General features: G+C 40.9%; 2 protein-coding genes and 49 non-coding genes across 51 annotated transcripts; 3 read left to right on the top strand and 48 right to left on the bottom strand.

The window, feature by feature from the left end:
- Window positions 1–5,773: 5,773 nt before the first annotated feature.
- On the bottom strand, window positions 5,774–5,880 carry LOC128518145 (U6 spliceosomal RNA). Its single transcript, XR_008357605.1, has one exon. It is a non-coding gene; the product is annotated as a U6 spliceosomal RNA (small nuclear RNA).
- A 1,333-nt stretch (window positions 5,881–7,213) lies between these two features.
- LOC128518146 (U6 spliceosomal RNA) lies at window positions 7,214–7,320 on the bottom strand. The gene has a single exon (XR_008357606.1). It is a non-coding gene; the product is annotated as a U6 spliceosomal RNA (small nuclear RNA).
- Window positions 7,321–8,597: 1,277 nt separating this feature from the next.
- On the bottom strand, window positions 8,598–8,704 carry LOC128518147 (U6 spliceosomal RNA). Its single transcript, XR_008357607.1, has one exon. It is a non-coding gene; the product is annotated as a U6 spliceosomal RNA (small nuclear RNA).
- A 1,333-nt stretch (window positions 8,705–10,037) lies between these two features.
- LOC128518148 (U6 spliceosomal RNA) lies at window positions 10,038–10,144 on the bottom strand. Its single transcript, XR_008357608.1, has one exon. It is a non-coding gene; the product is annotated as a U6 spliceosomal RNA (small nuclear RNA).
- A 1,333-nt stretch (window positions 10,145–11,477) lies between these two features.
- LOC128518149 (U6 spliceosomal RNA) lies at window positions 11,478–11,584 on the bottom strand. The gene has a single exon (XR_008357609.1). It is a non-coding gene; the product is annotated as a U6 spliceosomal RNA (small nuclear RNA).
- Window positions 11,585–12,861: 1,277 nt separating this feature from the next.
- LOC128518150 (U6 spliceosomal RNA) lies at window positions 12,862–12,968 on the bottom strand. Its single transcript, XR_008357610.1, has one exon. It is a non-coding gene; the product is annotated as a U6 spliceosomal RNA (small nuclear RNA).
- Window positions 12,969–14,301: 1,333 nt separating this feature from the next.
- LOC128518151 (U6 spliceosomal RNA) lies at window positions 14,302–14,408 on the bottom strand. Its single transcript, XR_008357611.1, has one exon. It is a non-coding gene; the product is annotated as a U6 spliceosomal RNA (small nuclear RNA).
- Window positions 14,409–15,685: 1,277 nt separating this feature from the next.
- Window positions 15,686–15,792, bottom strand: LOC128518153 (U6 spliceosomal RNA). Its single transcript, XR_008357612.1, has one exon. It is a non-coding gene; the product is annotated as a U6 spliceosomal RNA (small nuclear RNA).
- Window positions 15,793–17,125: 1,333 nt separating this feature from the next.
- On the bottom strand, window positions 17,126–17,232 carry LOC128518155 (U6 spliceosomal RNA). The gene has a single exon (XR_008357614.1). It is a non-coding gene; the product is annotated as a U6 spliceosomal RNA (small nuclear RNA).
- A 1,333-nt stretch (window positions 17,233–18,565) lies between these two features.
- Window positions 18,566–18,672, bottom strand: LOC128518156 (U6 spliceosomal RNA). Its single transcript, XR_008357615.1, has one exon. It is a non-coding gene; the product is annotated as a U6 spliceosomal RNA (small nuclear RNA).
- A 1,277-nt stretch (window positions 18,673–19,949) lies between these two features.
- LOC128518157 (U6 spliceosomal RNA) lies at window positions 19,950–20,056 on the bottom strand. The gene has a single exon (XR_008357616.1). It is a non-coding gene; the product is annotated as a U6 spliceosomal RNA (small nuclear RNA).
- Window positions 20,057–21,389: 1,333 nt separating this feature from the next.
- On the bottom strand, window positions 21,390–21,496 carry LOC128518158 (U6 spliceosomal RNA). Its single transcript, XR_008357617.1, has one exon. It is a non-coding gene; the product is annotated as a U6 spliceosomal RNA (small nuclear RNA).
- A 1,333-nt stretch (window positions 21,497–22,829) lies between these two features.
- On the bottom strand, window positions 22,830–22,936 carry LOC128518195 (U6 spliceosomal RNA). The gene has a single exon (XR_008357653.1). It is a non-coding gene; the product is annotated as a U6 spliceosomal RNA (small nuclear RNA).
- A 1,333-nt stretch (window positions 22,937–24,269) lies between these two features.
- Window positions 24,270–24,376, bottom strand: LOC128518159 (U6 spliceosomal RNA). Its single transcript, XR_008357618.1, has one exon. It is a non-coding gene; the product is annotated as a U6 spliceosomal RNA (small nuclear RNA).
- Window positions 24,377–25,709: 1,333 nt separating this feature from the next.
- On the bottom strand, window positions 25,710–25,816 carry LOC128518160 (U6 spliceosomal RNA). Its single transcript, XR_008357619.1, has one exon. It is a non-coding gene; the product is annotated as a U6 spliceosomal RNA (small nuclear RNA).
- Window positions 25,817–27,149: 1,333 nt separating this feature from the next.
- LOC128518161 (U6 spliceosomal RNA) lies at window positions 27,150–27,256 on the bottom strand. The gene has a single exon (XR_008357620.1). It is a non-coding gene; the product is annotated as a U6 spliceosomal RNA (small nuclear RNA).
- A 1,333-nt stretch (window positions 27,257–28,589) lies between these two features.
- LOC128518162 (U6 spliceosomal RNA) lies at window positions 28,590–28,696 on the bottom strand. Its single transcript, XR_008357621.1, has one exon. It is a non-coding gene; the product is annotated as a U6 spliceosomal RNA (small nuclear RNA).
- Window positions 28,697–30,029: 1,333 nt separating this feature from the next.
- LOC128518163 (U6 spliceosomal RNA) lies at window positions 30,030–30,136 on the bottom strand. The gene has a single exon (XR_008357622.1). It is a non-coding gene; the product is annotated as a U6 spliceosomal RNA (small nuclear RNA).
- Window positions 30,137–31,469: 1,333 nt separating this feature from the next.
- Window positions 31,470–31,576, bottom strand: LOC128518164 (U6 spliceosomal RNA). Its single transcript, XR_008357623.1, has one exon. It is a non-coding gene; the product is annotated as a U6 spliceosomal RNA (small nuclear RNA).
- A 1,333-nt stretch (window positions 31,577–32,909) lies between these two features.
- On the bottom strand, window positions 32,910–33,016 carry LOC128518166 (U6 spliceosomal RNA). Its single transcript, XR_008357625.1, has one exon. It is a non-coding gene; the product is annotated as a U6 spliceosomal RNA (small nuclear RNA).
- Window positions 33,017–34,349: 1,333 nt separating this feature from the next.
- LOC128518167 (U6 spliceosomal RNA) lies at window positions 34,350–34,456 on the bottom strand. The gene has a single exon (XR_008357626.1). It is a non-coding gene; the product is annotated as a U6 spliceosomal RNA (small nuclear RNA).
- Window positions 34,457–35,789: 1,333 nt separating this feature from the next.
- On the bottom strand, window positions 35,790–35,896 carry LOC128518168 (U6 spliceosomal RNA). The gene has a single exon (XR_008357627.1). It is a non-coding gene; the product is annotated as a U6 spliceosomal RNA (small nuclear RNA).
- A 1,335-nt stretch (window positions 35,897–37,231) lies between these two features.
- LOC128518169 (U6 spliceosomal RNA) lies at window positions 37,232–37,338 on the bottom strand. The gene has a single exon (XR_008357628.1). It is a non-coding gene; the product is annotated as a U6 spliceosomal RNA (small nuclear RNA).
- Window positions 37,339–38,671: 1,333 nt separating this feature from the next.
- LOC128518170 (U6 spliceosomal RNA) lies at window positions 38,672–38,778 on the bottom strand. Its single transcript, XR_008357629.1, has one exon. It is a non-coding gene; the product is annotated as a U6 spliceosomal RNA (small nuclear RNA).
- A 1,335-nt stretch (window positions 38,779–40,113) lies between these two features.
- Window positions 40,114–40,220, bottom strand: LOC128518171 (U6 spliceosomal RNA). The gene has a single exon (XR_008357630.1). It is a non-coding gene; the product is annotated as a U6 spliceosomal RNA (small nuclear RNA).
- Window positions 40,221–41,552: 1,332 nt separating this feature from the next.
- On the bottom strand, window positions 41,553–41,659 carry LOC128518172 (U6 spliceosomal RNA). Its single transcript, XR_008357631.1, has one exon. It is a non-coding gene; the product is annotated as a U6 spliceosomal RNA (small nuclear RNA).
- A 1,333-nt stretch (window positions 41,660–42,992) lies between these two features.
- LOC128518173 (U6 spliceosomal RNA) lies at window positions 42,993–43,099 on the bottom strand. The gene has a single exon (XR_008357632.1). It is a non-coding gene; the product is annotated as a U6 spliceosomal RNA (small nuclear RNA).
- Window positions 43,100–44,431: 1,332 nt separating this feature from the next.
- LOC128518197 (U6 spliceosomal RNA) lies at window positions 44,432–44,538 on the bottom strand. Its single transcript, XR_008357655.1, has one exon. It is a non-coding gene; the product is annotated as a U6 spliceosomal RNA (small nuclear RNA).
- Window positions 44,539–45,871: 1,333 nt separating this feature from the next.
- LOC128518174 (U6 spliceosomal RNA) lies at window positions 45,872–45,978 on the bottom strand. The gene has a single exon (XR_008357633.1). It is a non-coding gene; the product is annotated as a U6 spliceosomal RNA (small nuclear RNA).
- Window positions 45,979–47,311: 1,333 nt separating this feature from the next.
- Window positions 47,312–47,418, bottom strand: LOC128518198 (U6 spliceosomal RNA). Its single transcript, XR_008357656.1, has one exon. It is a non-coding gene; the product is annotated as a U6 spliceosomal RNA (small nuclear RNA).
- Window positions 47,419–48,751: 1,333 nt separating this feature from the next.
- Window positions 48,752–48,858, bottom strand: LOC128518175 (U6 spliceosomal RNA). Its single transcript, XR_008357634.1, has one exon. It is a non-coding gene; the product is annotated as a U6 spliceosomal RNA (small nuclear RNA).
- A 1,335-nt stretch (window positions 48,859–50,193) lies between these two features.
- Window positions 50,194–50,300, bottom strand: LOC128518177 (U6 spliceosomal RNA). Its single transcript, XR_008357636.1, has one exon. It is a non-coding gene; the product is annotated as a U6 spliceosomal RNA (small nuclear RNA).
- A 1,143-nt stretch (window positions 50,301–51,443) lies between these two features.
- Window positions 51,444–51,550, bottom strand: LOC128518144 (U6 spliceosomal RNA). The gene has a single exon (XR_008357604.1). It is a non-coding gene; the product is annotated as a U6 spliceosomal RNA (small nuclear RNA).
- Window positions 51,551–52,939: 1,389 nt separating this feature from the next.
- LOC128518179 (U6 spliceosomal RNA) lies at window positions 52,940–53,046 on the bottom strand. The gene has a single exon (XR_008357637.1). It is a non-coding gene; the product is annotated as a U6 spliceosomal RNA (small nuclear RNA).
- Window positions 53,047–54,379: 1,333 nt separating this feature from the next.
- Window positions 54,380–54,486, bottom strand: LOC128518180 (U6 spliceosomal RNA). The gene has a single exon (XR_008357638.1). It is a non-coding gene; the product is annotated as a U6 spliceosomal RNA (small nuclear RNA).
- A 1,333-nt stretch (window positions 54,487–55,819) lies between these two features.
- Window positions 55,820–55,926, bottom strand: LOC128518181 (U6 spliceosomal RNA). The gene has a single exon (XR_008357639.1). It is a non-coding gene; the product is annotated as a U6 spliceosomal RNA (small nuclear RNA).
- Window positions 55,927–57,068: 1,142 nt separating this feature from the next.
- Window positions 57,069–57,175, bottom strand: LOC128518182 (U6 spliceosomal RNA). Its single transcript, XR_008357640.1, has one exon. It is a non-coding gene; the product is annotated as a U6 spliceosomal RNA (small nuclear RNA).
- A 1,389-nt stretch (window positions 57,176–58,564) lies between these two features.
- Window positions 58,565–58,671, bottom strand: LOC128518183 (U6 spliceosomal RNA). Its single transcript, XR_008357641.1, has one exon. It is a non-coding gene; the product is annotated as a U6 spliceosomal RNA (small nuclear RNA).
- Window positions 58,672–60,004: 1,333 nt separating this feature from the next.
- LOC128518184 (U6 spliceosomal RNA) lies at window positions 60,005–60,111 on the bottom strand. Its single transcript, XR_008357642.1, has one exon. It is a non-coding gene; the product is annotated as a U6 spliceosomal RNA (small nuclear RNA).
- A 1,332-nt stretch (window positions 60,112–61,443) lies between these two features.
- LOC128518185 (U6 spliceosomal RNA) lies at window positions 61,444–61,550 on the bottom strand. The gene has a single exon (XR_008357643.1). It is a non-coding gene; the product is annotated as a U6 spliceosomal RNA (small nuclear RNA).
- Window positions 61,551–62,692: 1,142 nt separating this feature from the next.
- Window positions 62,693–62,799, bottom strand: LOC128518186 (U6 spliceosomal RNA). Its single transcript, XR_008357644.1, has one exon. It is a non-coding gene; the product is annotated as a U6 spliceosomal RNA (small nuclear RNA).
- Window positions 62,800–64,188: 1,389 nt separating this feature from the next.
- Window positions 64,189–64,295, bottom strand: LOC128518187 (U6 spliceosomal RNA). Its single transcript, XR_008357645.1, has one exon. It is a non-coding gene; the product is annotated as a U6 spliceosomal RNA (small nuclear RNA).
- A 1,143-nt stretch (window positions 64,296–65,438) lies between these two features.
- On the bottom strand, window positions 65,439–65,545 carry LOC128518189 (U6 spliceosomal RNA). The gene has a single exon (XR_008357647.1). It is a non-coding gene; the product is annotated as a U6 spliceosomal RNA (small nuclear RNA).
- Window positions 65,546–66,688: 1,143 nt separating this feature from the next.
- On the bottom strand, window positions 66,689–66,793 carry LOC128518196 (U6 spliceosomal RNA). The gene has a single exon (XR_008357654.1). It is a non-coding gene; the product is annotated as a U6 spliceosomal RNA (small nuclear RNA).
- A 1,089-nt stretch (window positions 66,794–67,882) lies between these two features.
- Window positions 67,883–67,989, bottom strand: LOC128518190 (U6 spliceosomal RNA). The gene has a single exon (XR_008357648.1). It is a non-coding gene; the product is annotated as a U6 spliceosomal RNA (small nuclear RNA).
- A 3,072-nt stretch (window positions 67,990–71,061) lies between these two features.
- On the top strand, window positions 71,062–76,671 carry LOC128541074 (uncharacterized). Its single transcript, XM_053511203.1, has 13 exons — window positions 71,062–71,588; window positions 71,674–72,020; window positions 72,125–72,270; window positions 72,358–72,707; window positions 72,909–73,004; window positions 73,249–73,558; window positions 73,642–74,268; window positions 74,381–74,516; window positions 74,586–74,795; window positions 74,919–75,178; window positions 75,253–75,518; window positions 75,708–75,956; window positions 76,065–76,671. The coding sequence occupies exons 1-13, from the start codon at window positions 71,062–71,064 to the stop codon at window positions 76,669–76,671; spliced, it is 4,131 nt and encodes a 1,376-aa protein (XP_053367178.1).
- Window positions 76,672–86,124: 9,453 nt separating this feature from the next.
- Window positions 86,125–86,231, bottom strand: LOC128518191 (U6 spliceosomal RNA). Its single transcript, XR_008357649.1, has one exon. It is a non-coding gene; the product is annotated as a U6 spliceosomal RNA (small nuclear RNA).
- A 3,104-nt stretch (window positions 86,232–89,335) lies between these two features.
- On the top strand, window positions 89,336–94,954 carry LOC128541078 (uncharacterized). Its single transcript, XM_053511218.1, has 13 exons — window positions 89,336–89,862; window positions 89,948–90,294; window positions 90,399–90,544; window positions 90,632–90,981; window positions 91,183–91,278; window positions 91,526–91,835; window positions 91,919–92,545; window positions 92,658–92,793; window positions 92,863–93,072; window positions 93,196–93,461; window positions 93,536–93,801; window positions 93,991–94,239; window positions 94,348–94,954. The coding sequence occupies exons 1-13, from the start codon at window positions 89,336–89,338 to the stop codon at window positions 94,952–94,954; spliced, it is 4,137 nt and encodes a 1,378-aa protein (XP_053367193.1).
- Window positions 94,955–112,671: 17,717 nt separating this feature from the next.
- On the bottom strand, window positions 112,672–112,778 carry LOC128518192 (U6 spliceosomal RNA). The gene has a single exon (XR_008357650.1). It is a non-coding gene; the product is annotated as a U6 spliceosomal RNA (small nuclear RNA).
- Window positions 112,779–117,544: 4,766 nt separating this feature from the next.
- Window positions 117,545–117,651, bottom strand: LOC128518193 (U6 spliceosomal RNA). Its single transcript, XR_008357651.1, has one exon. It is a non-coding gene; the product is annotated as a U6 spliceosomal RNA (small nuclear RNA).
- Window positions 117,652–119,498: 1,847 nt separating this feature from the next.
- On the top strand, window positions 119,499–119,605 carry LOC128518194 (U6 spliceosomal RNA). Its single transcript, XR_008357652.1, has one exon. It is a non-coding gene; the product is annotated as a U6 spliceosomal RNA (small nuclear RNA).
- Window positions 119,606–123,785: the final 4,180 nt, after the last annotated feature.

Genomic DNA, 123,785 nt, shown 5'->3' on the forward strand with positions numbered 1-123,785 from the left:
ATTAAGAATGAGTTTATCAGAGGGACAACCCACGTTAGATGTTTTGGAGATAAAGTCAGAGAGGCCAGATTGAGGTGGTTTGGACATGTTCAGAGGAGAGATTGTGAATATATTGGTAGAAGGATGCTGAGGTTTGAACTGCCAGGCAGGAGGTCTAGAGGAAGACCAAAGAGGAGATTTATGGATGCAGTGAGAGAGGACATGAAGTTAGTTGGTGTGAAAGAAGAGGATGCAGAGGATAGGGTTAGATGGAGGCAAATGATTCGCTGTGGCGACCCCTGAAAGGGAACAGCCGAAAGACAAAGAAGAAGTTAGTTGAGTGTGATTGTTTGGGTTTTCTTGCAGCCTTTTTCAAAGTGGCTACTCCTTCCAAAAACTTTGGATTAACAATGTACAATCAGTCAGTGTTTATTGCATTTTTATTTTTCTGCTGTTTTTAAAATTGGTCTGTGTTGCTGCAGGCCTCCTTTAGTTCCTTTTGGTGTTCAAAAACTGCTCGGATGAACTTGCCAAACACCCGATGCATGTAGCTCTCAGCATGTGGAAAAAGGCCCTCAAGAAAGCCGACGTGCCCTCCATGTGATGTTATTAGGAGAGCTACATTCGGTGAGCACTGAGCCAGAGCTTTCGGGAAAGCTGTGGAGAGGGAAAGAAAGCAGTAAGATGACTTTAGGAACAAGATCGATACATATCTTTCACACAAGAAGTGATGATGGGTTTCTTACCATGTTTTGGTGAGAAGGGATCATCTGCTGCGTTGAGGCACAGTACAGGGACAGATATCTGGGGAAGCTTGTGATAAGGACTTGCGTCCTGCCTGGTAATAATCATCACAGGAGTTGTAACCAAATATGATAGACGTAAAACGCTCATTATCTCCCGTATCGTACGTGCCTAAACGCCAAGAAAATAAGTTTTAAATGAAGTGTTTTAATTATGTGTCATTAAGTAGGCTGAATTGAATATAAAGCAAGAATCAGAAAAATGTATTTTGATGTGTGGAGATGTTCTGCTTAAGTATATGTGGTTAGTTTGTCTCGACATCTGTGTAAGTACTGTTCTGTGTGTCTCCAGTGTTTGTTTGCCTCATGTCTAGCCCCTTACATGTCTAGCCCCTTGCATAGCCCCTTGCATGGATTAGCCTCTTGTGTGTTTGTTTCCCTTGTAGGTTTAGTTACGAACGCGGTTAGATACTAACCCGCTTGGGTCATCATCCATTTATACAATAACCAGATTAGATACTAACCCGCTCAATCAGTAGTCTCTCTGGTCTCTTTTGGCTCTAGTCTTGTCTTGTCCCCAGTCCCGTCTTGTCCCCAGCCTCGTCTCGTCTTGTCTTGCCTCTAGTTTGTTTTGTCTTTAGTTTGTCTGGTTTTTGTTTAGTTTCAGCTCCATGTTTTGTTGAGCTCTGAGCCTTTTGTTAAGCTTTGAGCCTGTGTTTTGCTTTCTGTGTTTTTGTTTCTTTATTATTATGTTTTGTTGGAGACTCTTTTTACCATCATCCCCTCTGCGCTTAACTTTTTTTATTTAATATCTCAGACTGCAGAGGTGCATGCTGGGAGTAAGGAGAATCAGGCACGTGCTGGCGTTCTAATTTGTCCACTGTGTGATCAAGTACTCTGTCCTTTGTTCTCATGGTCACAACCTTCCCCCACCCCGTGGCTCTGCATGTGTACATAACCCTTCAGTAATTATTCCTCATTAGTTGATAGCTTATAACAAATTTGGTAAAGCTAACAATGCTTTTCTGCATCACTGTTATATCTTTGTGATTTACAAAAGGGTAACAGAACTGTCATTTTTCCGTTTCTATCGAGGGGTCGCCACAGCAGACCATCCAATCTGCACACAACTTTGGCACAGGTTTCATGCCGGATGCCCTTTCGGATGCAACTCTCCTATTTTATCTGAGTTTGCTTCTGGCACTGCCTCCAGTGGCTGGGGTTTGGCCGTTGGGAATCCTTTACTTTTGGCATGTGTTTGTAAGGGAAGGCAGTAGGCAGCGTCACCTTTGAAGTTATATTGTTAGCCTGTCACGGAGGCTCATCATCAACTGCAATGTTTAATAATATTTAATTGTAACGATGCGGCTCGCGCAAAAGGCAGAGCCGCTCTTAAACTGTTCAGAACGGGCAGATTCGCAGGTTGCTACCATGCGGGGTTCTGAACAGGCAAAGACGCGGCCATTTATGCACACGGCTGCCAGGCAACGCCGCCGTCAGGCAATTAGCCTGAATGAGCCGCACCTGGCAGCATGTCTATATAAGGGCCCTGATACCTCCGCACTTCGTGCGAATATTAGGTAGCACCGGTAAGGTATCAGGGCCAAGACAGACAAAGAAAGAAAGAAAGAAAGAAAAAGAAAAGCGCGCAAGTAAAGACAGAGGCAAAGCCCCAGCCTCTGCCTCCTTAAGACGCCGGCGAGAGAGCGAGAGAGAGAGAGAGCGTCACGCAGCCGTGTAGCGTGCGCTCTTGGGTAAAGTATAAAGTGTGCATAAAACACAACCCCTCTCTCCTCATAAATCCTTGGTAAGGGCGAACGCCCCGAGAGGATATAGTTTTTGTTTTGTTTTCCAGAGCCCCGTCCATTCTCACGTAGACGGCGGAGCTCTGTTTATTTTGTGTTATTAGTTTTCATTTGTTTCATTTTAAGTTCTCTTAATTAATAATCCCACGCTATCTCCAAACGGGAAGGTCTTCCGTGCGTATCACAAGCACTCTCACAGCCTCCTATTTCACTGATTTCCTCTAAAGCCCTGCGTCAGGGCTCTTATAACCCAATATAACATCTCGTGGTGCGGCTCTCCATACCGCACCACGTAACAGAATATTCGCACCATCAGTAGAGCCCGCGGGCTTAGAGACGATGCAGGAAATAGTTGAGGGTCAAGCGAGAGTGCTTGATAGGCACGAGGAAGCACTAACCACGTTGATTTCGGAGATGCGTGGGATTAATAAGCGCCTCGAGTTAATTTTTGGGCAGCTCGAGGCACGCGCCACTTCCGGGTTTCCATCTGGCCGCGAGTCGATTCCGGAGTCGACTCGCGCCCCCGGATCAGTGGCTCAACCACCCCATCTGGTGGCCGAGACTCGACTCCCTTCACCACAGCCGTACGCAGGCGAGTCAGGGAGGTGCAATGCCTTCATCCTGCAGTGCTCACTCATATTCGAGCTGCAACCTTCCCAATTTCCATCAGAACGGGCGAAGGTTGCATTTATGGTGTCTCTGCTCACAGGCAGAGCACTAGAGTGGGCTACTGCAGTGTGGCAGCACCTCCTCTCTGAACACGCCACCCTAAGTGCCTTTGTTGAGGCACTTAGGGCCACTTTCCACCATCCGCATACGGCGAGTAGTATAGTGTCGCCCCTCCTTTCTATTCGTCAAGAGGGGCGATCGGTAGCTGACTACACAGTCGAGTTTCGTACCCGGGCCGCCAGCTCGGGGTGGAATGACGCAGCCCTTATGGCTGCGTATACCCAAGGGCTCTCCGAGCAACTAAAGGATGAGCTAGCCTTACGTGATCCTCCACAGGATCTGGAGGAATTTTATAGGCTAGCCATCCGGGTGGATAACCGCATGCGTGAGCGTCAGGCCGGACGTTCCGGCGGCTCCAGGCGGGGAACATCTCCTCCACCCCACGAAAGCCGCTCTAAGCGCCGAACCGGTGACTCCCCCGGCTATAGGCGCAAAGCCTCACCTCCGCTCATGGAGACAGAGCCTGAGGCTTCATATCCCATCCCTGATTTTGAGCCTGAAGAACTAGAGCTGGAAGATATGGGAGAGCCCATGCAGATAGGCGTTGCCAGGCTTGCCCCTCAGCGTAGCAGCCCATGGGGCTCCCAGGTGGCAAGTGATGCCCGTGGCGCAGCAAGCCACAGACAGGGTCACCCCAGGAGGGGGGGGTCTGGTAGGACCCAAAAGTCAAGACTCCGTCATGCAGGGCTCTTCCTTCCAGCCACGCTCTCAGGGACCGGAATCCGGAGAGCCCGAACAGAGGCGCTCATCGATTCGGGAGCCACAGGAAATTTTATTGACGGGAGGCTAGCCGCAGCTTGGGGCATTCCAGTCCGCCCGCTCCCTTCTGCCATCCCGTTGGTCTCCCTGGCTGGCCAGCCAATTAAGTCGGGGTGCGTGACGCAAAGGACCGCCCCAATCATACTACGTCTCGGACGTCACTCCGAGCAAATTTCTTTTCTGGTAACCCGGGTGCCAGAACAGAGAGTAGTACTGGGCCTCCCCTGGCTTCAACATCACAACCCTCGCATTGACTGGTCGACCCGCTCTGTTATGAGCTGGGGATGTCAGTGCGCCCAAAGCTGCCTTAAGGGCACCCAAACCCCAGTTCCAGCGCCCCCTGCCCCAGTAGCCCCTACTACTGCCCCTCAAGGCTACTGGGATGTTAAACCGCATCATAGGCCCGTACCAAGCCGGCGTACATCACGCACCATATTCCCCCCCATATACCCACCCAAGGTGACCGAGCAGCGGAGCTCCAGACTTGGTGTTAAGAGCCTGGGCGATCGAGCCCTCCGCGCTCAGGATAAACTGGACCCCAAACCTACTAAAGAGTTTTGTGGGGTCCAGATTGACTCTCGGACGTCGGGAGCCGTCCGTAGAGGGGGGGGTACTGTAACGATGCGGCTCGCGCAAAAGGCAGAGCCGCTGTTAAACTGTTCAGAACGGGCAGATTCGCAGGTTGCTACCATGCGGGGTTCTGAACAGGCAAAGACGCGGCCATTTATGCACACGGCTGCCAGGCAACGCCGCCGTCAGGCAATTAGCCTGAATGAGCCGCACCTGGCAGCATGTCTATATAAGGGCCCTGATACCTCCGCACTTCGTGCGAATATTAGGTAGCACCGGTAAGGTATCAGGGCCAAGACAGACAAAGAAAGAAAGAAAGAAAGAAAAAGAAAAGCGCGCAAGTAAAGACAGAGGCAAAGCCCCAGCCTCTGCCTCCTTAAGACGCCGGCGAGAGAGCGAGAGAGAGAGAGAGCGTCACGCAGCCGTGTAGCGTGCGCTCTTGGGTAAAGTATAAAGTGTGCATAAAACACAACCCCTCTCTCCTCATAAATCCTTGGTAAGGGCGAACGCCCCGAGAGGATATAGTTTTTGTTTTGTTTTCCAGAGCCCCGTCCATTCTCACGTAGACGGCGGAGCTCTGTTTATTTTGTGTTATTAGTTTTCATTTGTTTCATTTTAAGTTCTCTTAATTAATAATCCCACGCTATCTCCAAACGGGAAGGTCTTCCGTGCGTATCACAAGCACTCTCACAGCCTCCTATTTCACTGATTTCCTCTAAAGCCCTGCGTCAGGGCTCTTATAACCCAATATAACATCTCGTGGTGCGGCTCTCCATACCGCACCACGTAACATTAATGTTGTGGAAATAATTTAAATCACACAGTAAGTTTCTCTGATTAGTAACATAAAGAAATGCTTGTTGATGACAAAAAATAGATATTAAAGTCAACAATCAGTAACTGGGGCAAATCTTTGGCAACAATGTTTGTACAAACTTTGTACATGGGTGTGGGTACATAACCTAATGCACTCCAAGAGGTTATGTCTAAATGTACCTCTAGGGGATGCTAAAATTCACAAATCCACTCCAAGAGGTTATGTCTAAATGTACCTCTAGGGGGTGCTATAATTCACAAATGAGTAAAATTGCTCATACCTTTTAAACCAATCCACATCAAATCCTGATTCTTCTTTCTCCAAATTTTCTTAAAACGAATTTTAATTAGGGTTATTTCTACAAGTGATTAAAAATATGGTAACGCTTCACGATTTTGCGTGTCATCCTTGCGCAGGGGCCATGCTAATCTTCTCTGTATCGTTCCAATTTTAGTATATGCGGGGCCGTAGCACCCACGAACTCGGCTTGTCACGGGCCCCTATAAGTGTGGAGGGCCCTTTCCACATGTACTGTTCATGGCGAGTAGAATAGACCCACATAGGTTTTCCCCGTAGATTTGCAGCACCGATCTGAATACAACCATGTTACACAATCTTTACAGGCATGCTTATTGCCCCAGTAAACCATTAAACACTATAAAATGTTTAACTTTTTTTATTTAATGTCTCAGACTGCAGAGGTGCATGCTGGGAGTATGGAGAATCAGGCACGTGCTGGCGTTCTAATTTGTCCACTGTGTGATCAAGTACTCTGTCCTTTGTTCTCATGGTCACACCCTTCCCCCACCCCGTGGCTCTGCATGTGTACATAACCCTTCAGTAATTATTACTCATTAGTTGATAGCCTATAACAAATTTGGTAAAGCTAACAATGCTTTTCTGCATCACTGTTATATCTTTGTGATTTACAAAAGGGTAACAGAACTGTCATTTTTCCGTTTCTATCGAGGGGTCGCCACAGCAGACCATCCAATCTGCACACAACTTTGGCACAGGTTTTATGCCGGATGCCCTTTCGGATGCAACTCTTATATTTTATCTGAGTTTGCTTCTGGCACTGCCTCCAGTGGCTGGGGTTTGGCCGTTGGGAATCCTTTACTTTTGGCATGTGTTTGTAAGCGAAGGCAGTAGGCAGCGTCACCTTTGAAGTTATATTGTCAGCCTGTCACGGAGGCTCATCATCAACTGCAATGTTTAGTAATATTTAATGTTGTGGAAATAATTTAAATCACACAGTAAGTTTCTCTGATTAGTAACATAAAGAAATGCTTGTTGATGACAAAAAATAGATATTAAAGTCAACAATCAGTAACTGGGGCAAATCTTTGGCAACAATGTTTGTACAAACTTTGTACATGGGTGTGGGTACATAACCTAATGCACTCCAAGAGGTTATGTCTAAATGTACCTCTAGGGGATGCTAAAATTCACAAATCCACTCCAAGAGGTTATGTCTAAATGTACCTCTAGGGGGTGCTATAATTCACAAATGAGTAAAATTGCTCATACCTTTTAAACCAATCGACATCAAATCCTGATTCTTCTTTCTCCAAATTTCCTAAAACGAATTTGAAATTCCACAATTTGAAGCAATATCTCAGCAATGGCTTGTTGTACTGGCATAAAATGTAATGTCGGGTCCCTATGGTCTTCTTTCAACACAGTAAATTGAAGTCAGAGTGGCTTGGATTCTAGTTGTTTCTAACTGGTTAAAATGCATTTTTCTTAGGGTTTGGAAGTGTTTTTAGGGGTTTAGTAGATTTAATTAGGGTTATTTCTACAAGTGATTAAAAATATGGTAACGCTTCACGATTTTGCGTGTCATCCTTGCGCAGGGGCCATGCTAATCTTCTCTGTATCGTTCCAATTTTAGTATATGCGGGGCCGTAGCACCCACGAACTCGGCTTGTCACGGGCCCCTATAAGTGTGGAGGGCCCTTTCCACATGTACTGTTCATGGCGAGTAGAATAGACCCACATAGGTTTTCCCCGTAGATTTGCAGCACCGATCTGAATACAACCATGTTACACAATCTTTACAGGCATGCTTATTGCCCCAGTAAACCATTAAACTCTATAAAATGTTTAACTTTTTTTATTTAATGTCTCAGACTGCAGAGGTGCATGCTGGGAGTATGGAGAATCAGGCACGTGCTGGCGTTCTAATTTGTCCACTGTGTGATCAAGTACTCTGTCCTTTGTTCTCATGGTCACACCCTTCCCCCACCCCGTGGCTCTGCATGTGTACATAACCCTTCAGTAATTATTACTCATTAGTTGATAGCCTATAACAAATTTGGTAAAGCTAACAATGCTTTTCTGCATCACTGTTATATCTTTGTGATTTACAAAAGGGTAACAGAACTGTCATTTTTCCGTTTCTATCGAGGGGTCGCCACAGCAGACCATCCAATCTGCACACAACTTTGGCACAGGTTTTATGCCGGATGCCCTTTCGGATGCAACTCTCCTATTTTATCTGAGTTTGCTTCTGGCACTGCCTCCAGTGGCTGGGGTTTGGCCGTTGGGAATCCTTTACTTTTGGCATGTGTTTGTAAGCGAAGGCAGTAGGCAGCGTCACCTTTGAAGTTATATTGTCAGCCTGTCACGGAGGCTCATCATCAACTGCAATGTTTAGTAATATTTAATGTTGTGGAAATAATTTAAATCACACAGTAAGTTTCTCTGAATAGTAACATAAAGAAATGCTTGTTGATGACAAAAAATAGATATTAAAGTCAACAATCAGTAACTGGGGCAAATCTTTGGCAACAATGTTTGTACAAACTTTGTACATGGGTGTGGGTACATAACCTAATGCACTCCAAGAGGTTATGTCTAAATGTACCTCTAGGGGGTGCTATAATTCACAAATGAGTAAAATTGCTCATACCTTTTAAACCAATCGACATCAAATCCTGATTCTTCTTTCTCCAAATTTCCTAAAACGAATTTGAAATTCCACAATTTGAAGCAATATCTCAGCAATGGCTTGTTGTACTGGCATAAAATGTAATGTCGGGTCCCTATGGTCTTCTTTCAACACAGTAAATTGAAGTCAGAGTGGCTTGGATTCTAGTTGTTTCTAACTGGTTAAAATGCATTTTTCTTAGGGTTTGGAAGTGTTTTTAGGGGTTTAGTAGATTTAATTAGGGTTATTTCTACAAGTGATTAAAAATATGGTAACGCTTCACGATTTTGCGTGTCATCCTTGCGCAGGGGCCATGCTAATCTTCTCTGTATCGTTCCAATTTTAGTATATGCGGGGCCGTAGCACCCACGAACTCGGCTTGTCACGGGCCCCTATAAGTGTGGAGGGCCCTTTCCACATGTACTGTTCATGGCGAGTAGAATAGACCCACATAGGTTTTCCCCGTAGATTTGCAGCACCGATCTGAATACAACCATGTTACACAATCTTTACAGGCATGCTTATTGCCCCAGTAAACCATTAAACACTATAAAATGTTTAACTTTTTTTATTTAATGTCTCAGACTGCAGAGGTGCATGCTGGGAGTATGGAGAATCAGGCACATGCTGGCGTTCTAATTTGTCCACTGTGTGATCAAGTACTCTGTCCTTTGTTCTCATGGTCACACCCTTCCCCCACCCCGTGGCTCTGCATGTGTACATAACCCTTCAGTAATTATTACTCATTAGTTGATAGCCTATAACAAATTTGGTAAAGCTAACAATGCTTTTCTGCATCACTGTTATATCTTTGTGATTTACAAAAGGGTAACAGAACTGTCATTTTTCCGTTTCTATCGAGGGGTCGCCACAGCAGACCATCCAATCTGCACACAACTTTGGCACAGGTTTTATGCCGGATGCCCTTTCGGATGCAACTCTCTTATTTTATCTGAGTTTGCTTCTGGCACTGCCTCCAGTGGCTGGGGTTTGGCCGTTGGGAATCCTTTACTTTTGGCATGTGTTTGTAAGGGAAGGCAGTAGGCAGCGTCACCTTTGAAGTTATATTGTTAGCCTGTCACGGAGGCTCATCATCAACTGCAATGTTTAATAATATTTAATGTTGTGGAAATAATTTAAATCACACAGTAAGTTTCTCTGATTAGTAACATAAAGAAATGCTTGTTGATGACAAAAAATAGATATTAAAGTCAACAATCAGTAACTGGGGCAAATCTTTGGCAACAATGTTTGTACAAACTTTGTACATGGGTGTGGGTACATAACCTAATGCACTCCAAGAGGTTATGTCTAAATGTACCTCTAGGGGATGCTAAAATTCACAAATCCACTCCAAGAGGTTATGTCTAAATGTACCTCTAGGGGGTGCTATAATTCACAAATGAGTAAAATTGCTCATACCTTTTAAACCAATCGACATCAAATCCTGATTCTTCTTTCTCCAAATTTCCTAAAACGAATTTGAAATTCCACAATTTGAAGCAATATCTCAGCAATGGCTTGTTGTACTGGCATAAAATGTAATGTCGTGTCCCTATGGTCTTCTTTCAACACAGTAAATTGAAGTCAGAGTGGCTTGGATTCTAGTTGTTTCTAACTGGTTAAAATGCATTTTTCTTAGGGTTTAGAAGTGTTTTTAGGGGTTTAGTAGATTTAATTAGGGTTATTTCTACAAGTGATTAAAAATATGGTAACGCTTCACGATTTTGCGTGTCATCCTTGCGCAGGGGCCATGCTAATCTTCTCTGTATCGTTCCAATTTTAGTATATGCGGGGCCGTAGCACCCACGAACTCGGCTTGTCACGGGCCCCTATAAGTGTGGAGGGCCCTTTCCACATGTACTGTTCATGGCGAGTAGAATAGACCCACATAGGTTTTCCCCGTAGATTTGCAGCACCGATCTGAATACAACCATGTTACACAATCTTTACAGGCATGCTTATTGCCCCAGTAAACCATTAAACACTATAAAATGTTTAACTTTTTTTATTTAATGTCTCAGACTGCAGAGGTGCATGCTGGGAGTATGGAGAATCAGGCACGTGCTGGCGTTCTAATTTGTCCACTGTGTGATCAAGTACTCTGTCCTTTGTTCTCATGGTCACACCCTTCCCCCACCCCGTGGCTCTGCATGTGTACATAACCCTTCAGTAATTATTACTCATTAGTTGATAGCCTATAACAAATTTGGTTAAGCTAACAATGCTTTTCTGCATCACTGTTATATCTTTGTGATTTACAAAAGGGTAACAGAACTGTCATTTTTCCGTTTCTATCGAGGGGTCGCCACAGCAGACCATCCAATCTGCACACAACTTTGGCACAGGTTTTATGCCGGATGCCCTTTCGGATGCAACTCTTATATTTTATCTGAGTTTGCTTCTGGCACTGCCTCCAGTGGCTGGGGTTTGGCCGTTGGGAATCCTTTACTTTTGGCATGTGTTTGTAAGGGAAGGCAGTAGGCAGCGTCACCTTTGAAGTTATATTGTTAGCCTGTCACGGAGGCTCATCATCAACTGCAATGTTTAATAATATTTAATGTTGTGGAAATAATTTAAATCACACAGTAAGTTTCTCTGATTAGTAACATAAAGAAATGCTTGTTGATGACAAAAAATAGATATTAAAGTCAACAATCAGTAACTGGGGCAAATCTTTGGCAACAATGTTTGTACAAACTTTGTACATGGGTGTGGGTACATAACCTAATGCACTCCAAGAGGTTATGTCTAAATGTACCTCTAGGGGATGCTAAAATTCACAAATCCACTCCAAGAGGTTATGTCTAAATGTACCTCTAGGGGGTGCTATAATTCACAAATGAGTAAAATTGCTCATACCTTTTAAACCAATCGACATCAAATCCTGATTCTTCTTTCTCCAAATTTCCTAAAACGAATTTGAAATTCCACAATTTGAAGCAATATCTCAGCAATGGCTTGTTGTACTGGCATAAAATGTAATGTCGGGTCCCTATGGTCTTCTTTCAACACAGTAAATTGAAGTCAGAGTGGCTTGGATTCTAGTTGTTTCTAACTGGTTAAAATGCATTTTTCTTAGGGTTTGGAAGTGTTTTTAGGGGTTTAGTAGATTTAATTAGGGTTATTTCTACAAGTGATTAAAAATATGGTAACGCTTCACGATTTTGCGTGTCATCCTTGCGCAGGGGCCATGCTAATCTTCTCTGTATCGTTCCAATTTTAGTATATGCGGGGCCGTAGCACCCACGAACTCGGCTTGTCACGGGCCCCTATAAGTGTGGAGGGCCCTTTCCACATGTACTGTTCATGGCGAGTAGAATAGACCCACATAGGTTTTCCCCGTAGATTTGCAGCACCGATCTGAATACAACCATGTTACACAATCTTTACAGGCATGCTTATTGCCCCAGTAAACCATTAAACTCTATAAAATGTTTAACTTTTTTTATTTAATGTCTCAGACTGCAGAGGTGCATGCTGGGAGTATGGAGAATCAGGCACGTGCTGGCGTTCTAATTTGTCCACTGTGTGATCAAGTACTCTGTCCTTTGTTCTCATGGTCACACCCTTCCCCCACCCCGTGGCTCTGCATGTGTACATAACCCTTCAGTAATTATTACTCATTAGTTGATCGCCTATAACAAATTTGGTAAAGCTAACAATGCTTTTCTGCATCACTGTTATATCTTTGTGATTTACAAAAGGGTAACAGAACTGTCATTTTTCCGTTTCTATCGAGGGGTCGCCACAGCAGACCATCCAATCTGCACACAACTTTGGCACAGGTTTTATGCCGGATGCCCTTTCGGATGCAACTCTCCTATTTTATCTGAGTTTGCTTCTGGCACTGCCTCCAGTGGCTGGGGTTTGGCCGTTGGGAATCCTTTACTTTTGGCATGTGTTTGTAAGCGAAGGCAGTAGGCAGCGTCACCTTTGAAGTTATATTGTCAGCCTGTCACGGAGGCTCATCATCAACTGCAATGTTTAGTAATATTTAATGTTGTGGAAATAATTTAAATCACACAGTAAGTTTCTCTGATTAGTAACATAAAGAAATGCTTGTTGATGACAAAAAATAGATATTAAAGTCAACAATCAGTAACTGGGGCAAATCTTTGGCAACAATGTTTGTACAAACTTTGTACATGGGTGTGGGTACATAACCTAATGCACTCCAAGAGGTTATGTCTAAATGTACCTCTAGGGGGTGCTATAATTCACAAATGAGTAAAATTGCTCATACCTTTTAAACCAATCGACATCAAATCCTGATTCTTCTTTCTCCAAATTTCCTAAAACGAATTTGAAATTCCACAATTTGAAGCAATATCTCAGCAATGGCTTGTTGTACTGGCATAAAATGTAATGTCGGGTCCCTATGGTCTTCTTTCAACACAGTAAATTGAAGTCAGAGTGGCTTGGATTCTAGTTGTTTCTAACTGGTTAAAATGCATTTTTCTTAGGGTTTGGAAGTGTTTTTAGGGGTTTAGTAGATTTAATTAGGGTTATTTCTACAAGTGATTAAAAATATGGTAACGCTTCACGATTTTGCGTGTCATCCTTGCGCAGGGGCCATGCTAATCTTCTCTGTATCGTTCCAATTTTAGTATATGCGGGGCCGTAGCACCCACGAACTCGGCTTGTCACGGGCCCCTATAAGTGTGGAGGGCCCTTTCCACATGTACTGTTCATGGCGAGTAGAATAGACCCACATAGGTTTTCCCCGTAGATTTGCAGCACCGATCTGAATACAACCATGTTACACAATCTTTACAGGCATGCTTATTGCCCCAGTAAACCATTAAACTCTATAAAATGTTTAACTTTTTTTATTTAATGTCTCAGACTGCAGAGGTGCATGCTGGGAGTATGGAGAATCAGGCACGTGCTGGCGTTCTAATTTGTCCACTGTGTGATCAAGTACTCTGTCCTTTGTTCTCATGGTCACACCCTTCCCCCACCCCGTGGCTCTGCATGTGTACATAACCCTTCAGTAATTATTACTCATTAGTTGATAGCCTATAACAAATTTGGTAAAGCTAACAATGCTTTTCTGCATCACTGTTATATCTTTGTGATTTACAAAAGGGTAACAGAACTGTCATTTTTCCGTTTCTATCGAGGGGTCGCCACAGCAGACCATCCAATCTGCACACAACTTTGGCACAGGTTTTATGCCGGATGCCCTTTCGGATGCAACTCTCCTATTTTATCTGAGTTTGCTTCTGGCACTGCCTCCAGTGGCTGGGGTTTGGCCGTTGGGAATCCTTTACTTTTGGCATGTGTTTGTAAGCGAAGGCAGTAGGCAGCGTCACCTTTGAAGTTATATTGTCAGCCTGTCACGGAGGCTCATCATCAACTGCAATGTTCAGTAATATTTAATGTTGTTGAAATAATTTAAATCACACAGTAAGTTTCTCTGATTAGTAACATAAAGAAATGCTTGTTGATGACAAAAAATAGATATTAAAGTCAACAATCAGTAACTGGGGCAAATCTTTGGCAACAATGTTTGTACAAACTTTGTACATGGGTGTGGGTACATAACCTAATGCACTCCAAGAGGTTATGTCTAAATGTACCTCTAGGGGATGCTAAAATTCACAAATCCACTCCAAGAGGTTATGTCTAAATGTACCTCTAGGGGGTGCTATAATTCACAAATGAGTAAAATTGCTCATACCTTTTAAACCAATCGACATCAAATCCTGATTCTTCTTTCTCCAAATTTCCTAAAATGAATTTGAAATTCCACAATTTGAAGCAATATCTCAGCAATGGCTTGTTGTACTGGCATAAAATGTAATGTCGGGTCCCTATGGTCTTCTTTCAACACAGTAAATTGAAGTCAGAGTGGCTTGGATTCTAGTTGTTTCTAACTGGTTAAAATGCATTTTTCTTAGTGTTTGGAAGTGTTTTTAGGGGTTTAGTAGATTTAATTAGGGTTATTTCTACAAGTGATTAAAAATATGGTAACGCTTCACGATTTTGCGTGTCATCCTTGCGCAGGGGCCATGCTAATCTTCTCTGTATCGTTCCAATTTTAGTATATGCGGGGCCGTAGCACCCACGAACTCGGCTTGTCACGGGCCCCTATAAGTGTGGAGGGCCCTTTCCACATGTACTGTTCATGGCGAGTAGAATAGACCCACATAGGTTTTCCCCGTAGATTTGCAGCACCGATCTGAATACAACCATGTTACACAATCTTTACAGGCATGCTTATTGCCCCAGTAAACCATTAAACACTATAAAATGTTTAACTTTTTTTATTTAATGTCTCAGACTGCAGAGGTGCATGCTGGGAGTATGGAGAATCAGGCACGTGCTGGCGTTCTAATTTGTCCACTGTGTGATCAAGTACTCTGTCCTTTGTTCTCATGGTCACACCCTTCCCCCACCCCGTGGCTCTGCATGTGTACATAACCCTTCAGTAATTATTACTCATTAGTTGATAGCCTATAACAAATTTGGTAAAGCTAACAATGCTTTTCTGCATCACTGTTATATCTTTGTGATTTACAAAAGGGTAACAGAACTGTCATTTTTCCGTTTCTATCGAGGGGTCGCCACAGCAGACCATCCAATCTGCACACAACTTTGGCACAGGTTTTATGCCGGATGCCCTTTCGGATGCAACTCTTATATTTTATCTGAGTTTGCTTCTGGCACTGCCTCCAGTGGCTGGGGTTTGGCCGTTGGGAATCCTTTACTTTTGGCATGTGTTTGTAAGCGAAGGCAGTAGGCAGCGTCACCTTTGAAGTTATATTGTCAGCCTGTCACGGAGGCTCATCATCAACTGCAATGTTTAGTAATATTTAATGTTGTGGAAATAATTTAAATCACACAGTAAGTTTCTCTGATTAGTAACATAAAGAAATGCTTGTTGATGACAAAAAATAGATATTAAAGTCAACAATCAGTAACTGGGGCAAATCTTTGGCAACAATGTTTGTACAAACTTTGTACATGGGTGTGGGTACATAACCTAATGCACTCCAAGAGGTTATGTCTAAATGTACCTCTAGGGGGTGCTATAATTCACAAATGAGTAAAATTGCTCATACCTTTTAAACCAATCGACATCAAATCCTGATTCTTCTTTCTCCAAATTTCCTAAAACGAATTTGAAATTCCACAATTTGAAGCAATATCTCAGCAATGGCTTGTTGTACTGGCATAAAATGTAATGTCGGGTCCCTATGGTCTTCTTTCAACACAGTAAATTGAAGTCAGAGTGGCTTGGATTCTAGTTGTTTCTAACTGGTTAAAATGCATTTTTCTTAGGGTTTGGAAGTGTTTTTAGGGGTTTAGTAGATTTAATTAGGGTTATTTCTACAAGTGATTAAAAATATGGTAACGCTTCACGATTTTGCGTGTCATCCTTGCGCAGGGGCCATGCTAATCTTCTCTGTATCGTTCCAATTTTAGTATATGCGGGGCCGTAGCACCCACGAACTCGGCTTGTCACGGGCCCCTATAAGTGTGGAGGGCCCTTTCCACATGTACTGTTCATGGCGAGTAGAATAGACCCACATAGGTTTTCCCCGTAGATTTGCAGCACCGATCTGAATACAACCATGTTACACAATCTTTACAGGCATGCTTATTGCCCCAGTAAACCATTAAACTCTATAAAATGTTTAACTTATTTTATTTAATGTCTCAGACTGCAGAGGTGCATGCTGGGAGTATGGAGAATCAGGCACGTGCTGGCGTTCTAATTTGTCCACTGTGTGATCAAGTACTCTGTCCTTTGTTCTCATGGTCACACCCTTCCCCCACCCCGTGGCTCTGCATGTGTACATAACCCTTCAGTAATTATTACTCATTAGTTGATAGCCTATAACAAATTTGGTAAAGCTAACAATGCTTTTCTGCATCACTGTTATATCTTTGTGATTTACAAAAGGGTAACAGAACTGTCATTTTTCCGTTTCTATCGAGGGGTCGCCACAGCAGACCATCCAATCTGCACACAACTTTGGCACAGGTTTTATGCCGGATGCCCTTTCGGATGCAACTCTCCTATTTTATCTGAGTTTGCTTCTGGCACTGCCTCCAGTGGCTGGGGTTTGGCCGTTGGGAATCCTTTACTTTTGGCATGTGTTTGTAAGCGAAGGCAGTAGGCAGCGTCACCTTTGAAGTTATATTGTCAGCCTGTCACGGAGGCTCATCATCAACTGCAATGTTCAGTAATATTTAATGTTGTTGAAATAATTTAAATCACACAGTAAGTTTCTCTGATTAGTAACATAAAGAAATGCTTGTTGATGACAAAAAATAGATATTAAAGTCAACAATCAGTAACTGGGGCAAATCTTTGGCAACAATGTTTGTACAAACTTTGTACATGGGTGTGGGTACATAACCTAATGCACTCCAAGAGGTTATGTCTAAATGTACCTCTAGGGGATGCTAAAATTCACAAATCCACTCCAAGAGGTTATGTCTAAATGTACCTCTAGGGGGTGCTATAATTCACAAATGAGTAAAATTGCTCATACCTTTTAAACCAATCGACATCAAATCCTGATTCTTCTTTCTCCAAATTTCCTAAAATGAATTTGAAATTCCACAATTTGAAGCAATATCTCAGCAATGGCTTGTTGTACTGGCATAAAATGTAATGTCGGGTCCCTATGGTCTTCTTTCAACACAGTAAATTGAAGTCAGAGTGGCTTGGATTCTAGTTGTTTCTAACTGGTTAAAATGCATTTTTCTTAGGGTTTGGAAGTGTTTTTAGGGGTTTAGTAGATTTAATTAGGGTTATTTCTACAAGTGATTAAAAATATGGTAACGCTTCACGATTTTGCGTGTCATCCTTGCGCAGGGGCCATGCTAATCTTCTCTGTATCGTTCCAATTTTAGTATATGCGGGGCCGTAGCACCCACGAACTCGGCTTGTCACGGGCCCCTATAAGTGTGGAGGGCCCTTTCCACATGTACTGTTCATGGCGAGTAGAATAGACCCACATAGGTTTTCCCCGTAGATTTGCAGCACCGATCTGAATACAACCATGTTACACAATCTTTACAGGCATGCTTATTGCCCCAGTAAACCATTAAACTCTATAAAATGTTTAACTTTTTTTATTTAATGTCTCAGACTGCAGAGGTGCATGCTGGGAGTATGGAGAATCAGGCACGTGCTGGCGTTCTAATTTGTCCACTGTGTGATCAAGTACTCTGTCCTTTGTTCTCATGGTCACACCCTTCCCCCACCCCGTGGCTCTGCATGTGTACATAACCCTTCAGTAATTATTACTCATTAGTTGATAGCCTATAACAAATTTGGTAAAGCTAACAATGCTTTTCTGCATCACTGTTATATCTTTGTGATTTACAAAAGGGTAACAGAACTGTCATTTTTCCGTTTCTATCGAGGGGTCGCCACAGCAGACCATCCAATCTGCACACAACTTTGGCACAGGTTTTATGCCGGATGCCCTTTCGGATGCAACTCTCCTATTTTATCTGAGTTTGCTTCTGGCACTGCCTCCAGTGGCTGGGGTTTGGCCGTTGGGAATCCTTTACTTTTGGCATGTGTTTGTAAGCGAAGGCAGTAGGCAGCGTCACCTTTGAAGTTATATTGTCAGCCTGTCACGGAGGCTCATCATCAACTGCAATGTTCAGTAATATTTAATGTTGTTGAAATAATTTAAATCACACAGTAAGTTTCTCTGATTAGTAACATAAAGAAATGCTTGTTGATGACAAAAAATAGATATTAAAGTCAACAATCAGTAACTGGGGCAAATCTTTGGCAACAATGTTTGTACAAACTTTGTACATGGGTGTGGGTACATAACCTAATGCACTCCAAGAGGTTATGTCTAAATGTACCTCTAGGGGATGCTAAAATTCACAAATCCACTCCAAGAGGTTATGTCTAAATGTACCTCTAGGGGGTGCTATAATTCACAAATGAGTAAAATTGCTCATACCTTTTAAACCAATCGACATCAAATCCTGATTCTTCTTTCTCCAAATTTCCTAAAATGAATTTGAAATTCCACAATTTGAAGCAATATCTCAGCAATGGCTTGTTGTACTGGCATAAAATGTAATGTCGGGTCCCTATGGTCTTCTTTCAACACAGTAAATTGAAGTCAGAGTGGCTTGGATTCTAGTTGTTTCTAACTGGTTAAAATGCATTTTTCTTAGTGTTTGGAAGTGTTTTTAGGGGTTTAGTAGATTTAATTAGGGTTATTTCTACAAGTGATTAAAAATATGGTAACGCTTCACGATTTTGCGTGTCATCCTTGCGCAGGGGCCATGCTAATCTTCTCTGTATCGTTCCAATTTTAGTATATGCGGGGCCGTAGCACCCACGAACTCGGCTTGTCACGGGCCCCTATAAGTGTGGAGGGCCCTTTCCACATGTACTGTTCATGGCGAGTAGAATAGACCCACATAGGTTTTTCCCGTAGATTTGCAGCACCGATCTGAATACAACCATGTTACACAATCTTTACAGGCATGCTTATTGCCCCAGTAAACCATTAAACACTATAAAATGTTTAACTTTTTTTATTTAATGTCTCAGACTGCAGAGGTGCATGCTGGGAGTATGGAGAATCAGGCACGTGCTGGCGTTCTAATTTGTCCACTGTGTGATCAAGTACTCTGTCCTTTGTTCTCATGGTCACACCCTTCCCCCACCCCGTGGCTCTGCATGTGTACATAACCCTTCAGTAATTATTACTCATTAGTTGATAGCCTATAACAAATTTGGTAAAGCTAACAATGCTTTTCTGCATCACTGTTATATCTTTGTGATTTACAAAAGGGTAACAGAACTGTCATTTTTCCGTTTCTATCGAGGGGTCGCCACAGCAGACCATCCAATCTGCACACAACTTTGGCACGGGTTTTATGCCGGATGCCCTTTCGGATGCAACTCTTATATTTTATCTGAGTTTGCTTCTGGCACTGCCTCCAGTGGCTGGGGTTTGGCCGTTGGGAATCCTTTACTTTTGGCATGTGTTTGTAAGCGAAGGCAGTAGGCAGCGTCACCTTTGAAGTTATATTGTCAGCCTGTCACGGAGGCTCATCATCAACTGCAATGTTTAGTAATATTTAATGTTGTGGAAATAATTTAAATCACACAGTAAGTTTCTCTGATTAGTAACATAAAGAAATGCTTGTTGATGACAAAAAATAGATATTAAAGTCAACAATCAGTAACTGGGGCAAATCTTTGGCAACAATGTTTGTACAAACTTTGTACATGGGTGTGGGTACATAACCTAATGCACTCCAAGAGGTTATGTCTAAATGTACCTCTAGGGGGTGCTATAATTCACAAATGAGTAAAATTGCTCATACCTTTTAAACCAATCGACATCAAATCCTGATTCTTCTTTCTCCAAATTTCCTAAAACGAATTTGAAATTCCACAATTTGAAGCAATATCTCAGCAATGGCTTGTTGTACTGGCATAAAATGTAATGTCGGGTCCCTATGGTCTTCTTTCAACACAGTAAATTGAAGTCAGAGTGGCTTGGATTCTAGTTGTTTCTAACTGGTTAAAATGCATTTTTCTTAGGGTTTGGAAGTGTTTTTAGGGGTTTAGTAGATTTAATTAGGGTTATTTCTACAAGTGATTAAAAATATGGTAACGCTTCACGATTTTGCGTGTCATCCTTGCGCAGGGGCCATGCTAATCTTCTCTGTATCGTTCCAATTTTAGTATATGCGGGGCCGTAGCACCCACGAACTCGGCTTGTCACGGGCCCCTATAAGTGTGGAGGGCCCTTTCCACATGTACTGTTCATGGCGAGTAGAATAGACCCACATAGGTTTTCCCCGTAGATTTGCAGCACCGATCTGAATACAACCATGTTACACAATCTTTACAGGCATGCTTATTGCCCCAGTAAACCATTAAACTCTATAAAATGTTTAACTTATTTTATTTAATGTCTCAGACTGCAGAGGTGCATGCTGGGAGTATGGAGAATCAGGCACGTGCTGGCGTTCTAATTTGTCCACTGTGTGATCAAGTACTCTGTCCTTTGTTCTCATGGTCACACCCTTCCCCCACCCCGTGGCTCTGCATGTGTACATAACCCTTCAGTAATTATTACTCATTAGTTGATAGCCTATAACAAATTTGGTAAAGCTAACAATGCTTTTCTGCATCACTGTTATATCTTTGTGATTTACAAAAGGGTAACAGAACTGTCATTTTTCCGTTTCTATCGAGGGGTCGCCACAGCAGACCATCCAATCTGCACACAACTTTGGCACAGGTTTTATGCCGGATGCCCTTTCGGATGCAACTCTCCTATTTTATCTGAGTTTGCTTCTGGCACTGCCTCCAGTGGCTGGGGTTTGGCCGTTGGGAATCCTTTACTTTTGGCATGTGTTTGTAAGCGAAGGCAGTAGGCAGCGTCACCTTTGAAGTTATATTGTCAGCCTGTCACGGAGGCTCATCATCAACTGCAATGTTCAGTAATATTTAATGTTGTTGAAATAATTTAAATCACACAGTAAGTTTCTCTGATTAGTAACATAAAGAAATGCTTGTTGATGACAAAAAATAGATATTAAAGTCAACAATCAGTAACTGGGGCAAATCTTTGGCAACAATGTTTGTACAAACTTTGTACATGGGTGTGGGTACATAACCTAATGCACTCCAAGAGGTTATGTCTAAATGTACCTCTAGGGGATGCTAAAATTCACAAATCCACTCCAAGAGGTTATGTCTAAATGTACCTCTAGGGGGTGCTATAATTCACAAATGAGTAAAATTGCTCATACCTTTTAAACCAATCGACATCAAATCCTGATTCTTCTTTCTCCAAATTTCCTAAAATGAATTTGAAATTCCACAATTTGAAGCAATATCTCAGCAATGGCTTGTTGTACTGGCATAAAATGTAATGTCGGGTCCCTATGGTCTTCTTTCAACACAGTAAATTGAAGTCAGAGTGGCTTGGATTCTAGTTGTTTCTAACTGGTTAAAATGCATTTTTCTTAGGGTTTGGAAGTGTTTTTAGGGGTTTAGTAGATTTAATTAGGGTTATTTCTACAAGTGATTAAAAATATGGTAACGCTTCACGATTTTGCGTGTCATCCTTGCGCAGGGGCCATGCTAATCTTCTCTGTATCGTTCCAATTTTAGTATATGCGGGGCCGTAGCACCCACGAACTCGGCTTGTCACGGGCCCCTATAAGTGTGGAGGGCCCTTTCCACATGTACTGTTCATGGCGAGTAGAATAGACCCACATAGGTTTTCCCCGTAGATTTGCAGCACCGATCTGAATACAACCATGTTACACAATCTTTACAGGCATGCTTATTGCCCCAGTAAACCATTAAACTCTATAAAATGTTTAACTTATTTTATTTAATGTCTCAGACTGCAGAGGTGCATGCTGGGAGTATGGAGAATCAGGCACGTGCTGGCGTTCTAATTTGTCCACTGTGTGATCAAGTACTCTGTCCTTTGTTCTCATGGTCACACCCTTCCCCCACCCCGTGGCTCTGCATGTGTACATAACCCTTCAGTAATTATTACTCATTAGTTGATAGCCTATAACAAATTTGGTAAAGCTAACAATGCTTTTCTGCATCACTGTTATATCTTTGTGATTTACAAAAGGGTAACAGAACTGTCATTTTTCCGTTTCTATCGAGGGGTCGCCACAGCAGACCATCCAATCTGCACACAACTTTGGCACAGGTTTTATGCCGGATGCCCTTTCGGATGCAACTCTCCTATTTTATCTGAGTTTGCTTCTGGCACTGCCTCCAGTGGCTGGGGTTTGGCCGTTGGGAATCCTTTACTTTTGGCATGTGTTTGTAAGCGAAGGCAGTAGGCAGCGTCACCTTTGAAGTTATATTGTCAGCCTGTCACGGAGGCTCATCATCAACTGCAATGTTCAGTAATATTTAATGTTGTTGAAATAATTTAAATCACACAGTAAGTTTCTCTGATTAGTAACATAAAGAAATGCTTGTTGATGACAAAAAATAGATATTAAAGTCAACAATCAGTAACTGGGGCAAATCTTTGGCAACAATGTTTGTACAAACTTTGTACATGGGTGTGGGTACATAACCTAATGCACTCCAAGAGGTTATGTCTAAATGTACCTCTAGGGGATGCTAAAATTCACAAATCCACTCCAAGAGGTTATGTCTAAATGTACCTCTAGGGGGTGCTATAATTCACAAATGAGTAAAATTGCTCATACCTTTTAAACCAATCGACATCAAATCCTGATTCTTCTTTCTCCAAATTTCCTAAAATGAATTTGAAATTCCACAATTTGAAGCAATATCTCAGCAATGGCTTGTTGTACTGGCATAAAATGTAATGTCGGGTCCCTATGGTCTTCTTTCAACACAGTAAATTGAAGTCAGAGTGGCTTGGATTCTAGTTGTTTCTAACTGGTTAAAATGCATTTTTCTTAGGGTTTGGAAGTGTTTTTAGGGGTTTAGTAGATTTAATTAGGGTTATTTCTACAAGTGATTAAAAATATGGTAACGCTTCACGATTTTGCGTGTCATCCTTGCGCAGGGGCCATGCTAATCTTCTCTGTATCGTTCCAATTTTAGTATATGCAGGGCCGTAGCACCCACGAACTCGGCTTGTCACGGGCCCCTATAAGTGTGGAGGGCCCTTTCCACATGTACTGTTCATGGCGAGTAGAATAGACCCACATAGGTTTTCCCCGTAGATTTGCAGCACCGATCTGAATACAACCATGTTACACAATCTTTACAGGCATGCTTATTGCCCCAGTAAACCATTAAACACTATAAAATGTTTAACTTTTTTTATTTAATGTATCAGACTGCAGAGGTGCATGCTGGGAGTATGGAGAATCAGGCACGTGCTGGCGTTCTAATTTGTCCACTGTGTGATCAAGTACTCTGTCCTTTGTTCTCATGGTCACACCCTTCCCCCACCCCGTGGCTCTGCATGTGTACATAACCCTTCAGTATTTATTACTCATTAGTTGATAGCCTATAACAAATTTGGTAAAGCTAACAATGCTTTTCTGCATCACTGTTATATCTTTGTGATTTACAAAAGGGTAACAGAACTGTCATTTTTCCGTTTCTATCGAGGGGTCGCCACAGCAGACCATCCAATCTGCACACAACTTTGGCACAGGTTTTATGCCGGATGCCCTTTCGGATTCAACTCTCCTATTTTATCTGAGTTTGCTTCTGGCACTGCCGCCAGTGGCTGGGGTTTGGCCGTTGGGAATCCTTTACTTTTGGCATGTGTTTGTAAGGGAAGGCAGTAGGCAGCGTCACCTTTGAAGTTATATTGTTAGCCTGTCACGGAGGCTCATCATCAACTGCAATGTTTAATAATATTTAATGTTGTGGAAATAATTTAAATCACACAGTAAGTTTCTCTGATTAGTAACATAAAGAAATGCTTGTTGATGACAAAAAATAGATATTAAAGTCAACAATCAGTAACTGGGGCAAATCTTTGGCAACAATGTTTGTACAAACTTTGTACATGGGTGTGGGTACATAACCTAATGCACTCCAAGAGGTTATGTCTAAATGTACCTCTAGGGGATGCTAAAATTCACAAATCCACTCCAAGAGGTTATGTCTAAATGTACCTCTAGGGGGTGCTATAATTCACAAATGAGTAAAATTGCTCATACCTTTTAAACCAATCCACATCAAATCCTGATTCTTCTTTCTCCAAATTTCCTAAAACGAATTTGAAATTCCACAATTTGAGGCAATATCTCAGCAATGGCTTGTTGTACTGGCATAAAATGTAATGTCGGGTCCCTATGGTCTTCTTTCAACACAGTAAATTGAAGTCAGAGTGGCTTGGATTCTAGTTGTTTCTAACTGGTTAAAATGCATTTTTCTTAGGGTTTGGAAGTGTTTTTAGGGGTTTAGTAGATTTAATTAGGGTTATTTCTACAAGTGATTAAAAATATGGTAACGCTTCACGATTTTGCGTGTCATCCTTGCGCAGGGGCCATGCTAATCTTCTCTGTATCGTTCCAATTTTAGTATATGCGGGGCCGTAGCACCCACGAACTCGGCTTGTCACGGGCCCCTATAAGTGTGGAGGGCCCTTTCCACATGTACTGTTCATGGCGAGTAGAATAGACCCACATAGGTTTTCCCCGTAGATTTGCAGCACCGATCTGAATACAACCATGTTACACAAACTTTACAGGCATGCTTATTGCCCCAGTAAACCATTAAACACTATAAAATGTTTAACTTTTTTTATTTAATGTATCAGACTGCAGAGGTGCATGCTGGGAGTATGGAGAATCAGGCACGTGCTGGCGTTCTAATTTGTCCACTGTGTGATCAAGTACTCTGTCCTTTGTTCTCATGGTCACACCCTTCCCCCACCCCGTGGCTCTGCATGTGTACATAACCCTTCAGTATTTATTACTCATTAGTTGATAGCCTATAACAAATTTGGTAAAGCTAACAATGCTTTTCTGCATCACTGTTATATCTTTGTGATTTACAAAAGGGTAACAGAACTGTCATTTTTCCGTTTCTATCGAGGGGTCGCCACAGCAGACCATCCAATCTGCACACAACTTTGGCACAGGTTTTATGCCGGATGCCCTTTCGGATTCAACTCTCCTATTTTATCTGAGTTTGCTTCTGGCACTGCCGCCAGTGGCTGGGGTTTGGCCGTTGGGAATCCTTTACTTTTGGCATGTGTTTGTAAGGGAAGGCAGTAGGCAGCGTCACCTTTGAAGTTATATTGTTAGCCTGTCACGGAGGCTCATCATCAACTGCAATGTTTAATAATATTTAATGTTGTGGAAATAATTTAAATCACACAGTAAGTTTCTCTGATTAGTAACATAAAGAAATGCTTGTTGATGACAAAAAATAGATATTAAAGTCAACAATCAGTAACTGGGGCAAATCTTTGGCAACAATGTTTGTACAAACTTTGTACATGGGTGTGGGTACATAACCTAATGCACTCCAAGAGGTTATGTCTAAATGTACCTCTAGGGGATGCTAAAATTCACAAATCCACTCCAAGAGGTTATGTCTAAATGTACCTCTAGGGGGTGCTATAATTCACAAATGAGTAAAATTGCTCATACCTTTTAAACCAATCCACATCAAATCCTGATTCTTCTTTCTCCAAATTTCCTAAAACGAATTTGAAATTCCACAATTTGAGGCAATATCTCAGCAATGGCTTGTTGTACTGGCATAAAATGTAATGTCGGGTCCCTATGGTCTTCTTTCAACACAGTAAATTGAAGTCAGAGTGGCTTGGATTCTAGTTGTTTCTAACTGGTTAAAATGCATTTTTCTTAGGGTTTGGAAGTGTTTTTAGGGGTTTAGTAGATTTAATTAGGGTTATTTCTACAAGTGATTAAAAATATGGTAACGCTTCACGATTTTGCGTGTCATCCTTGCGCAGGGGCCATGCTAATCTTCTCTGTATCGTTCCAATTTTAGTATATGCGGGGCCGTAGCACCCACGAACTCGGCTTGTCACGGGCCCCTATAAGTGTGGAGGGCCCTTTCCACATGTACTGTTCATGGCGAGTAGAATAGACCCACATAGGTTTTCCCCGTAGATTTGCAGCACCGATCTGAATACAACCATGTTACACAATCTTTACAGGCATGCTTATTGCCCCAGTAAACCATTAAACACTATAAAATGTTTAACTTTTTTTATTTAATGTATCAGACTGCAGAGGTGCATGCTGGGAGTATGGAGAATCAGGCACGTGCTGGCGTTCTAATTTGTCCACTGTGTGATCAAGTACTCTGTCCTTTGTTCTCATGGTCACACCCTTCCCCCACCCCGTGGCTCTGCATGTGTACATAACCCTTCAGTATTTATTACTCATTAGTTGATAGCCTATAACAAATTTGGTAAAGCTAACAATGCTTTTCTGCATCACTGTTATATCTTTGTGATTTACAAAAGGGTAACAGAACTGTCATTTTTCCGTTTCTATCGAGGGGTCGCCACAGCAGACCATCCAATCTGCACACAACTTTGGCACAGGTTTTATGCCGGATGCCCTTTCGGATTCAACTCTCCTATTTTATCTGAGTTTGCTTCTGGCACTGCCGCCAGTGGCTGGGGTTTGGCCGTTGGGAATCCTTTACTTTTGGCATGTGTTTGTAAGGGAAGGCAGTAGGCAGCGTCACCTTTGAAGTTATATTGTTAGCCTGTCACGGAGGCTCATCATCAACTGCAATGTTTAATAATATTTAATGTTGTGGAAATAATTTAAATCACACAGTAAGTTTCTCTGATTAGTAACATAAAGAAATGCTTGTTGATGACAAAAAATAGATATTAAAGTCAACAATCAGTAACTGGGGCAAATCTTTGGCAACAATGTTTGTACAAACTTTGTACATGGGTGTGGGTACATAACCTAATGCACTCCAAGAGGTTATGTCTAAATGTACCTCTAGGGGATGCTAAAATTCACAAATCCACTCCAAGAGGTTATGTCTAAATGTACCTCTAGGGGGTGCTATAATTCACAAATGAGTAAAATTGCTCATACCTTTTAAACCAATCCACATCAAATCCTGATTCTTCTTTCTCCAAATTTCCTAAAACGAATTTGAAATTCCACAATTTGAGGCAATATCTCAGCAATGGCTTGTTGTACTGGCATAAAATGTAATGTCGGGTCCCTATGGTCTTCTTTCAACACAGTAAATTGAAGTCAGAGTGGCTTGGATTCTAGTTGTTTCTAACTGGTTAAAATGCATTTTTCTTAGGGTTTGGAAGTGTTTTTAGGGGTTTAGTAGATTTAATTAGGGTTATTTCTACAAGTGATTAAAAATATGGTAACGCTTCACGATTTTGCGTGTCATCCTTGCGCAGGGGCCATGCTAATCTTCTCTGTATCGTTCCAATTTTAGTATATGCGGGGCCGTAGCACCCACGAACTCGGCTTGTCACGGGCCCCTATAAGTGTGGAGGGCCCTTTCCACATGTACTGTTCATGGCGAGTAGAATAGACCCACATAGGTTTTCCCCGTAGATTTGCAGCAGCGATCTGAATACAACCATGTTACACAATCTTTACAGGCATGCTTATTGCCCCAGTAAACCATTAAACACTATAAAATGTTTAACTTTTTTTATTTAATGTATCAGACTGCAGAGGTGCATGCTGGGAGTATGGAGAATCAGGCACGTGCTGGCGTTCTAATTTGTCCACTGTGTGATCAAGTACTCTGTCCTTTGTTCTCATGGTCACACCCTTCCCCCACCCCGTGGCTCTGCATGTGTACATAACCCTTCAGTATTTATTACTCATTAGTTGATAGCCTATAACAAATTTGGTAAAGCTAACAATGCTTTTCTGCATCACTGTTATATCTTTGTGATTTACAAAAGGGTAACAGAACTGTCATTTTTCCGTTTCTATCGAGGGGTCGCCACAGCAGACCATCCAATCTGCACACAACTTTGGCACAGGTTTTATGCCGGATGCCCTTTCGGATTCAACTCTCCTATTTTATCTGAGTTTGCTTCTGGCACTGCCGCCAGTGGCTGGGGTTTGGCCGTTGGGAATCCTTTACTTTTGGCATGTGTTTGTAAGGGAAGGCAGTAGGCAGCGTCACCTTTGAAGTTATATTGTTAGCCTGTCACGGAGGCTCATCATCAACTGCAATGTTTAATAATATTTAATGTTGTGGAAATAATTTAAATCACACAGTAAGTTTCTCTGATTAGTAACATAAAGAAATGCTTGTTGATGACAAAAAATAGATATTAAAGTCAACAATCAGTAACTGGGGCAAATCTTTGGCAACAATGTTTGTACAAACTTTGTACATGGGTGTGGGTACATAACCTAATGCACTCCAAGAGGTTATGTCTAAATGTACCTCTAGGGGATGCTAAAATTCACAAATCCACTCCAAGAGGTTATGTCTAAATGTACCTCTAGGGGGTGCTATAATTCACAAATGAGTAAAATTGCTCATACCTTTTAAACCAATCCACATCAAATCCTGATTCTTCTTTCTCCAAATTTCCTAAAACGAATTTGAAATTCCACAATTTGAGGCAATATCTCAGCAATGGCTTGTTGTACTGGCATAAAATGTAATGTCGGGTCCCTATGGTCTTCTTTCAACACAGTAAATTGAAGTCAGAGTGGCTTGGATTCTAGTTGTTTCTAACTGGTTAAAATGCATTTTTCTTAGGGTTTGGAAGTGTTTTTAGGGGTTTAGTAGATTTAATTAGGGTTATTTCTACAAGTGATTAAAAATATGGTAACGCTTCACGATTTTGCGTGTCATCCTTGCGCAGGGGCCATGCTAATCTTCTCTGTATCGTTCCAATTTTAGTATATGCGGGGCCGTAGCACCCACGAACTCGGCTTGTCACGGGCCCCTATAAGTGTGGAGGGCCCTTTCCACATGTACTGTTCATGGCGAGTAGAATAGACCCACATAGGTTTTCCCCGTAGATTTGCAGCAGCGATCTGAATACAACCATGTTACACAATCTTTACAGGCATGCTTATTGCCCCAGTAAACCATTAAACACTATAAAATGTTTAACTTTTTTTATTTAATGTATCAGACTGCAGAGGTGCATGCTGGGAGTATGGAGAATCAGGCACGTGCTGGCGTTCTAATTTGTCCACTGTGTGATCAAGTACTCTGTCCTTTGTTCTCATGGTCACACCCTTCCCCCACCCCGTGGCTCTGCATGTGTACATAACCCTTCAGTATTTATTACTCATTAGTTGATAGCCTATAACAAATTTGGTAAAGCTAACAATGCTTTTCTGCATCACTGTTATATCTTTGTGATTTACAAAAGGGTAACAGAACTGTCATTTTTCCGTTTCTATCGAGGGGTCGCCACAGCAGACCATCCAATCTGCACACAACTTTGGCACAGGTTTTATGCCGGATGCCCTTTCGGATTCAACTCTCCTATTTTATCTGAGTTTGCTTCTGGCACTGCCGCCAGTGGCTGGGGTTTGGCCGTTGGGAATCCTTTACTTTTGGCATGTGTTTGTAAGGGAAGGCAGTAGGCAGCGTCACCTTTGAAGTTATATTGTTAGCCTGTCACGGAGGCTCATCATCAACTGCAATGTTTAATAATATTTAATGTTGTGGAAATAATTTAAATCACACAGTAAGTTTCTCTGATTAGTAACATAAAGAAATGCTTGTTGATGACAAAAAATAGATATTAAAGTCAACAATCAGTAACTGGGGCAAATCTTTGGCAACAATGTTTGTACAAACTTTGTACATGGGTGTGGGTACATAACCTAATGCACTCCAAGAGGTTATGTCTAAATGTACCTCTAGGGGATGCTAAAATTCACAAATCCACTCCAAGAGGTTATGTCTAAATGTACCTCTAGGGGGTGCTATAATTCACAAATGAGTAAAATTGCTCATACCTTTTAAACCAATCCACATCAAATCCTGATTCTTCTTTCTCCAAATTTCCTAAAACGAATTTGAAATTCCACAATTTGAGGCAATATCTCAGCAATGGCTTGTTGTACTGGCATAAAATGTAATGTCGGGTCCCTATGGTCTTCTTTCAACACAGTAAATTGAAGTCAGAGTGGCTTGGATTCTAGTTGTTTCTAACTGGTTAAAATGCATTTTTCTTAGGGTTTGGAAGTGTTTTTAGGGGTTTAGTAGATTTAATTAGGGTTATTTCTACAAGTGATTAAAAATATGGTAACGCTTCACGATTTTGCGTGTCATCCTTGCGCAGGGGCCATGCTAATCTTCTCTGTATCGTTCCAATTTTAGTATATGCGGGGCCGTAGCACCCACGAACTCGGCTTGTCACGGGCCCCTATAAGTGTGGAGGGCCCTTTCCACATGTACTGTTCATGGCGAGTAGAATAGACCCACATAGGTTTTCCCCGTAGATTTGCAGCACCGATCTGAATACAACCATGTTACACAATCTTTACAGGCATGCTTATTGCCCCAGTAAACCATTAAACACTATAAAATGTTTAACTTTTTTTATTTAATGTATCAGACTGCAGAGGTGCATGCTGGGAGTATGGAGAATCAGGCACGTGCTGGCGTTCTAATTTGTCCACTGTGTGATCAAGTACTCTGTCCTTTGTTCTCATGGTCACACCCTTCCCCCACCCCGTGGCTCTGCATGTGTACATAACCCTTCAGTATTTATTACTCATTAGTTGATAGCCTATAACAAATTTGGTAAAGCTAACAATGCTTTTCTGCATCACTGTTATATCTTTGTGATTTACAAAAGGGTAACAGAACTGTCATTTTTCCGTTTCTATCGAGGGGTCGCCACAGCAGACCATCCAATCTGCACACAACTTTGGCACAGGTTTTATGCCGGATGCCCTTTCGGATTCAACTCTCCTATTTTATCTGAGTTTGCTTCTGGCACTGCCGCCAGTGGCTGGGGTTTGGCCGTTGGGAATCCTTTACTTTTGGCATGTGTTTGTAAGGGAAGGCAGTAGGCAGCGTCACCTTTGAAGTTATATTGTTAGCCTGTCACGGAGGCTCATCATCAACTGCAATGTTTAATAATATTTAATGTTGTGGAAATAATTTAAATCACACAGTAAGTTTCTCTGATTAGTAACATAAAGAAATGCTTGTTGATGACAAAAAATAGATATTAAAGTCAACAATCAGTAACTGGGGCAAATCTTTGGCAACAATGTTTGTACAAACTTTGTACATGGGTGTGGGTACATAACCTAATGCACTCCAAGAGGTTATGTCTAAATGTACCTCTAGGGGATGCTAAAATTCACAAATCCACTCCAAGAGGTTATGTCTAAATGTACCTCTAGGGGGTGCTATAATTCACAAATGAGTAAAATTGCTCATACCTTTTAAACCAATCCACATCAAATCCTGATTCTTCTTTCTCCAAATTTCCTAAAACGAATTTGAAATTCCACAATTTGAGGCAATATCTCAGCAATGGCTTGTTGTACTGGCATAAAATGTAATGTCGGGTCCCTATGGTCTTCTTTCAACACAGTAAATTGAAGTCAGAGTGGCTTGGATTCTAGTTGTTTCTAACTGGTTAAAATGCATTTTTCTTAGGGTTTGGAAGTGTTTTTAGGGGTTTAGTAGATTTAATTAGGGTTATTTCTACAAGTGATTAAAAATATGGTAACGCTTCACGATTTTGCGTGTCATCCTTGCGCAGGGGCCATGCTAATCTTCTCTGTATCGTTCCAATTTTAGTATATGCGGGGCCGTAGCACCCACGAACTCGGCTTGTCACGGGCCCCTATAAGTGTGGAGGGCCCTTTCCACATGTACTGTTCATGGCGAGTAGAATAGACCCACATAGGTTTTCCCCGTAGATTTGCAGCACCGATCTGAATACAACCATGTTACACAATCTTTACAGGCATGCTTATTGCCCCAGTAAACCATTAAACACTATAAAATGTTTAACTTTTTTTATTTAATGTATCAGACTGCAGAGGTGCATGCTGGGAGTATGGAGAATCAGGCACGTGCTGGCGTTCTAATTTGTCCACTGTGTGATCAAGTACTCTGTCCTTTGTTCTCATGGTCACACCCTTCCCCCACCCCGTGGCTCTGCATGTGTACATAACCCTTCAGTATTTATTACTCATTAGTTGATAGCCTATAACAAATTTGGTAAAGCTAACAATGCTTTTCTGCATCACTGTTATATCTTTGTGATTTACAAAAGGGTAACAGAACTGTCATTTTTCCGTTTCTATCGAGGGGTCGCCACAGCAGACCATCCAATCTGCACACAACTTTGGCACAGGTTTTATGCCGGATGCCCTTTCGGATTCAACTCTCCTATTTTATCTGAGTTTGCTTCTGGCACTGCCGCCAGTGGCTGGGGTTTGGCCGTTGGGAATCCTTTACTTTTGGCATGTGTTTGTAAGGGAAGGCAGTAGGCAGCGTCACCTTTGAAGTTATATTGTTAGCCTGTCACGGAGGCTCATCATCAACTGCAATGTTTAATAATATTTAATGTTGTGGAAATAATTTAAATCACACAGTAAGTTTCTCTGATTAGTAACATAAAGAAATGCTTGTTGATGACAAAAAATAGATATTAAAGTCAACAATCAGTAACTGGGGCAAATCTTTGGCAACAATGTTTGTACAAACTTTGTACATGGGTGTGGGTACATAACCTAATGCACTCCAAGAGGTTATGTCTAAATGTACCTCTAGGGGATGCTAAAATTCACAAATCCACTCCAAGAGGTTATGTCTAAATGTACCTCTAGGGGGTGCTATAATTCACAAATGAGTAAAATTGCTCATACCTTTTAAACCAATCCACATCAAATCCTGATTCTTCTTTCTCCAAATTTCCTAAAACGAATTTGAAATTCCACAATTTGAGGCAATATCTCAGCAATGGCTTGTTGTACTGGCATAAAATGTAATGTCGGGTCCCTATGGTCTTCTTTCAACACAGTAAATTGAAGTCAGAGTGGCTTGGATTCTAGTTGTTTCTAACTGGTTAAAATGCATTTTTCTTAGGGTTTGGAAGTGTTTTTAGGGGTTTAGTAGATTTAATTAGGGTTATTTCTACAAGTGATTAAAAATATGGTAACGCTTCACGATTTTGCGTGTCATCCTTGCGCAGGGGCCATGCTAATCTTCTCTGTATCGTTCCAATTTTAGTATATGCGGGGCCGTAGCACCCACGAACTCGGCTTGTCACGGGCCCCTATAAGTGTGGAGGGCCCTTTCCACATGTACTGTTCATGGCGAGTAGAATAGACCCACATAGGTTTTCCCCGTAGATTTGCAGCACCGATCTGAATACAACCATGTTACACAATCTTTACAGGCATGCTTATTGCCCCAGTAAACCATTAATCACTATAAAATGTTTAACTTTTTTTATTTAATGTCTCAGACTGCAGAGGTGCATGCTGGGAGTATGGAGAATCAGGCACGTGCTGGCGTTCTAATTTGTCCACTGTGTGATCAAGTACTCTGTCCTTTGTTCTCATGGTCACACCCTTCCCCCACCCCATGGCTCTGCATGTGTACATAACCCTTCAGTAATTATTACTCATTAGTTGATAGCCTATAACAAATTTGGTAAAGCTAACAATGCTTTTCTGCATCACTGTTACATCTTTGTGATTTACAAAAGGGTAACAGAACTGTCATTTTTCTGTTTCTATCACGGGGTCGCCACAGCAGACCATCCAATCTGCACACAACTTTGGCACAGGTTTTATGCCGGATGCCCTTTCGGATGCAACTCTTATATTTTATCTGAGTTTGCTTATGGCACTGCCTCCAGTGGCTGGGGTTTGGCCGTTGGGAATCCTTTACTTTTGGCATGTGTTTGTAAGGGAAGGCAGTAGGCAGCGTCACCTTTGAAGTTATATTGTTAGCCTGTCACGGAGGCTCATCATCAACTGCAATGTTTAATAATATTTAATGTTGTGGAAATAATTTAAATCACACAGTAAGTTTCTCTGTTTAGTAACATAAAGAAATGCTTGTTGATGACAAAAAATAGATATTAAAGTCAACAATCAGTAACTGGGGCAAATCTTTGGCAACAATGTTTGTACAAACTTTGTACATGGGTGTGGGTACATAACCTAATGCACTCCAAGAGGTTATGTCTAAATGTACCTCTAGGGGATGCTAAAATTCACAAATCCACTCCAAGAGGTTATGTCTAAATGTACCTCTAGGGGGTGCTATAATTCACAAATGAGTAAAATTGCTCATACCTTTTAAACCAATCCACATCAAATCCTGATTCTTCTTTCTCCAAATTTCCTAAAACGAATTTGAAATTCCACAATTTGAGGCAATATCTCAGCAATGGCTTGTTGTACTGGCATAAAATGTAATGTCGGGTCCCTATGGTCTTCTTTCAACACAGTAAATTGAAGTCAGAGTGGCTTGGATTCTAGTTGTTTCTAACTGGTTAAAATGCATTTTTCTTAGGGTTTGGAAGTGTTTTTAGGGGTTTAGTAGATTTAATTAGGGTTATTTCTACAAGTGATTAAAAATATGGTAACGCTTCACGATTTTGCGTGTCATCCTTGCGCAGGGGCCATGCTAATCTTCTCTGTATCGTTCCAATTTTAGTATATGCGGGGCCGTAGCACCCACGAACTTGGCTTGTCACGGGCCCCTATAAGTGTGGAGGGCCCTTTCCACATGTACTGTTCATGGCGAGTAGAATAGACCCACATAGGTTTTCCCCGTAGATTTGCAGCACCGATCTGAATACAACCATGTTACACAATCTTTACAGGCATGCTTATTGCCCCAGTAAACCATTAATCACTATAAAATGTTTAACTTTTTTTATTTAATGTCTCAGACTGCAGAGGTGCATGCTGGGAGTATGGAGAATCAGGCACGTGCTGGCGTTCTAATTTGTCCACTGTGTGATCAAGTACTCTGTCCTTTGTTCTCATGGTCACACCCTTCCCCCACCCCATGGCTCTGCATGTGTACATAACCCTTCAGTAATTATTACTCATTAGTTGATAGCCTATAACAAATTTGGTAAAGCTAACAATGCTTTTCTGCATCACTGTTACATCTTTGTGATTTACAAAAGGGTAACAGAACTGTCATTTTTCTGTTTCTATCACGGGGTCGCCACAGCAGACCATCCAATCTGCACACAACTTTGGCACAGGTTTTATGCCGGATGCCCTTTCGGATGCAACTCTTATATTTTATCTGAGTTTGCTTATGGCACTGCCTCCAGTGGCTGGGGTTTGGCCGTTGGGAATCCTTTACTTTTGGCATGTGTTTGTAAGGGAAGGCAGTAGGCAGCGTCACCTTTGAAGTTATATTGTTAGCCTGTCACGGAGGCTCATCATCAACTGCAATGTTTAATAATATTTAATGTTGTGAAAATAATTTAAATCACACAGTAAGTTTCTTTGATTAGTAACATAAAGAAATGCTTGTTGATGACAAAAAATAGATATTAAAGTCAACAATTAGTAACTGGGGCAAATCTTTGGCAACAATGTTTGTACAAACTTTGTACATGGGTGTGGGTACATAACCTAATGCACTCCAAGAGGTTATGTCTAAATGTACCTCTAGGGGATGCTAAAATTCACAAATCCACTCCAAGAGGTTATGTCTGAATGTACCTCTAGGGGGTGCTATAATTCACAAATGAGTAAAATTGCTCATACCTTTTAAACCAATCCACATCAAATCTTGATTCTTCTTTCTCCAAATTTCCTAAAACGAATTTGAAATTCCACAATTTGAGGCAATATCTCAGCAATGGCTTGTTGTACTGGCATAAAATGTAATGTCGGGTCCCTATGGTCTTCTTTCAACACAGTAAATTGAAGTCAGAGTGGCTTGGATTCTAGTTGTTTCTAACTGGTTAAAATGCATTTTTCTTAGGATTTGGAAGTGTTTTTAGGCGTTTAGTAGATTTAATTAGGGTTATTTCTACAAGTGATTAAAAATATGGTAACGCTTCACGATTTTGCGTGTCATCCTTGCGCAGGGGCCATGCTAATCTTCTCTGTATCGTTCCAATTTTAGTATATGCGGGGCCGTAGCACCCACGAACTCGGCTTGTCACGGGCCCCTATAAGTGTGGAGGGCCCTTTCCACATGTACTGTTCATGGCGAGTAGATTAGAGCCACATAGGTTTTCCCCGTAGATTTGCAGCACCGATCTGAATACAACCATGTTACACAATCTTTACAGGCATGCTTATTGCCCCAGTAAACCATTAAACACTATAAAATGTTTAACTTTTTTTATTTAATGTATCAGACTGCAGAGGTGCATGCTGGGAGTATGGAGAATCAGGCACGTGCTGGCGTTCTAATTTGTCCACTGTGTGATCAAGTACTCTGTCCTTTGTTCTCATGGTCACACCCTTCCCCCACCCCGTGGCTCTGCATGTGTACATAACCCTTCAGTATTTATTACTCATTAGTTGATAGCCTATAATAAATTTGGTAAAGCTAACAATGCTTTTCTGCATCACTGTTATATCTTTGTGATTTACAAAAGGGTAACAGAACTGTCATTTTTCCGTTTCTATCGAGGGGTCGCCACAGCAGACCATCCAATCTGCACACAACTTTGGCACAAGTTTTATGCCGGATGCCCTTTCGGATTCAACTCTCCTATTTTATCTGAGTTTGCTTCTGGCACTGCCGCCAGTGGCTGGGGTTTGGCCGTTGGGAATCCTTTACTTTTGGCATGTGTTTGTAAGGGAAGGCAGTAGGCAGCGTCACCTTTGAAGTTATATTGTTAGCCTGTCACGGAGGCTCATCATCAACTGCAATGTTTAATAATATTTAATGTTGTGGAAATAATTTAAATCACACAGTAAGTTTCTCTGATTAGTAACATAAAGAAATGCTTGTTGATGACAAAAAATAGATATTAAAGTCAACAATCAGTAACTGGGGCAAATCTTTGGCAACAATGTTTGTACAAACTTTGTACATGGGTGTGGGTACATAACCTAATGCACTCCAAGAGGTTATGTCTAAATGTACCTCTAGGGGATGCTAAAATTCACAAATCCACTCCAAGAGGTTATGTCTAAATGTACCTCTAGGGGGTGCTATAATTCACAAATGAGTAAAATTGCTCATACCTTTTAAACCAATCCACATCAAATCTTGATTCTTCTTTCTCCAAATTTCCTAAAAAACGAATTTGAAATTCCACAATTTGAGGCAATATCTCAGCAATGGCTTGTTGTACTGGCATAAAATGTAATGTCGGGTCCCTATGGTCTTCTTTCAACACAGTAAATTGAAGTCAGAGTGGCTTGGATTCTAGTTGTTTCTAACTGGTTAAAATGCATTTTTCTTAGGGTTTGGAAGTGTTTTTAGGGGTTTAGTAGATTTAATTAGGGTTATTTCTACAAGTGATTAAAAATATGGTAACGCTTCACGATTTTGCGTGTCATCCTTGCGCAGGGGCCATGCTAATCTTCTCTGTATCGTTCCAATTTTAGTATATGCGGGGCCGTAGCACCCACGAACTCGGCTTGTCACGGGCCCCTATAAGTGTGGAGGGCCCTTTCCACATGTACTGTTCATGGCGAGTAGAATAGAGCCACATAAGTTTTCCCCGTAGATTTGCAGCACCGATCTGAATACAACCATGTTACACAATCTTTACAGGCATGCTTATTGCCCCAGTAAACCATTAAACACTATAAAATGTTTAACTTTTTTTATTTAATGTATCAGACTGCAGAGGTGCATGCTGGGAGTATGGAGAATCAGGCACGTGCTGGCGTTCTAATTTGTCCACTGTGTGATTAAGTACTCTGTCCTTTGTTCTCATGGTCACACCCTTCCCCCACCCCGTGGCTCTGCATGTGTACATAACCCTTCAGTATTTATTACTCATTAGTTGATAGCCTATAACAAATTTGGTAAAGCTAACAATGCTTTTCTGCATCACTGTTATATCTTTGTGATTTACAAAAGGGTAACAGAACTGTCATTTTTCCGTTTCTATCGAGGGGTCGCCACAGCAGACCATCCAATCTGCACACAACTTTGGCACAGGTTTTATGCCGGATGCCCTTTCGGATGCAACTCTCCTATTTTATCTGAGTTTGCTTCTGGCACTGCCTCCAGTGGCTGGGGTTTGGCCGTTGGGAATCCTTTACTTTTGGCATGTGTTTGTAAGGGAAGGCAGTAGGCAGCGTCACCTTTGAAGTTATATTGTTAGCCTGTCACGGAGGCTCATCATCAACTGCAATGTTTAATAATATTTAATGTTGTGGAAATAATTTAAATCACACAGTAAGTTTCTCTGTTTAGTAACATAAAGAAATGCTTGTTGATGACAAAAAATAGATATTAAAGTCAACAATCAGTAACTGGGGCAAATCTTTGGCAACAATTTTTGTACAAACTTTGTACATGGGTGTGGGTACATAACCTAATGCACTCCAAGAGGTTATGTCTAAATGTACCACTAGGGGATGCTAAAATTTACAAATCCACTCCAAGAGGTTATGTCTAAATGTACCTCTAGGGGGTGCTATAATTCACAAATGAGTAAAATTGCTCATACCTTTTAAACCAATCCACATCAAATCCTGATTCTTCTTTCTCCAAATTTCCTAAAACGAATTTGAAATTCCACAATTTGAGGCAATATCTCAGCAATGGCTTGTTGTACTGGCATAAAATGTAATGTCGGGTCCCTATGGTCTTCTTTCAACACAGTAAATTGAAGTCAGAGTGGCTTGGATTCTAGTTGTTTCTAACTGGTTAAAATGCATTTTTCTTAGGATTTGGAAGTGTTTTTAGGCGTTTAGTAGATTTAATTAGGGTTATTTCTACAAGTGATTAAAAATATGGTAACGCTTCACGATTTTGCGTGTCATCCTTGCGCAGGGGCCATGCTAATCTTCTCTGTATCGTTCCAATTTTAGTATATGCGGGGCCGTAGCACCCACGAACTCGGCTTGTCACGGGCCCCTATAAGTGTGGAGGGCCCTTTCCACATGTACTGTTCATGGCGAGTAGATTAGAGCCACATAGGTTTTCCCCGTAGATTTGCAGCACCGATCTGAATACAACCATGTTACACAATCTTTACAGGCATGCTTATTGCCCCAGTAAACCATTAAACACTATAAAATGTTTAACTTTTTTTATTTAATGTATCAGACTGCAGAGGTGCATGCTGGGAGTATGGAGAATCAGGCACGTGCTGGCGTTCTAATTTGTCCACTGTGTGATCAAGTACTCTGTCCTTTGTTCTCATGGTCACACCCTTCCCCCACCCCGTGGCTCTGCATGTGTACATAACCCTTCAGTATTTATTACTCATTAGTTGATAGCCTATAATAAATTTGGTAAAGCTAACAATGCTTTTCTGCATCACTGTTATATCTTTGTGATTTACAAAAGGGTAACAGAACTGTCATTTTTCCGTTTCTATCGAGGGGTCGCCACAGCAGACCATCCAATCTGCACACAACTTTGGCACAAGTTTTATGCCGGATGCCCTTTCGGATTCAACTCTCCTATTTTATCTGAGTTTGCTTCTGGCACTGCCGCCAGTGGCTGGGGTTTGGCCGTTGGGAATCCTTTACTTTTGGCATGTGTTTGTAAGGGAAGGCAGTAGGCAGCGTCACCTTTGAAGTTATATTGTTAGCCTGTCACGGAGGCTCATCATCAACTGCAATGTTTAATAATATTTAATGTTGTGGAAATAATTTAAATCACACAGTAAGTTTCTCTGATTAGTAACATAAAGAAATGCTTGTTGATGACAAAAAATAGATATTAAAGTCAACAATCAGTAACTGGGGCAAATCTTTGGCAACAATGTTTGTACAAACTTTGTACATGGGTGTGGGTACATAACCTAATGCACTCCAAGAGGTTATGTCTAAATGTACCTCTAGGGGATGCTAAAATTCACAAATCCACTCCAAGAGGTTATGTCTAAATGTACCTCTAGGGGGTGCTATAATTCACAAATGAGTAAAATTGCTCATACCTTTTAAACCAATCCACATCAAATCTTGATTCTTCTTTCTCCAAATTTCCTAAAAAACGAATTTGAAATTCCACAATTTGAGGCAATATCTCAGCAATGGCTTGTTGTACTGGCATAAAATGTAATGTCGGGTCCCTATGGTCTTCTTTCAACACAGTAAATTGAAGTCAGAGTGGCTTGGATTCTAGTTGTTTCTAACTGGTTAAAATGCATTTTTCTTAGGGTTTGGAAGTGTTTTTAGGGGTTTAGTAGATTTAATTAGGGTTATTTCTACAAGTGATTAAAAATATGGTAACGCTTCACGATTTTGCGTGTCATCCTTGCGCAGGGGCCATGCTAATCTTCTCTGTATCGTTCCAATTTTAGTATATGCGGGGCCGTAGCACCCACGAACTCGGCTTGTCACGGGCCCCTATAAGTGTGGAGGGCCCTTTCCACATGTACTGTTCATGGCGAGTAGAATAGAGCCACATAAGTTTTCCCCGTAGATTTGCAGCACCGATCTGAATACAACCATGTTACACAATCTTTACAGGCATGCTTATTGCCCCAGTAAACCATTAAACACTATAAAATGTTTAACTTTTTTTATTTAATGTATCAGACTGCAGAGGTGCATGCTGGGAGTATGGAGAATCAGGCACGTGCTGGCGTTCTAATTTGTCCACTGTGTGATTAAGTACTCTGTCCTTTGTTCTCATGGTCACACCCTTCCCCCACCCCGTGGCTCTGCATGTGTACATAACCCTTCAGTATTTATTACTCATTAGTTGATAGCCTATAACAAATTTGGTAAAGCTAACAATGCTTTTCTGCATCACTGTTATATCTTTGTGATTTACAAAAGGGTAACAGAACTGTCATTTTTCCGTTTCTATCGAGGGGTCGCCACAGCAGACCATCCAATCTGCACACAACTTTGGCACAGGTTTTATGCCGGATGCCCTTTCGGATGCAACTCTCCTATTTTATCTGAGTTTGCTTCTGGCACTGCCTCCAGTGGCTGGGGTTTGGCCGTTGGGAATCCTTTACTTTTGGCATGTGTTTGTAAGGGAAGGCAGTAGGCAGCGTCACCTTTGAAGTTATATTGTTAGCCTGTCACGGAGGCTCATCATCAACTGCAATGTTTAATAATATTTAATGTTGTGGAAATAATTTAAATCACACAGTAAGTTTCTCTGTTTAGTAACATAAAGAAATGCTTGTTGATGACAAAAAATAGATATTAAAGTCAACAATCAGTAACTGGGGCAAATCTTTGGCAACAATTTTTGTACAAACTTTGTACATGGGTGTGGGTACATAACCTAATGCACTCCAAGAGGTTATGTCTAAATGTACCACTAGGGGATGCTAAAATTTACAAATCCACTCCAAGAGGTTATGTCTAAATGTACCTCTAGGGGGTGCTATAATTCACAAATGAGTAAAATTGCTCATACCTTTTAAACCAATCCACATCAAATCCTGATTCTTCTTTCTCCAAATTTCCTAAAACGAATTTGAAATTCCACAATTTGAGGCAATATCTCAGCAATGGCTTGTTGTACTGGCATAAAATGTAATGTCGGGTCCCTATGGTCTTCTTTCAACACAGTAAATTGAAGTCAGAGTGGCTTGGATTCTAGTTGTTTCTAACTGGTTAAAATGCATTTTTCTTAGGGTTTGGAAGTGTTTTAGGGGTTTAGTAGATTTAATTAGGGTTATTTCTACAAGTGATTAAAAATATGGTAACGCTTCACGATTTTGCGTGTCATCCTTGCGCAGGGGCCATGCTAATCTTCTCTGTATCGTTCCAATTTTAGTATATGCGGGGCCGTAGCACCCACGAACTCGGCTTGTCACGGGCCCCTATAAGTGTGGAGGGCCCTTTCCACATGTACTGTTCATGGCGAGTAGAATAGACCCACATAGGTTTTCCCCGTAGATTTGCAGCACCGATCTGAATACAACCATGTTACACAATCTTTACAGGCATGCTTATTGCCCCAGTAAACCATTAAACACTATAAAATGTTTAACTTTTTTTATTTAATGTCTCAGACTGCAGAGGTGCATGCTGGGAGTATGGAGAATCAGGCACGTGCTGGCGTTCTAATTTGTCCACTGTGTGATCAAGTACTCTGTCCTTTGTTCTCATGGTCACACCCTTCCCCCACCCCGTGGCTCTGCATGTGTACATAACCCTTCAGTAATTATTACTCATTAGTTGATAGCCTATAACAAATTTGGTAAAGCTAACAATGCTTTTCTGCATCACTGTTATATCTTTGTGAATTACAAAAGGGTAACAGAACTGTCATTTTTCTGTTTCTATCGAGGGGTCGCCACAGCAGACCATCCAATCTGCACACAACTTTGGCACAGGTTTTATGCCGGATGCCCTTTCGAATGCAACTCTCCTATTTTATCTGAGTTTGTTTCTGGCACTGCCTCCAGTGGCTGGGGTTTGGCCGTTGGGAATCCTTTACTTTTGGCATGTGTTTGTAAGGGAAGGCAGTAGGCAGCGTCACCTTTGAAGTTATATTGTTAGCCTGTCACGGAGGCTCATCATCAACTGCAATGTTTAATAATATTTAATGTTGTGGAAATAATTTAAATCACACAGTAAGTTTCTCTGTTTAGTAACATAAAGAAATGCTTGTTGATGACAAAAAATAGATATTAAAGTCAACAATCAGTAACTGGGGCAAATCTTTGGCAACAATGTTTGTACAAACTTTGTACATGGGTGTGGGTACATAACCTAATGCACTCCAAGAGGTTATGTCTAAATGTACCTCTAGGGGATGCTAAAATTCATAAATCCACTCCAAGAGGTTATGTCTAAATGTACCTCTAGGGGGTGCTATAATTCACAAATGAGTAAAATTGCTCATACCTTTTAAACCAATCCACATCAAATCCTGATTCTTCTTTCTCCAAATTTCCTAAAACGAATTTGGAATTCCACAATTTGAGGCAATATCTCAGCAATGGCTTGTTGTACTGGCATAAAATGTAATGTCGGGTCCCTATGGTCTTCTTTCAACACAGTAAATTGAAGTCAGAGTGGCTTGGATTCTAGTTGTTTCTAACTGGTTAAAATGCATTTTTCTTAGGGTTTGGAAGTGTTTTTAGGGGTTTAGTAGATTTAATTAGGGTTATTTCTACAAGTGATTAAAAATATGGTAACGCTTCACGATTTTGCGTGTCATCCTTGCGCAGGGGCCATGCTAATCTTCTCTGTATCGTTCCAATTTTAGTATATGCGGGGCCGTAGCACCCACGAACTCGGCTTGTCACGGGCCCCTATAAGTGTGGAGGGCCCTTTCCACATGTACTGTTCATGGCGAGTAGAATAGAGCCACATAAGTTTTCCCCGTAGATTTGCAGCACCGATCTGAATACAACCATGTTACACAATCTTTACAGGCATGCTTATTGCCCCAGTAAACCATTAAACACTATAAAATGTTTAACTTTTTTTATTTAATGTATCAGACTGCAGAGGTGCATGCTGGGAGTATGGAGAATCAGGCACGTGCTGGCGTTCTAATTTGTCCACTGTGTGATTAAGTACTCTGTCCTTTGTTCTCATGGTCACACCCTTCCCCCACCCCGTGGCTCTGCATGTGTACATAACCCTTCAGTATTTATTACTCATTAGTTGATAGCCTATAACAAATTTGGTAAAGCTAACAATGCTTTTCTGCATCACTGTTATATCTTTGTGATTTACAAAAGGGTAACAGAACTGTCATTTTTCCATTTCTATCGAGGGGTCGCCACAGCAGACCATCCAATCTGCACACAACTTTGGCACAGGTTTTATGCCGGATGCCCTTTCGGATGCAACTCTCCTATTTTATCTGAGTTTGCTTCTGGCACTGCCGCCAGTGGCTGGGGTTTGGCCGTTGGGAATCCTTTACTTTTGGCATGTGTTTGTAAGGGAAGGCAGTAGGCAGCGTCACCTTTGAAGTTATATTGTTAGCCTGTCACGGAGGCTCATCATCAACTGCAATGTTTAATAATATTTAATGTTGTGGAAATAATTTAAATCACACAGTAAGTTTCTCTGTTTAGTAACATAAAGAAATGCTTGTTGATGACAAAAAATAGATATTAAAGTCAACAATCAGTAACTGGGGCAAATCTTTGGCAACAATTTTTGTACAAACTTTGTACATGGGTGTGGGTACATAACCTAATGCACTCCAAGAGGTTATGTCTAAATGTACCACTAGGGGATGCTAAAATTTACAAATCCACTCCAAGAGGTTATGTCTAAATGTACCTCTAGGGGGTGCTATAATTCACAAATGAGTAAAATTGCTCATACCTTTTAAACCAATCCACATCAAATCCTGATTCTTCTTTCTCCAAATTTCCTAAAACGAATTTGAAATTCCACAATTTGAGGCAATATCTCAGCAATGGCTTGTTGTACTGGCATAAAATGTAATGTCGGGTCCCTATGGTCTTCTTTCAACACAGTAAATTGAAGTCAGAGTGGCTTGGATTCTAGTTGTTTCTAACTGGTTAAAATGCATTTTTCTTAGGGTTTGGAAGTGTTTTAGGGGTTTAGTAGATTTAATTAGGGTTATTTCTACAAGTGATTAAAAATATGGTAACGCTTCACGATTTTGCGTGTCATCCTTGCGCAGGGGCCATGCTAATCTTCTCTGTATCATTCCAATCTTAGTATATGCGGGGCCGTAGCACCCACGAACTCGGCTTGTCACGGGCCCCTATAAGTGTGGAGGGCCCTTTCCACATGTACTGTTCATGGCGAGTAGAATAGACCCACATAGGTTTTCCCCGTAGATTTGCAGCACCGATCTGAATACAACCATGTTACACAATCTTTACAGGCATGCTTATTGCCCCAGTAAACCATTAAACACTATAAAATGTTTAACTTTTTTTATTTAATGTCTCAGACTGCAGAGGTGCATGCTGGGAGTATGGAGAATCAGGCACGTGCTGGCGTTCTAATTTGTCCACTGTGTGATCAAGTACTCTGTCCTTTGTTCTCATGGTCACACCCTTCCCCCACCCCGTGGCTCTGCATGTGTACATAACCCTTCAGTAATTATTACTCATTAGTTGATAGCCTATAACACATTTGGTAAAGCTAACAATGCTTTTCTGCATCACTGTTATATCTTTGTGATTTACAAAAGGGTAACAGAACTGTCATTTTTCTGTTTCTATCGAGGGGTCGCCACAGCAGACCATCCAATCTGCACACAACTTTGGCACAGGTTTTATGCCGGATGCCCTTTCGGATGCAACTCTCCTATTTTATCTGAGTTTGTTTCTGGCACTGCCTCCAGTGGCTGGGGTTTGGCCGTTGGGAATCCTTTACTTTTGGCATGTGTTTGTAAGGGAAGGCAGTAGGCAGCGTCACCTTTGAAGTTATATTGTTAGCCTGTCACGGAGGCTCATCATCAACTGCAATGTTTAATAATATTTAATGTTGTGGAAATAATTTAAATCACACAGTAAGTTTCTCTGTTTAGTAACATAAAGAAATGCTTGTTGATGACAAAAAATAGATATTAAAGTCAACAATCAGTAACTGGGGCAAATCTTTGGCAACAATGTTTGTACAAACTTTGTACATGGGTGTGGGTACATAACCTAATGCACTCCAAGAGGTTATGTCTAAATGTACCACTAGGGGATGCTAAAATTCATAAATCCACTCCAAGAGGTTATGTCTAAATGTACCTCTAGGGGGTGCTATAATTCACAAATGAGTAAAATTGCTCATACCTTTTAAACCAATCGACATCAAATCCTGATTCTTCTTTCTCCAAATTTCCTAAAACGAATTTGAAATTCCACAATTTGAGGCAATATCTCAGCAATGGCTTGTTGTACTGGCATAAAATGTAATGTCGGGTCCCTATGGTCTTCTTTCAACACAGTAAATTGAAGTCAGAGTGGCTTGGATTCTAGTTGTTTCTAACTGGTTAAAATGCATTTTTCTTAGGGTTTGGAAGTGTTTTTAGGGGTTTAGTAGATTTGATTAGGGTTATTTCTACAAGTGATTAAAAATATGGTAACGCTTCACGATTTTGCGTGTCATCCTTGCGCAGGGGCCATGCTAATCTTCTCTGTATCGTTCCAATTTTAGTATATGCGGGGCCGTAGCACCCACGAACTCGGCTTGTCACGGGCCCCTATAAGTGTGGAGGGCCCTTTCCACATGTACTGTTCATGGCGAGTAGAATAGAGCCACATAGGTTTTCACCGTAGATTTGCAGCACCGATCTGAATACAACCATGTTACACAATCTTTACAGGCATGCTTATTGCCCCAGTAAACCATTAATCACTATAAAATGTTTACCTTTTTTTATTTAATGTCTCAGACTGCAGAGGTGCATGCTGGGACTATGGAGAATCAGGCACGTGCTGGCGTTCTAATTTGTCCACTGTGTGATCAAGTACTCTGTCCTTTGTTCTCATGGTCACACCCTTCCCCCACCCCATGGCTCTGCATGTGTACATAACCCTTCAGTAATTATTACTCATTAGTTGATAGCCTATAACAAATTTGGTAAAGCTAACAATGCTTTTCTGCATCACTGTTACATCTTTGTGATTTACAAAAGGGTAACAGAACTGTCATTTTTCTGTTTCTATCACGGGGTCGCCACAGCAGACCATCCAATCTGCACACAACTTTGGCACAGGTTTTATGCCGGATGCCCTTTCGGATGCAACTCTTATATTTTATCTGAGTTTGCTTATGGCACTGCCTCCAGTGGCTGGGGTTTGGCCGTTGGGAATCCTTTACTTTTGGCATGTGTTTGTAAGGGAAGGCAGTAGGCAGCGTCACCTTTGAAGTTATATTGTTAGCCTGTCACGGAGGCTCATCATCAACTGCAATGTTTAATAATATTTAATGTTGTGGAAATAATTTAAATCACACAGTAAGTTTCTCTGTTTAGTAACATAAAGAAATGCTTGTTGATGACAAAAAATAGATATTAAAGTCAACAATCAGTAACTGGGGCAAATCTTTGGCAACAATGTTTGTACAAACTTTGTACATGGGTGTGGGTACATAACCTAATGCACTCCAAGAGGTTATGTCTAAATGTACCACTAGGGGATGCTAAAATTCACAAATCCACTCCAAGAGGTTATGTCTAAATGTACCTCTAGGGGGTGCTATAATTCACAAATGAGTAAAATTGCTCATACCTTTTAAACCAATCGACATCAAATCCTGATTCTTCTTTCTCCAAATTTCCTAAAACGAATTTGAAATTCCACAATTTGAGGCAATATCTCAGCAATGGCTTGTTGTACTGGCATAAAATGTAATGTCGGGTCCCTATGGTCTTCTTTCAACACAGTAAATTGAAGTCAGAGTGGCTTGGATTCTAGTTGTTTCTAACTGGTTAAAATGCATTTTTCTTAGGGTTTGGAAGTGTTTTTAGGCGTTTAGTAGATTTAATTAGGGTTATTTCTACAAGTGATTAAAAATATGGTAACGCTTCACGATTTTGCGTGTCATCCTTGCGCAGGGGCCATGCTAATCTTCTCGGTATCGTTCCAATTTTAGTACATGCGGGGCCGTAGCACCCACGAACTCGGCTTGTCACGGGCCCCTATAAGTGTGGAGGGCCCTTTCCACATGTACTGTTCATGGCGAGTAGATTAGAGCCACATAGGTTTTCCCCGTAGATTTGCAGCACCGATCTGAATACAACCATGTTACACAATCTTTACAGGCATGCTTATTGCCCCAGTAAACCATTAAACACTATAAAATGTTTAACTTTTTTTATTTAATGTATCAGACTGCAGAGGTGCATGCTGGGAGTATGGAGAATCAGGCACGTGCTGGCGTTCTAATTTGTCCACTGTGTGATCAAGTACTCTGTCCTTTGTTCTCATGGTCACACCCTTCCCCCACCCCGTGGCTCTGCATGTGTACATAACCCTTCAGTATTTATTACTCATTAGTTGATAGCCTATAACAAATTTGGTAAAGCTAACAATGCTTTTCTGCATCACTGTTATATCTTTGTGATTTACAAAAGGGTAACAGAACTGTCATTTTTCCGTTTCTATCGAGGGGTCGCCACAGCAGACCATCCAATCTGCACACAACTTTGGCACAGGTTTTATGCCGGATGCCCTTTCGGATTCAACTCTCCTATTTTATCTGAGTTTGCTTCTGGCACTGCCGCCAGTGGCTGGGGTTTGGCCGTTGGGAATCCTTTACTTTTGGCATGTGTTTGTAAGGGAAGGCAGTAGGCAGCGTCACCTTTGAAGTTATATTGTTAGCCTGTCACGGAGGCTCATCATCAACTGCAATGTTTAATAATATTTAATGTTGTGGAAATAATTTAAATCACACAGTAAGTTTCTCTGATTAGTAACATAAAGAAATGCTTGTTGATGACAAAAAATAGATATTAAAGTCAACAATCAGTAACTGGGGCAAATCTTTGGCAACAATGTTTGTACAAACTTTGTACATGGGTGTGGGTACATAACCTAATGCACTCCAAGAGGTTATGTCTAAATGTACCTCTAGGGGATGCTAAAATTCACAAATCCACTCCAAGAGGTTATGTCTAAATGTACCTCTAGGGGGTGCTATAATTCACAAATGAGTAAAATTGCTCATACCTTTTAAACCAATCCACATCAAATCCTGATTCTTCTTTCTCCAAATTTCCTAAAACGAATTTGAAATTCCACAATTTGAGGCAATATCTCAGCAATGGCTTGTTGTACTGGCATAAAATGTAATGTCGGGTCCCTATGGTCTTCTTTCAACACAGTAAATTGAAGTCAGAGTGGCTTGGATTCTAGTTGTTTCTAACTGGTTAAAATGCATTTTTCTTAGGGTTTGGAAGTGTTTTTAGGGGTTTAGTAGATTTAATTAGGGTTATTTCTACAAGTGATTAAAAATATGGTAACGCTTCACGATTTTGCGTGTCATCCTTGCGCAGGGGCCATGCTAATCTTCTCTGTATCGTTCCAATTTTAGTATATGCGGGGCCGTAGCACCCACGAACTCGGCTTGTCACGGGCCCCTATAAGTGTGGAGGGCCCTTTCCACATGTACTGTTCATGGCGAGTAGAATAGACCCACATAGGTTTTCCCCGTAGATTTGCAGCACCGATCTGAATACAACCATGTTACACAATCTTTACAGGCATGCTTATTGCCCCAGTAAACCATTAAACACTATAAAATGTTTAACTTTTTTTATTTAATGTCTCAGACTGCAGAGGTGCATGCTGGGAGTATGGAGAATCAGGCACGTGCTGGCGTTCTAATTTGTCCACTGTGTGATTAAGTACTCTGTCCTTTGTTCTCATGGTCACACCCTTCCCCCACCCCATGGCTCTGCATGTGTACATAACCCTTCAGTGATTATTACTCATTAGTTGATAGCCTATAACAAATTTGGTAAAGCTAACAATGCTTTTCTGCATCACTGTTATATCTTTGTGATTTACAAAAGGGTAACAGAACTGTCATTTTTCTGTTTCTATCACGGGGTCGCCACAGCAGACCATCCAATCTGCACACAACTTTGGCACAGGTTTTATGCCGGATGCCCTTTCGGATGCAACTCTTATATTTTATCTGAGTTTGCTTATGGCACTGCCTCCAGTGGCTGGGGTTTGGCCGTTGGGAATCCTTTACTTTTGGCATGTGTTTGTAAGGGAAGGCAGTAGGCAGCGTCACCTTTGAAGTTATATTGTTAGCCTGTCACGGAGGCTCATCATCAACTGCAATGTTTAATAATATTTAATGTTGTGAAAATAATTTAAATCACACAGTAAGTTTCTTTGATTAGTAACATAAAGAAATGCTTGTTGATGACAAAAAATAGATATTAAAGTCAACAATTAGTAACTGGGGCAAATCTTTGGCAACAATGTTTGTACAAACTTTGTACATGGGTGTGGGTACATAACCTAATGCACTCCAAGAGGTTATGTCTAAATGTACCTCTAGGGGATGCTAAAATTCACAAATCCACTCCAAGAGGTTATGTCTAAATGTACCTCTAGGGGGTGCTATAATTCACAAATGAGTAAAATTGCTCATACCTTTTAAACCAATCCACATCAAATCTTGATTCTTCTTTCTCCAAATTTCCTAAAAAACGAATTTGAAATTCCACAATTTGAGGCAATATCTCAGCAATGGCTTGTTGTACTGGCATAAAATGTAATGTCGGGTCCCTATGGTCTTCTTTCAACACAGTAAATTGAAGTCAGAGTGGCTTGGATTCTAGTTGTTTCTAACTGGTTAAAATGCATTTTTCTTAGGGTTTGGAAGTGTTTTTAGGGGTTTAGTAGATTTAATTAGGGTTATTTCTACAAGTGATTAAAAATATGGTAACGCTTCACGATTTTGCGTGTCATCCTTGCGCAGGGGCCATGCTAATCTTCTCTGTATCGTTCCAATTTTAGTATATGCGGGGCCGTAGCACCCACGAACTCGGCTTGTCACGGGCCCCTATAAGTGTGGAGGGCCCTTTCCACATGTACTGTTCATGGCGAGTAGAATAGAGCCACATAAGTTTTCCCCGTAGATTTGCAGCACCGATCTGAATACAACCATGTTACACAATCTTTACAGGCATGCTTATTGCCCCAGTAAACCATTAAACACTATAAAATGTTTAACTTTTTTTATTTAATGTATCAGACTGCAGAGGTGCATGCTGGGAGTATGGAGAATCAGGCACGTGCTGGCGTTTTAATTTGTCCACTGTGTGATCAAGTACTCTGTCCTTTGTTCTCATGGTCACACCCTTCCCCCACCCCATGGCTCTGCATGTGTACATAACCCTTTAGTAATTATTACTCATTAGTTGATAGCCTATAACAAATTTGGTAAAGCTAACAATGCTTTTCTGCATCACTGTTACATCTTTGTGATTTACCAAAGGGTAACAGAACTGTCATTTTTCTGTTTCTATCAAGGGGTCGCCACAGCAGACCATCCAATCTGCACACAACTTTGGCACAGGTTTTATGCCGGATGCCCTTTCGGATGCAACTCTTATATTTTATCTGAGTTTGCTTCTGGCACTGCGTCCAGTGGCTGGGGTTTGGCCGTTGGGAATCCTTTACTTTTGGCATGTGTTTGTAAGGGAAGGCAGTAGGCAGCGTCACCTTTGAAGTTATATTGTTAGCCTGCCACGGAGGCTCATCATCAACTGCAATGTTTAATAATATTTAATGTTGTGGAAATAATTTAAATCACACAGTAAGTTTCTCTGATTAGTAACATAAAGAAATGCTTGTTGATGACAAAAAATAGATATTAAAGTCAACAATCAGTAACTGGGGCAAATCTTTGGCAACAATGTTTGTACAAACTTTGTACATGGGTGTGGGTACATAACCTAATGCACTCCAAGAGGTTATGTCTAAATGTACCTCTAGGGGATGCTAAAATTCACAAATCCACTCCAAGAGGCTATGTCTAAATGTACCTCTAGGGGGTGCTATAATTCCCAAATGAGTAAAATTGCTCATACCTTTTAAACCAATCGACATCAAATCCTGATTCTTCTTTCTCCAAATTTTCTTAAAACGAATTTTAATTAGGGTTATTCCTACAAGTGATTAAAAATATGGTAACGCTTCACGATTTTGCGTGTCATCCTTGCGCAGGGGCCATGCTAATCTTCTCTGTATCGTTCCAATTTTAGTATATGCGGGGCCGTAGAACCCACGAACTCGGCTTGTCACGGGCCCCTATAAGTGTGGAGGGCCCTTTCCACATGTACTGTTCATGGCGAGTAGAATAGACCCACATAGGTTTTCCCCGTAGATTTGCAGCACCGATCTGAATACAACCATGTTACACAATCTTTACAGGCATGCTTATTGCCCCAGTAAACCATTAAACACTATAAAATGTTTAACTTTTTTTATTTAATGTCTCAGACTGCAGAGGTGCATGCTGGGAGTATGGAGAATCAGGCACGTGCTGGCGTTCTAATTTGTCCACTGTGTGATCAAGTACTCTGTCCTTTGTTCTCATGGTCACACCCTTCCCCCACCCCGTGGCTCTGCATGTGTACATAACCCTTCAGTAATTATTACTCATTAGTTGATAGCCTATAACAAATTTGGTAAAGCTAACAATGCTTTTCTGCATCACTGTTATATCTTTGTGATTTACAAAAGGGTAACAGAACTGTCATTTTTCCGTTTCTATCGAGGGGTCGCCACAGCAGACCATCCAATCTGCACACAACTTTGGCACAGGTTTTATGCCGGATGCCCTTTCGGATGCAACTCTCCTATTTTATCTGAGTTTGCTCCTGGCACTGCCTCCAGTGGCTGGGGTTTGGCCGTTGGGAATCCTTTACTTTTGGCATGTGTTTGTAAGGGAAGGCAGTAGGCAGCGTCACCTTTGAAGTTATATTGTTAGCCTGTCACGGAGGCTCATCATCAACTGCAATGTTTAATAATATTTAATGTTGTGGAAATAATTTAAATCACACAGTAAGTTTCTCTGATTAGTAACATAAAGAAATGCTTGTTGATGACAAAAAATAGATATTAAAGTCAACAATCAGTAACTGGGGCAAATCTTTGGCAAAAATGTTTGTACAAACTTTGTACATGGGTGTGGGTACATAACCTAATGCACTCCAAGAGGTTATGTATAAATGTACCTCTAGGGGATGCTAAAATTCACAAATCCACTCCAAGAGGTTATGTCTAAATGTACCTCTAGGGGATGCTAAAATTCACAAATCCACTCCAAGAGGCTATGTCTAAATGTACCTCTAGGGGGTGCTATAATTCACAAATGAGTAAAATTGCTCATACCTTTTAAACCAATCGACATCAAATCCTGATTCTTCTTTCTCCAAATTTCCTAAAACGAATTTGAAATTCCACAATTTGAGGCAATATCTCAGCAATGGCTTGTTGTACTGGCATAAAATGTAATGTCGGGTCCCTATGGTCTTCTTTCAACACAGTAAATTGAAGTCAGAGTGGTTTGGATTCTAGTTGTTTCTAACTGGTTAAAATGCATTTTTCTTAGGGTTTGGAAGTGTTTTTAGGGGTTTAGGAGATTTAATTAGGGTTATTTCTACAAGTGATTAAAAATATGGTAACGCTTCACGATTTTGCGTGTCATCCTTGCGCAGGGGCCATGCTAATCTTCTCTGTATCGTTCCAATTTTAGTATATGCGGGGCCGTAGCACCCACGAACTCGGCTTGTCACGGGCCCCTATAAGTGTGGAGGGCCCTTTCCACATGTACTGTTCATGGCGAGTAGAATAGACCCACATAGGTTTTCCCCGTAGATTTGCAGCACCGATCTGAATACAACCATGTTACACAATCTTTACAGGCATGCTTATTGCCCCAGTAAACCATTAAACACTATAAAATGTTTAACTTTTTTTATTTAATGTCTCAGACTGCAGAGGTGCATGCTGGGAGTATGGAGAATCAGGCACGTGCTGGCGTTTTAATTTGTCCACTGTGTGATCAAGTACTCTGTCCTTTGTTCTCATGGTCACACCCTTCCCCCACCCCATGGCTCTGCATGTGTACATAACCCTTCAGTAATTATTACTCATTAGTTGATAGCCTATAACAAATTTGGTAAAGCTAACAATGCTTTTCTGCATCACTGTTATATCTTTGTGATTTACAAAAGGGTAACAGAACTGTCATTTTTCCGTTTCTATCGAGGGGTCGCCACAGCAGACCATCCAATCTGCACACAACTTTGGCACAGGTTTTATGCCGGATGCCCTTTCGGATGCAACTCTCCTATTTTATCTGAGTTTGCTTCTCGCACTGCCTCCAGTGGCTGGGGTTTGGCCGTTGGGAATCCTTTACTTTTGGCATGTGTTTGTAAGGGAAGGCAGTAGGCAGCGTCACCTTTGAAGTTATATTGTTAGCCTGTCACGGAGGCTCATCATCAACTGCAATGTTGAATAATATTTAATGTTGTGGAAATAATTTAAATCACACAGTAAGTTTCTCTGATTAGTAACATAAAGAAATGCTTGTTGATGACAAAAAATAGATATTAAAGTCAACAATCAGTAACTGGGGCAAATCTTTGGCAACAATGTTTGTACAAACTTTGTACATGGGTGTGGGTACATAACCTAATGCACTCCAAGAGGTTATGTCTAAATGTACCTCTAGGGGATGCTAAAATTCACAAATCCACTCCAAGAGGCTATGTCTAAATGTACCTCTAGGGGGTGCTATAATTCACAAATGAGTAAAATTGCTCATACCTTTTAAACCAATCGACATCAAATCCTGATTCTTCTTTCTCCAAATTTCCTAAAACGAATTTGAAATTCCACAATTTGAGGCAATATCTCAGCAATGGCTTGTTGTACTGGCATAAAATGTAATGTCGGGTCCCTATGGTCTTCTTTCAACACAGTAAATTGAAGTCAGAGTGGCTTGGATTCTAGTTGTTTCTAACTGGTTAAAATGCATTTTTCTTAGGGTTTGGAAGTGTTTTTAGGGGTTTAGGAGATTTAATTAGGGTTATTTCTACAAGTGATTAAAAATATGGTAACGCTTCACGATTTTGCGTGTCATCCTTGCGCAGGGGCCATGCTAATCTTCTCTGTATCGTTCCAATTTTAGTATATGCGGGGCCGTAGCACCCACGAACTCGGCTTGTCACGGGCCCCTATAAGTGTGGAGGGCCCTTTCCACATGTACTGTTCATGGCGAGTAGAATAGACCCACATAGGTTTTCCCCGTAGATTTGCAGCACCGATCTGAATACAACCATGTTACACAATCTTTACAGGCATGCTTATTGCCCCAGTAAACCATTAAACACTATAAAATGTTTAACTTTTTTTATTTAATGTCTCAGACTGCAGAGGTGCATGCTGGGAGTATGGAGAATCAGGCACGTGCTGGCGTTTTAATTTGTCCACTGTGTGATCAAGTACTCTGTCCTTTGTTCTCATGGTCACACCCTTCCCCCACCCCATGGCTCTGCATGTGTACATAACCCTTCAGTAATTATTACTCATTAGTTGATAGCCTATAACAAATTTGGTAAAGCTAACAATGCTTTTCTGCATCACTGTTATATCTTTGTGATTTACAAAAGGGTAACAGAACTGTCATTTTTCCGTTTCTATCGAGGGGTCGCCACAGCAGACCATCCAATCTGCACACAACTTTGGCACAGGTTTTATGCCGGATGCCCTTTCGGATGCAACTCTCCTATTTTATCTGAGTTTGCTTCTCGCACTGCCTCCAGTGGCTGGGGTTTGGCCGTTGGGAATCCTTTACTTTTGGCATGTGTTTGTAAGGGAAGGCAGTAGGCAGCGTCACCTTTGAAGTTATATTGTTAGCCTGTCACGGAGGCTCATCATCAACTGCAATGTTGAATAATATTTAATGTTGTGGAAATAATTTAAATCACACAGTAAGTTTCTCTGATTAGTAACATAAAGAAATGCTTGTTGATGACAAAAAATAGATATTAAAGTCAACAATCAGTAACTGGGGCAAATCTTTGGCAACAATGTTTGTACAAACTTTGTACATGGGTGTGGGTACATAACCTAATGCACTCCAAGAGGTTATGTCTAAATGTACCTCTAGGGGATGCTAAAATTCACAAATCCACTCCAAGAGGCTATGTCTAAATGTACCTCTAGGGGGTGCTATAATTCACAAATGAGTAAAATTGCTCATACCTTTTAAACCAATCGACATCAAATCCTGATTCTTCTTTCTCCAAATTTCCTAAAACGAATTTGAAATTCCACAATTTGAGGCAATATCTCAGCAATGGCTTGTTGTACTGGCATAAAATGTAATGTCGGGTCCCTATGGTCTTCTTTCAACACAGTAAATTGAAGTCAGAGTGGCTTGGATTCTAGTTGTTTCTAACTGGTTAAAATGCATTTTTCTTAGGGTTTGGAAGTGTTTTTAGGGGTTTAGGAGATTTAATTAGGGTTATTTCTACAAGTGATTAAAAATATGGTAACGCTTCACGATTTTGCGTGTCATCCTTGCGCAGGGGCCATGCTAATCTTCTCTGTATCGTTCCAATTTTAGTATATGCGGGGCCGTAGCACCCACGAACTCGGCTTGTCACGGGCCCCTATAAGTGTGGAGGGCCCTTTCCACATGTACTGTTCATGGCGAGTAGAATAGACCCACATAGGTTTTCCCCGTAGATTTGCAGCACCGATCTGAATACAACCATGTTACACAATCTTTACAGGCATGCTTATTGCCCCAGTAAACCATTAAACACTATAAAATGTTTAACTTTTTTTATTTAATGTCTCAGACTGCAGAGGTGCATGCTGGGAGTATGGAGAATCAGGCACGTGCTGGCGTTCTAATTTGTCCACTGTGTGATCAAGTACTCTGTCCTTTGTTCTCATGGTCACACCCTTCCCCCACCCCATGGCTCTGCATGTGTACATAACCCTTCAGTAATTATTACTCATTAGTTGATAGCCTATAACAAATTTGGTAAAGCTAACAATGCTTTTCTGCATCACTGTTACATCTTTGTGATTTACCAAAGGGTAACAGAACTGTCATTTTTCCGTTTCTATCAAGGGGTCGCCACAGCAGACCATCCAATCTGCACACAACTTTGGCACAGGTTTTATGCCGGATGCCCTTTCGGATGCAACTCTTATATTTTATCTGAGTTTGCTTCTGGCACTGCCTCCAGTGGCTGGGGTTTGGCCGTTGGGAATCCTTTACTTTTGGCATGTGTTTGTAAGGGAAGGCAGTAGGCAGCGTCACCTTTGAAGTTATATTGTTAGCCTGTCACGGAGGCTCATCATCAACTGCAATGTTTAATAATATTTAATGTTGTGGAAATAATTTAAATCACACAGTAAGTTTCTTTGATTAGTAACATAAAGAAATGCTTGTTGATGACAAAAAATAGATATTAAAGTCAACAATCAGTAACTGGGGCAAATCTTTGGCAACAATGTTTGTACAAACTTTGTACATGGGTGTGGGTACATAACCTAATGCACTCCAAGAGGTTATGTCTAAATGTACCTCTAGGGGATGCTAAAATTCACAAATCCACTCCAAGAGGTTATGTCTAAATGTACCTCTAGGGGTGCTATAATTCACAAATGAGTAAAATTGCTCATACCTTTTAAACCAATCGACATCAAATCCTGATTCTTCTTTCTCCAAATTTTCTTAAAACGAATTTTAATTAGGGTTATTCCTACAAGTGATTAAAAATATGGTAACGCTTCACGATTTTGCGTGTCATCCTTGCGCAGGGGCCATGCTAATCTTCTCTGTATCGTTCCAATTTTAGTATATGCGGGGCCGTAGCACCCACGAACTCGGCTTGTCACGGGCCCCTATAAGTGTGGAGGGCCCTTTCCACATGTACTGTTCATGGCGAGTAGAATAGACCCACATAGGTTTTCCCCGTAGATTTGCAGCACCGATCTGAATACAACCATGTTACACAATCTTTACAGGCATGCTTATTGCCCCAGTAAACCATTAAACACTATAAAATGTTTAACTTTTTTGATTTAATGTCTCAGACTGCAGAGGTGCATGCTGGGAGTATGGAGAATCAGGCACGTGCTGGCGTTCTAATTTGTCCACTGTGTGATCAAGTACTCTGTCCTTTGTTCTCATGGTCACACCCTTCCCCCACCCCGTGGCTCTGCATGTGTACATAACCCTTCAGTAATTATTACTCATTAGTTGATAGCCTATAACAAATTTGGTAAAGCTAACAATGCTTTTCTGCATCACTGTTATATCTTTGTGATTTACAAAAGGGTAACAGAACTGTCATTTTTCCGTTTCTATCGAGGGGTCGCCACAGCAGACCATCCAATCTGCACACAACTTTGGCACAGGTTTTATGCCGGATGCCCTTTCGGATGCAACTCTCCTATTTTATCTGAGTTTGCTCCTGGCACTGCCTCCAGTGGCTGGGGTTTGGCCGTTGGGAATCCTTTACTTTTGGCATGTGTTTGTAAGGGAAGGCAGTAGGCAGCGTCACCTTTGAAGTTATATTGTTAGCCTGTCACGGAGGCTCATCATCAACTGCAATGTTTAATAATATTTAATGTTGTGGAAATAATTTAAATCACACAGTAAGTTTCTCTGATTAGTAACATAAAGAAATGCTTGTTGATGACAAAAAATAGATATTAAAGTCAACAATCAGTAACTGGGGCAAATCTTTGGCAACAATGTTTGTACAAACTTTGTACATGGGTGTGGGTACATAACCTAATGCACTCCAAGAGGTTATGTCTAAATGTACCTCTAGGGGATGCTAAAATTCACAAATCCACTCCAAGAGGTTATGTCTAAATGTACCTCTAGGGGATGCTAAAATTCACAAATCCACTCCAAGAGGCTATGTCTAAATGTACCTCTAGGGGGTGCTATAATTCACAAATGAGTAAAATTGCTCATACCTTTTAAACCAATCGACATCAAATCCTGATTCTTCTTTCTCCAAATTTCCTAAAACGAATTTGAAATTCCACAATTTGAGGCAATATCTCAGCAATGGCTTGTTGTACTGGCATAAAATGTAATGTCGGGTCCCTATGGTCTTCTTTCAACACAGTAAATTGAAGTCAGAGTGGCTTGGATTCTAGTTGTTTCTAACTGGTTAAAATGCATTTTTCTTAGGGTTTGGAAGTGTTTTTAGGGGTTTAGGAGATTTAATTAGGGTTATTTCTACAAGTGATTAAAAATATGGTAACGCTTCACGATTTTGCGTGTCATCCTTGCGCAGGGGCCATGCTAATCTTCTCTGTATCGTTCCAATTTTAGTATATGCGGGGCCGTAGCACCCACGAACTCGGCTTGTCACGGGCCCCTATAAGTGTGGAGGGCCCTTTCCACATGTACTGTTCATGGCGAGTAGAATAGACCCACATAGGTTTTCCCCGTAGATTTGCAGCACCGATCTGAATACAACCATGTTACACAATCTTTACAGGCATGCTTATTGCCCCAGTAAACCATTAAACACTATAAAATGTTTAACTTTTTTTATTTAATGTCTCAGACTGCAGAGGTGCATGCTGGGAGTATGGAGAATCAGGCACGTGCTGGCGTTTTAATTTGTCCACTGTGTGATCAAGTACTCTGTCCTTTGTTCTCATGGTCACACCCTTCCCCCACCCCATGGCTCTGCATGTGTACATAACCCTTTAGTAATTATTACTCATTAGTTGATAGCCTATAACAAATTTGGTAAAGCTAACAATGCTTTTCTGCATCACTGTTACATCTTTGTGATTTACCAAAGGGTAACAGAACTGTCATTTTTCTGTTTCTATCAAGGGGTCGCCACAGCAGACCATCCAATCTGCACACAACTTTGGCACAGGTTTTATGCCGGATGCCCTTTCGGATGCAACTCTTATATTTTATCTGAGTTTGCTTCTGGCACTGCCTCCAGTGGCTGGGGTTTGGCCGTTGGGAATCCTTTACTTTTGGCATGTGTTTGTAAGGGAAGGCAGTAGGCAGCGTCACCTTTGAAGTTATATTGTTAGCCTGCCACGGAGGCTCATCATCAACTGCAATGTTTAATAATATTTAATGTTGTGGAAATAATTTAAATCACACAGTAAGTTTCTCTGATTAGTAACATAAAGAAATGCTTGTTGATGACAAAAAATAGATATTAAAGTCAACAATCAGTAACTGGGGCAAATCTTTGGCAACAATGTTTGTACAAACTTTGTACATGGGTGTGGGTACATAACCTAATGCACTCCAAGAGGTTATGTCTAAATGTACCTCTAGGGGATGCTAAAATTCACAAATCCACTCCAAGAGGCTATGTCTAAATGTACCTCTAGGGGGTGCTATAATTCCCAAATGAGTAAAATTGCTCATACCTTTTAAACCAATCGACATCAAATCCTGATTCTTCTTTCTCCAAATTTCCTAAAACGAATTTGAAATTCCACAATTTGAGGCAATATCTCAGCAATGGCTTGTTGTACTGGCATAAAATGTAATGTCGGGTCCCTATGGTCTTCTTTCAACACAGTAAATTGAAGTCAGAGTGGCTTGGATTCTAGTTGTTTCTAACTGGTTAAAATGCATTTTTCTTAGGGTTTGGAAGTGTTTTTAGGGGTTTAGGAGATTTAATTAGGGTTATTTCTACAAGTGATTAAAAATATGGTAACGCTTCACGATTTTGCGTGTCATCCTTGCGCAGGGGCCATGCTAATCTTCTCTGTATCGTTCCAATTTTAGTATATGCGGGGCCGTAGCACCCACGAACTCGGCTTGTCACGGGCCCCTATAAGTGTGGAGGGCCCTTTCCACATGTACTGTTCATGGCGAGTAGAATAGACCCACATAGGTTTTCCCCGTAGATTTGCAGCACCGATCTGAATACAACCATGTTACACAATCTTTACAGGCATGCTTATTGCCCCAGTAAACCATTAAACACTATAAAATGTTTAACTTTTTTTATTTAATGTCTCAGACTGCAGAGGTGCATGCTGGGAGTATGGAGAATCAGGCACGTGCTGGCGTTCTAATTTGTCCACTGTGTGATCAAGTACTCTGTCCTTTGTTCTCATGGTCACACCCTTCCCCCACCCCGTGGCTCTGCATGTGTACATAACCCTTCAGTAATTATTACTCATTAGTTGATAGCCTATAACAAATTTGGTAAAGCTAACAATGCTTTTCTGCATCACTGTTATATCTTTGTGATTTCCAAAGGGTAACAGAACTGTCATTTTTCCGTTTCTATCGAGGGGTCGCCACAGCAGACCATCCAATCTGCACACAACTTTGGCACAGGTTTTATGCCGGATGCCCTTTCGGATGCAACTCTCCTATTTTATCTGAGTTTGCTTCTCGCACTGCCTCCAGTGGCTGGGGTTTGGCCGTTGGGAATCCTTTACTTTTGGCATGTGTTTGTAAGGGAAGGCAGTAGGCAGCGTCACCTTTGAAGTTATATTGTTAGCCTGTCACGGAGGCTCATCATCAACTGCAATGTTGAATAATATTTAATGTTGTGGAAATAATTTAAATCACACAGTAAGTTTCTCTGATTAGTAACATAAAGAAATGCTTGTTGATGACAAAAAATAGATATTAAAGTCAACAATCAGTAACTGGGGCAAATCTTTGGCAACAATGTTTGTACAAACTTTGTACATGGGTGTGGGTACATAACCTAATGCACTCCAAGAGGTTATGTCTAAATGTACCTCTAGGGGATGCTAAAATTCACAAATCCACTCCAAGAGGCTATGTCTAAATGTACCTCTAGGGGGTGCTATAATTCACAAATGAGTAAAATTGCTCATACCTTTTAAACCAATCGACATCAAATCCTGATTCTTCTTTCTCCAAATTTCCTAAAACGAATTTGAAATTCCACAATTTGAGGCAATATCTCAGCAATGGCTTGTTGTACTGGCATAAAATGTAATGTCGGGTCCCTATGGTCTTCTTTCAACACAGTAAATTGAAGTCAGAGTGGCTTGGATTCTAGTTGTTTCTAACTGGTTAAAATGCATTTTTCTTAGGGTTTGGAAGTGTTTTTAGGGGTTTAGGAGATTTAATTAGGGTTATTTCTACAAGTGATTAAAAATATGGTAACGCTTCACGATTTTGCGTGTCATCCTTGCGCAGGGGCCATGCTAATCTTCTCTGTATCGTTCCAATTTTAGTATATGCGGGGCCGTAGCACCCACGAACTCGGCTTGTCACGGGCCCCTATAAGTGTGGAGGGCCCTTTCCACATGTACTGTTCATGGCGAGTAGAATAGACCCACATAGGTTTTCCCCGTAGATTTGCAGCACCGATCTGAATACAACCATGTTACACAATCTTTACAGGCATGCTTATTGCCCCAGTAAACCATTAAACACTATAAAATGTTTAACTTTTTTTATTTAATGTCTCAGACTGCAGAGGTGCATGCTGGGAGTATGGAGAATCAGGCACGTGCTGGCGTTCTAATTTGTCCACTGTGTGATCAAGTACTCTGTCCTTTGTTCTCATGGTCACACCCTTCCCCCACCCCATGGCTCTGCATGTGTACATAACCCTTCAGTAATTATTACTCATTAGTTGATAGCCTATAACAAATTTGGTAAAGCTAACAATGCTTTTCTGCATCACTGTTACATCTTTGTGATTTACCAAAGGGTAACAGAACTGTCATTTTTCCGTTTCTATCAAGGGGTCGCCACAGCAGACCATCCAATCTGCACACAATTTTGGCACAGGTTTTATGCCGGATGCCCTTTCGGATGCAACTCTTATATTTTATCTGAGTTTGCTTCTGGCACTGCCTCCAGTGGCTGGGGTTTGGCCGTTGGGAATCCTTTACTTTTGGCATGTGTTTGTAAGGGAAGGCAGTAGGCAGCGTCACCTTTGAAGTTATATTGTTAGCCTGTCACGGAGGCTCATCATCAACTGCAATGTTTAATAATATTTAATGTTGTGGAAATAATTTAAATCACACAGTAAGTTTCTTTGATTAGTAACATAAAGAAATGCTTGTTGATGACAAAAAATAGATATTAAAGTCAACAATCAGTAACTGGGGCAAATCTTTGGCAACAATGTTTGTACAAACTTTGTACATGGGTGTGGGTACATAACCTAATGCACTCCAAGAGGTTATGTCTAAATGTACCTCTAGGGGATGCTAAAATTCACAAATCCACTCCAAGAGGTTATGTCTAAATGTACCTCTAGGGGTGCTATAATTCACAAATGAGTAAAATTGCTCATACCTTTTAAACCAATCGACATCAAATCCTGATTCTTCTTTCTCCAAATTTTCTTAAAACGAATTTTAATTAGGGTTATTCCTACAAGTGATTAAAAATATGGTAACGCTTCACGATTTTGCGTGTCATCCTTGCGCAGGGGCCATGCTAATCTTCTCTGTATCGTTCCAATTTTAGTATATGCGGGGCCGTAGCACCCACGAACTCGGCTTGTCACGGGCCCCTATAAGTGTGGAGGGCCCTTTCCACATGTACTGTTCATGGCGAGTAGAATAGACCCACATAGGTTTTCCCCGTAGATTTGCAGCACCGATCTGAATACAACCATGTTACACAATCTTTACAGGCATGCTTATTGCCCCAGTAAACCATTAAACACTATAAAATGTTTAACTTTTTTTATTTAATGTCTCAGACTGCAGAGGTGCATGCTGGGAGTATGGAGAATCAGGCACGTGCTGGCGTTCTAATTTGTCCACTGTGTGATCAAGTACTCTGTCCTTTGTTCTCATGGTCACACCCTTCCCCCACCCCGTGGCTCTGCATGTGTAAATAACCCTTCAGTAATTATTACTCATTAGTTGATAGCCTATAACAAATTTGGTAAAGCTAACAATGCTTTTCTGCATCACTGTTATATCTTTGTGATTTACAAAAGGGTAACAGAACTGTCATTTTTCCGTTTCTATCGAGGGGTCGCCACAGCAGACCATCCAATCTGCACACAACTTTGGCACAGGTTTTATGCCGGATGCCCTTTCGGATGCAACTCTCCTATTTTATCTGAGTTTGCTCCTGGCACTGCCTCCAGTGGCTGGGGTTTGGCCGTTGGGAATCCTTTACTTTTGGCATGTGTTTGTAAGGGAAGGCAGTAGGCAGCGTCACCTTTGAAGTTATATTGTTAGCCTGTCACGGAGGCTCATCATCAACTGCAATGTTTAATAATATTTAATGTTGTGGAAATAATTTAAATCACACAGTAAGTTTCTCTGATTAGTAACATAAAGAAATGCTTGTTGATGACAAAAAATAGATATTAAAGTCAACAATCAGTAACTGGGGCAAATCTTTGGCAACAATGTTTGTACAAACTTTGTACATGGGTGTGGGTACATAACCTAATGCACTCCAAGAGGTTATGTCTAAATGTACCTCTAGGGGATGCTAAAATTCACAAATCCACTCCAAGAGGTTATGTCTAAATGTACCTCTAGGGGATGCTAAAATTCACAAATCCACTCCAAGAGGCTATGTCTAAATGTACCTCTAGGGGGTGCTATAATTCACAAATGAGTAAAATTGCTCATACCTTTTAAACCAATCGACATCAAATCCTGATTCTTCTTTCTCCAAATTTCCTAAAACGAATTTGAAATTCCACAATTTGAGGCAATATCTCAGCAATGGCTTGTTGTACTGGCATAAAATGTAATGTCGGGTCCCTATGGTCTTCTTTCAACACAGTAAATTGAAGTCAGAGTGGCTTGGATTCTAGTTGTTTCTAACTGGTTAAAATGCATTTTTCTTAGGGTTTGGAAGTGTTTTTAGGGGTTTAGGAGATTTAATTAGGGTTATTTCTACAAGTGATTAAAAATATGGTAACGCTTCACGATTTTGCGTGTCATCCTTGCGCAGGGGCCATGCTAATCTTCTCTGTATCGTTCCAATTTTAGTATATGCGGGGCCGTAGCACCCACGAACTCGGCTTGTCACGGGCCCCTATAAGTGTGGAGGGCCCTTTCCACATGTACTGTTCATGGCGAGTAGAATAGACCCACATAGGTTTTCCCCGTAGATTTGCAGCACCGATCTGAATACAACCATGTTACACAATCTTTACAGGCATGCTTATTGCCCCAGTAAACCATTAAACACTATAAAATGTTTAACTTTTTTTATTTAATGTCTCAGACTGCAGAGGTGCATGCTGGGAGTATGGAGAATCAGGCACGTGCTGGCGTTTTAATTTGTCCACTGTGTGATCAAGTACTCTGTCCTTTGTTCTCATGGTCACACCCTTCCCCCACCCCATGGCTCTGCATGTGTACATAACCCTTTAGTAATTATTACTCATTAGTTGATAGCCTATAACAAATTTGGTAAAGCTAACAATGCTTTTCTGCATCACTGTTACATCTTTGTGATTTACCAAAGGGTAACAGAACTGTCATTTTTCTGTTTCTATCAAGGGGTCGCCACAGCAGACCATCCAATCTGCACACAACTTTGGCACAGGTTTTATGCCGGATGCCCTTTCGGATGCAACTCTTATATTTTATCTGAGTTTGCTTCTGGCACTGCCTCCAGTGGCTGGGGTTTGGCCGTTGGGAATCCTTTACTTTTGGCATGTGTTTGTAAGGGAAGGCAGTAGGCAGCGTCACCTTTGAAGTTATATTGTTAGCCTGTCACGGAGGCTCATCATCAACTGCAATGTTTAATAATATTTAATGTTGTGGAAATAATTTAAATCACACAGTAAGTTTCTTTGATTAGTAACATAAAGAAATGCTTGTTGATGACAAAAAATAGATATTAAAGTCAACAATCAGTAACTGGGGCAAATCTTTGGCAACAATGTTTGTACAAACTTTTTACATGGGTGTGGGTACATAACCTAATGCACTCCAAGAGGTTATGTCTAAATGTACCTCTAGGGGATGCTAAAATTCACAAATCCACTCCAAAAGGTTATGTCTAAATGTACCTCTAGGGGGTGCTATAATTCACAAATGAGTAAAATTGCTCATACCTTTTAAACCAATCGACATCAAATCCTGATTCTTCCTTCTCCAAATTTTCTTAAAACGAATTTTAATTAGGGTTATTCCTACAAGTGATTAAAAATATGGTAACGCTTCACGATTTTGCGTGTCATCCTTGCGCAGGGGCCATGCTAATCTTCTCTGTATCGTTCCAATTTTAGTATATGCGGGGCCGTAGCACCCACGAACTCGGCTTGTCACGGGCCCCTATAAGTGTGGAGGGCCCTTTCCACATGTACTGTTCATGGCGAGTAGAATAGACCCACATAGGTTTTCCCCGTAGATTTGCAGCACCGATCTGAATACAACCATGTTACACAATCTTTACAGGCATGCTCATTGCCCCAGTAAACCATTAAACACTATAAAATGTTTAACTTTTTTTATTTAATGTCTCAGACTGCAGAGGTGCATGCTGGGAGTATGGAGAATCAGGCACGTGCTGGCGTTTTAATTTGTCCACTGTGTGATCAAGTACTCTGTCCTTTGTTCTCATGGTCACACCCTTCCCCCACCCCATGGCTCTGCATGTGTACATAACCCTTTAGTAATTATTACTCATTAGTTGATAGCCTATAACAAATTTGGTAAAGCTAACAATGCTTTTCTGCATCACTGTTACATCTTTGTGATTTACCAAAGGGTAACAGAACTGTCATTTTTCCGTTTCTATCAAGGGGTCGCCACAGCAGACCATCCAATCTGCACACAACTTTGGCACAGGTTTTATGCCGGATGCCCTTTCGGATGCAACTCTTATATTTTATCTGAGTTTGCTTCTGGCACTGCCTCCAGTGGCTGGGGTTTGGCCGTTGGGAATCCTTTACTTTTGGCATGTGTTTGTAAGGGAAGGCAGTAGGCAGCGTCACCTTTGAAGTTATATTGTTAGCCTGTCACGGAGGCTCATCATCAACTGCAATGTTTAATAATATTTAATGTTGTGGAAATAATTTAAATCACACAGTAAGTTTCTTTGATTAGTAACATAAAGAAATGCTTGTTGATGACAAAAAATAGATATTAAAGTCAACAATCAGTAACTGGGGCAAATCTTTGGCAACAATGTTTGTACAAACTTTGTACATGGGTGTGGGTACATAACCTAATGCACTCCAAGAGGTTATGTCTAAATGTACCTCTAGGGGATGCTAAAATTCACAAATCCACTCCAAGAGGTTATGTCTAAATGTACCTCTAGGGGGTGCTATAATTCACAAATGAGTAAAATTGCTCATACCTTTTAAACCAATCGACATCAAATCCTGATTCTTCTTTCTCCAAATTTTCTTAAAACGAATTTTAATTAGGGTTATTCCTACAAGTGATTAAAAATATGGTAACGCTTCACGATTTTGCGTGTCATCCTTGCGCAGGGGCCATGCTAATCTTCTCTGTATCGTTCCAATTTTAGTATATGCGGGGCCGTAGCACCCATGAACTCGGCTTGTCACTGGCCCCTATAAGTGTGGAGGGCCCTTTCCACATGTACTGTTCATGGCGAGTAGAATAGACCCACATAGGTTTTCCCCGTAGATTTGCAGCACCGATCTGAATACAACCATGTTACACAATCTTTACAGGCATGCTTATTGCCCCAGTAAACCATTAAACACTATAAAATGTTTAACTTTTTTTATTTAATGTCTCAGACTGCAGAGGTGCATGCTGGGAGTATGGAGAATCAGGCACGTGCTGGCGTTCTAATTTGTCCACTGTGTGATCAAGTACTCTGTCCTTTGTTCTCATGGTCACACCCTTCCCCCACCCCATGGCTCTGCATGTGTACATAACCCTTCAGTAATTATTACTCATTAGTTGATAGCCTATAACAAATTTGGTAAAGCTAACAATGCTTTTCTGCATCACTGTTACATCTTTGTGATTTACCAAAGGGTAACAGAACTGTCATTTTTCCGTTTCTATCAAGGGGTCGCCACAGCAGACCATCCAATCTGCACACAACTTTGGCACAGGTTTTATGCCGGATGCCCTTTCGGATGCAACTCTTATATTTTATCTGAGTTTGCTTCTGGCACTGCCTCCAGTGGCTGGGGTTTGGCCGTTGGGAATCCTTTACTTTTGGCATGTGTTTGTAAGGGAAGGCAGTAGGCAGCGTCACCTTTGAAGTTATATTGTTAGCCTGTCACGGAGGCTCATCATCAACTGCAATGTTTAATAATATTTAATGTTGTGGAAATAATTTAAATCACACAGTAAGTTTCTTTGATTAGTAACATAAAGAAATGCTTGTTGATGACAAAAAATAGATATTAAAGTCAACAGTCAGTAACTGGGGCAAATCTTTGGCAACAATGTTTGTACAAACTTTGTACATGGGTGTGGGTACATAACCTAATGCACTCCAAGAGGTTATGTCTAAATGTACCTCTAGGGGGTGCTATAATTCACAAATGAGTAAAATTGCTCATACCTTTTAAACCAATCGACATCAAATCCTGATTCTTCTTTCTCCAAATTTTCTTAAAACGAATTTTAATTAGGGTTATTCCTACAAGTGATTAAAAATATGGTAACGCTTCACGATTTTGCGTGTCATCCTTGCGCAGGGGCCATGCTAATCTTCTCTGTATCGTTCCAATTTTAGTATATGCGGGGCCGTAGCACCCACGAACTCGGCTTGTCACGGGCCCCTATAAGTGTGGAGGGCCCTTTCCACATGTACTGTTCATGGCGAGTAGAATAGACCCACATAGGTTTTCCCCGTAGATTTGCAGCACCGATCTGAATACAACCATGTTACACAATCTTTACAGGCATGCTTATTGCCCCAGTAAACCATTAAACACTATAAAATGTTTATTTTTTTTATTTAATGTCTCAGACTGCAGAGGTGCATGCTGGGAGTAAGGAGAATCAGGCACATGCTGGCGTTCTAATTTGTCCACTGTGTGATCAAGTACTCTGTCCTTTGTTCTCATGGTCACACCCTTCCCCCACCCCGTGGCTCTGCATGTGTACATAACCCTTCAGTAATTATTACTCATTAGTTGATAGCTTAAAACAAATTTGGTAAAGCTAACAATGCTTTTCTGCATCACTGTTATATCTTTGTGATTTACAAAAGGGTAACAGAACTGTCATTTTTCCGTTTCTATCGAGGGTTCGCCACAGCAGACCATTCAATCTGCACACAACTTTGGCACAGGTTTTATGCCGGATGCCCTTTCGGATGCAACTCTTCTATATTATCTGAGTTTGCTTCTGGCACTGCCTCCAGTGGCTGGGGTTTGGCCGTTGGGAATCCTTTACTTTTGGCATGTGTTTGTAAGGGAAGGCAGTAGGCAGCGTCACCTTTGAAGTTATATTGTTAGCCTGTCACGGAGGCTCATCATCAACTGCAATGTTTAATAATATTTAATGTTGTGGAAATAATTTAAATCACACAGTAAGTCTCTCTGATTAGTAACATAAAGAAATGCTTGTTGATGACAAAAACTAGATATTAAAGTCAACAATCAGTAACTGGGGAAAAACTTTGGCAACAATGTTTGTACAAACTTTGTACATGGGTGTGGGTACATAACCTAATGCACTCCAAGAGGTTATGTCTAAATGTACCTCTAGGGGATGCTAAAATTCACAAATCCACTCCAAGAGGTTATGTCTAAATGTACCTCTAGGGGGTGCTATAATTCACAAATGAGTAAAATTGCTCATACCTTTTAAACCAATCCACATCAAATCCTGAATCTTCTTTCTCCAAATTTCCTAAAACGAATTTGAAATTCCACAATTTGAGGCAATATCTCAGCAATGGCTTGTTGTACTGGCATAAAATGTAATGTCGGGTCCCTATGGTCTTCTTTCAACACAGTAAATTGAAGTCAGAGTGGCTTGGATTCTAGTTGTTTCTAACTGGTTAAACTGCATTTTTCTTCGGGTTTGGAAGTGTTTTTAGGGGTTTAGTAGATTTAATTAGGGTTATTTCTACAAGTGATTAAAAATATGGTAACGCTTCACGATTTTGCGTGTCATCCTTGCGCCTATAGGGGTCCCAAGTTCTCGTCTCACACAGTCCGAGTTGTCTGAGTTTTACAGGTCCCGTCTCCTGCAATTCTGAACGCGGATTCGTCCGTCTGGGTTTTGCGCTCTGTTTCAATTGGCTGTCTAGGTTCTGTCCCGTCCCCCCGATTGGTTCGCACCTAGCCAGGAGGAGCAAACTCGCCAGTCTGACTCCACCACGAGATGAGCAGTGGTGAGTGCGACTTTTTTATTATAACTTTTTACCTTTTAAAAGAAATCAAACACAAACCACGTGAATTTGTGTTATATTAAAGCAACATGTGCCTGCCTCTAACAGCATGGGCTTTTTAAGATTCCTTTTTCCTAACGCTGTCATGTATTTTATTGCGCGCTAACATCTCCTCAGCTTTATTTCTTTATTTTTTATTGTTCCTCGAATAACCTAACGAGTGCAGGTTGTCATACAATACACCAGATAAAATTCCATGTAATATTCAATAAAGTTAATGTCGGTCGGTCTTTGTGTATCATCATGCTGTTGTTGTTTTTCCTACGGCGGCGCCGCCGCGACGTCTCCAGCCTGCCTAACTCACTGTTGTTTTCTATCCAAAATGTGCGCGCGCCGTGTTTTATGCAAAATGCGCTTTGGCTCATGCAGAAAGGTGCGCGCTTTGTTGTGGTTTGCGCAATATTTGTCGTGCGCTCACAACTATGTGTGTCCTTCACTGACGCAGCGTTTTGTATCTGTGTTTTAATAGCCTGTCTGCACTGTAGTTAATTCATACATGATTAAGTCGTCTTTCGCTGTCATCAAAGCCTTTTCTGTCATTAGTCTGACCTTTTTTTTATATTCCCATGAAGCTGCACATATCAAGTGTCCTAAATGGTCAGGGTTCTAAAATATCATTTTTTTTTTTTTTTTTGCCAGTAGAATTGTTACAACTTAATTATTCAATGCACAAATAACTCAGTCAATGTCTCTTAAGTATTGACTCTTTGAAATGTAAATAGTGTGAACGATGGTTTCTCACCTCATTCACGACTGGGCTCACTGACAGATAGGTGAGGAATTCCTATACACTGTAAAAAAAAACAGTTGTGTTAACTTAAAATAATAAGGCAACCTATCACAAGCACTTTTATGAGTTAACTAAACAAACAGGGTCTGAAAACAAAGCAACTCAAAGTATTTTGTTAAAATCCTTAGTTCTCACAACATAAATATATTTGTTGACCTAACAAATAACAAAACAAAACATTTTTAGTATTTTACAGTTTTTAACATTGACACAACATATTTGTTGAATGAACAAAGTATTATTTCTGAACATTTCAAATAAAAACATCTTAGTTTAGTCTACTTTTTAAACTTTATTTAGATAACTTTTTAGAAGTTGGCTTTTTTACAGTGTAAATTCACTAGTGATACAAGAGATCTCAGGCACACTGCAGCAATAATAAGCTTTTGTAACAGTAATAACATTGTAATGTACTAAATCTTCCACTTTTATTTTTATTTCTAAATGTTTACTGGAAAAAAAAAACACTTACTTACACAAATATGTCCTAGTCACTGCTTCTTTATTAATATGCATGCTTGCTTGTTTATTTGTTTGTTTGTTTGCTTGCTTGCTTGCTTGCTTGCTTGTTTGTTTGCTTGTTTGTTTGCTTGCTTGCTTGCTTGTTTGCTTGCCCGCTTATTACTTTTCTTTTAGGGATGTTTTTCCAGCCTAAATTTATCTTCCTCGCTGGCTCTGCCCAGCTCCAGCTTCAGGCCAGCACTGAAGCTGTGACCAGGGCCAGGGTCAGCAGTGAGGAGAGCAGCCAGCCCCTGCCCGTCAAGTCTCCACAGACAGTGGAGGCCGACGCGAGGGCACGAGTCATTGCCGAGGCAGGGAACCCTGCTGACCGGCGTCACATTCTCAGTCGGATGGAGGTGCAGTTCGGTCAGTACCGGGGGACCACCTTCCAGTGGCTCCTTACCCACGATGTCGGGTACGTGGCAGGGGTGGTGTCTAGCCACGCCGCAGAACGTGAGGCTGGAGACACCAACAGCTCACCCCTCATGCTACACAAGGACGCTCTGCTGGAGTATGCCCACCTCTTCCCTCCTATGGCTGCGGCTATAGAAGCCAAGAAGAGGACGGGCACAGACACAGAGGGCGACCGTCTGGTGGGGTTCGGCGAACACAGCTCCCTGACCTACAGGCAGCTGTATGAGTCGACGGAGCCCGAGATCAGTAGGTAATGCTCATTTATGTCATTTTTCTTTTCTGTTGCTTGTATGCACTAAGTCAGTGAGATATTTATTTAAGTTCTTGCCTGTCAGCTATAGGAGCTGGGTACGGAGCCTGGTGGTGAAGAGCGGCAGGAGCCGAGTTGCACTGCTTAAGCAGTACGTGTTGAGGAGGGACAGGGAGCAGCGCTCTCTCGCCACCTTTGATGCTTCAGCAGCTTCAGCTCGTGCCAGCACCTCAGCTTCAGCTCGTGCCAGCATCCTAGCCGCAGAACGTGCCAGCATCCTAGCGCCCGGTCGTGCCGGGGCCGTAGATGCAGCTCGTGCCAGCGCCTCCGTATCGGCGCCCTCAGCATCAGCGCCCTCAGCATCAGCGCCCTCAGCATCAGCTCCCTCAGCATCAGCGTCCTCTGCATTACTCTCTTCAACTCCTCTGCCAAGTAAAAGTAACATCTGTGGCTTGATAGGTATGTGCCCTTTATTGAGCCAGTTGCCATCAGTGTCCAGTAAACATTGATCTAACTGACCTTCATCATGTTTTCAGATACCTTGAAGGAGGAGGAGGAGGAGAAAAAGGACGATCAGCAGATGATGGAAGTCGCTGCTGGTGTTGAGCAACACATGTCAGCTTCTATGGCTGAGAGACATTTGCCTACCGATTGTCTCATGCTGGCTGCTCCACAAGATGAGGTTTGTATTTTTGTTGTAAAAATGTGCATTTGAATGTGTGTGTGTGTGTGTGTGCGCATTCAACTAATTGACAAATAGTCTTTACAGCTCATCCTTCCCGAAGCATGGAAGCGTAGCCTTCCTGTTGAGCAGCAGGAGTGGGTCAGCAAGGCCATTTTTGTCCGTGACCAAACAGGAAGAGCGGTCCTGTCTCAGGACCTTAAGGTGTGGTACCACCCACCTGGTCCGCGGTCAAATTATTCTCAATGTCCGTCAAACCACCATGCCTTCTTCCAGCGGCCCTTTGTCCTCTGGGCCCCATACCGTATGTGGAAGTACCAGCTCGAGTGTCCAGTTTGCGCCCACAGACTGACAGGCTGTGGGCTTTACAAGACCGTCCGCAAGGTCCTGGACAGAGACGGCTGGTACTTCATGGGCACAGAATACCTGGAGTGCAGGTAATGATGAATCAAATAAAATGTTACAGTCTCCTTTACATCCATGTGGCTTTGACGTGCTCTGTTTTGGCATGTGCGATTTCTCAAACAAACCTCTGTCTGATTTTCTTCTAAGTCGTTTTCCAGCTACAACATTTTATTGTTCATTATATTATTCATGTTTTCCAAATATTATGATTATTTTCTTACTGTCTTTCACAGGTACTGTCGGAAAAAAGTGGCTGCCTGGTCTCACTGCATTATCCGACAACTGCGGGCAGACCATCGTCTGCAGTTCCCGGCAGTGCTCACATATAGGTAAGTGAGTGCCAAGGTTCAAATCCAAATTTTATTAGTCACGTACGTACACAATACACAGTATGCCGTGCACTGAAATTCTTTTATGACTATGGAAATTTTAATATATATATGCAAAAGTATAGAATGTATACATTATGAGGAATGTGTAAAAAAAAAAAGGGAGGCAAAGATATGGCGTGTAGGCAAAATGAGTGAATCATGGATATGATTTGATATGATGTTTTGTGTTCGTGTGCCGCAGGCTCTCGTGTGACAAGAGGTTGCTGGCGCAGATGAATGGCAACAGCGTCAGTGGCCTCCACTCATATCTGCTCGAGCAGCACACGACGGACTACTACAACAGGTGCACAAGGCTCCTTTTGGCCTGCAGCATGTTTAAAGGTGTGCCTCGATCGCATGCTGTCTCGACAATGCCAGATATGGAGCGAGTCCCCGGCAAGAAGTGGCTTCTGGCCACCTACGCCAGAGAGGTCTTCTGCCGGATAGACGAGCTGAGAGCCAAGGTGACCTCCATCTTTGGCTCCATCTTAAAGATGGACTCCACTAAGAAGGTAAGAAGATTTTACACAACAGCACGTTATAACATTCTTTTTACCAAACTTCATAAATTTAACAAATCCGTCATCCTCTGCAGGTAACTAAGAAGCTGGCGGGAGCGGACGCTGGGACCGCCCAGTGGATGACCAGTGTGGGGAACGAGAGGGGGCAGGTGCTGATGTGCGTCCTGACGGCAGCCGAGGGCTACGGGCTGAAGGACATGGCCGTGGGGCTGCAGGAGCGCTACAGGCATGCCGGGCAGGACCCTCCGTCTGTCCTGTACGTGGACCGTGACTGCTGTAGGAGTGATGGGGGGACCTGTGCCGCAGCAGCCCTGTTCCCCGATTGGCCCCAGCTGGCGGTCAGGCTGGACGCCTGGCACTACATCCGCAGACTGGCGGCGGGCGTGACGACGGAGAGCCACTCCCTATATGCCGAGTTCGTTCGCCAACTGTCCCGCTCGATATTCGAGTGGGACCCGGAGGACTTCGCCCGGCTCAACAGAGCGAAGAACGGTGAGCACTCCAGGCGGCCCATCCCCTTCAGGGAGATGGCACGCCACTGTCGGCGACGCACGCGCGGGGCGGATGCGACCGAGCGGCTCCTCGACGAGACAATCACGGCATTCATGGGTGCCACAGACACGCTGGGCGTCCCAGTCCTGGACAGCGTCCGCATGCGTGAGGTCTGGCGGACCCAGAGACGGCACATCACCTGCATTCAGGTTCCTACCTTTCTCACGTTTTAACTCTAAGTTCGTAGCAAAGAAATTCTTAGACTTGAACACCCAATTAGCTCGATGACCATAACATCATCCCTCCCGTCACCCCGTTCAGGATCCATCAGGCGTCCACCTGTACACTCAGACCGGCCTGTTGACCAAGGGTGGCGTCGTGCTGCCCGTCTACCGCTGCGCCCGAGGCTTGACATCGCTCGAGTCTTTCCACCTGCACCTCAACCATTTCATCCCGCGTAAGAAGTGTGCACGGCCACTGGGTGTGTCTCTTATGTGATAGTGATTCTTTTTTTTCTTTTTTACAGGCACCTCCATCAGTGGGTGCTATTTCCAAATGTACCTGCTGGAGGGGCTGACCAGATGGAACGAGGACCGGGCACGGCAGGCAGCTGGCGGTGCAGCGAGTGGCATGAGGTGCTACCGCGGTCAGGAGCAGCACACCCTCAACCAGCTGACTCAGCATTTCTTTGGGAAAACACTGGTTGAGAGTTACACAAAGCCGCTGGAATATACGGGTAGGTAAAGGGGAAAGTTTTGATTCGAAGCTTTGATTCTACTAGAGTTGATCAGATAGTGCAGTTTTATTTGGCAAGGAGTTGCTTTGATGACAGCGAACATCATGTGTCAATCTGTTTAAGGGGAGCTGATTGGGGTCAGCTACCTGTACGCCCAGACCGGCAAAGTGCTGCAGGACTTCCCTACTGACCCGGACGAGGCCGATGGCACAGAGGACCGGGCCGCAGCGGAGGATGAGGAGGAGGAGGAAGACGGTGACACCGAGCCTTCAGTAGCGCCGGAGGACGAAGTGGACGAGGGTTTTGGCGATGTCTTCTTTTTCCACACTCCGGACGCTCCCTCTCCTCCTCGCGTCCAGGGCCCTGGGATCGCCATAACCACAGTTGGAAGCGTTCATGCCTGTTCGCGTAACGAGTTCCAAACCAGTTTTTGACTTTTTGTTTCTGCGCATGACAGGTCAGCGTCGGTGCGGATGGCACCCCTGGCTACCAGCATGTGGTGTGTCTTGCCCACAGCCTGGTGGAACTGTGCGTGAAGGGCTACGTCACCAACGCCGAGGCGGAGCAGATCGTAGAGAGGTGGCAAAACCTCCCCGAGGTCGACAAGCGGCCCATCGCTTACCTGCCGCGGTACAGGCAGGAGTTGCCCACGGGGAGGTTCGAGAAGGCCAAAGTTTACGCTCCCAGCAGCACGCCGATACCAGGACTGGAGAGCTTAAAATGGTATGCCTTGACACACATGTGTTAGTTCGGTTTTATCTATTATTCATATGGTTTTTTTTTTCTATTGACAAGTCAAGTAGACACTTCACTCGAACATGATATGTTCGGATAGACAGAGAACATAGCGCATGTCGGTTAAATGCTAATGATGATGGCACGAATGTTGATTTGTGAAATCTCCTTTTGTAGCTGCGTCGCGGGAACCGCCAGCGGGCCTGCACAGTGGCCGGACGCCAGCCGCCTGGTGGAGGCCGTATTCATCCGTTTGACGGTCCTCCATCCCGCCAGCAAACGGATGATGGGCGGCACGATCAGCCGATGGACGCTGGTTCTGAGGGACTACAACACGTTGCGGAACGTGGTCACCAACCACCCAGCCCTCACAGCCAGAACGACCATCCAGCTGTTCGCCGTGAACCAGGCCACCCTCTCTCAGTGGTGAGTATTGTCTTCGTTAACAGATCGTTCACACTCCACGTACGAACGGTAGACGTCCATTTTAGTCGTCCGATGCCGACACTCAAATGCTCCGTCTTACCGCTGCAGGCACAAAAGGTACACGGCCGCTCAGGAGAGCCGCGTCTTGGCTGCTGGCATCGCCCCCATGCAGGCCCCTCTCGAGGCCCAAGACACACTCCTGCTAGCCAGGCAGCTCACAGCGGCGCAGACAGAGTCCCCTCGTGGCAGGGAGCCCTTCCTCTTCGAGGACCTGCCTCCCCTGGAGAGAGGAGAGGAGGAAGCCGGGCCATCGAACGCGGTCACCACCTCCACTGCCGTTGCCACTTTGATTCCTGCAGCCGCCGCGTCTTCTGCTGTCGGCGCTGCTGGTGACATCGCAGGTGATGCTGCTGCTGCTGCTGCTCCTCCTGCAGCTTGCGCTGACGATTATGTGCCGAAGTCCACAAAATGGTACCGTAAGCGCATGGAGGAGTTACGGGCAGAGGCTGAAAGTAGGGGACAGCCTGTGAGGAGGAAAGCCCTCTGCATCATGCGCTGTAGCCACTGTGGTCAGCGCAAAATAAAAGAGACTGGCCACAGGCAGCTTAGAAAAGCGAGTGGGGCAAGAATTTCTTATTGCCCCACAGCAGCTGGAGGGAAGAGCCCAGAGGAGTGGCTTGCCTCTCAGAACTCATTGCAGGACAGCCATAGATAAATGTACAGTAGTTTTAAAAAATGCACAATATAAAAAAAAAAAAAATCATTTATTTATTTAATCAAGTTTTAATTTCATTTTTTTTTTTATAATTCGAAGATTTTATTGTATTCGTTTGCTGTGCTTGACCAATAATCATAATCATAATAATAAGAAGAAGACAATTTCAATAATATTTTAATAATGTTTTAATTAAAAAACTGTTTGCACTCTTCAATATGCCTGTCAGACTCTCTCCTTTCGACATTGTTAGCAGTAAAGTAGTTGAGTGACTTTTTGTGCTATAATAAGTGTATTACTTAAGTTGAACATTCACAAAACGGCCATTCTAAAAAGTCTTACGTACGAGGGGCATCTGCTTACATCTCCCGTAACCTCATGTTTCTGCGACACGTGAAGGGGAAGCATTATCGTTATCCGCTTAGTTATTTCATTCAAAACGGATTCCCTCACTCTCGCCGAACACATGGCTAATAGAATATTCATGGAGTGGGAGGGGCCACGTACGGTCTGAGCACATGGCTTATATAATATTCATGATTGTGGAGATAGTTGCACAGTGAGTCTCTAAGGTGTATATATGTATACACCGCCATTTTAAGAACAAAGATAGATTATGGCAGTATAAACCTTTGCAATCATTATGTAGCTCCCCCCAGTAATTTACAAGGCATGAAGATTCTCTGAAAAATGTCAATTTATTGAAAGGTTCACCAGCAAAGTAACCATACAATCTTAACAAGCCATAAAAACTTAAGAGTATAAAATAAATACAAATATAAAGAACAAAACAGGATAAATATCTTGATAGACAATAATGCAATCCACATTAATCACATGTTAAATATTGGCAAAAACGTACTAAATTGGCTGCTTATTACTGATGGAGAACTTGAACTTTCATTCTGAAAGATTATCTTTAACTTTGGAACTTGAATTAACCTTTAAACATTAAAGAAAACATTAGAAACATACAACACGCTCAAAATGTGGTGCAAAATTCTTCCTCGCAGAGTCACTCGGTCCGCTTGTCATAATAAAAGTCTCGACTGACAAGCATGTCTCCAGCAGACTATTTGAAAAATAATTAAATAAACAAACTTTAAACTGACTTGTATGGTCAGTTACACGTTAATATTGTAGAATTGCTTGTTCATAACAACAACAAAAAATTATAATAAAGTCACCAATCAGTAACTGGGGCAAATCTTGGCAACAATGTGCCATATACAGTACACACCAAACTTTGTACATGGATGCAGGATCAACCTAATGCACTCCAAGAGGTTATGTTAAAATGTATGTCTAAATGTTTATCTGTTGTGAATAATAAAGATAATAAAAAATAAAATAAAGACGTCCATTTTCCTAATGTGGAGTAAACTTGGTCAGGAAGAAAGCTGATTGGAAGTGTGCGTTTGGCATTTAATGCACGTAAGTTAAACCGGGAATGTTGAGTTGATGGTAGAGGCTGCGTATGTGATGACATGTATGGAGTGAAAAAATATTGCAATAAATGGGAGACAGAAAAAGATTTAATTAAATGGATTAATAGTGTTCCAAAATATTATTTAAAAAAAAAAAGCTTTCTGCAAATATTGCAAAAGTGACATTAGAGCTCACCAGAGTGATCTGACAGCACATGGTGCTACTGAAAAGCACAGAAACAATGCAAGTCCTTTTTCTAATGCTAGAACATTATTTGACACAGACAGTTCCCTCTCTAAGAACAAATGTTGCAGTAAGAGAAGCAAAGCTGCTGCTGGCTTTTCATGTTGCTTGCCACTCAAGCATCTTGGAAGAAAATTCCAAGAAAAGTATCAAGTTTACATTGAACCAAGTACAAAGCACAAATTAATTCAGCGATAGGCTCAGTAGTGCATGAAGACCTTTTGGAAGATATTGGAAGTGGACCATACTTTTTCATTGTTGATGCAAGCACTGATGTCACAACCAGAAAACAACTATGCATCCTCATCAGATATTACAGCAAAAAGCTCTCACAAACATTAGCACCCTTGCAGGAATGATACAGATAGCAGCTGGTGATTCATTGACTATAGCAAATTTTTTGTTCGAGTTCCAAGATGACAACAATCTGTCCATACTGTGGCGTGGGCGGGGCGGCGGCTGACGACCAGCATGCTTTGCGGGAATGTCGGTGTGTTCACCATGATGGGGAAAGGTGTTTGGGTTAGTGACTTCGGCCCTGTTGTGTGTGTGTTGAGGTGTGTGACGTGTGAAATGGGCTCCAGTTCAGGCTGATGCTGCATTGGATGTAGGCTCCTGAGTGAAGGTGCTGCTTATGCCATCCCTGCTGTGTGCTAAATAAAGTACTCCCAGCCATTGCATTGGGTAGCAAATAAGCTCGCTCGTCTCTCCAGCATTCTTCCCTGCGTAAAAATGCTACATTGGTGTCAGAAGTGGGATGGAGAATAACGGGTTCGAGTGCACAACGGAGGACCTTCTGAAAATCCAAGCGGACTGCCGAGTAGCGGAGCGTCTACTCGCGCTGAAGAAGCGCTTTCCTGGCGGACCGCCCGCAGCTCAGTGGCGCTTGGTAGGTGAACCTAGCCGGGGACAGGGCTACCCGTCGCAGCTAGGCCTCGATACTGCTTCTGAGATTCCGCGACGCCGCCGAGGCCAGGGACAGCCGGACTACCACTGCAACGTTCTCAGGCCTGAGGGACAGCCGGACTACCACTGCAACGTTCTCAGGCCTGAGGGACAGCCGGACTACCGCTTCAACGTTCTCAGGCCTGAGGGACAGCGTACACCAGCAGCCGCTAAACTAGCGCCGGGTGGACGGTTGGGAAGCCCCGCGGGGCTTTACATCGACTGTGTGCCGGACGGCGTCTTACTGCGGGCGCTCATGGACACCGGCTCCACTGTTTCCCACGGGTTGTGGAACTGTGAACCGCTCATCGCCAGGCAGAAGGGCCCCACCCAGCGCTCGCGAGCACCGCTGCAAGACTTTTGGGTGGGGGCACCTATGGGGCAAATGGGCGTGGACACTCACAGCCAGCTCGGCTCTCCGATGTCATCTACCGGGTGCGGTTGGCAGGGCGGGCACGAGTTTTGCTCCACCGGGACCGTCTTGCGCCTTGCCAGCCGCACGCCGGGGAAACATCGAACTATGTGGAGGCCGGACCGCCTCAGGACTACGTTTGCGTTCATCCCTCACCTGCCAAAGGACGCCGGTGTTCCCACCGCCAGCGCCGACCGCCTCCACGCTTCCGAAACAAAGTTCTTCATGGTGACCAGGGACGGTCACAGCTCGGGTGGGGGCAGTGTGGCGTGGGCGGGGCGGCGGCTGACGACCAGCATGCTTTGCGGGAATGTCGGTGTGTTCACCATGATGGGGAAAGGTGTTTGGGTTAGTGACTTCGGCCCTGTTGTGTGTGTGTTGAGGTGTGTGACGTGTGAAATGTGCTCCAGTTTAGGCTGATGCTATTTTGTTTACGTAAACTGTGTGTGAAATTCTCTTCAGCTCTGTGCATCAAAAGCTGCCAGTGTCTTCTTCAGAAATGCAGAGTAAATGGTTTCTTAGACGTACAGCTGGTTTTCAAATACCACCATCGTCTCCAAAAATATACAGAACCTTACCAGACCATAAATGTAGGTGGAAACTCTCTCAAGATGTTGCAACTGTTAGACACCAGATGGCTTGCTATTATAAATGTGTCAACCGTATCCTTTCACAGTATGAAGAGCTTAAGTTGCATTTTAGGTTGACAAAAGATATTGAGAAAAGATATGCCGCAGAATTGCTGTACCAAATATACAGTGATGATATTAACCTAATCTACCTAAAATTGGTCCAACCAATTGTTTCAGAGTTAATCAGGCTTAATAAAATATTTCTACTGAACAAACCCAATGCTGCAAAACTCCTAACGGAACTTCTAATATTTTATCAGTCCCTCCTTGAGCGTATAGACATTGCCAAAGACATTTTAGAACTGGCAAGGTGTTATAAAAAGTTTAACCTTTCTGATGAGAACCTTTTGCACATTGATGCTGTAGACTTTGGGGTGCAGGTCCGTCTTGTTTTGCTTGAATCTAAGGAAATAAATGATCAAGCATTACTGGATATGGAACACAGGTGCAGGGACTACATACTGGAGTTATCTAAGGAGATTAAGAAGAGACTTCCAGATAATATGAAACAGTTGGATGTTCCAAGAACATCGCTTGGTGACAAACTTTTGTCGCCAAGCCATGTTCTGTCTTCAAGTAAGCCAAGCTTAATGATCTTCCTTCTTTCCACCTTTGTAAGGAAGATGTAGAGAAAGCAGGATAAAAAATGTTCTGAAAAGAGAAGAAAAAAATACCTGAAACAAAGTAAGCAACTAGTACGTAAATAACATGAAAATTCCAGTTTAATGTATGTTAATTAATTTAATTAAGCCATTGTAGGTTAATTTTATGTCGTGTTGACAGAACAATGAAGCTTTAAAGAAAAGAAAAGGTACAAATCAGTATTTCTTTAATACATATGAACAACAAATATAAAACAAGTACATGTTCTCTTATTTTTTGAAGCTAATATATTTGTTAATATGTAGCATGTGTAATTAGCAGTTACACATGTTACACATAATCACATACTACACTCTGCACATACTGTACTACAGAAAAGCATAAAGGATAACACCATCCCAAATAAAATGATTATAAAGTGTATTAAAGCAATGGTAAAAGTCCTGAATTAAATCCTCCAGTTATTAAGTGTGATTGGACAAAAGGGAAAAAAATAGTTTTTATTCCCTTTGGACTGGATTTAGGTTTCCTTCGGGGTGATATCTATTGGACCTGGCAACCCTGCGAGCTCGACGGGCTTTCTTCGCACAGCGAGGTGACCACCGGTAAGTGCGTATTTTTATTATAACTTTGCAGTTTTTAAAAGACATTAAAAGTATACAACGATAATTGTGCAAAGTTAAAGCAAAATGTGCCTGTTTCTAACATCATAGCCTTTTAAAATTCATACACTGTCGTGTATTTTGTCGCGTATCGCACTGCCCGTGCTAACAGCACACCAACTTTATTTGTTTTTTATTTATATAAATTAACCTAACAAGTGCAGGAATGTATACAATACACCAGATACAATTTCATGTAACATTAAATAAAGTTAATGTGGGTATTTGTCTATCAGCATGGTGGTGTTTTCCTATGGCGCCGCGATGTCTCTCCTCTGTCAAATGACGTAATGTTAATGTGGATTATTTCTCTGCAACTCTGTTATTTAAACAGCATTCGATATATATATACAACAAAAATATAAACACAACACCTTTGTTTCTGCTCCGATTTTTCATGAGATGGACGTAAAGATCTAAAATTCAATCCAGATACACAATATTAACATTTCTCTCAAACATTGTTCACAAATCAGTCTAAATGTGTGATAGTGAGCACTTCTGCTTTGCTGAGATAATCCATCCCACCTCACAGGTGTGCCACATCAAGATGCTGATCTGACCTCATAAGTAGTGCACAGGTGTACCTTATACTGCCCACAATAAAAGGCCACCCTGGAATGTGCAGCTTTGTCTCACAGCAAAATGCCACAGATGCCACAAGCTTTGAGGGAGCGTGCAATTGGCATGCTGACAGCAGGAATGTCAGCCAGATCTGTTGCTTGTGCATTGAATGTTCATTTCTCCACCATAAGCCGTCTCCAAAGGCGTTTTAGAGAATATGGCACATCCAACCGGCCTCACAACCGCAGACCACGTGTAACCACACCAGCCCAGGACCTCCACATCCAGCAGGTTCACCTCCAAGATCGTCTGAGACCAGCCACTCAGACAGCTGCTGAAACAATTGGTTTGCATAACCAAACAATTTCTGCACAAACTGTCAGAAACCGTCTCAGGGAAGCTCAACTGCATGCTTGTCGTCCTCATCGGGGTCTTGACCTGACTCCAGCTTGTCGCCGTAACAGACTTTAGTGGGCAAATGCTCACATTCGATGGCGTCTGGCACGTTGGAGAGGTGTTCTCTTTACGGATGAATCTCGGTTTACATTGTTCAGGGCAGATGGCAGACAGCGTGTGTGGCGTCGTGTGGGTGAGCGCTTCGCTGATATCAATGTTGTGGATCGAGTGGCCCATGGTGGTGGTGGGGTTATGGTATGGGCAGGCATCTGTTATGGACGAAGAACACAGGTACATTTTATTGATGGCATTTTGAATGCACAGAGATACCGTGATGAGATCCTGAGGCCCATTGTTGTGCCATACATCCATGAACATCACCTCATGTTTCTGCAAGATAATGCACGGCCCCATGTTGCAAGGATCTGTACACAGTTCTTGGAAGCTGAAAATGTCCCAGTTCTTGCATGGCCAGCATACTTACCGGACATGTCACCCGTTGAGCATGTTTGGGATGTGCTTGACCGGTGTATACGACAGCGTGTACCAGTTCCCACTAATATCCAACAACTTCGCACAGCCATTGAAGAGGAGTGGACCAACATTCCACAGGCCACAATTGACAATCTGATAAACTCTATGCAAAGAAGATGTGTTGCACTGCATGAGGCACATGGTGGTCACACCAGATACTGACCGGTTCTGAGTCCCCAGACCCCCAATGAAGCAAAAAACTGCACATTCCAGGGTGGCCTTTTATTGTGGGCAGTATAAGGTACACCTGTGCACTACTCATGATGTCAGATCAGCATCTTGATGTGGCACACCTGTGAGGTGGGATGGATTATCTCAGCAAAGCAGAAGTGCACATATATTTATATACATATATATTTATATATATGTATATATATATAATTTTCTGTGATGTCGTAGCTTCACATTCACTATGTAGATGGCATAGTGGGTGAATGTAGTGTATAAACCTTATTCATAACTTGTATACTTCAAAAATGCGGTAAAGTCCGTTTGCTGTTTGAACTTCGTTTGATATTCAGCCTTTGCCGCCTCTCTACATGCAACAGGAAGGTTGGGAACGAATATTGGGTCTTGTGATATATTCACCTATTTGCCTTGTATGTATTTCAAGTAGGAACTGTCACATTTCGATATGTTTGAAGTCGAGATAAACAAAAATATTTATTCTGGGAGGCGCATAACCCCGTTAAAAGTGGAGCTGCGCTGTGTGCGGTTTAGGGACCGTGTAAAAATTACATGCACTCTGTGAAAACGTAGAAAACTGCAAGTACAGTCAATCATTAAGGGATATTGGCAGGCGTCACTTACACAGCTTTACTACAGCTGAAGTGTATGCACAATACATTTCTTTTGCAATAGTCAATAAAAGAAGAAATCCATTCCACCTTTCTCCATAATTCCTCTTGTTATATGCCTCACTCTATCCCAGCTGCATGTAACAAGAGCTTTTTCCTCAGTTAAATCCCTGTATTTACAGTTTTATATAGGGATGCACCGAAATGAAAATTCTGGGCCGAAAACGAAACCGAAATTTTTGGATGCACTTGGCCGAAAACCGATACCGAAACCGAAAATGGCTTCATTAAAAAACGTTTAAAATATTTTCTATGTTGCATATTGCAACTTTGCTGTCCTCATCTGAAACTTTGAAGTACTTCCAAACCGCCGACATACTCCGTGTTTGATGCGTAATGACAGCGCGAACGAGACGGGAGGATGGGAGAGGCGTGGCGACAATTTCGGCTTTTATTTTCGGCGCTTTCTTACGTTTCGGCCGAAACCGATAATGCTATTTCGGACGAAAATTTTCGGCGGCCGAAATTTCGGTGCATCCCTAGTTTTATATATATATATATATATATATATCATTTTAATCAATTATTAAACCAATAATCAATTAAACAGCAAATCTGTTTGACTGTTTCCCATAAGTTCCCTTGTGATATGCCTCACTTTATCCCAGCTGCATGTCACAAGTGCTGTTTCCTCAGTTAACCCCCCCCCCCTTTACAGTTATATTCATTTATTGTCATTTTAATCAATTATTGGCACAATAATAAATTAAACAACAAATCCTCTAAACCTCTACCCACAATTCCCTGTGTAATATGTCTCTGTCTATCCCAGCTACATGTCACAAGAGCTTTTTTGCCAGTTAAATCCTTCTATTTATAGTTATATTAATTTATTGTCATTTTAATCAATTACTGCCACAATAATCAATTAAACAGCAAGTCCATTGCACTTTTACCCACAACTTCTCTTGTGAATTCATACATTTTTAAAGGTATTAAACCAGACTTTGTTTTTTAAGGTTTATGCTCATGACAGATCCAAACATGCTTTTATTGTAATTAAGTTATTTTTTATACAATTATATAAAAAATAAAATAAATTATTAAAATGCGAGATACAGTGCTAACTATTTACACTCAACAAACAACATAAACGAAATTAAACCCTTGACTGACACTTAAAATAAGGACTACTAAAGTAATAACCTCTGCAAAATAAGCATGATTTGTGGTACTTTGCAGCTGAATTTTTTAAGACCTGGCTCTTCTTTCTCTCCACTAACAAATAATTTTGTCATCAGTCACAGTGGAGCTCAACCTGCCGAGAGATTGAGAAAGAGATGATGGTTAGGAATTATTGAAACCCCCTTTTTTATTAATAATATTATAATTAATTAGGAGATCTCACAAGATGTTAGCAGTATGATTAATTTGAATCAGTCATTAAGTCAAACAGTAGTTTATGAGCAAGTGCAAGCAAGGGATAGGCATGTGTTGAGTGAGCAATGAAAACTTTTGCATTTATCGCACCAAATCTGCATGTAAGTTTTAACATGAAATTGTGAGCAAAGAATATACCATTTTAACTCCTAGCAAGATTCAATGAAAAGAAATGCACAAAGCAGATGATGTTTGACATTAGCTTGGATAGACAGGTACCTGCAAAAAATTTATAGCACTTAAGAATTGTGGGGTTTATAAAATACCACTATAATTAAATTGCAAATTTAAATACAATCTAAAATAATCTCTTCTATGATAATCTTCTGGACAAATCAGTGACAGTGCCTATGAAGCAAAACAGTGTTTATTATACCTATTGTGTACTTAATTTTAACTTTAAACCGTTTTCTGTAAAACATTAAAGAATTCTTCTTTACCCAGTTGATCACCCGACTGTCTAAATTCGAAGAGTGCAGAAGGTCCTTCAGTTCACATAGTGCACAGAAGTTTTCCTTTGAGTCTAAATTGTTAAGATGATATTTATTATCAGTGTACATTGCTTTTGTGATCTGATACTTGCTGTTGTTTAATATAGGGACAGTACTGGCAGAGCAAGTCCTACAGTATATACTATGAAATATACTTTCCTGATGCTTCAGTTATTTCAATAGCCATTTCCTTTCTGAGAAGTCGCATGTGGTTTTTATTTGGATTTATGCTGAAAGACTCTGGGATGTTGGGGAATTGATTAGATTTAGAATAGATTTAATTAGGGTTATTTCTATAAGTGATGAAAAATATGGTAACGCTTCACGATTTTGCGTGTCATCCTTGCGCAGGGGCCATGCTAATCTTCTCTGTATCGTTCCAATTTTAGTATATGCGGGGCCGTAGCACCCACGAACTCGGCTTGTCACGGGCCCCTATAAGTGTGGAGGGCCCTTTCCACATGTACTGTTCATGGCGAGTAGAATAGACCCACATAGGTTTTCCCCGTAGATTTGCAGCACCGATCTGAATACAACCATGTTACACAATCTTTACAGGCATGCTTATTGCCCCAGTAAACCATTAAACACTATAAAATGTTACATTTTTTTATTTAATGTCTCAGACTGCAGAGGTGCATGCTGGGAGTAAGGAGAATCAGGCACGTGCTGGCGTTCTAATTTGTCCACTGTGTGATCAAGTACTCTGTCCTTTGTTCTCATGGTCACACCCTTCCCCCACCCCGTGGCTCTGCATGTGTACATAACCCTTCAGTAATTATTACTCATTAGTTGATAGCCTATAACAAATTTGGTAAAGCTAACAATGCTTTTCTGCATCACTGTTATATGTTTGTGATTTACAAAAGGGTAACAGAACTGTCATTTTTCCCTTTCTATCGAGGGGTCGCCACAGCAGACCATCCAATCTGCACACAACTTTGGCACAGGTTTTATGCCGGATGCCCTTTCGGATGCAACTCTCCTATTTTATCTGAGTTTGCTTCTGGCACTGCCTCCAGTGGCTGGGGTTTGGCCGTTGGGAATCCTTTACTTTTGGCATGTGTTTCTAATGGAAGGCAGTAGGCAGCGTCACCTTTGAAGTTATATTGTTAGCCTGTCACGGAGGCTCATCATCAACTGCAATGTTTAATAATATTTAATGTTGTGGAAATAATTTAAATCACACAGTAAGTTTCTCTGATTAGTAACATAAAGAAATGCTTGTTGATGACAAAAAATTGATATTAAAGTCAACAATCAGTAACTGGGGCAAATCTTTGGCAACAATGTTTGTACAAACTTTGTACATGGGTGTGGGTACATAACCTAATGCACTCCAAGAGGTTATGTCTAAATGTACCTCTAGGGGATGCTAAAATTCACAAATCCACTCCAAGAGGTTATGTCTAAATGTACCTCTAGGGGATGCTAAAATTCACAAATCCACTCCAAGAGGTTATGTCTAAATGTACCTCTAGGCGGTGCTATAATTCACAAATGAGTAAAATTGCTCATACCTTTTAAACCAATCGACATCAAATCCTGATTCTTCTTTCTCCAAATTTCCTAAAACGAATTTGAAATTCCACAATTTGAGGCAATATCTCAGCAATGGCTTGTTGTATGGCATAAAATGTAATGTCGGGTCCCTATGGTCTTCTTTCAACACAGTAAATTGAAGTCAGAGTGGCTTGGATTATAGTTTTTTCTAACTGGTTAAAATGCATTTTTCTTAGGGTTTGGAAGTGTTTTTAGGGGTTTAGTAGATTTAATTAGGGTTATTTCTATAAGTGATAAAAAATATGGTAACGCTTCACGATTTTGCGTGTCATCCTTGCACCTATAGGGGTTCCAAGTTCTCGTCTCACACAGTCTGAGTTGTCTGAGTTTTACAGGTCCCGTCTCCTGCAACTCTAAACGCGGATTTGTCCGTCTGGGTTTTGCGCTCTGTTTCAATTGGCTGTCTAGGTTCTGTCCCGTCCCCCCGATTGGTTCGCACCTAGCCAGGAGGAGCAAACTCGCCAGTCTGACTCCTAACGGCGAGATGAGCAGTGGTGAGTGCGACTTTTTTATTATAACTTTTTACCTTTTAAAAGAAATCAAACACAAACCACGTGAATTTGTGTTATATTAAAGCAACATGTGCCTGCCTCTAACAGCATGGGCTTTTTAAGATTCCTTTTTCCTAACGCTGTCATGTATTTTATTGCGCGCTAACATCTCCTCAGCTTTATTTCTTTATTTTTTATTGTTCCTCGAATAACCTAACGAGTGCAGGTTGTCATACAATACACCAGATAAAATTCCATGTAATATTCAATAAAGTTAATGTCGGTCGGTCTTTGTGTATCATCATGCTGTTGTTGTTTTTCCTACGGCGGCGCCGCCGCGACGTCTCCAGCCTGCCTAACTCACTGTTGTTTTCTATCCAAAATGTGCGCGCGTCGTGTTTTATGCAAAATGCGCTTTGGCTCATGCAGAAAGGTGCGCGCTTTGTTGTGGTTTGCGCAATATTTGTCGTGCGCTCACAACTATGTGTGTCCTTCACTGACGCAGCGTTTTGTATCTGTGTTTTAATAGCCTGTCTGCACTGTAGTTAATTCATACATGATTAAGTCGTCTTTCGCTGTCATCAAAGCCTTTTCTGTCATTAGTCTGACCTTTTTTTTTATATTCCCATGAAGCTGCACATATCAAGTGTCCTAAATGGTCAGGGTTCTAAAATATCATTTTTTTTTTTTTTTGCCAGTAGAATTGTTACAACTTAATTATTCAATGCACAAATAACTCAGTCAATGTCTCTTAAGTACTGACTCTTTGAAATGTAAATAGTGTGAACGATGGTTTCTCACCTCATTCACGACTGGGCTCACTGACAGATAGGTGAGGAATTCCTATACACTGTAAAAAAAAACAGTTGTGTTAACTTAAAATAATAAGGCAACCTATCACAAGCACTTTTATGAGTTAACTAAACAAACAGGGTCTGAAAACAAAGCAACTCAAAGTATTTTGTTAAAATCCTTAGTTCTCACAACATAAATATATTTGTTGACCTAACAAATAACAAAAAAAACATTTTTAGTATTATACAGTTTTTAACATTGACACAACATATTTGTTGAATGAACAAAGTATTATTTCTGAACATTTCAAATAAAAACATCTTAGTTTAGTCTACTTTTTAAACTTTATTTAGATAACTTTTTAGAAGTTGGCTTTTTTACAGTGTAAATTCACTAGTGATACAAGAGATCTCAGGCACACTGCAGCAATAATAAGCTTTTGTAACAGTAATAACATTGTAATGTACTAAATCTTCCACTTTTATTTTTATTTCTAAATGTTTACTGGAAAAAAAAAAACACTTACTTACACAAATATGTCCTAGTCACTGCTTCTTTATTAATATGCATGCTTGCTTGTTTATTTGTTTGTTTGTTTGCTTGCTTGCTTGTTTGTTTGCTTGCTTGCTTGCTTGTTTGCTTGCCCGCTTATTACTTTTCTTTTAGGGATGTTTTTCCAGCCTAAATTTATCTTCCTCGCTGGCTCTGCCCAGCTCCAGCTTCAGGCCAGCACTGAAGCTGTGACCAGGGCCAGGGTCAGCAGTGAGGAGAGCAGCCAGCCCCTGCCCGTCAAGTCTCCACAGACAGTGGAGGCCGACGCGAGGGCACGAGTCATTGCCGAGGCAGGGAACCCTGCTGACCGGCGTCACATTCTCAGTCGGATGGAGGTGCAGTTCGGTCAGTACCGGGGGACCACCTTCCAGTGGCTCCTTACCCACGATGTCGGGTACGTGGCAGGGGTGGTGTCTAGCCACGCCGCAGAACGTGAGGCTGGAGACACCAACAGCTCACCCCTCATGCTACACAAGGACGCTCTGCTGGAGTATGCCCACCTCTTCCCTCCTATGGCTGCGGCTATAGAAGCCAAGAAGAGGACGGGCACAGACACAGAGGGCGACCGTCTGGTGGGGTTCGGCGAACACAGCTCCCTGACCTACAGGCAGCTGTATGAGTCGACGGACCCCGAGATCAGTAGGTAATGCTCATTTATGTCATTTTTCTTTTCTGTTGCTTGTATGCACTAAGTCAGTGAGATATTTATTTAAGTTCTTGCCTGTCAGCTATAGGAGCTGGGTACGGAGCCTGGTGGTGAAGAGCGGCAGGAGCCGAGTTGCACTGCTTAAGCAGTACGTGTTGAGGAGGGACAGGGAGCAGCGCTCTCTCGCCACCTTTGATGCTTCAGCAGCTTCAGCTCGTGCCAGCACCTCAGCTTCAGCTCGTGCCAGCATCCTAGCCGCAGAACGTGCCAGCATCCTAGCGCCCGGTCGTGCCGGGGCCGTAGATGCAGCTCGTGCCAGCGCCTCCAAATCGGCGCCCTCAGCATCAGCGCCCTCAGCATCAGCGCCCTCAGCATCAGCTCCCTCAGCATCAGCGTCCTCTGCATTACTCTCTTCAACTCCTCTGCCAAGTAAAAGTAACATCTGTGGCTTGATAGGTATGTGCCCTTTATTGAGCCAGTTGCCATCAGTGTCCAGTAAACATTGATCTAACTGACCTTCATCATGTTTTCAGATACCTTGAAGGAGGAGGAGGAGGAGAAAAAGGACGATCAGCAGATGATGGAAGTCGCTGCTGGTGTTGAGCAACACATGTCAGCTTCTATGGCTGAGAGACATTTGCCTACCGATTGTCTCATGCTGGCTGCTCCACAAGATGAGGTTTGTATTTTTGTTGTAAAAATGTGCATTTGAATGTGTGTGTGTGTGTGTGTGCGCATTCAACTAATTGACAAATAGTCTTTACAGCTCATCCTTCCCGAAGCATGGAAGCGTAGCCTTCCTGTTGAGCAGCAGGAGTGGGTCAGCAAGGCCATTTTTGTCCGTGACCAAACAGGAAGAGCGGTCCTGTCTCAGGACCTTAAGGTGTGGTACCACCCACCTGGTCCGCGGTCAAATTATTCTCAATGTCCGTCAAACCACCATGCCTTCTTCCAGCGGCCCTTTGTCCTCTGGGCCCCATACCGTATGTGGAAGTACCAGCTCGAGTGTCCAGTTTGCGCCCACAGACTGACAGGCTGTGGGCTTTACAAGACCGTCCGCAAGGTCCTGGACAGAGACGGCTGGTACTTCATGGGCACAGAATACCTGGAGTGCAGGTAATGATGAATCAAATAAAATGTTACAGTCTCCTTTACATCCATGTGGCTTTGACATGCTCTGTTTTGGCATGTGCGATTTCTCAAACAAACCTCTGTCTGATTTTCTTCTAAGTCGTTTTCCAGCCACAACATTTTATTGTTCATTATATTATTCATGTTTTCCAAATATTATGATTATTTTCTTACTGTCTTTCACAGGTACTGTCGGAAAAAAGTGGCTGCCTGGTCTCACTGCATTATCCGACAACTGCGGGCAGACCATCGTCTGCAGTTCCCGGCAGTGCTCACATATAGGTAAGTGAGTGCCAAGGTTCAAATCCAAATTTTATTAGTCACGTACGTACACAATACACAGTATGCCGTGCACTGAAATTCTTTTATGACTATGCAAATTTTAATATATATATATGCAAAAGTATAGAATGTATACATTATGAGGAATGTGTAAAAAAAAAAAAGGGAGGCAAAGATATGGCGTGTAGGCAAAATGAGTGAATCATGGATATGATTTGATATGATGTTTTGTGTTCGTGTGCCGCAGGCTCTCGTGTGACAAGAGGTTGCTGGCGCAGATGAATGGCAACAGCGTCAGTGGCCTCCACTCATATCTGCTCGAGCAGCACACGACGGACTACTACAACAGGTGCACAAGGCTCCTTTTGGCCTGCAGCATGTTTAAAGGTGTGCCTCGATCGCATGCTGTCTCGACAATGCCAGATATGGAGCGAGTCCCCGGCAAGAAGTGGCTTCTGGCCACCTACGCCAGAGAGGTCTTCTGCCGGATAGACGAGCTGAGAGCCAAGGTGACCTCCATCTTTGGCTCCATCTTAAAGATGGACTCCACTAAGAAGGTAAGAAGATTTTACACAACAGCACGTTATAACATTCTTTTTACCAAACTTCATAAATTTAACAAATCCGTCATCCTCTGCAGGTAACTAAGAAGCTGGCGGGAGCGGACGCTGGGACCGCCCAGTGGATGACCAGTGTGGGGAACGAGAGGGGGCAGGTGCTGATGTGCGTCCTGACGGCAGCCGAGGGCTACGGGCTGAAGGACATGGCCGTGGGGCTGCAGGAGCGCTACAGGCATGCCGGGCAGGACCCTCCGTCTGTCCTGTACGTGGACCGTGACTGCTGTAGGAGTGATGGGGGGACCTGTGCCGCAGCAGCCCTGTTCCCCGATTGGCCCCAGCTGGCGGTCAGGCTGGACGCCTGGCACTACATCCGCAGACTGGCGGCGGGCGTGACGACGGAGAGCCACTCCCTATATGCCGAGTTCGTTCGCCAACTGTCCCGCTCGATATTCGAGTGGGACCCGGAGGACTTCGCCCGGCTCAACAGAGCGAAGAACGGTGAGCACTCCAGGCGGCCCATCCCCTTCAGGGAGATGGCACGCCACTGTCGGCGACGCACGCGCGGGGCGGATGTGACCGAGCGGCTCCTCGACGAGACAATCACGGCATTCATGGGTGCCACAGACACGCTGGGCGTCCCAGTCCTGGACAGCGTCCGCATGCGTGAGGTCTGGCGGACCCAGAGACGGCACATCACCTGCATTCAGGTTCCTACCTTTCTCACGTTTTAACTCTAAGTTCGTAGCAAAGAAATTCTTAGACTTGAACACCCAATTAGCTCGATGACCATAACATCATCCCTCCCGTCACCCCGTTCAGGATCCATCAGGCGTCCACCTGTACACTCAGACCGGCCTGTTGACCAAGGGTGGCGTCGTGCTGCCCGTCTACCGCTGCGCCCGAGGCTTGACATCGCTCGAGTCTTTCCACCTGCACCTCAACCGTTTCATCCCGGGTAAGAAGTGTGCACGGCCACTGGGTGTGTCTCTTATGTGATAGTGATTCTTTTTTTTCTTTTTTACAGGCACCTCCATCAGTGGGTGCTATTTCCAAATGTACCTGCTGGAGGGGCTGACCAGATGGAACGAGGACCGGGCACGGCAGGCAGCTGGCGGTGCAGCGAGTGGCATGAGGTGCTACCGCAGTCAGGAGCAGCACACCCTCAACCAGCTGACTCAGCATTTCTTTGGGAAAACACTGGTTGAGAGTTACACAAAGCCGCTGGAATATACGGGTAGGTAAAGGGGAAAGTTTTGATTCGAAGCTTTGATTCTACTAGAGTTGATTAGATAGTGCAGTTTTATTTGGCAAGGAGTTGCTTTGATGACAGCAAACATCATGTGTCAATCTGTTTAAGGGGAGCTGATTGGGGTCAGCTACCTGTACGCCCAGACCGGCAAAGTGCTGCAGGACTTCCCTACTGACCCGGACGAGGCCGATGGCACAGAGGACCTGGCCGCAGCGGAGGAGGAGGAGGAGGAGGAGGAGGAAGACGGTGACACCGAGCCTTCAGTAGCGCCGGAGGACGAAGTGGACGAGGGTTTTGGCGATGTCTTCTTTTTCCACACCCCGGACGCTCCCTCTCCTCCTCGCGTCCAGGGCCCTGGGATCGCCACAACCACAGTTGGTAGCGTTCATGCCTGTTCGCGTAACGAGTTCCAAACCAGTTTTTGACTTTTTGTTTCTGCGCATGACAGGTCAGCGTCGGTGCGGATGGCACCCCTGGCTACCAGCATGTGGTGTGTCTTGCCCACAGCCTGGTGGAACTGTGCGTGAAGGGCTACGTCACCAACGCCGAGGCGGAGCAGATCGTAGAGAGGTGGCAAAACCTCCCCGAGGTCGACAAGCGGCCCATCGCTTACCTGCCGCGGTACAGGCAGGAGTTGCCCACGGGGAGGTTCGAGAAGGCCAAAGTTTACGCTCCCAGCAGCACGCCGATACCAGGACTGGAGAGCTTAAAACGGTATGCCTTGACACACATGTGTTAGTTCGGTTTTATCTATTATTCATATGGTTTTTTTTTTCTATTGACAAGTCAAGTAGACACTTCACTCGAACATAATATGTTCGGATAGACAGAGAACATAGCGCATGTCGGTTAAATGCTAATGATGATGGCACGAATGTTGATTTGTGAAATCTCCTTTTGTAGCTGCGTCGCGGGAACTGCCAGCGGGCCTGCACAGTGGCCGGACGCCAGCCGCCTGGTGGAGGCCGTATTCATCCGTTTGACGGTCCTCCATCCCGCCAGCAAACGGATGATGGGCGGCACGATCAGCCGATGGACGCTGGTTCTGAGGGACTACAACACGTTGCGGAACGTGGTCACCAACCACCCAGCCCTCACAGCCAGAACGACCATCCAGCTGTTCGCCGTGAACCAGGCCACCCTCTCTCAGTGGTGAGTATTGTCTTTGTTAACAGATCGTTCACACTCCACGTACGAACGGTAGACGTCCATTTTAGTCGTCCGATGCCGACACTCAAATGCTCCGTCTTTCCGCTGCAGGCACAAAAGGTACACGGCCGCTCAGGAGAGCCGCGTCTTGGCTGCTGGCATCGCCCCCATGCAGGCCCCTCTCGAGGCCCAAGACACACTCCTGCTAGCCAGGCAGCTCACAGCGGCGCAGACAGAGTCCCCTCGTGGCAGGGAGCCCTTCCTCTTCGAGGACCTGCCTCCCCTGGAGAGAGGAGAGGAGGAAGCCGGGCCATCGAACGCGGTCACCACCTCCACTGCCGTTGCCACTTTGATTCCTGCAGCCGCCGCGTCTTCTGCTGTCGGCGCTGCTGGTGACATCGCAGGTGATGCTGCTGCTGCTGCTGCTCCTCCTGCAGCTTGCGCTGACGATTATGTGCCGAAGTCCACAAAATGGTACCGTAAGCGCATGGAGGAGTTACGGGCAAAGGCTGAAAGTAGGGGACAGCCTGTGAGGAGGAAAGCCCTCTGCATCATGCGCTGTAGCCACTGTGGTCAGCGCAAAATAAAAGAGACTGGCCACAGGCAGCTTAGAAAAGCGAGTGGGGCAAGAATTTCTTATTGCCCCACAGCAGCTGGAGGGAAGAGCCCAGAGGAGTGGCTTGCCTCTCAGAACTCATTGCAGGACAGCCATAGATAAATGTACAGTAGTTTTAAAAAATGCACAATATAAAAAAAAAAAAAAAATCATTTATTTATTTAATCAAGTTTTAATTTCATTTTTTTTTTTATAATTCGAAGATTTTATTGTATTCGTTTGCTGTGCTTGACCAATAATCATAATCATAATAATAAGAAGAAGACAATTTCAATAATATTTTAATAATGTTTTAATTAAAAAACTGTTTGCACTCTTCAATATGCCTGTCAGACTCTCTCCTTTCGACATTGTTAGCAGTAAAGTAGTTGAGTGACTTTTTGTGCTATAATAAGTGTATTACTTAAGTTGAACATTCACAAAACGGCCATTCTAAAAAGTCTTACGTACGAGGGGCATCTGCTTACATCTCCCGTAACCTCATGTTTCTGCGACACGTAAAGGGGAAGCATTATCGTTATCCGCTTAGTTATTTCATTCAAAACGGATTCCCTCACTCTCGCCGAACACATGGCTAATAGAATATCCATGGAGTGGGAGGGGCCACGTACGGTCTGAGCACATGGCTTATATAATATTCATGATTGTGGAGATAGTTGCACAGTGAGTCTCTAAGGTGTATATATGTATACACCGCCATTTTAAGAACAAAGATAGATTCTGGCAGTATAAACCTTTGCAATCATTATGTAGCTCCCCCCAGTAATTTACAAGGCATGAAGATTCTCTGAAAAATGTCAATTTATTGAAAGGTTCACCAGCAAAGTAACCATACAATCTTAACAAGCCATAAAAACTTAAGAGTATAAAATAAATACAAATATAAAGAACAAAACAGGATAAATATCTTGATAGACAATAATGCAATCCACATTAATCACATGTTAAATATTGGCAAAAACGTACTAAATTGGCTGCTTATTACTGATGGAGAACTTGAACTTTCATTCTGAAAGATTATCTTTAACTTTGGAACTTGAATTAACCTTTAAACATTAAAGAAAACATTAGAAACATACAACACGCTCAAAATGTGGTGCAAAATTCTTCCTCGCAGAGTCACTCGGTCCGCTTGTCATAATAAAAGTCTCGACTGACAAGCATGTCTCCAGCAGACTATTTGAAAAATAATTAAATAAACAAACTTTAAACTGACTTGAATGGTCAGTTACACGTTAATATTGTAGAATTGCTTGTTCATAACAACAACAAAAAAATATAATAAAGTCACCAATCAGTAACTGGGGCAAATCTTGGCAACAATGTGCCATATATAGTACACACCAAACTTTGTACATGGATGCAGGATCAACCTAATGCACTCCAAGAGGTTATGTTAAAATGTATGTCTAAATGTTTATCTGTTGTGAATAATAAAGATAATAAAAAATAAAATAAAGACGTCCATTTTCCTAATGTGGAGTAAACTTGGTCAGGAAGAAAGCTGATTGGAAGTGTGCGTTTGGCATTTAATGCACGTAAGTTAAACCGGGAATGTTGAGTTGATGGTAGAGGCTGCGTATGTGATGACAGGTATGGAGTGAAAAAATATTGCAATAAATGGGAGACAGAAAAAGATTTAATTAAATGGATTAATAGTGTTCCAAAATATTATTTAAAAAAAAAAAGCTTTCTGCAAATATTGCAAAAGTGACATTAGAGCTCACCACAGTGATCTGACAGCACATAGTGCTACTGAAAAGCACAGAAACAATGCAAGTCCTTTTTTTAATGCCAGAACATTATTTGCCACAGACAGTTTCTTTCTAAGAACAAATGTTGCAGTAAGGGAAGCAGAGCTGCTGCTGGCTTTTCATGTTGCTTGCCACTCAAGCATCTTAACTATTGATCATTTAGGAAGCACTGTGGAAGACAATTCCAAGAAAAGTATCAAGTTTACATTGAACCAAGTACAAAGCACAAATTAATTCAGCGATAGGCTCAGTAGTGCATGAAGACCTTTTGGAAGATATTGGAAGTGGACCATACTTTTTCATTGTTGATGCAAGCACTGATGTCACAACCAGAAAACAACTATGCATCCTCATCAGATATTACAGCAAAAAGCTCTCACAAACATTAGCACCTTTGCAGGATTGATACCAATAGCAGCTAGTGATTCATTGACTATAGCAAATTTTTTGTTCGAGTTCCAAGATGACAACAATCTGTCCATACTAAATTGCATTGGTCTTGCAACGGATGGTTGTAACACAATGTGTGGACAACATAACTCTGTTCTACAAAAATTCTGTGATCGTATCCCCATTTTGTCTACGTAAACTGTGTGTGAAATTCTCTTCAGCTCTGTGCATCAAAAGCTGCCAGTGTCTTGTCCAGAAATGCAGAGTAAATGTAGGTGGAAACCCTCTCAAGATGCTGCAACTGTTAGACACCAGATGGCTTGCTATTATAAATGTGTCAACCGTATCCTTTCACAGTTTGAAGAGCTTAAGTTGCATTTTAGGTTGACAAAAGATATTGAGAAAAGATATGCCGCAGAATTGCTGTACCAAATATACAGTGATGATATTAACCTAATCTACCTAAAATTCCTCCAACCAATTGTTTCAGAGTTAATCAGGCTTAATAAAATATTTCTACTGAACAAACCCAATGCTGCAAAACTCCTAACGGAACTTCTAATATTTTATCAGTCCCTCCTTGAGCGTATAGACATTGCCAAAGACATTTTAGAACTGGCAAGGTGTTATAAAAAGTTTAACCTTTCTGATGAGAACCTTTTGCACATTGATGCTGTAGACTTTGGGGTGCAGGTCCGTCTTGTTTTGCTTGAATCTAAGGAAATAAATGATCAAGCATTACTGGATATGGAACACAGGTGCAGGGACTACATACTGGAGTTATCTTAGGAGATTAAGAAGAGACTTCCAGATAATATGAAACAGTTGGATGTTCCAAGAACATCGCTTGGTGACAAACTTTTGTCGCCAAGCCATGTTCTGTCTTCAAGTAAGCCAAGCTTAATGATCTTCCTTCTTTCCACCTTTGTAAGGGAGATGTAGGGAAAGCAGGATAAAAAATGTTCTGAAAAGAGAAGAAAAAAATACCTGGAACAAAGTAAGCAACTAGTACGTAAATAACATGAAAATTCCAGTTTAATGTATGTTAATTAATTTAATTAAGCCATTGTAGGTTAATTTTATGTCGTGTTGACAGAACAATGAAGCTTTAAAGAAAAGAAAAGGTACAAATCAGTATTTCTTTAATACATATGAACAACAAATATAAAACAAGTACATGTTCTCTTATTTTTTTAAGCTAATATATTTGTTAATATGTAGCATGTGTAATTAGCAGTTACACATGTTACACATAATCACATACTACACTCTGCACATACTGTACTACAGAAAAGCATAAAGGATAACACCATCCCAAATAAAATGATTATAAAGGGTATTAAAGCAATGGTAAAAGTCCTGAATTAAATCCTCCAGTTATTAAGTGTGATTGGACAAAAGGGAAAAAAATAGTTTTTATTCCCTTTGGGCTGGATTTAGGTTTCCTTCGGGGTGATTTTTATTGGACCTGGCAACCCTGCGAGCTCGACGGGCTTTCTTCGCACAGCGAGGTGACCACCGGTAAGTGCGTATTTTTATTATAACTTTGCAGTTTTTAAAAGACATTAAAAGTATACAACGATAATTGTGCAAAGTTAAAGCAAAATGTGCCTGTTTCTAACATCATAGCCTTTTAAAATTCATACACTGTCGTGTATTTTTGTCGCGTATCGCACTGCCCGTGCTAACAGCACACCAACTTTATTTGTTTTTTATTTATATAAATTAACATAACAAGTGCAGGAATGTATACAATACACCAGATAAAAATCCAGGTTACATTAAATAAAGTTAATGTGGGTATTTGACTATCAGCATGGTGGTGTTTTCCTATGGCGCCGCGATGTCTCTCCTCTGTCAAATGACGTAATGTTAATGTGGATTATTTCTCTGCAACTCTGTTATTTAAACAGCATTATATATTACTTTCTGTGATGTCGTAGCTTCACATTCACTACGTAGATGTCATGCGGTAAAGTCCGTTTGCTGTTTAAAGTTCGTTTGATATTCAGCTTTTGCCGCCTCTCTACATGCAACAGGAAGGTTTGGAACGAATATTGGGTCTTGTGATATATTCACCTATTTTCCTTTTATGTATTTCAAGTAGGAAATTTGTCACATTTCGATATGTTTGAAGTCGATATAAACAAAAATATTTATTCTGGGAGGCGCATAACCCCGTTAAAAGCGGGGCTGCGCTGTGTGCGCCTTAGGGACCGTGTAAAAGTTAAATGCACTCTGTGAAAACGTAGAAAACTGCAAGTACAGTCAATCATTAAGGGATATTGGCAGATGTCACTTACACAGCTGTACTACAGCTGAAGTGTATGCACAATACATTTCTTTTGCAATAGTCAATAAAAGAAGAAATCCATTTCACCTTTCTCCATAATTCCTCTCGTTATATGCCTCACTCTATCCCAGCTGGCCAAAAATCAAACGCAATCGCTAATCCATTTGCAATTGCATTTCCAACACGTTACACAGAAACCTGTCAATCAGCGTCAGGGGCGGGTCTATACTGTGGGGCGGGATTGTGTGGGGAGTGACGTCACTCGCAGTCGCCGACCAAGAGGGGGGAATTTGAGGTGAACAGCAGTAAAGTTGCGTTATGCGCTAAAATGCCCCCTGTCACGGATTGCACCCCCACAAAATCTCTATCAAATATATTAGAACATCATAACCAAAAATTCATATTATTATTATCAAATATAATATTACTAATATAATTAATCCTAGGCACGTGAAAAATTTATACATGAAAATTAAGACACGTAATACAAATTCTCATATGTTTATTTTGTGGAACATTTATTTTGCAGGGGTTTGTCATGTAATACAAAAATGTTATTTCATAGAGGTTATGTAGGGCGAGGGGCAATTCGTGGAGGCATTTTAGCATAACATTACAAAAATAAAGTTCAATAGCTTTTTCGTTATGTGGATTACACATGTAAAACCAGTTGTACTATAATCCACTCTATCAGTTTGATTTCATTTTTATTTATTTATTTATTTTTTCAAAAAATGAATAAAAAGATTAACTGAATTAATATCAAACTGATCATTGCAAAGGGAAGGGTTGTAATTATTAGCAAGGATAGAGTGGATTATAGTACAGTTGGTTTTACATTTTCTAATTGCCAAATTTCTAAAGCAAAAAAGTTATTGAATATTGTTGATTTAATTGTCATTTGCAACTTATAATAGACTGTACCAAAGTGTATTAATTTTCATACATATCTTCACAATTATTATTTTAATAATAAAAAAACACCTAACTCTCATTTAACAAATTATCTGTTTTATTGCCACAAGAATTGTCTGTGTAATCATTTATTTTCAAATGTACATTGAAATATTTATTAGTCAATTAAACAAACAAATTAATAAACAAATAATCCATACTGTAGCCTAACAGTGTAATATGTTTAATGTCCTGTGAGGTATTTCTCTGTAATCTTGTGTATTCTTCTGTAACCAAACGGTTGGGTCTTGGTCATGCACTTTTTATACGGTCTCTTAGTGACTCCATCGCTATAAAGCTCCGGTAAGCAGCGTTTCTGACAGATTTAGCTTCAGCTTGTCATTTTTTTGTGTTCATTTCTTGATAAACAAATGAGATAATCTCGGTTTACCTCCATTGCTCAAATTCCCCCCTCTTGGTCGGCGACTGCGAGTGACGTCACTCCCCACACAATCCCGCCCCACAGTATAGACCCGCCCCTGACGCTGATTGACAGGTTTCTGTATAACGTGTTGGAAATGCAATTGCAAATGGATTAGCGATTGTGTTAGAATTTTGGCCGGCTAGACGCGCGACGCAGAAAAAGTGAAAAAGCAAACGTGGTCATTGATTTTGCTTTTTAAATATGGCAGGCTCATGACTTGTAAGACATGGGAAATACAAATGCAAATGAACTTTTCTTTTTCATTTGAAATTTGGCAGTCAGTGTGCGTTCACGAAGGGGAAACAGCAAACGGTAATGCAAAGTTTGCAACTGCATTTGAATTATGGCACACTTTGTGCGTCCACATATGGGAAAAGCAATCGCAAATGTAATTTGCAATTCCTTTTGAATATTGTCTGGGATATCGCTCCATAGACGGTAACTTCTTTTGCAATTAGGGACTCCAAATGGCCAAAACTGGTTTGCACAGAGTTGGTTAATTTAGGTTCAAGCAGAACAACGCAAAGTCTCGCAATTTGAGCCGAGCATAAGTGCAAAACGGTCACAGTTCGAATTTCTTTCCATGTCTTTGTCCTGTTTTCGAAGGCATATGTCCTCTCAAGATAAGCACCAATGTCTTCATGGTTAAAAGCAAGCATGACTGCCTGCATCAGTGCCCAGCTGTAATCCGTTTCTATCTGTCTTATAATGCATCTTGTGTATGTGGCAAGTTTTGAATAAAATTGCATAAGCCAGAACGTAATAGCTGGGACTGAATGTTCATTTGTGACCATTTCACAAACAGGCAGTGGGGGAACATCTCTTTCTGCCCCAGGCAAGGTTAAGGCCTGGTAGAATACCCTTTTTTTTGGTGAGGAATTTTGGATACCAAACCTTCAGTGGCATCCAAATATGAAGAGACAGGGAATGCTGACCTGAGATGTTCAACAAGTATACTTGTATATACACACAATGAATTGACCTATACATTTTGAATGTACCCAGGTGTGCTGTATGAACTAAGGTCACATTCCTTCAAAATAGTTTGAGTCAGGTGCATCTCTAGTAGCACATCATTTTGAATCCAAGTGCTTTTTAAGGACTTCATATGCAATGAATTTTAGGATGTTTTTGCTAAGACATTCTGATGTATTACCTGCCTGCAACGCTTCCACAGGTGTTGTTTTCAGCTTGCGGTAATACTCCTCCCTGACCCACTGCAGAACAGTTCCAGCAATTTTACCACGTTTGATATTACTGGCAGGTCTTGCTCTTGTCTCAGCTTTAAGATGAGAGATTTCACCATAACGATGAACCCTAAAAGGAATGGCCACTTACTCGGCATTGAAGCTAGTCTAAACACATACTTTGCTTTGCAGGTTGAGAATGAGCAGACTGCACAAATTGTGATATAAGGAGAGCGGATGTTTCTGCTTTTTCTTAATTTAACATGCTGGTACTGTATGTGAAATGGAGCGTACAACATGTTTTTTTTTTTTTTTTTCTTGAATTCTGAATAAATTGCATGTGTCCATGGCTTTCTAAGCATTGTGGTGTGTTTGGTTGGTGCAATTTTTTTCCATTGTTTTTTGGACAAATGAATGGTGAATTCACGAGGTGTTTTTGGTATTTTTCTGTAGGAAATCTTCCTGTGAACTGTTTAAAACAGATAAATCTGGATCCACATAACCATCGCATTTTTTCTGTGACAGTCCTTTTGATCCATCTTCAGAGTGTACTCAGAGGGCTTATTTAAACGATAGATATTGAGCAGCTTAGCCTCACTTGTTTGGGGTACAGGAGAAATTTGAGGGTACCCTTCTTCAACACCTTGTAAGCCATCCATTTGTTGTGTTTCCGTTGGAATAATCTCACTTTTTTGCTCATTTTTGATGCTGCAGTGCTGAGACTGCTGTTGTTCATTAACTCTGTCTCTAATCTGACAGCGATTATAATTCCACACAGTTAAAGGCCATTTTCTGTTTGCCATATTGGCATTTTTAAAGATTTTCATTGACAGATGAGACCACACTTTTGATTTAAAACATGTGTCTTGATTAAGCACATCTGCAGACAGGAACTGTTTCACCAACTGTTCAGTGTCTCCAGCTAGTGTCCACAAATCTGTCCTCCATGCTCCTTTTCCCTTCCGTGCCTTTGGCATTTTCAGATCTACTTGAATAATAAGTGTGTCTTAACCTAAGCCACACGAAACATGAAAATAATTTTGGAATTATTTCTCTGGCAAACAAATTGGGATATCTGAAGTTTATTTATCTATTTTAGTTAAGCAATTAAAATTAATTAAAAGCATTCTTATAATTTATTTTAGCTAATTTTTTTTTGGCTAGTTTGATATTCTGTGTTTGCCTTAAATGTGCCAATGTAATACACATTAATAAAATGTGTATTACATTTATTATTAATGTGTATTACATTGCCATATATTTTTTTGCAGTATGCAGTGATTGATATGCTCTTCTGAAATGAGTCGAATATTATAAGTAGCCAAATACATGTTGTCAATGGATAATTATACATGCAAGTTTACTAGTCATGCAATTCATTTCCAGAACAAATAATTGTGCACAGTCATAAAATTAAGAGTCACTGTTACGTTAAATTTTTTACCTGGTATACAAAGATTGTCCAGTAGTATCCTAAAACAAATAGCACAAAGCAATGTACAATGTGTATTTTTTTTACTTCGATAGTTTAAAATATTGATAAGAGGCTGATTGTGACATGTCAATGCTACTATATGAATTGTAAAAGTTGTTAAAGTTTAAAAAGAGGATTCACAACTTACCAAGCTTCTACACCTTCTGCTGTCACTTTATCTGTTGACTGAATGTTTTGTACCAAGTGAGGTGAAGGGATGGGGGTAGGGAATCCTTTAATGAATTGGTGGTATGGTATGGTACAGTAGAAATTAAGGAAGTCTTAGTGACACTTTAGGATTAGGGTAAAAATATTATGGTGCACAAAAAAGTATTCTCTCAGCATGATGGATATATATATTATTATTATTATTATTACAACCAATAAGTCCAAATTATTGTCCTTAATTTGACAAAACAATATATACTCTAGTGAACCTTCATGAGAAAACATTTGGTGCACTCTGTGAAACGAAGTCCCAGCCAAACAGAAGTCTCTGGGCACAAGATGCCCTCTAGGTCTCATTGCTAACAGAAACACATGACTTGACACAAAACAAGCTACCTTAAACAAGACATTTAAATACTTCTGTTATGAGAAAAGTTGTTGACATGATGTAATAGTGAGAAAAGGTACTGGTTATGGTGTACATAGGAAGTGAAATAGAGCATATTTAAATTCTATACCTTATATATCCCAGCTGTATATCACAGGAGCTTTTTCAAGTTTTTTTTTTTTTCAGGAAGAACAGATTTGCTGTTTAATTGATTATGGCAATAATTAATTGAAATGACAATAAATGTATATAACTGTAAATAGGGGGGTTTAACTGGGGAAAAAGCTATTGTGACATGCAGCTGGGATAGAGTGAGACATATCACAAGAGGAATTATGGAGAAAAGTGGAATGGGTTTCTTCTTTAATTGATTATTGCAAAAAGAAAAAATATTGTGCATACACTTCAGCTGTAGTACAGCTGTGTAAGCGACATCTGCCAATATCCCTTAATGATTGACTGTACTTGCAGTTTTCTACGTTTTCACAGAGTGCATGTAATTTTTACACGGTCCCACACAGCGCAGGTCCGCTTTTAACGGTTATGTGTAAGAATACAGAAGGTTACAAAATAATAACTCGAAGGACATCAAACATATTGCAGTGTTAGGCTACAGTATGGATGTTTTTTTTTTTTTTTATTTGTTTAATTGATAAATAATTATTTAAATGGAAATTTTAAAATAAATGATTACAGACAGTTATTCTGACAATAAAACAGCTAATTTGTTAAATCAGTCAGGGTGTTTTTTTATTATTTTAACAAATTTTAATTGTAAAGGAATGTATGAAGATAACTGCACTTTGCATATACAGTCTATTATGAGTTTAAAAAAAAATGGCAATAAAAATAAACAAAATTCAATAACTTTTTTGCTTTAGAAATTTCACATGCAAAACCAACTGTACTATTATCAACTCTATTCCTGCTAAGTACAACAATTCTCTTTGCAGTATTCAATTAGATATGTTTTTATTTATTTATTTGCATAAAATATATGATTAATTTTAATAGCTTTTTTGTTATATGGGTTACACATATAAAACCAATTATATATAATCGTTACAATCCACTCTATTACTGCTAATGACTACAACCATTGACTTTGCAATATTTTATTTCACACATTTCTATTAATACAAAATTCAATAGCTTCTTTGTTATGGGGATTACACATGTAAAACCAATTGTACTATAATCCACTCTACTACTGCTAATGACTACAACCATTGCTTTTGCAAAATTGAGTTTGCTCCATTTTTCTTCCATAAAAAATATTATAAATAAATAAAAAATTCACAACCATTCACTTTGCAATGGTCAGTTTTATCATTTTTTAAATAAATCTTTTACAGGCATTTCTAGCCTACCATGTGGAAAGCCTGCATTTAATTCCCAGCCAATGCCCAATTTTTTTTTTATTTTCCCTCTATTTTAGTGGTATTTAATTCCACCCCGTCACTGGAGGCTCCCACACTCGGCCAATCAGCTCTCTCTAGGCCTCCGGCTGTGAGAGGTTAACAGAGGTTCGAACCAGCGATCTCCGGATAATAGGGCGAGCGCTTTACCACCACCACTCAGAGGCCCCAATGCCCAAATTTCAGCGATACAGTGATACAGGTTCAAGCTAGGATAAAACGCGATGGGCAATTCGGTGTAAAACGTGTGTCTTCTTGTGTTAGAGAGAGGGAACCCTCAGTAGTAATTGCGAGTCTTTTTTATCATTATTTAGGTTGTATGCACTAGGTTTGTGTTTTGATTTCTCAAACAAAATTTCTTCTAATCTTCTTCTTCTAAGTTGGGTTACAGCCACAACATATTGTTTTACTAACACATTTTCTTTCGCAGGTGCTGTCGGAAGAAAGTAGCCACCTGGTCACACTGCATCATCCGACAGCTGGAGGCAGACCATTGGCTGCAGTTCCCGGCAGTGCTCACATATAGGTGAGTACAAAAGTTTCAAATCCAATTTTTTTTTGTCACGTACACAAAATACACAGTATGCTAAGCACTGAAATGCTTTTACTAAAAAAAACAAACAAAAAAAACCCCTGGAACCTTGGATTGTGAGTAAACCGGTTTGTGAGCGTTTTGGAAGACAAGCAAAACATTTTTCTACTAATGAAAAAAAAAATCCCCATTTTATTCCAGCCCTTTTTCTTTTTATCTCTCAAGTTTTGGGGTGCATATACAAAAATATGTATGCTACAGAGAAGATTAGCATGGCTCCCTCCGCTAAGGATAAAATTCCTCAACTATGAGCTTGGGCTGTTGTACCATGACATTCTTATAAAGTGACATAAACGCTAATGGTGATGCACCTTTGCAGTGCCGGCCTGTGGGACAGTGAGGCCCTAGGAGAGATCATGAAAACTGGGCCAACTAGTGTAAATAACTGTCATAGTGTACAAGTGTGCATTAAATATGAAATACATACAATACATGGTGTAAAAACATGCAACAAAACAGACGATGTTGTGAGAGGCAATACACACATCAGTTAAATACTTAATGCCATAGAGATTAAAATGTCTGGAACTTTTTTTCCGACAGCACCCTTTATGTCATAAAACCTGTGCTGTTTGGATATTGGGAAGCCTGTAATTTTAGCATTTGTTTGTACTGGTCATCATTACCTTTTATATCATACTGCGATGTAACAGTATGCTGCAACATCATCAAATTTTATGTCGTTCTATAAGCATGTCACAGGCCTCCTCACCGAATGTAACAGTAATGCTCCAAAAATGTAAAAAAATGGGGAATAGGAGTTTCATTAAGCGGTAATATATACATTTAAAAAATTGTCGTTTACAATAAAGAAAATTAAGGAATATTAAATTACATAAAACATTAAAGGCTTCAGTATTAAAATAGTGAATTATGCTGCTGTCACTATAATTTAGCAATATTAACAGTATCATAAACTGCCTGTAACAGTAAATAGTTGAAACGTTTAACATGAATTAAAACTTTTAAATTCCAAAAATTAGTGGCGTTATTAAATAATGGGTTCTTGGCCAAAGAGTGAGCCTTCACAGACAATTTTTTTTTCATGTACCTATTCATTTCACCCACGGCTTACATTAAATGTTAAAAATCTATGTTTATATTTTTAATATACTTGCTTCATACAAAGAGCAGCCTCTAGCTTAGGGGTTGACAAAACTTTCATGGCTTTTTCATCCCCCTGCTGCGGCTCGGTGTGGCTTTGGAAAATAAATAATGAGTATTTAATTGAAATGTACTTTATTTTAGTTTGTTAGTTTTTTTTAAATGTAATTCTAAATTTGTAGATTTGGGGGATCATGGCTAGTAACATTGAAATAAAACGTGTTAAATTTTTTAAATTAAAAAAATGATCAAAGTATAAAAATATCATAGTATAAAAGTAATCATAGTTTGTTTTCAAACTATGTATTACAAGCGCTGGTGTGCGACACCCGCCGGCATGGAATCAAACTTATCAAACATTTCTAGGCTCGAGCTGTGTTCCATTCCAAACGGTACTTCACAGGGTGCTCCCCACTCCCTGCCCCGTTTGCATTGAATGTCGATGAAGGGAATTTCCTTCAACACCGTTTGGAACACTCTGAGAAGTCACCAGTGATGTCACTTCCTTTGTATTACTGATAATAATAATAATAATAATAATAATAGATTAAAGGAGTACTTTGATTTATTTTTTACAGATTACTGGCCTATTTAATATTAAATATTTTATTTGATTAAAGTTAAAATTATTGTGTCATATTAATATGTTGTTGTCGTAATAATTCATAATAATGATTATAAATATATTCATCTTTTTTCAAGCTCCATTTTTTTTTCAATCCACCAAGAGTCAAAAGTGTTTGCAATAAATAAGACAATCTTGTCCTGACTCATGGTCTAATATTTAACTGCAAAAATAGCTAAGCATTTAGAACAATAACTTTGCAATCCTGAATATTGTAGAAATGTGTTTCTCAGATTTATAACATGTAAAATGGTAGTTTATAACAACAAAGAATTGATATTAAAGTCATTAAATCAGTAACTGGGGCAAATCTCAGCATCAGTGTGACATATACAGTACAAACTGTGTTTATGGGGGTGGGACCAGATCCTAAGGCACTTCAAGAGGTTATGTCCAAATGTACCTCTAGGGGGTGCTATAATTCACAAATGAATTATATGAAATTATATGAAGTCATTAATAATAATGAAGTTAATTGCTTATAACTTTTAAACCAATCAACATAAAATAATGATCCTTTTTTCTCTCTAAAATTCACTTAAAATAAATTTTAATTTCTCAACAAGAAGTGGGCCATTTTATTTATTTATTAATTATTTATAAAAAAAAAGTTTTTTCTTCGTCTCCTACTAATTTTGTTTAATAATCAGGAACTTTACATTACAGCATCATGCTTCACATTTATTTGCATCTCAGCACATCTACTTAAACAGGAATTTTGTCAATATCTTAGCAATGGCTTGTTGTAATGGCATGAAATGTAATGTCGGGTCACTATGGCTCCTGGTTTTCCTCCAACACAGTGAAGTGAAGCCAGTTGCTTGGATTCTAGTTTCTAAAGGTTTCTTTTTTTTTTTTCCTTTTTAGAAAGAAAATACCTTTGTATTTACACATACATACATACATATCTACATACAGACATACATATATATCTACACACACACAAACACACATATCTACACACCCATACATACAAAAAAATACTGATACTCACACTCATCTAAAATAAAAATACTAAAAAATAAATAGAAAAATAATAAAATGAACAAATATAAATAAAATAAAGCTTAAAAATACCAATCTAGGGTATTGTATGTCCCCATCCTTTGAGAAAGAAAGTAGCGAACTGTTACATCTGTGTTGTATTTTCTTCCACTTAACAGCTATATACACATCAGAACAAAGGGAGCTCTTACCACATATATTAATTCGTGCATAATTGCCTACATTGCAGTTGTTACAGTTCAAGAAAAATCTGGGACTGTTGGTTTAATGTAGTCCAGCCATTTACTCCAGATCTGTGAAAAGTCTTCCATTTGAGATCTCAATGAGAAAGATAATTTTCCCATTACATATATATATGTATAATATCAATCCATCCCTCAACTGTGGGAGGCTTAGAGGCAGTTAGAAGAATTAACATCAGTTTTCTATTCTTATTGTTTTCTCTGTCTAGAGTGATGTTACCAAAATATAGGGATTCGCAAGTAAAATTGATCTCTATTTCAAAAACAGCTGCCAAATTCCTTTTAATCTCTTGCCTATATGGGGTTAGTTTTCGACAAGCCCAAAATATATGATAATGGTTATGCCTTTGCTAAATATATGATAATGGTTATGCCTTGCCTTTCCCCACACTCTCCCCAGCAATCAGCACTTTTTCCCTTGTGTATTTTCTGTTTAGGAGTAATAAAGAACCGAGTGACATTCTTCCAACCAAATTTTCTCAAAATTCTCTCCATAATGTTCAACTTGTAGACTCCCGTTGTGATTAGCAAATTTTTCCCCAATTATCCTCTGAAATATTCAGATTTCCTTCCATATTCCATTTGTCTCTGATATATAATGTGTTTTACTGTATCGTTTGCAGAAATCCATTATATAACTTGGAAATTATCTTATTGCATGGCTGTGCTTTTGACAATGCTAGGATCACCTTCATTATTCCTGTCTCTCCTATTTTCAGTACTTCGGATTTAAAATTACATTCAGCATAATGTCTTACTTGAAGGTATCTATATCAGTCTTTCTGATTAAGCCCATACTTTCCCTTTAGTACTTTAAAGCTTTGAATTTTATCCTTGTTAAACAGTGTATACTTGTTTGTAATACCTAGCCCATATTTTAAAACGCTCATCTATTCTATTCAAAGTGAAGTTCGTATCGTAGACACACCATCTTAATTGTCATAACTTCCATAGGGAGGAGACGAACGCAGGTGAAGGTTAAGGAAAACTGAGATTTATTCGGATGAAGTAACACAAAGCACAAAATAAAACAGAAACAAAACACAATAAACACTGAACGGCTCAGTAGCCGCTTTCCCAGGCTGGGTCTGCAGGGGGCTATCTAAAATGCAACTGAGAAGGCGTGCCCTCACTTCTTTCACTGGAGATGGACCACAAAGCTGAATGAGTTTCCAAAAATAAGTGTGACCTTAATGAAGGCCCCTTTTCCTACCGCCACTTCCTGCAGACGCCACTCAGTCCTGGGAGAAAGAGAGAAACACATAGAGGGTTGAGAGAAAAGACAATGTGCATATCAGTGACCAGACGAGGTGGTATGGGTTCGGCTGGGTCAAATAGTGTGACACAGGGGGTAGACTCAGGTGACTTCAGTTTAGTGTTTGATTAACTTAATGGGGAACAATACCGACATAGACACACTAGGGGGAGACAAAAGCCACGGCTCAGTAATCCGGCGAGCCCGATCTTACTCCCCAGGACTGAGGTGGCCCAGATGTGACATTAATATTCTCATCGCATTAGTTGAGCAGCATAATAATACTTCTGAAGGCATGGAAGGCCTAGCCCGCCCTCTTCTTTCCTTAGTTGCAATGTTTTAAATCTAACTTTAGGTTTTTTACCCTGACATAAAAATCTAGCCATTCTGTAAATTGTTGACTTGGTATTCCTATTGGGAGTGATTAAAGTAAATATACCAATTTTGGTAGGATTATCATCTGCACAGAGTCAACTTTTGAACTTCAACTATAGAGAGGAATAAGGTTCCAACAGAGTAGATCAGATTAATTTTTTTTATGAAGAGGACTGTAATTTGAATCAAATAATTTTAAGTGATCACCAGAAATATTTACTCCTAGATACTTAATTGACTTAGTATCACAATTTAGATTAAACTTCTCCTTAATTTGTCTGGGTGGTTCATAATTAAATAATAATACCAGATATGGCCTCATATCCTTCAAGAAAGTTAAATAAAATGGGCAGTGACTTGGTAGGTTGGGACATATATATCAATATATCATGAGCAACGAGAGCTAATTTATGTTCTCCAAACCCCATGTCAATACCCTTAATTAAATGGTTTTGTCTTATTTATTGGCTTAAAGGTTCAATAAACCTTTGTAACCTAATAGTAATGGCGAGATATGGCATCCTTGTCTTGTACACCGTTCTAAATTAAAAGGATCTGTTAAATCTCCGTTGATTTTGATTCTCGCATATGGCTTATTATATAAGATCTCAATTATTTCTATAAACCTATTATAAAATCCAAATTTTGCCAATACCTTCTATAGGAAATCCCACCTCACTGAGTCAAAGGCTTTCTCAGCATCTAAACTCAATAGAGCTGCTTTCACTCTATGGTTATAAATGTAACTAAAGTATATGTAGAATTCTTCTAATATTGACTGATGCTTGCCTTTGGCTGATAAAGCCTGTTTGGTCCAAATTAATGAGGTCCGGAAGGATCTTTTCTAATCTCCGAGCCAAAATGGAGATGAACAACTTATAATCAACATTTAAAACACTATTTGGGCGGTAATTACTACATTTGATTCTAATCCAAAGAATGATTCGGAATAATTGAAATTATCGCTTCTCTCCATGAAGGTAAAATTTCCCTTTTTTGTATTACCCAGTTAAGTCCCTTTAATAAATTTGGTGCCAGGTGATCAAACATGGTTTTATACCATTCTGCCGAGTAACCATCTGCTCCAGGGGATTTACCTGCCTTTAATCTTTTTACTGATATTTTCAACTTTTCCATTGTAATTTCAGCCAATAGTAACTCGTTTTGTTCCTTTGTTCTAATAACTTCAAAAAAGAATTTATTTGCTAGTCGTTATCACTTTTAGGTTGTAAGTAAAGAGCTTTATAGAATTTCTTGAAACTCCTTTAAATTTGCTCAATTTTACAAAGTATTTCCCCTGTCTGACTATTTCTTATATTATTAATGGTTCTATCCGCTGTTTGTTTTCTAAGTCTATACGATAACAGTTTTAATGACTTCCCTCCTACTTTGTAGTACCTTTGTTTAAGGAACAGGAGTTTCGTTTGTATTTCTTTAGAGTATATTTTGTCTATTTCCTTAACTGTTTTGTGTATGTCTCGCTTCACCTTTTGGTTCATTGAGACTCTGTGTTTTTCTTGTAGTTTCTGCCTTCGAAATTTCTTCAGATTGGTTGTGAGTGCAATAATTTAACCTCTTACCACTGCTTTCAATGCATCTCAGAGTATTGATGGCGTCACTTCCCCATTATCATTTATCTCTAAATATTATTTAATCTCATTTTCCAAATTTAGTTTGATCTAAGAATTATATGCAATAATTTAACCTCTTACCACTGCTTTCAATGCATCTCAGAGTATTGATGGCGTCACTTCCCCATTATCATTTATCTCTAAATATTATTTAATCTCATTTTCCAAATTTAGTTTGATCTAAGAATTATTCAAGATATCTGAATTTATTCTCCATACCGTAGATCTAGATTTTTTTATCCAGGCCCATCGCCATATAAATGGGACTGTGGTCTGAGATAAATCTCCCTTCTTTATCTTTTATCTCCGATATATGTTCATAGTTTACCTTTTAAATAAATCTCTATTTAAATGTTTTTTGGGGAGTTTTTAAAGCCTCACTAGTCGGGAGCGCTAGCTCTATGCTGCCATGTTGTCGATATCCAACCTGGAAGTCCTATCATTTCTAAAAGGTTTCAAACGTTTTTTATGGTTTAAAATGCTTTTCTATTTAACGGCGTGGGTTGGAGATTTTATTCAGGTTATTTCTGTAAACAATGAAAAATATGGTAACGCTTCACGATTTTGCGTGTCATCCTTGCGCAGGGGCCATGCTAATCTTCTCTGTATCGTTCCAATTTTAGTATATGCGGGGCCGTAGCACCCACGAAATGAGAGGCTGAAAAGCTCCCTATATATGTGGAAGGCCCCTAACACATGTCCTATTGACGGTGAGAAAGGAAAGCCAGGAAAGTTTTTTAAGACGACTTGCTGTACAGATCTGTATGCAAACATGCTACATGAACTTTACAGACAAACTATTTCTCAAATTAACCATTAAACACTATAAACTTACTAACTATTTTTATTTAATGTTTCAGATTACAGCAGTGCATGCTGGGAGTATGGGGAGTCAGGCGTTTTGATTCGCTCTGCGTGTGGTGATGTAATCTGTCCTTTGTACTTCTGACATGCCGTCCCCTCCCCCGTCCTTGCGCTCTACATGTGTCTGTGCTTCTACCTCTCACAGTCGTCTCACTCGCTGCAGCCCAATACACAACTCAAACATGACCTAAAGCTGTCCGCTTTAAGAACTTCCTAGTCATAGTGCAGTTTACCTTAGGAGTTTTAAACATGTAACTAAACCGTCAGTCATTATTACTAAATAATTAAATCGACAAGAAAGAGTTTGGAACTTTAGTGTTATTTGAGTAATTTTGAATTTAGGTGTATGGGTTAGGACTAGTATTATTCCTGATTGAAAAGTCAAGAATCTAGATGGCGGTGTTTTAGCGTTTTTACTCTGAAACTGTGTCCAGGCTGTATGTTTGATGTGTGTTCTCAAAGCAGACAGACTTAGGACATCTTTGAGCAGTGTTTTGGGCTACAGCAGATAAGATGGCTGTGAGAGGAGGAAGCACACACATGCTAGAGCGCAGAGACGGGGAGGGGGAAGGGTGTGCTCATGAGAACAAACGGCAAATGATTTCACCACAAGGGGACTGATCAGTCAATCTCCCAGTGTATCGCAGGCAGTGTTATGCAAATTAGTATGTGGTGCTTCGGCCTAGTCGGCCATCTGTTTTGCCTGTTGGAAGGGCCGGCACTGCATCATTGACATAATAGATGATGCTGACGCTGCCTATAGTTACATTTAGGCCTTGTTCACCAGGGCGGTAAAATCGAGCGTTTTTCTGGCGTTCGTAGCGTCCGGTGAGCGTGAATCAAGCGCCGAGGATTTTCTACAAATAGGAGTCAATGAGAGTGTTCACATGGGCTTTGGTGACGTACGTTTTTCCTGCTGCGCGTTTTTACGCCATCTTGGCATTCAAATCCCAACGAACGCAAGGAAAACGCTTCAAGTTCATTTTATGCTTCACAGGACTGGATATTCCCATGATCCTACATGCTATACATAGGGAAATGCAAGAAAAAAGCACAAAAAAATTAAACTGATATCCGAGAGTAATTAAAAAACTTGCGCGGAAATTTTCGAATTTCTTCATAAACCACAAAAACCTTCCTTTAATCTGACATTTGGAGGGTGAACCCAGTAGCGGCGACGATTTTTTTCTCCGTTTTATCGAGAATTTTTAAAACAAGAAGATTAATGTCTAACATAGCAAAATGGTCCATATTAAAAAGGAGGCACCTCAAATAAAACAAGGGCTTTTATATCCAGTTCCCGACACTGCCTCCACAGGTTAACGCACAAACTACAATTTAGGCTGCAGGCTGGCGTTAGACAGAGCCAAACGAACACCAGTGTAGAAGTCAATCGAAATAAAACATTGAAGGCTTCAGTATTAAAAGAGATATATAGTGAATTATGATGCTGTCACTATAATTCAGCAATATTAACAGTACCAGGAACTGCCTTTAAAAGTACATAGTTGAAATGTTTAACATGTTTTAAAACTTTTAACTTCCAAAAATTAGTGGCGTTATTAACCCTTGTGTTCGGGCCTGTGGGACCCGTTTTCATGTTTTATCCCCAAAAGAATTATACAATTAATTTTTTTTTTAACTCACACTCATTGGCTTTGGCTCATTTTCTGTGAAGAGCATATATCAGAAAACATTTAAAATGACCACACCCTGTACACCCCCCCTACACATTTACATTACATACAGTGGGGCAAAAAAAGTATTTATTCAGCCACCAATTGTGCACGTTCTTCCACTTAAAAAGATTCGAGAGGCCTGTAATTTTCATCATAGGTATACCTCATGAGAGACAAAATTAAAAAAAATCTAGAAAAATCACATTGTAAAAAAACTATTTATTTGCAAATTATGGTGGAAATAAGTATTTGGTCAATAACAAAATTTTATCTCAATACTTGTTGGCAGTGACAGAGGTCAAAGGTTTTCTGTAGTTCTTTACAAGGTTTTCACACACTGTTGCTGGTATTTTGGCCCATTCCTGTTGATGTTTTGGGGCTGTCGCTGGACAACATGGACTTTCAACTCCCTCCAAAGATTTTCTATGGGGTTGAGATCTGGAGACTGACTAGGCCACTCCAAGACCTTGAAATGCTTCTTACGGAGCCACTCCTTCTTTGCCGGGCGTTGTGTTTGGGATCATTGTCATGCTGAAAGACCCAGCCATGTTTCATCTTCAATGCCCTTGTTGATGGAAGAAGTTTTCACTTAAAATCTCACTATAAATCGCCGTATTCATTCTTTCATTTACACGGATCAGTCATCCTGTCCCTTTGCAGAAAAACAGCCCATGATGTTTCCACTCCCACGCTTTACAGTAGGTATGGTGTTTTTTGGATGCAACTCAGCATTCTTTCTTTTCCAAACACAAAGTTCTATTTTGGTTTCATCTGACCATGTGACATTCTTCCAATCCTCTTCTGGATCATCCAGATGCTCTCTAGCAAACTTCAGACGGGCCTGGACATGTACTGACTTAAGCAGGGGGACACGTCTGTCCAGGATTTGAGTCCCTGGCAGCGCAGTGTGTTACTGATGGTAGCCTTTGTTACTTTGGTCCCAGCTCTCTGCAGGTCATTCACTAGGTCACCCCGTGTGGTTCTGGGATTTTTGTTCACAGTTCTTGTGATCCTGTTGACCCTACAGAGTGAGATCTTGCGTGGAGCCCCAGATCGAGGGAGATTATCAGTGGTCTTGTATGTTCATTTCTAATAATTGCTCCCACAGTTGATTTCTTCACACCAAGCTGCTTACTTATTGCAGATTACGTACCTCTCTCATCATTTTAAGTGGGAGAACTTGCACAATTGGTCACTAAATACTTTTTTGCCCCACTGTAGAGGATGTTTTGTCCTGGGGCTAATAAACTGTGAAAAGTTGCACAGTCCTGTGTACCTGTGTGTTTGTGTTTGTGTGTGTGTGTACGATTACTTGTGAGTGTGAGAGAGACTGAGTTTTGAGTTTTGGCCCTGTCGTCCCGCACAAGGTTGCAAACATTGTCATACAACATTGTGGCGAAATTCGAGCACCATCACGTGTCTGCCCTCACACTCCCACACACTGTACCCTCTGTCTTGTGGGAACCAAACTTTATTTGCTTATATTCTGTCGCATTTTTCGTATCCCAAATTTGAGACCGAATGCAGTAAATATAGCTTTGTGGTCCATTATCATAATTTATCAAGATGGCCAAAAGATTCAGAACACATTTCAATCACTCATATTGATAATTGATTTTTTAATTGCATTTTGATAAAAAATAAGAAAAAACAAGTAGCACTTTAATTCATAAATGTGATCTAACAAATATAAAGGGCAAATATTAACCATATATCATGTTAATATTTCTTGTAATCAGGATGAAGTAAACATCTGGGGAGTATTTTAACACAAAATTGATTGAATGTATTTTATCTCAGTTCATTAGTTTTTTTCAAGTATAATTCTAAATGTGAAGATCATGGTGCTCTAGTAACATTAAATAAAATGTGTTTATTATTATTAATTTTTTTTTAAAATACTGCAATACTGCAGCATTTTTGGTTTACTTTTTTGGGTTTTAAGTTGGCTTTTATTTCATAAGTACAAAAAGAACTTAAATAGACATTGAGTATTTTATTTAAAAGTAACTTTTAACTCAGCGTCTTTTTTTCTGAGTTCAAAATGCTTTTTGTTGCATGCAGAAATAATATAAAGATTATATATAAGATCTCATTTTCTCTGTAGCAGTTCATTGATTTCTTAATCATTATGATTTTTTATATATAACATAAAGGTAAAAAAATTATATATGCAGTGTTATTTTTATTTTACACGTGAAAGGGTTTTGTGGCTCCCGGTGTTTCCTTTCCTGTGGAAAACAGGTCCAAATGGCAGTTTGACTGTTGGGATTGCCGACCCCTGCTCTGGCTCTATACGTGGAGCGGAGATCCCTCCAGTGCTCCAAAATGCAACAGTTTACATCACTACACATAATAGCATCTCTAGGCATAAAACATTAGGCATAGAGATTTGTCTTTATAAGTGTGATAATAAAGGCTTTCCTCCTTTGTGAGAGTAGACCAGTTGAGTTTTACAACCTCTAGGGGGTGCTAATGAGTAAAACTTCTCATAACTGTTAAACCAATCAACATCATATTAGGATTCTCCTTTCTCTAAAATTTACCAACATTAATTTGAAATTTCACAAACAGAAAGTGGGTCGTTTTATTTATTCATTTTATTTATTATCAAATAATTTTTTTCCATCTCTTATTAATTTTGCTTCACATTTATTTGCAGCTCAGCACAGATACTTAAACAGGAGTTTTGCCAATATCTTAGCAATGGCTTGTTGTAATGGCATGAAATGTAATGTCGGGTCAATATGGCTCCTGGTTTTCCTCAACACAGTAAAGTAAAGCCGGAGTTGTTTCTAAAGGTTGCAGATGCTATTCTTTTTAGAGGCGTGGGTTGGAGGTTTTATTCAGGTTATTTCTTTAAACAATGAAAAATATGGTAACGCTTCACGATTTTGCGTGTCATCCTTGCGCAGGGGCCATGCTAATCTTCTCTGTATCGTTCCAATTTTAGTATATGCGGGGCCGTAGCACCCACGAAATAAGAGGTTGAAAAGCTCCCTATATATGTGAAAGGCCCCTAACACATGTCCTATTGACGGTGAGGAAGGAAATCCAGAAAAGTTTTTCAGACGATTTGCAGTACAGATCTGTAGGCAGACATGCTAAATGAACTTTACAGACAGAAGTATTTCTCAAATTAACCATTGCACACTATAAATGTGTTAACTTTTTCTATTTAATGTTTCAGAGTACAGCAGTGCATGCTGGGAGTATGAGGATTCAGGCGTTCTTATTCGCCCTGTGTGTGGTGATGTAATCTGTCCTTTGTTCTTCTGACATGCCCTTCCCCCCGTCCCCGTCCTTGCGCTCTACATGTGTGTGTGTGCTTCTACCTCTCACAGCCGTCTCACCCGCTGCAGCCCAATAAACAACTTAAAGAAGTCAGGAAAAATTCAAAACACCACCCGCCCTAGACTGATGGTACATATAGTTAGTAACCTAGTAAAAGTGTAAGAGTGTATCCAATGACAGAAACTTCAGAGTACATTTGTAAGTCGCTCTGGATCCAAGCATCAGCCAAATGTCTAAATGTAAATGTACACTGCTATCACACAACGATAAAGAAGACACCAATGAAGATTGGTTAAATCAAGAACAGAAATCGGAGAATAAACATAGGTCAGTGCATTTATTCTCAAACAGGCATAAACAAAACAAAGCGACAGTCAGCAAAGATTATGCAGGACAAGGTAAAAAACAACAACAGCAACCAGGAACTAACAGGCTTAGAAACAAACCAGAAAAAAATCATCGAGCAAATGTACAGATGATGCCATGGCCTTAAGAAGTATACTGACTGCAGTTTGCTGGTCAGGACTTTGACTGCCTTTCTCTCTCTAAGTTTGGCAAACCTGCTTGTAACTCCCCAAAGTGTTGCTTTACATAGGTAAACTCTTTGACCAATTCACCTACTGTGATGCTTATGTGATCTCCCTCAATGTCATTGACTTTAGAAGACACCGTAGAGAGCCTAGATATATTCACAGGTATATTCCCTGCTGGTATATATTAACTAAAACCTCACTCATTAATGCGTGTATTATTAGTAAAGTTATGGCCGCATATCTCAGACCCCTGTTAAACCTCTTATAACCAAGCTTTACCAACCAGACACTTGGTTCAAAGTACAGAGCCCACCAGCAAGCAATGTAGAAATTTCAAAGTGCAACCATCCGATATTTTGGTTTCTACATGTCTGCATTTATTCTTGTTCTAGGGACAGTTACACACAGGTGTCTAAACGCATGAAATGAAAAGAAATGTGTTGCTGTTTATCTCGCCCTCTAAATGCAGACTTCAGTATGACATTTTCCTGACAAGATGGCGGCGTTTTAGCATTTTCACTCTGAAACTGTGTCCAGGGTAAACACAGGCTGTATGTTTGATGTGTGTTTTTAAAGCAGACAGACTCAGGACATTTTTTAGCAGTTTTGTGCTACAGCAGATAAGACGGCTGTGAGAGAAGGAGGCCACATGCCAGAGTGCAGGGACGGGGCGGGGGAAGGGTGTTCATGAGAACAAACGGCAGATTATGTCACCACACAGAGGACCAATCAGAATGCCAGCACATGCCTGAGTCCCCATACTCCCAGCATGCACCTCTGCAATCTGAGATGTTAAACGAAAATAGTTATAATTTTATATAATAAAATATATAATTTTGGAAATAGTTATACATCTAAACTTCATAAAATGCCTGAAGGTCTGTTTCACAAATCTCCTGGAAGACTTTTTCTGAATTTTTTTTTTTTAAACTCACCATCAACATGACATGTGGTGAGGCCCCTACGCATTTATAGGAAGCTTCCACACTGCATGTTCGTGGGTGCTACGGCCCCGCATATACTAAAATTGGAACGATACAGAGAAGATTAGCATGGCCCCTGCGCAAGGATGACACGCAAAATCGTGAAGCGTTACCATATTTTTCGTCCCTTATAGAAATATCCCTAACTAAACCTACAAAACACCAACCCTAAAACCCGGAAAAAAGCCTTATTTTTTTAATCGTTCGAAACACATAATGATTAATTCTGTTTATTCAGGGTCACAGGGTCCTGGAGCCTATCACAGGAGACCTAGGTACACCCTGGACAGGGTGCCAATCCATCACATGGCACACATACACTCACTCACACACTCAGTTGCACTCTATGGGCGATTTGGGAACACCAATCATCCTAACCTACATGTTTTTGGACTCTGGGAGGAAACTGGAGGACCCAGAGGAAACCCACCAAGCACAGGGAGAATGTGCAAACTCCATGCACACAGAGACGGGAAATCGGTGCAAGGCGACAGTGCTAACCACTACACCACCATTAGAAACCACAAAGAACGAAACTAAAAAAAAAAAAAAAAACAGTTAAATGACTGGCAAAATTAAATTAAAATACTTTTATATAAATGCGCCAATCAGAAAGCAGTAATTAGAATATCCCCGCCTTCCACAACCTGCACTGCTCTAAAACAGCTACACAGCAAAAACATTTATCCTTATGTTAGAATATGCAGGCCTGTATTAAAAAAGCTGATGGCTGAATTGCCGTGATAATATTTTAGGAGAAATGTTATCAAAACAAAATCAAATTTATTTTTACCATTTACAACGTTTGCATGGGTGCTGCAGACATTGTCTCCTACATTCTTTAAGTCATGGAAAAAAATGCTAAACTAACATCTATAACTTAATAAAACTAATAATATAAAACTAATATGGTTTCAAAATTACAAAGAATTTTTTTTTTTAGTATGGACATTAACCTTCAATCTGTCAGGGAATACCCCTAGAGGATGTCGTGCGCCCACACTTATGTCTTTTGTGTTTTTGTTAGCGTGGAACTACATATCCCAGAATATACGTCAGTTAGGTGATGGGAGCGCTAACCTGAACCGAGGAAGCTCATTAGTTCTGTATAAATAGTCGAGTGTTTAGTTGCTCTTGCATCCGCTTTTCTAAGTTTGATGTGTTTAAACCGTGTTTAAATCATGCCGATTACCTTAGTTTCTGTTCCCTTAGTCTGTGGTATTACTGCTGTTATGGGTTTTTTAAATTCAAATTTTTTTATTTGTCACATACACAGTACGATATGCAGTGAAATGCTGAGACAACTGCTCGTGACCATAAAATAAAAGACTATGAATAATAAATAAATATAAAAAATAAAATAAAAGGTGAATTTACCTAGAAATGAATAAAATAAAATATAAAATTAAAGTTAAAATAAAATAAATGGACAACAAAAATACACAATATAGAAAATATAGAAAGAAATATAGAACAAAAAGAAAACAGCTGTACAAAGTAGGTATAGATTTATGTAATTTTTGTGTGGAATTAAGTTAGATAAAATGGTAATGTCCAGGGTTGTGCAATCCACATATTTAAAGTGTCTTGTGCGTTTAAATATACTTAAAGGTGATTTATTTAAAGTGGCTTGTGATAAAGTGAGTGGTTTTTCATAGTTTCTTAGTTTATGCCTTCATAGTTTCACGGATTGAGTTTGTTTGTTTATGATTTATTTTCTTTATTAAAGAACTTTAACTTATTCACTTCTCTCCTTGCCTGCAGCCCACACACACACACACAACACCCTTGACAGAATGCAAGAAAAAAATTTCAGTATTGACATAATATTTAAAATAACAGTCAACTTAATAATTTACTGATAATTTCTGTAATTTTACAGAGATTTGTATGTAGTTAACTACTATAAAAAAATTTAAGTTATTTTCTGTAAAATTAGGACTTTTTTTTTACAGTGTAGAAGCCAAGCAACTCTGGCTTCACTTCATTGTTTTAGAGGAAGACCAGATGCCATTGGGACCCGATATTACATTTTATGCTTGTTTACAAACATTAGGTCATGTTCCTTTCTGCCAAGTTTGGTGTAATTAGAAATATGACAAACATTTTCTGTTCGGCGACAACTCCATTGAATTTGTATGCATTATGGACGTATTCTACAGCATAAGAAAGGCCTGTTGGTCCCATAGTGTTGTGATGTAAATTTCCTGATTGAAAATAATTATTAGCAGACAAAGAAAGGGAAAAAACTTTTGTTTAAAAAATAAATAAAATGGCCAATTACTGTTTTGGAAATTTCAAAAATCATTTTAGGAAATTTTAGAGAAAGAAGAATCATGATTTGATATTGAGTGGTTTAATAACTATGAGCAATTTTTCTATTTCGTGAATTAAAGTACGCCGTAAATGTACATTGAGACATAACCTTTTGGAGTGCCTCAGGTTCTGGTCCTACACCCACCTATGAAGTTTGGTGTGTATATGTCACATTTGTTTTTTGTTATGAACAATCGTTTCTCCATGTTACAAATCTAAGAAACAATATTTTTGGTTGGGGTAATGAGGTAATGATCTGAGTCATACCTACAATATTTAGGATTGCAAAGTTATTATTGCAAATGCTTAACTTTTGTTGGCAGTTAAATATTAGACCATGAGTCAGGACATGTTGTCTAATTGGCTGCAAACACTTCAGACATTTGGTTGATTAAATCCTCCTAGAAAGTGCTATTTAAGCTTTGCCTCACAACGCAGAGGTGTGTTTTTTCTGCAAAGGTCCTTGGAAAGACGTAAGTGATACTTTGCTAAGTTACCTTAAGGTTGTGGCAAAAATATACCCAGATATGTCTATCATTACAACTAAATCGATCACATTTAACAGAAGGAGAAACAGCTTTGGTGTTGGGATGGCTATTCTTTAAAGAAAGAAGCTAGCCCGGGGATAAATGTAGTCTGACTAGCTGTTGCCTAGCGTATTGGTGTAAAGTTTAATTCTTATGATATAATTTATTATTTGGCTGTAGGCCAGGGAGAATTTATAGTGATCATTCTGTTGTGATTTAATTAACAGAAAATTAATCAAATTATTCAAAGCTGTCAAATAACAAAGCAAGTGGTTTGTATCATATTTCTATTTAAGAAATCTTAAATATGTTGGTTTATAGATTGCTCTTCTTCTTGCTATCTGGTTCATCAGGTCAGTTTTGTTGATATCATTTGTTAAAACAAAGCTGGCACGCTTTGCGGCTTAAATAACTATAGGCCCACAGCAGTGGTCAGCATAATATCTAAAGTTAAAAAACTGAAAAGGAAATACTCAAGCGATATGTGGGAATTTGGCCTGTTTGTCCACCAGCAGGTAAAATGGGGGCATATGTTCTTTATCACCAGTCATTAGTAGCCATTCATCAATTTATTTACCAGTCTGACGAACAGTGAGTAAATTTACATTAGCATAGGAAGCAATGCAGTGTGAAAAGTAACATAAAATCTCAGTTAAAACGCACGCATTTTAGAATATCGGCACTTAAATACTGGTACTTGTCCAATCACACCTAGTTTTTATGTATTGACAGAACTGTACCTCTGTCCGGACGGAGTAATGAAACCATTTTCAACATAACTTAATCAATTATTTTAAAATGTTGTAATTTTTTTTTAGGAATAGTATTTTGTCTTAACATTTATACAACGTTTGAGTTTGTTTTTTTGTGATTTGTTTTGAAGTACACCACAAAAGTTAATCAGTTTATTTCTGTTCTTTCCCCACTAGAGGGCGACATTATTTTAAAAACTGAACATAATCTCGCTGGTCCTTTCGAATTTACGCCCAGCAATGGAATTAATACAGGTTTACACAGACTTTTTTCTCAGATAAATCAATATAAGTCCCACTTGAATTCATTATGCTTGTTTTATATATATTCGACATTGGTGTGTGTACCACATATAAATATTTTTTGCCATGCACCCTTTTTTTATTATGGCAAGTTCACGGGCAGCTTTGGGGCCTCTAGCTTGTTCCTGTCGATGCCGAGTATCAAACGGCTTCCTGGTTGCTTTTTTTGTGCACTAGATAGGGTGTGTCGTTACAGCCACCTGAATCTTATTTAGTGCTCTCGATATTGAGGAATGTTAAAATGGAAAATCCCGCAGGTAACGTTTCTCTGCCATGTGTTTTAAACGCAGTCGAAGCTTCATTTTTGTACCTGTGTGGCAGCAGCACAGGAAGTCTTAATAAAGTCTTCTTACAAGTATTGTTCTTCTTGTGTTGTATTAAAGTTCAAGTTGTATTCGGCTTA

This window comes from Clarias gariepinus, chromosome 2 (assembly GCF_024256425.1).
Source record: "Clarias gariepinus isolate MV-2021 ecotype Netherlands chromosome 2, CGAR_prim_01v2, whole genome shotgun sequence".
In the NCBI taxonomy this organism is placed as follows: domain Eukaryota; kingdom Metazoa; phylum Chordata; class Actinopteri; order Siluriformes; family Clariidae; genus Clarias; species Clarias gariepinus.

Bases quoted from the DNA above. Each gene is read 5' to 3' on its own strand.
- LOC128541074 (XM_053511203.1), top strand. From the start codon at position 71,062: ATGTTTTTCCAGCCTAAATTTATCTTCCTCGCTGGCTCTGCCCAGCTC. The intron at 72,021-72,124 runs GTAAAAGTAACA...TCATGTTTTCAG, and splicing joins CTCTTCAACTCCTCTGCCAA to ATACCTTGAAGGAGGAGGAG. The intron at 75,179-75,252 runs GTTGGAAGCGTT...TGCGCATGACAG, and splicing joins CTGGGATCGCCATAACCACA to GTCAGCGTCGGTGCGGATGG.
- LOC128541078 (XM_053511218.1), top strand. From the start codon at position 89,336: ATGTTTTTCCAGCCTAAATTTATCTTCCTCGCTGGCTCTGCCCAGCTC. The intron at 89,863-89,947 runs GTAATGCTCATT...CTTGCCTGTCAG, and splicing joins ACGGACCCCGAGATCAGTAG to CTATAGGAGCTGGGTACGGA. The intron at 93,462-93,535 runs GTTGGTAGCGTT...TGCGCATGACAG, and splicing joins CTGGGATCGCCACAACCACA to GTCAGCGTCGGTGCGGATGG.